The 139,193-nt window shown below is 42.0% G+C and overlaps 1 protein-coding gene across 2 annotated transcripts; it reads left to right on the top strand.

Moving 5' to 3' along the window:
* The first annotated feature begins 20,523 nt into the window (after positions 1-20,523).
* LPAR3 (lysophosphatidic acid receptor 3) lies at positions 20,524-95,402 on the top strand. 2 transcript variants are annotated; one of them, XM_073234214.1, is made up of 4 exons: positions 20,524-20,704; positions 46,086-46,208; positions 47,372-48,128; positions 93,658-95,402. In XM_073234214.1, the coding sequence occupies exons 2-4, from the start codon at positions 46,188-46,190 to the stop codon at positions 93,981-93,983; spliced, it is 1,104 nt and encodes a 367-aa protein (XP_073090315.1). In that variant the 5' UTR covers positions 20,524-20,704; positions 46,086-46,187; the 3' UTR covers positions 93,984-95,402. The 2 variants fall into 2 exon arrangements, with proteins under 2 accessions (XP_073090315.1, XP_036868339.1); XM_037012444.2 differs by lacking the exon at positions 46,086-46,208.
* The last annotated feature ends 43,791 nt before the right edge of the window (positions 95,403-139,193 follow it).

Raw genomic sequence — 139,193 nt, 5'->3', positions numbered from 1 at the left:
CACTTTCAGGAAGAAAAATATTTTTCAAGGTTACCTTGTTTCTGTGGAAGCATTGTTTCCTGTCTTTTTAATAATTTTAAACACTTGTCATTTTACCGACTTTATTATCTGTTTGAGTTTTATTGAACAATGTTGTTCTCATAACTCTGCTAATAGACACACCTGGGACAAACCATTTGTCTCCTATCTGAGGCCTCCACTTGGAGAGTTCCCTGTGAACTGTATCTCCTTAGCTTGCAGTAACACCCTCAAAGCCAGATGCAACGTCCTTAAGCCTGTTGACTTGGGGTGGTAGGAAAGAACATGGGTGCAGGAGTTATCTAGGCAGACTTGAGTTAAAATCCCAGCTTACCCTCCAGCTCTGTGGCCTTGGACAAGTTACTTTCTGCTTCTAAGTGATGGTGATAAACCTCAACAAACTGTAGACTGGAATTTAAGTCAGATAACTCATGAAAAACCTGGCACTGAATTGAATTTGGGATTGAAACCTGACCTGTTCTTTCCTTTTGCTTTTCTGCCATTGTTTGTAAGTAGGTTCTATGGAAACAGGAACAGTGAAAACATTTAAGGTGTTTCCTCTGCATCCTTTCCCTGGGCTCCTGTCCTCCTGTCTGAGTCTCCTTGGACCAGGCTCACAGGACTTCTGTTTCTTCATCTGTAAAATGGGGGTTATAGGATTTAATGAATCAAACATAAGGTGCATAGAACAGGACATGACTTATAAGTGCTTGGTGAATATTAGACCTTCAGAAAGGTTTTTTTCACATAGTTTATAAATGTATAGGAAGCCTATTTACCTGGGCCATCCAGAAAGATCTTGATTCTGTAGTGAGCTCACCACATACTTTGTTTTGGTGGATGTTTTCTGTTAGGACTTTAAATGTGTAAGCATGCCACATCTAGCCCTACCCTGGAGGCAAAGGTCAATTTAGCCACCAGGTACTCACTTGTGGTTACAGCCAAGCAGCTTGGACTAGCAGCCTAAAGGCCCTGCCATTAAGGGCAAAGCCGAAGTCCTGATGGGAGGGTTAAGGTCCCTGAGGTGCACAAGCCGTCACAAATCCCCTGTCCCTCACCCTGGGCGAGGCCTCCATTCTGTACTAGGAGGCCTTGCCTTCACCAAACTTGTCGAGAGTTGTAAACTACAAGCCAGCTTGCTTTGCTGCTGCTGATCTGAGGTGGCAAATGCATGAGGGTAAGAGAGGCTATTTGGGAAAAGCTCTTTAGAGATTCCAGTCTCTACCCCCAACCCTGCTGAGGACCCATTTCATAGCTATGGGGGGGTAGGGGTAGGTGCCTGACCCAAGGGAGGCCTTGGCTCAGCATCTCAGGTTTACTCATGGCACAGAAGCCCAGCCTTTTGAGCTGAGGATAAACAGCCAGTTTCCCTCAAGTGCCTGAAGCCTCTATGTAAAAACAGCCCAGCACTGTACTTGATATTCAGCAGCCTTAGAGTTACTAGAAAAATATGTTCAGTGAACTGCTACTATGGTCTTGACCACAGATTACTGCTGCCAATCTAAAGAGCTGAGATACTTACATGATTCCAGATATCTGAGCAATTCACCCGTGGCCACAAATTATTCCAGAATCATTACAGGACTAGACCCCATTTTATTATTTATCTGTTCCACCATTATTTTCAAGTAACTTCAGCAACGTTTCTTTTGCTACTCCTAAACTGAGCTTCAAACATCTCAACCGCAGTATTGACATGATGCTAAGTCTTTGTCCGTCAAACATCCAAATCTCACACTATTGTTAAAACATGAAGTAGCTCTTGTGTGACAGAATGATTAAGGACCTCACTGAAGAAACCCTAAGCACAGTGTCAGATTTTAGGCACTTAAGGAAGGATAGCAAGCGACATGCACGGGATGGGAAACCAGGGGTTCCATGTGTTGGAGCAAGTCCTGAGCACCTCTGCTTTCCCTTTTCATTTCACGTGAGATGTTCAGAGCACTTGATATTGGTGACATGTGGCTTCGTAGAGGTGACCTGTGCATTCTTGAAGGATCTTGCAGTTGGTTTAATGCTCTGTCTGCACAGTTCTGCAATTCTTAATATATTCTGAGCGGGGAGCCCCAGAAGTTATACAGCAAATTCTGATGATGGACTGTGTAACTCAGTGATTAAACCTGGCCTTTTAGGAAAAGGCTAGGAAGCCAGCATTGTACTTCCTCTTTAAAACAATTTAAATTTTAGAAAAGGAAAGAGGGAACCTGAGTTGGCACCACTTTTTAACAGACAATTGCATGCCATTTTTCTCAGCCTCTGTCCTCACAGATGGGTGGCTGCGGGGCTGCTCGTCTCACAAAGATGACATTAAGCTTCAGAGTTTGGTGACACTGGTCAATGTCATTTCCACTTTGCATCGGCAGGTTGGAAGCTGAGCTGTTCACTGTTTCCCCCATGCCCCACCTCCATCAACAGGCAGGCTCATTTTCCAACTTTTCATTTCATATGTTTCCCTTGACAGAGATTTAGCTTGGGGTGATTCATACTCTAAACTCAAGCATGTTGCCCAGTTGCCATACAACCTCCGACTCTACTCAGCAAAGTCATCTGGGACCTGTTGCACACACTGGATAGTCAAGTACTCTCTCCAAGCTCTTTGCAGTCATTTACTTTTAGAATAAAGGCCTATCTGTGAATGGGAAGCTACGGAATTGTTAAACATGCTGTGTATTGGAGTAAATAATATATTCACCCTGGGAAGACTTCACGATGAACCAAATCTCAAAATAGACACTTAAGTTGTTGGGGAAAACAATACAACTCATGGCTGTTCTACCATGGACTCATTTACAGCAAATATGCTGCAGACCAGTCAGTGAAAATGACAGCAAATGTTTCTCTCACCATCTGTCTCCGCCAGAGAGCCAGGGAGTGAATGAGAAGCTAAATGAGTTACATGCGCACATTTCCACACCTCCTTATACAACCAGGACAGCAAAACTCTGACTTCTTAAAGACCCCTGGGAGCATTTGGCTGTGGCGAATGGGAGAGACAATTTATTAGGGTGATGTATGTTTCTTAGGTTCTAATGATACATAAATTATCCCATGAGCCATGATACATATGGTTTAAAGAGAATTTTAAATGAAAGCAATTTCTTTTTTCTAGCAACACTAATTGCCTAGCAGCAGTAAATTACTCATCCTCTGCTGCCTATGGGCTCTGGTCATTACTCTCCTTGCGGTCGAGCGGATGTCACCCAAGAGGAATGTTTGCTCTCACAAAGGGAATTTACAACCTCACTTGTGAGCCTGCCATGCTGGGTCCACAGAAGGAAAGAATATGAATAATTCCTTCTGGACCTAGCAATGTGTGTTCGTGCCCTCCTGTGTGTGTTATCCATGGAAACAGGACAGTGAGTTCGGTCTTAGCTCTTGGTTGCCTTTGGGGAAAAACCAGGGAGCTGCTATCAATGTTTAATCTTTACCAGCTGGGAGGCTTGAAAGGTAAACTTAGCTAATAAGCATGGATGTTTCCTAGATGACAAGCTAAACAGGCGAAGTGCTAAGCAGCGATAATTTTGGAAAATACTGGATAACGACATGATATGTCGATGGAAGATGGTGATGCTATTAAAGGTCATGAATTCAGTGCATCTTTGTTGATTTCCTAAACTGTGATAGGTTCTAAGGATGCAAGGAATGAATGGCATGATCCCAGCCCTCCAGAAATTTGGAGTCTGGTGCGAGACGACAGTGTGTAAGGCAAGGATAGCACAAGGTCGCCAAGGCACTGAAAAAAGAGCAAAATGGCAGGAATGCCTGCCTGAGTGAAGTATACATTAAGGCTTCTTGAGGAAAACTGAGACTTGAATAATATACTATATTTAACCAGATGTCCATAGTGTAGGGTGGGAGCAGAGCTTTCTGGCAAAAGGAATGGTATGGCAAAGGCTTGGGCATCTGAGAGAGAACTGGACAGTTAGCAAAACTGTCCTGGGCAGGCCAGAATACAGGTTATATGTCAGGAATAACGAAAGAAGGCAAGATTAGAAAAGTGGCAAGGCCAGGCCCCAAAGTCTGTGATGGGAGGGCTTTAGGCCAGAAAAGACCAGGCTGTGAAGGATAGATTGGGATGGAGTGAGGTAAGCAGGAAATTAGTTACAAAGCTGCTGCAATCATTCAGATAAAGAAAAAAAAGGGAGTGATGCTACTACTCTGTGATTAAACACAGTAACAAACGCAGTGTGAAGTTTGTCTGAAAAAAAAAAGTTTGTCTCTAAGGAATATACCAGATCCCCTGTATTTGTTTTCTCCACCTTTTTATGTTTTTCTTTCTCAAAAGACTTCTCTGCTAAATATCCTCATTTTCTTAGAGTTCATACTTTTGGAGGGGAGGGTCTGTTTTCATAACTTCTGTTATTGAGAAATACATTTATTAGGATGATGGGTTAAATTTGTATTTCTATCATGCGAGTATTTCTCCTTCCTGCATATTTAAAAGAAGCTTATCCAAGACTCTGTCTCTGCATCATCCCTCCCCACCTACCCTGCACACACACACACACACACACACACACATACACACACACACACACACTCTGAAGTACCTGACTTTGGCCAGCCACAGTTTTGTCTATAAAGGTGGCAAGACTTGTGAGTGAAACTGCTAACAAGGCCAGCCTAACATTTATAGTCACGGCTACAGATTGTGTAGTCTTTAAGAAGATTCCATCTGCCACCGCCTACCTGTGGTCATCTTGGGTGCGGGATCCCAAAGGCTCAGGCCTGAGGGTGGCCGCCTGGGCGAGAGGAGCCTTAAAAGCAGGTGCTAGAAGGCGCTTTGCCTTCCTGCCTCCCTCAAGCTGGGGCTGAGTGTGGAGGGAGTGCTGTGAGGGGAGGTGGAGAGTCAGGGGACAGGGATACACACAATGGGTAGCTAGCTCAGAGTGTAAGTTATTGAGGCAGAAATGGGCACAAGCTAAATAAGCTACTGTGAGTAACCAGCATCATCAAGAATGTATCATAAAAAGATATTTAGTACCTTACAACCACGTAGCCAGATAAATCCCAGATGAATTAGAGATTTAATTATTTATTTATCTATTATTTTGGATTAAAGATTTAAAGGTAGAAAACTAAGGCTGTAAAGGAACTATAAAAAAAATAGAGATGAATATGGATCTGATCCAAGAAATAGAGAAGGACTTCCTAGGTTTAAAGCTGTGAATAAACCATAACAGAAAAATCAGATAGATTTACTACAATAAAATGAAAAATTTCAGAGAATGAAGAATGGAAACAAAATGTAAAAAGCACACTGAGAAAACAATAATGACAGCGTATATGACTGGCTTAGTGTCCTTACTATGTGAAGAACCATTACAAATTCCTGGAAGGTGAGCCCTGAGTGGCAAGGACTACATTTTCTGTCTCTCTCTTTCCTGTGCAGAGAAAGGTTCCCAGTGAGGAGCAAGCTCTTGAAGAATAGTGTATTTTTAAAAAGCTCTATTTGGTCAGTTGTCTACTATGTATATGTATTATTGCCACTCATCCCGACAAATGTACAGCTTATGTAATGGTATTTCCATGTTAACAAAGAGAAAAGTGAGCACAGAGTAGGTGGCAGAGCCTGACTTCAACTCCAACTGACCCCAAAGCCCTCTCCCGTCTTCCCTTTCAGCTGCCTGCCTTCTACATAATGCTTACTGATTAGACTTGAATGGCAGAAAAAAAAGTTTAACCTACTTAATGAGAAATGTGATCTCTCTTTTTAAATAACACCTTGTCACAAAGCAGCATCCCTTAAACTCACACAATGCTGGTGCTAACAGAAAACAATCTCTATTTCAACTGTGAGGCAGTTGAAAGTTCCATAGAAGGTCACAGCTCTAACACTAAATTGCCAAGTGATTTAGACAAGCTGTTCCAAGGCTCAGAATCCTTATCTAAAATACAGAGATACTATAACTGAGAATACGGAAAGGCTAAGTAACTTCTCCAAGTTCACAACAGCTGGGACTCAGACCCAGGCAGCCCATCTTTCAAGCTGGATAAGTCACAAGGTTGATGCAGTGCCTAGGAAATAGTGGGTGTAAGCAAGCTTTCAGAAGGATAAACTGGACACATTCGGTGAATGCAGATAAAACTTAAAGTTATATGCCTGTTTTTGTGTGCATAAGAATTGTGAGAATCAGAGCTTGATAGAGGCATCCAGATGTCTGAGGGTGTTCTTCTTGACCTAATACATATCTTTAAGTTTCTATAGTTTAAAATGTATGCTGGCAGACTAATGGTCCCTTCCATCCCATCCCTTTACATAAACTGCTATGGTAGTACTGATTAATGGATCAAAATCAACATGCTGACAATTTGAATCTTATCCAATTAAATCCTTTTAAAAAAAAAGAAAGTGAAAATAAAACAGATAATTGCTTCCAGTGGTGTGGACTTTCTGGCATGTACAGTAATGAATCACCAAGTAGTTGTGATTGAAAAAAGACAGCCACCACATAAAACCTCAACTCATCATTCCCCCTTTGATCTCACTGGCCAGAAGCCTGAAGAGCTAGTGTTAATAATAACATTTTATTATCACTTATGTACCTTTCATCCTTCCATGCAGTATCTGATCATTGATGAAGTCAGTTATACATGTATTTCAATTAATGTACTTCTTGGAAAATGCCTTACATAGTCTTGTCTTTCTAATTTATATAATTTATTTTTCTGAACCATTAGAGAAAAGATTGCATATATTATACCCCTTTATGCCTTACCTCTTCAGTGTGTATTTCTTAACATCACGAGCCGTCTCTCATATAATAGTATAGTGATCAAGTTCAGAAAACAGAACACTAATACAATGTTTTTATCATCTATTGTCCACACTCCAATTTCATCAATTGTCCCCATAATGCCCTTTATAGCACTTACTACCCTCCCATACAGACCCGATCACAGGTCACTTCTGCATTTAGTGGTCATACTTCCTTAGTTCCTTTCATCTGAAACATTCCTCAGCCTTTCATTGTCTTTTATGACACTGAGATTTTTGAAGAACACTGGTCATTATTTTCCATATAGCCCCTTCATCTGGATTTGTTAGATTCAGGTCATGAAAGTGGGGCAGAAGCATACCACAGAAGCATTGTGGTGTTCTTTTCAGGATATCATACTCAGAGGCACACCTCATGGGTAATACTTACTTTGATCTTCCAGTCAAGATGTCCGGTTTCCGCATCACTGTAGTGGCCATAACAATACAGTGCTTGGGTCTGCTTCTGTGAGGAGCACAACTGATGGCTGCCCCAGATGCTGCACTCAGAATCCTTCTGTGCAGAGACCACACTTTCCACTCACTACTCTGGCCAGTGAGCAAAGGCAAGAGCCATCCTAAGGCAGGCGCATTCCTGCCAGACGGGACTGCTTTGCTGGACTCTCCATCAGCCTAGCTGATTCCGTCTCAGAACTGGACTTCACCTAAGAGTCTCCTACCCAGTGCGCCATCTTCTCCTCTCTTCTTCATGGGTCGGACCTGCACTGCGGCCTGACAGCCCTCCCTGCTTCCTCTGGCTCACTCCCCTCTTTTTCTCACAGGAGCTCCCCCTCAAATTCTCTTGCATTTCCAATCCTGTCTTGGCATCTGCCTCTTGGAGGGTCTGAACTCAAAGTGGTACTGAAAGAAGTAGTTGAAAATAGGTGGTAAATGGAGATATGGGACTGGTTTACTCATCCCTGGTGGGGAAGCAGATGCCACCTGGAGTGGTAAGTGGGGCACAGAGAGTCCCTGATAGAAGGTGGTGGTTGCTAAAGATTTCACTGGTGGTGACCTGGGAAAGTGTCCCGGGGTTTAGGGAGCTGGGAAATGCCATTGTTGCTGCGATGATTTAGGATGATTCAGACATTTAGAAGATACGGGTAAAGGGATGCTTACAGTAGACCTGGCTCATTCCTTATAAATTGATTGACATTCTGCAAATAGATGAACTTCAGGCTGGAAACAAGTAGGTGAAAGCCCAATGTGAGAGTCAGCGATGTCAGTGGTATTTACAAAGAGGCCCTGATCTCCTGCAGTACAAGGGTGGACGGACTGAGCAGTAGACTGAAGACCCTGTTTAGTAGGCTTTCTTACCCCTATTTTATGTGACAAATGGAGGTTCAGAGAGATGAAGTGACTTGCCTTTATTCACCTGGCTTCTTGACAGGTCTCCCTACCTCCAGAGTCCTTACTCTTTCTGTAGGTACATTTGTGTGGATCTTTGGATTCTACAGACAGCCTTCAAAGGGAACACTGCTATATCATATCCACTGTATATTCAATCTCACCTACTCTCACTACAATTTTGATGGCTTTTTAAAATTTCCAGACTCATGATATCCACCTCAAGAATTCAGTGTTACCCAAATAAGAGTAATGGATCAAACTGTAGCAAGACACAGCAAGACATTTCTAATCATGTTTACGAAAGCTACAAAGCCTTATTAATAAGAAAAGAAGTTTCTTTACACTAAACACTGAAATGAGTTTTTATTCTCTTGGGTATATATGTAGCTCTAGTTGTGTGCATGTCCAGTGAGAGAAAGATGAATTGATGAGCCATAATTTGCTTTTATTTGTGTGCATATGTAAATGGGAGTGGTTTTACTCTTAAAGATTAGACAAAGCACATTAACAGATCATTGAGATTTTTACAGGCATGTTGAAGAAATGGTGGGTAAGGCTGTTAATACTAATAATCCATCATAGGACCATGGGTTCATAATCATATCTTAGATTTACATGGTATTAAAAGGTTTGCACAGGGCTTTCACATCTATTATTTAATTTTATCCTCCCAGTAACCCTGCACAAGGTAGAAAAAGTTTTAACATCCCTATTTTATGTATGGGGAAATTATTTCACAAATAGAAGAACTAATAAAGAAAGCTAAATGAAATGTCCATGCGTTATAAGAAGTATATCTGAAACCTGGCATAAGAGGTACTTGGTTTCTGAAACTACCTACTCTTCTGCCTGGCAACTTTCATTTCTTTTATAATACTTAATATTTAATATAGTTGCTAATAATATACTGGAATCAGTGTCCCCAACCTGCAGAGAATCCTCACTTAAATCTATAACTCCTTTTGCTGCTCTTTGCAATCAAGATTTAATAAAAAATAAAATAAGTGCTCACCATGAATCTTTTTCCTGTGACATTGCTGAAAACTTCAAATGGCCTTAATCCTTTTAGACTGCCACAGGGTTAATTATAAAGGAGAGAATAGAACTAAACTTAGTAATTCTAGATCTGTTTTATTTGGGAGGTGGGATAGGAAGGTGTTATTATTTTTTTCCAATTGAAATACTTTTCTGAATGTTGCAGTGGAAGTTGTGAGAAAACAGTTTTTTAGATGGTATTTTGCTTTTTAGCAAAGTAGCTTCTTGGAGAATTTTTTCTTTTATAGATGTGATTCTCTTTATCCCAAATAATTCTTTTTGCCTTAAGGTCTTTTTGTTTGATATTAATAGAGTTACACAGGCTTTCTTTTGGTTAGTGTTTGTGAAGTCTGTATTTCCTATCATTATGATTTAAATTTGTTGTGTTAATTACATTATCTTTATTTGAACTGAATCATCTGTTGTGCTAACAGATATATTTGGGCTTATTTCTATAATCCTAATTGTGTTTTCCATAAATTCTACTCTTTTTTACTTGCTTCCTTCTCTCCTCCTTTCCTTTTGTTGGATTAGTGTTTTTCTTTATTTGCTTCTATATCTTTTATTTTCATATTTACTCTTAACTTTTTACCTGACTTAGCAGTATCTAAAATCAATAATATCTCTATGTGACTCTTCAATAATATGAGAACCTTTGATCTTTTGCCTTTTTCCTTCCTTTTTGGTGGAATCTTTGCAAGCCTCATAAATATTCCAGTCTTAATTAGATAATTACGCATCTTGCAATTACTTTCAGAGACAAGAACAGTCTTACTTCAGTCAACTGGTATAATAACTAAATTTCTGAACTTTATTCAAAGTTAGAATTCCTCTCCTTTCAAGACTTGAGTTTTTCCACCTGGGAAATCTGAAGTGGGAGAGGGGCATCTGGCTCTTTGGTTTTCTTTTATCTTTTATGCCTCTGTGCTCAGTTGTCTTAGTTTCTAATCCCTCAAGATCTGGCCCGGGAGGATAGGGGAGTGGAAGAAAGGGCACATTCTTATGTGGCTGGTACTATCTTGGTCTGGTTTTGGGACTATGGATAGCAAATACTCAATAGTAGTCTCTTTCTCTCATAGGAAACTTTTCTGTTTCTCAGAGGTGTTGCCCCACCCTCAACACTTTTAGGAAAATAGAGCTATGATTCCATGAGTAGGCAAAGGCTCACTTGTGCCAGCTGCTTACTTCTCCAGTCTTGTCCTCAAGTTGGGAACACACTGTGTGGGTCTTGTTTGGTTCATGGAAACACGAACCATGGATAGAAGTGGAATGTGGCCCACTTTCCTCCTCTGCTCAGCCTACCTGTCCTTGTGTCCATCCGAACTAGGAAAGTGTCTCTCAACTTCAGTGTTCTATGTTTGCTATTACCGGTTTTTTGCCTATATCATTATAGTCTCCTGTATTTTCCATTAGCATCTTTGTAATTTTAGCATTCATACAATTCATTTCAAAATAATTTTGAGTTTGAGGTTGAGGTGCAGGTTCATTTTTTTTTTTCCATATAGATATCTAGTTGTTCTGGTGCCATTTGTTGAAAAGCTATGCTTTCTCCATTGAATTGCCTTGCGTCCTCTGTTGAAAATCAATCAATGTATGTGGAGGCCTATTTCTGGACTCTGTTCTGTCCCATAGATGTACTTATCCAACCCTGCATCAGTATCACACTCTCTTGATTATTACAAGTTTTTAGTCTTAAAATCAAGTAGTATAAGTCCTCCAACTTTGATCTTTTTAAAAATTGTTTTGGCCACTTTTCTCCATTTTGTTTTCCTCACTTAAATTTAGAATCAGTTTTACAGTTTCTAAAAACAAACAAACAAACAAAAAACCCTGTAGGCTTTTGATTAAGATAACATGATTATAGAGATAAAATCAGGGAGAATTAAAATCTTAACATCCATCAATATGGTATTGCTTTCCATTTATTTCCAATCTGGATGGCTTTTTATTTCATTTAATTGCCTTTTTGCATAGCTTAAATTTCCTGTCAAATGTTGAATAGAAGTGGGGAAAATGAATATCCTTGCTCTGCTCCTAATCTTAAGGGTAAAGTGTTTAATATTTTGCCATCAAGTATGATATTAGTGGTAGATTTTTCATGGATACCCTTATCAGGTTGAGAAAATTCCTGTTTATTTCTAGTTTGCTAGAAGTGTACTTTTAAATCATAAGGGGGTGATACCTTTAGTCAAGGGCATTTTCTGCATTAATTGAATAATCATAGATATTTTTCTTCTTATTCTGTTAATAAAGTGAAACACTTCAACTGAGTTTTAAAATATTGAACCAACCTTAGATTCATGAGATAAATCTCACTTGGCCATTGTTATCTATATATGTTGCTAGATTTGATTTGCTAATTTTCTTATATATTTCCTTTGTATGTTTATGAACGATAATTGGTCTATAATTTTCCTTTCTTATAACCTTCTTGTCAGGTATTGCTATTAATGCTATTCTGGCTTCATAGAATAGGTAAGGACATTTTTCTTCACCCACTATTTTCTCAAAAAGTTTCTATAAATATTACTTTCTCCTTAAAATTTGAAAGAATTCACCAGTGAAACCATCTGAATCTGAAGTTTTATTTGTGAAAAGGTTTTTAATTACATATTCAATTTCTTTGATAGGCATAGCACCAGTTAGTTTTCCTATTACTTTTACTGTCCACTTTTGTAAGTCATGTTTTTTAAAGGATTTGACCTTTTTATCTAAGTTTTTAAATTTAATAGAACAAAGTTCTAATATTTTTATTATCTTTTTGAGGTGTGTATGATTGATAGGGATGTCCTTTCCTTCTTGATATTGGCAATATGTGGTTTTCTTCTTCCTTATCTTGACCAGTCTAGTATAGGCTTACCAGTTTTATTAATCTTCAACAGATTAGCTTTTAGCTTCCTTGGTTTTCTGTATTATTTGTTTTCCATGTCATTGCTTCCATTCTTATTTTTATTAAATCTTTCTTCTACTTTTGCTCTTCTGTTTCTACCTTCTTAAAATGGAAGTGTAGCTTATTGATTTTTGAATTTTATTTCCTTGTAATATCAGCATTTAACAGTATAAACATCCCTCTGAGTACTGCTTTGGCTGCAGCGCATATATTTTGATATGTAATGTTGATAATACTTCATTGTCATTCAGTTCAAAATATTTTCTAAATTCTCTTGTGGTTTCTTCTTTGAGCCATATTTATTTTTATGTATATTGCTTAATATCCAGATATTTCAGGATATACACCTTTTTATTACTGGCTTCTAATTTACCATTTTGGCAAGAGAGTAATTCCAGTCCTCTTAGATTTACTGGAACTTCCTTTGTAATTCAGAATATGCTCTGTCTTGTGACTGTTACATATACACTTACAAGCATATGTGTTCTGTATTTGATGAGTATAATATTTCATAAATGCCAATTTAGATCAACATCAAGTTGGTTGATAATGTTGATCAAATCATCTAAAATAAAATTTTACTGAGAAGCAGTATTAAAATCTCCAGCTATGAGGGTGAATTTGTCTATTTCTCCTTTTAGTTCTGTTAATTTTTATTTCATATGCTTATAAGTTCTGTTATTTGATGAGTCAACTCATTATGAAATAGTCCTGTTTTTTTTCTAATAATAAACTCATCTTCAAATTTATTTGATTTTACTATCTCATTTTAACTTTCACTGCATTTGGAGGTAGATACATTTATTCCATTTATAGTTGTAGAGATTGAGTGAAACTGGCCAAGATTGTGTAACTAGTAAATATGTTAAAGCACTTAAAGTTTTTGAACTTGATCGCAAGTCTAGAAGTTATAGGTACCTTAATACAATCTTCTATAATGATGTCCTATACCAGGTTTTATTTTTATCTTTTAGTTGTTACAACTTTTTACTTCATGTTTATTACTACACACATGAATCATTATTCTAATATTCATGTTATTTTATTTGCTCATTGTTATTTCCCCAATACATCTATTCCCATCACAACATAGCATAATCAATGTAAGTTATGTCCCAGTAATCAAAAGTAAACTAAGATTTAAGCCTCCTAGAAAATCTTACTTATTTTTATTATTATATTATGCTAATTATATTAATAGTATATATTATAGCAAAATAACTTATCATGACATTTTCTTGTTTGTTAGTAAAACATTTACCAATGATTGCAAAGCCAAGTATAAAATTATTTGATGGAATTATTACAATGTGCTTTTTTCCATGAAATTACATATTTTATTTTGTAGTATATTTTCTGGTTTCAAACTTTACTACACTATAAAGGAGACAGAAAACTTCTCATCTCTTGATCTCCCATTTTAAATGAATGAATCCCTCTGTTTTAAATAGACTAAAGATTAACATTTAATTGTTAATGGTTTATAGATTGTTTCTGTAGTGCATTAGTCTCAGTCTACTATTATTTTTAAAATTATACAAAAGCATTAAATATTAATCTAGCCAGTATGCATCAAGTCCAGTGGAAAAAAATCAATACTGGAGATAGGAATGTTAGTGTCAGGTTACAACTTTCTTTTCAAAACAAGGAAAAATGTTTAGTGCCTAGAATGCAGAAAATTCTAACAAGATTTACTTACAACTATTTCCTTTTCCTTTATTAGGTTTACTAGAATAAATATTTGCGCAGCTAAAGTGTTGCTAATAGCAAGTTTTTTGTGGCTGCATCAGGCAAGCCAAATATCTAGTCCTAGCGTAAGCATCAGCTTTAGAAGAAGTTAGTATGTTATGTAAGGTGTTAATCATAGTCCACACATGACTTCAGCTTTGCCTGGGCGGACCCCCAGCACCCTGCAGCACTGAATACATGCAACCTCCATGATGCTCTCACAAACTATCTTGGTGTATGTAGTATGTGCACATTTCTCAGGCTGTGAACTTTGTAGGCAGACATATAACTATTTATTCAAAAAATGGATCTAAATTCTATCTTGAACTTTCTATTTCTTTCACTGACAAATAATTTAATCATGTTAGCTTCCAGGTAAACTCAGGCAAAGTCAGCTGTCCTGGTCATTTGAAGTTTGCCCTTAGGTGCCTGCCCTTCCTGTTCTCTCTCTGGTGTGGGATGTAAGTTCTGAATGGATTTTGTAGCGTTCAGGTGTTGTAGTGGAGTGGGTGGGTAATGAACACTTGGTTCACTACATCCTTTTGAGAACTGATTCCCCTCCTGATGGCACTGGTCTCTGTTCCTGCTGCATCTACTGCAGACATTTCCCTTTAGGTACTTTTCTGAAAACAGCTAACTGTAGTGCTATTCAGCATCATGCTGGAGCCCCCAGAAACCTCAGAGTGCAGATTCAGTTCCTCCAATGCTTCCCTATGCCATGTTACCACGTCATTATTGCTGCTCCTGTATCACCATGGCATGAAGCACACAGGCATGCATGTTTCCTACTCAAGTCTCGGATGGACAGTGGGCCCAGTGTGCTCTGTTTATGGGAGTAAGAACAGGCTAGTGTACAGAAGGCTGTAGTGACAAGTGCTCACCACACCTCAGCAGCTCAGAAGGACACATGGTTGATTTATCATTTGCATGCCCTTCCTGGGTCAGCCTTAGTGCTGCTCCATGCCCTCTTCACTCCTGGATCCAGGTGGATAGAGCTGCCTCTATGTGGGACACTGCTGATATCTGGGTAGAGGAAGCGAACACAGTGGACTTTGTCCAGGCTAGGATAGCTCACACTTTATGGGCCAAAGCAAGTCAAATGGGTAAGCAGTAAAGTATAATCTCTCCAAGGGAGGGGCAGTTTATGTTTTTAAATATTATGACCTACCACATTATTCCTGGGTTCCCAGGTGAAGGGAGGATCTGTTTCTCTGACGACTTAGCAGAGAAGTGGTGGGGGGTCAGAAGCTTCATGTCTGTGGCTCTCAGTGCTGCCGCTTCCCCAGCTCAGGTTCTCCTCCAAGTCAGGAGACCTTATCTAGTCTTTAGGGAGGATGGTCTGGTTCTTCATCTGTTTTCTTGTAGTTGATTCCCCCCAGTGTGGGGGAAAATGTTTGTGTTCAGCTTCTTTCAGCATTTAGCCCTTTGGCGCTCAAGAGAACGCATCTATCACAAATCACAAACCTTTGCGTTTAAGGTTCTTTTTTTCTGTTATGAATTTAAAACCTATTTAAGAACCCAAGAACTGACAACTGATTTCTTTTGTTCTCTCAGGGCTTTTCTTTTAAGACACATTGTTTATTTGCTTTGTGCCCTCCCTTATTAAATAGTCCCAGAAACAATGAATGCTGTGAAGTCAGAGGGGCCATAAGGTAGTAAAAGAAAACTTCAATTATCTCCAAATGCAGTTTCATCACAGTTGTAAGGAAAGTGAAGTGGTTGCTAAAATAAAGACTGCTCGGGAGAGAGGTCTGGGGTGTTGTTACCCTGAGTGAATGTCTAAAGCATGCTTTCCCTGGTGGTGGCTGTTCCCCATTTCCCATCCCATAATCCCCAAGGCTTTTTGTAAAGGATTTACAGTGTAAGCATCCGAGCTTTTGCTTTGGGACCTTTCCTTTGAGAAGTACAATGTTTGCAGTGGTGGCCCACAAGCCAAGCTGTTGTGTGTAAGAAATCAATATTTAAGTGAACCCACTCAAAAATGAGTCAAGCAGAAAATGAGTGAAACAGGGAACTAACTCTCTCACTTGGATTCTGGTCTCTTGGCCCATATAAAATTGAATAAACCCTCAAATCTCAATTTGACTGTATACATTTTTCTCTATCTGTAATTATTTGTGCTTGAAAAGGCATGTGATTCACTATTTATTTATAGTTCATCACTTGAAATATTATTTTTAGAAAATGTGGGTTATAAATGTTATACATGTTCATTGTAGAGAACTTTGAAAATATGGAAAAGTACATAAAAAATAAAAATATGCACAATCCCATCTTCCCATATCTACAGTGAGCATATAGGGGTATTTATTTGCAGGTTTTTCTCTTTCATACAAGCAAACACAGTTTAATAAAAAGGAAACAGATTTACATTATTTTATATTTTCCTTTTTATAAAAATTTAATATGAAATGATGAGTATGTTACTATGTCATCATTTATTCTTTGAAAACATAATTGTTGAGGCTGCATAACATTCAACCCTATGGATGTATGATAATTTACTTCATCAATTTCCCATTGGATCTTTAGATTAGACTTTTAGGTTGCTTTAACTTTTCAATTGTATAAATAATACTGAAATGTTTATATCTGTATTAAAATCTTTGTGTGCCTCCAATGGTGGCTTTAGAATAACTTTCTGGATGTGAATTTACTAGGTCAAATAATGGGAACATTTTTAGGGTTCTTGATAGATCATAGTTCATCAGACCCAAGACCTCATAAATTAAAAGGTGCACCATTATTTTATGTAACATTAAGAAAGAAAATGATGTCAATTAAACATAATACTTTCTTACCATATACAGCTTTTGTTTTATAATTATTGAAAGAGTTTTCTGGACTTATCTGAACATACAATTAGCTGACATTTTATTCTTGTGCATCCATAAAGGAGAAGCAAAACTCCTAACTATGGTATTCACTCCCAGACTTCCCCATTCTTTTGAGTCACTTTTTGACTTTGTGGGATCTGTGGCCTGAGCGCCGTCAGAACCATTTGGATGAAGCATTTAAAACATGTGCTCCACTCTTTGCTCCAGGATTTTCTCCCAATAAGTGACATCCAGTCTTCAAACTTTTGCATAGGGGCAACTAAATTGCAAATGCTGTCTGGCTGACAGTGATCATGAAACACATCTTTATTTGGAGATATCAAAATGGGAAAAATGTACTTTTGAGAATGAACGAAATATGCTATATCCAAATTTTCCACCAGAAGGGTTTTCCCAATTTGTATTTCCACCAGTTGCACATGAAGTTACCTATTTCTCTTAAACCTTAATCAATATTGGAAACCTTTAATCGAAACCTTTGCCAATTTGATAGGTAACAGTAAGTACCTCATTTTAATTTTCACTTGTCTTACTATCAGGTGAGTTGAAATTTATTTTCATGTGTTTTGGTCATTTGTATTTCTTCTTTGGCCAAGCGTTCGTATACTTAGCTTATTTTTGTTTTGATATTAATTTTTAATTATTCAGAATTATCTACATGCCTTTCAGTAAGTAATATAGGGAGGGTGTTAATCTTTCATTCGCTATGTGTTGCAAATAGTTTTCCCCCTAGTTTTTAGTTTTATTTTTTAATTTAATTCATAGGATTATTTTTGTTATTTGCAGAGGTATCTCATTTGCATGCAGTCAAGTTAATTAGTATTTTCTTCTGTGATTTCTTCCCTTGTTTTTAGTGTTTTGAAAAGTTCACCACACACTTGAAATCAAGTAAATATTAATCTTTATTTTCTTTTAATTGTTTTATAGTTCTTTTTCCTTAACAAATTAATTCTGGAATGCACATGAAAATTACTTTAGTAAGCACCTAACATTATTCTGCCTAAAATCAATGAATTATACCAGGACCACATACTGAATATGTCTTTCCTACTGATTTCAGATGCCAACTTCTTCAAAAATAAACATTTTTATACTTAATATGATCTGTATATGGTATAGTTATTCTAGTCTAATGTTTTGTCTCTCTAGTTTTGCACCAGTGTCATATTGTTTTGATTGTTAGTTAAATTCACCATGTAACTTATCAACCAACCAGGATGCTTTTGCAAGTGATTATGCCTGGATGACAGGCACAAATCTGAGTATGGAGCACCCTTGTTATTATGATTTTATGATGAGTTTTCATATCTGCTACAGTAAGATTGCATCATGACTTTTATTTTCAAAATTGGTCACTCTTTTCTCAAGCATAAAAACATGCAGAATTATGGTAATGTGATGAATATCTATGTATTTTTGAATGATTCATACATGTCATATGAAATGGTTTGCTCAATTTTAAATGAACTTAAGTTGATTTTGACTTTTGGGTATATGTTGACTATTTCTGTGACTTTCCGTCGTGTTACACTAAATGTTACATGGCAGCTGAGAGCCATTACTTACTTATACCATCTCTCTTTTCCTATAGTTTCTATGGAGTTAATCTTCTGCTCAGTCTTTCTTCAGAACCTTTTGTTTAACTGTTATTTTAGGTACCACTTACATCTTTCACATTATAGCTGCCATTCTACTTTGTCCCACTATTCACCTGCTGTAGGCATTCTCATTGCTAATTTACACAGAGGAACAAAATTAACAGAGATTCAGTTTAGGTAATTCCCAAATTTAAGAACAACAGATCCATGAATTCCTTCCCAGATGATCAGAGGTCCGAGCTGAGTTGGGGGCAGAGGAACATGGACTTCTTAACATAAATCTCAGGAGGGAGAAGTCTCGCCTGAATTCCACATTGCTTCTCACTCTGTCCGGCACTAAGTCTGTTTTCAGTTTGGCTATTTTACAGCATTTATCCCCTGCCAGGTAGATGCTGGGTGACACAAGCTTTCCAAGGCCATAATTGTTCCTTCAACCATCATAATTTCTTTCCATCAATTACTGTGGAATGCCCTATTTCTCGCCTTACAGAAACAATGTTATAAATCTTCATCTCTCAAGAAACACAAAACACATTTTGTAACAGGAAGCTGATCAGCAGATGTTGGTTGAAAAAGTTTTGAATAGCCAGTGATTCCTACAGGAGAAGTATACCCTCAGGCTTGGTGTTTGTTATTTCTGACATTAACTTTAACTTGGTTTTATTAATGAAAACATTTTGGGAGAGAAGTGAGACACCATCATCTTTTTCCTTTTGTAACACAGCTCACCATATTCCCTTCTCCTTCCTCCTTTTATTAGGACTCATATATTAAAGATAAGTCACGTATGGGTTTACAGAATCCATTTTTCATTTTCAGTGTTCAAGTTGAGAAGTTCCCAAGTTACAACATAATGTGTTTCCAAAGTGCCTTTGCTAATAAGTTGTTTGGAACTTGGAACGAATTTTCCAGCAAAAGAAGGCTCTAATTGGTGTTTACAGTTCGCAGTCTAACCTACAACAACTTACTCAACATGCTACAAATCTGTTGAGTCAAGTATTTGCTAAGTGCTGGTGGTTAAGAATTTTTGTATTTACTGGGTTGCCTTTCAGCACTGTGTTGTTTGAGTTGAGCTGTTCGCTAACCTTGCCTTATTTTTATATATCATCTGTAAGGTTGTTACTTGTTCTGGTAAACATGATCTTTCTTTTGCACTAGCTTTGCAAATTGCTGCCCTCTCTTTTACAGGTTATCACAGTAATTTTCTGAACATCCAGGTAAAGCAACAGTAATTTGTACCTGTTGATCAAAACTTAGCCATCTCCCTATAAAGGCTGGAGGCAGCACAGGATGTCATGGCCTATGGGATGAGGTCCACTGCACAAGGAATAAAACATTATTAAAATATTATCTTCAGAGAGGGCAGACTTTCTTTGATGGCAGTGGGCAGGTTATTGTAGAGATTGTTTCCTGGGATATGGTTCTGAGTTGGCATAAAGAAGGGCCCAAAATCAAGGTTTGATGAAGAATGAATAAATGGATGAATGAATGAATGACAAAGGACTACAGGAAGACATCTGGGCACATGCATCAGTGTTTCCAGGTTTTGAAGCATGAGAGAAAGGACTTCACCTTACAGTATATCTCTCCTGTGAGGTCACCGGGAAGGCCAACCTTTAGCATGTCTGTGACTACCTTTTGCTTTTGCTGAGTTCAGAGAGAACAAAGTCTTCATGAGATTGTTTTACTTTGCACCTTTTCTTCATTGCCAAAGGAGAGTCACTGCCGGCTTTACATTTCAGCCTGGAAAACAAAGTATCCAGGACTATTTACCCCAGGAGGCCAAAAAGCCCGTTACAAGAGCTTTAAATATTCTTGTTTCCTGTTGCAATAAAAAGGTGCCTAGGAAAGGCCCCAGGCCAGATGCATGTGAACATCCTTGGCTTCTAAGGGCTGCCAGCAACCTCTGGTAGCTTTGGGCTGAGAGCTTTAGAGCAAGCGCTTGGCCTGGCAGTGAGCCTGCCTCCCACGGGAGGGTGGGCGTGGGCAGTCACTTCAAACAAATCTCTCCCCGCCCAGTAAGGAGTGAGGGACAGAGGGACAGCGCTTTAATACAGGGCTCTGAGGTATGGCTCGGTAAGGCCTGTGGCTGCTCGCGGCCCTTTAGTGGGCGCCATCTCCTCCTCGAGGCCGGCCGCCCTACAGGGGACCCCCATCCAGGCGGGGAGCATCTGCGCAGGGGGCTCTGCGCGCGAAGCCGCGGCGCGGAGGAGGCGCTCTCCGGCGGGCAGGGTGGAAGGCTTGGCTGGGGCGGGGCCGGCGGGGACACCTCCCCTCGCTCCGCCAAACTTTCCTTGGGTACCGGGCGTGTCTCAGCGACCGCTGGGGAGGAGGCGCGCCGCCGCCGCGCGCCGGGACGCGGTGTCTCCCACTATCCTCGCGCCCGGCCAGAGCCCGGCACCCGGTCGCCCCGTCGCACTGGGCCCCGAGGGCATGCGGCAGCCGCAGGGACCCCCGCTCCCGGGCTCGGCGGCGCGGGCGAGCGCGAGCGGTGAGTGGGCGCCGGCCGCGGGGAGGGTTCCCGGAGCCGGGCCACGCGTGGGAGGCGGGGCCCTTCGTCGGGGCCAGCCCGCGGCTTTTCGGGTGCCTGGCATTCAGGCAGGGCTCCAGAACCACCCCAAGCGTCTGGGACGGGTCTCTCCGGGCGGCGTTGGGGGTGCATCCTACCCCTTCCCACCTTTTCCCTGGAGTGGAAAGCAATCGGATGCAAACCCGCGTCGCATCCGCCCTTGTGGCGGGCTGCAGGGCTGGGCGCGAGGCTCACGAGCTCCGCGCTGCTTTCGCACAGGTGCTGCTTTTCCAAACTCGGTATTAACAGCCATCGACGGTGAGCGGAGGTGCTCCGTCCGAGCCTAGGGATATAACGTTTTTCAGCCTCTGTTACGCCCGGTGCGATGATGTGTCAGTTAGGGAACAGTTCGACCCAGCCAAGGCACGTAGAGATTCAGGAAACAGTTAAACTAGTAACACTGTTGGGGGTTGTGCTTTGTGAGTAAGTGATCCTCAGTCCTAGTGATCCCCTCAGCACCCGCAGACAACAGTGCTTTGTTTTGCAGTATTGCTTTCCCTCAGCAAGTTGCAGCTACCCAAAATTGCTTAGAAACTTCCCAAACATGTAATTTGAGTAGTAACTGTGAATATTGGAAACAATTTAGTCTTATTAAGGTAATCATTAAAATGGCCCTCAAAAGCATTCGTAGGACAATTTTTAACTGAGTACTTGCCACGAAATGTTTCCCCCATTATTTGCAATTGTCATTGCAGCACATTTCTCTCTCCTCACTCCTTTGGTCTTGGAACGTTACTTTAAAAGTTGAAGAACCCTTAGCTTCTCACTGTACCTAATTGTTTTCTAGAAGTCGGAGAATAAAGTAAATGTCAGCCACAGACAGATGATCCCTTCTTTACAAGTAGGTTAGTATTCCGTGCACTGCCTGGCACTTCATGGATGCATGAGTTTTTGTACTGCTAAGAGCCTTGTTGGGTTTTCCAGTGAACTGTCTATGGATAGTTGCTAAACCTGCTTCCCAGAGACACTGGGTCCAATTTTGTGTGGTCTGAGTCTAGTGAGTAGAATTTTCCTCTTTTAGGACCAGAAGTGGTACAGTCAGAAGCACACAACCTTGGCTCTGTTAACACTATGCTTGTCTAAACAGACTGGGACATTCTAGAAAGACCAGCAGGCAAACCCTGCCTTCAAGGCTTATGTACTTGAGATAAGCTTCCAGAGTTGTCTCTTGTTCCTTGAGACTGTATGGACCTTGGATGATGTGGGGATCTGGACATCTAACCATTTGGACATAACTTGCATTGACTGTCCCTGCCATATAACTAGGGAAAAAGATCATTTGGGCACATTTTTCTTGTTTTCCTTTTTTGTCCTTGGGATTCAAAACTTTGTTGCTTTGATTAAACTACAAATGACATGCCTTGATGTCTAAATCTTACAAAGGTATATGTCAGCCATCAGCCTCTTACAATTAGGTCACATCTATTTCAGGCATGTGGCTGTTTTATAAGATGTTTGATGGAACAGATCTGCATATGCTTTTTATGAATGGAGACTGAAATGAAAACATTAAAATGTGATTGCTTTTTGTGCATGTTCATCATAACCTATTTGAGCGTCTACATGTTCACTCTCATTTTTCAAAAACACACACACACAGAGGAACAAATGCATGCACAGCCTTATAGCCAGGCAGGGCACACACTCTCAAGTTATGCACACATGCCCAGGCTGGCTTTACCTCTTCCAAGGTTTCCATCTTCTTGCTGAGAGAAGAAATCCACCATAACTTATACCCACCCTCCTATTTCTTTGGGCTGGGGCAAGGGTAAGCATTGTAATTCCAGTGGGAATACTGTAACCCAATTACCCATTAGCTATTCTCTTTGGAATAGACATTAGCTCAAAATGCTTTCTGCTCTGTGATCATACCCAACAGAGTGGTTAAGTCTGATAGCAAGCTTCTAAATGGCAGAGCCCAGGCCCAGGCACTATTAATGTGGTATAAGGAGAAAAGCCGGGCTTTGCAGTCAGACCAGTCTTTGTTCCAGGCCAGGCTTTGTGACCTCAGATACATTGTTTCACTCTCTAGGCCTTAATTTCCTTGTGTGTAAAAATAAAGGTTATATCCACCTCCCGAGATGAAAAGAGAAAGGGTCTAGGCTCTTGAGGAAGTACTGCTTAAATGTTGGTTGCCCTTTTTCCCCCCAAGATAAACACTAAAACATTGGTATTTGTGTAAACATGGGTTCAAATGTACATTGTTCTGCCAGTGTGGGGAGGTAGATTCCCAAGCTGTACGTGACTTAGAGATATTGCACACACTTTCCTTTCTCGCTGTCCAGTTCCTGGCTTTGGCCCTTTTGCTCCTCCTTCCATCATTTCTCCTGCACGTGCTGAGCCTCCTCCTCCCTGGCCTTGCTGACTCCTTGTGCCTTGTCCTGGATTCTGTACGTGTGTGGAAATCCCCTGGAACCCAGTCCTGCCATGGAAGGGAGAGGTGGAGGGGAGGGGTGGGGAGCTGTCTGCAGAAGCCCTGAGAGTTGGTGCCTTTACCATGCTGGGTTAGAGAGGCAGCTGGAGTACAAGGGTCCAGATCCTAATCCCAGCTCCACTTTTGTGAGTTCTTGTGACTGTGACTGCATCATTTGTCATCCATGAATCCATTTTTTCATTTACACAATGGGGATAAAATGCCTTATCTACCTTTCCTATATAATTAATTCATCTATTCTTATCTGCATGGGTTATTGTTGGGTCCCATTAAATCATGCACGTGAAAGGGCTTTGTACCCTGTGATGGCCACATGGGTGTTGGAATTAAAGAGGAGGGGCCTCCAGATGGGGACACCCCAAGCAGGCTGAATGGGGTATAGGGTCTCCATGTTGGGCATGCTAAGTGGACATTGCTGTGGTCCCTTTATACCCATTTCCTACTCTCTGATGTCAAATGACACTTAAAGGAGGAAATCCTTGAAAAGATGGAGAAACTGCTCCATGGGGATATGAGAGGAAGATAAATTCAGGACTGAGATTACCTAATACTGCATGATCAGAGGTACAGGGCAAAGTTCAGAAGGAGGTTTAATTCCTTCTCGGAATCACCTGTACGGTCTGCTCATCTGTTCTTAGGGGACAAAAACGAATAAATAGCTCACCAGCCAGTGAGTAGGAAGAGAGTGGTAGTGGCAGTCACCAGACATTGAATTGGGGTGCCCTGTGCCGTCCTCACTGCCCTGCACCTTCTTGCTAACTTGGGTCTCTACGTTCGTTCTGCAAAGCACTACACCGACTCAAGGCATTCTTTCCCCTCAAACAAGCTAATTCTTCAATTCAGTCTGAAAGACATGTGTTGCTTTCTGCCTGACTTGCCTGGTGAGCCGGGAGAGTAGCACCCTGTGAGAGGAAGGCTCTGACCGCCTGGGCTGTACCCACCCCATCTTCACTCTCCAGGCTGACGGTGCCCTCCTCCTTATTCCTCTTCCCTCTATCTCCTAGCATGGCCTCTGCAGCACCTGAACCCTTGCCTTCCTGTCCCATCTGCCTAGCGCTTTGAACTCCTCCCTTGCCTGTGACCCTGACATCAGCCCGCCCCCATGGACCTTGCCTCCACTCCTCAGATATGAATCATTCATACACCTTAGGCTGGGCCCAACAGGGTGTCACTCTGGAAAGCAACCTGCTCCGCCCCTGGCTAAAGATGTTAGTCAGCCCCTGCTAGTTATGCATCAGCTAGTCCTATGTGTTTATTGTCCCTGGGATGATAGGCAGGAGGTTCTACTAGCCTTGGCCTTGGCTCAGCCTTGTAGAGACTCCCTGGCATCAGAGATGGGGTGTGGTAGGCAGCCAGGCTTGTCTGGAGGGCACTTGAGCCCCCTCATAAGTGCCACCAGTTTGTCCAAAGGCCCTCCAAAACAAGTATGCAATCTAAATAAAAGCTGTGGGCTTGCTCTGTAAATGCAGGTTTCAGGCAAGACCCCTAGCCTTCCTTGTCAGCCAAGCTGTTCCACAGCCCCTTTGGTGCAGAAAGTCTGGTCCTGCCCCCAAACAGACTCAGAGCATGTAAGTCAAAGGTAGACAGTAGACTCAGCCAGATGTATTCACTCCCCAAGGAGAGCCAGAAATCCAAGTTAAGGCTCAGAATCCTTGGGAATGACTAGTTATTTGAAGACGAAAGCAAGGGATCAGGTATGGCACATCACTGAATCATTTGCTTCCTGCCCTGCTTTACTTTTAATAGGTTAGTCCTTTGAATGGGGGCCCTTTTCTTGGACAAAACTGTCACATGAGTCTGGCAAAGAGAAAACAGCATAATCTTTTTCTGTACCCCCATGGCATTTGGATTAGCGTTCTCCAAAAAACAGAACCAGTAAGATAGACAGATATAGATATAGATAGATATATGTAAGAGGAGATTCATTATAGGAGTTGGCTCGTGGGATCATGGGGCTGAGAAGTCCCACAAGACTGCAACCTGGAGAACCAAGGAGCTGTCCTGAGGTCTGAGTCCACAGGCCAGAGAACAGGAGAAGATGGAGGCCTCAGCTCAAACAACAGGACGCATTTGCTCTTCTTCTGCCTTTATGTTCTATTCAAGTCCTCAGTATTTGGATAATGCCCACCTGCATTGGTGAGGGTGATATTTACTCAGTCTACTTATTCAAATGGTGATTTCTTCCAGAAACACCCTCACGGACACAACAAATGTTGTTTTACCAGCTCTCTGGGCATCCCTTACCCCAGTCAAGTTTACTCATAAAATTAATCATTGCACCACCAAATCAGGAATTGGCATTGGTACAACACTACCATCCAGTTCATCGAGCTTATTTGTATTTCATCAGTTGCCCCTCTAGTGACTCTTTTTCCTGTCTGATCTGGGATGCATGTTAAATTTGTTTGTCATCTCTCTTCTGGAATAGTTCCTCAGACTTTCTCTGCTCCTAAAATCCTTGCAGTTGTGCAGGTCTTACGTTCTATAGGTTGTCTCTGCACCTGGGTCTAGCAGTGTTTCTTCAGAACCAGGCTCGGGTCAGGCAGGAATACTCTGCTCTTCTCAGCACATCACATTAGAAGGCATGCTGATGTCAACCTGTCCCACCAGTGGAATATTGGCCTCAATCACCTGGTTATGTTGGTGTCTGCCAGCTCTCTCCACCATTAAATTCACCGTTTTTTCCCTTTGACATTTATTGGCATCTGTGGGGAACTATTCCAGGGTTATGTTGATAGCCTGTTCCTCATTAAACCTCTACCCACAGCCTTATCATTCATTGATGACTTCTGCCTAAATCAGCCTCCTCTATGAAGGTTGCCAAATGATGACATCATTCCTACATTAGTTGGCATTCAACTATAAGGAAGAACTTTATTTCTCCCTCATGTATTTATTCACTTATATTAGGAAGTTCATGGACTCAGTATTGTATTCAGGATAGTGAAATCTGTTACTATCATTATTTATTCTGATGCTCATATTGTTCTGTTTGACCAGCGAAAGTCCCTTTGAGCTGGCTTCTGTGTTCTTTTGACAACCCTATCATTCACTGAGCATCTAAACATTTTCTGGCACCACAAGACATCCCAGGCTCATCTTATACTTTCTCTGACCTATTCAGTCCTCCTTTTTGGTAGAGAATGCAGACTCCCTTTTAGGCTGCATAATTCTTTGTGGGCGTGTCCTGTGCATTGTAGCATATGGGTAGCAGAATCCCTGGCCTCTAGCCACTAGATTCCAGGAGCGCCCCCCTGCCACATCTGTCATGATTATCTCCAGATACTGTGAGATGTCGCTGGGAGGGATGGAGAATTCGTCCTGGCTGAGCACCCACTGTTCCAGGTTATGGTCTTCCTAAGGGCGTTTTACATCTTTACACATGTTTTTGTACATCCCTGTCTTTCTCCCACATGTAGTGAGCAGTGAGATAGGAATGAGAGGAATCACTGGTTGGGTAGAACCTATTAAAACAAGACCAGAGGAACTTGCCCACTATATGTATTCGACTCTCTGCATATGCAAATTCCATGAACAGCTAACAGAAGAGAAGGAAAAAGAATGTCAGCAGGATGAAATTTCCGTGGATTGCAGGTCATTATTAGTCTTTCTCTGCTAATTTTCAGTCTAATTGTCAGATGATTGAAGTCTGTGGCCTAGTTCAGCTAACTAGTAGACTCTATTTTGTTGATGGGGAAAGTAAAAGGCTTTAGGAAAAGGTGTTTCTTAAGTTACATCATTCAATGTGTTAAAAGTAAACCTGTTGCTTGCTCGTCTGAACTTTCTATGAGACAGGTAAACTGATTTAAACATGTGTTTAGAACCTATCACTTTCATTTGATTTTATGGACCTTTTCCATAAACACTTGTTAAAAATTCTAAGTAGAATATACTTACAATTTTTTGATATTTAGCACAATCATATTTCATTTCTTCTAGAATCAGTTAATGTTTACAAAAGGCATTCATGTCATGGAAAGCAAATCTGCATAGTTCATTTCTTATGAAGGCATAGAATTAACTACTTCAAAAAGGCTTCCATGGTCAGTGTGGTAGAAAGAGCGCTGGGCCAGAAGGATGAGAGCTGGTGAAGTGAATCAGGCTCTCCCACTTTTAGTTTTCTTCTCTGTAAAATGGAGAATGCTATCTGCCCATCTCACTGTGGGATCAACATGTGAACTCACTTTGAAAACTACATATCAGTGGTGTGTTAGTGAATATATTTTGAGGGATTACTCTGAGATCCAGGTAGAGTGGTCCAGAGGACACATGATAATACAATGAGAAGGTTAAACATTAGGTTTTCAACCCAGCTGGCTAAACTCTCATACGCCATCATCTGGGACCAGATGTTTTCGTGGTGATGAAAAACACCAGCTAGTGACTCTGGACAGGGCAGTAGAGGAGAGAAGGCTTTGGCTCTGGGGTGTTTGTGCCAGTGACCCATCCAGTTAGAAGGAGGGATTTCCTCCTTTGATCTCTCCTTCACAATAATCTCTGTTGGGTCCACTACTCCCCAAACTTTTGGAAACAGGTTTGGCTTGGAACTTACTGAACTCCTCTGGATCCGGAAGTGAGTTGAGGGCTTTACATTGGTTATTTCATTCACTTTGTCCCAGTTATCTAATAACCCTACAAGGTAGAGCTTTTCTCCCTTTTACAACAGAGGAAATTGAGGCTCAAATAGGTTAAGTAACTTCCCTAAGGTTCCATTAACAATAATAGTAGTGAATTTAACATTGTGTCAGATTTAAGTATGCCCATGCCCTTAGGGAGAAGGTACTGTTAATAACTTCATTTTATAGATGAGGAAATGGAGACACAGATGGTTAACTAACTTGCTGGTAAGCAAGGCTTCAGACCCAGGCCAGCTCCAGAGGCCATGCTCTTTGACATGTGGAAATCCAATTTCCTCAAAAAGATTTATTGAGGATACTATCTTTTTTCCATTCTGTATTCTTGGCACCCTTAAAGGAGATCCATTGACCAAACATGTGGGAGTTTATTTCTGGGCTCTCTGTTCTGTTCCATTAGCTTATATTCTGTCTTTATGCCAGTACCATACTGTTTTAATTCTTGTAGCTTTGCAGTATGTCTGGAATCAGGAAGTAAGTGGCCCCCAAATTTGTCCTTCTTCTCAAGATTATTTTGGTTGTGTGGGATCATTTGTGGTTCTATGTGAATTTTAGGACTTTTTTCTATTTCCCTAAAAAATACCAGTGGGATTTTGATAGGGATAGTTCTGAATCTGTAAATCACTTTGAGTAGTATGAAGATTTTAAGAATGTTAAGTCTTCTAATTAATGAACACAGTATGTCTTTCTGTTTATTTCTGTCTTTAATTTTTTTCATTGATGTTTTGTGGTCTTCAATGTATGTGTTTTACCTTCTTGGTTAAGTTTATTCCTCAGTATTTTATTCCTTTTGATGCTATTGTGAATGGGATTGCTTTCTTTCTTTCCTTTTTGGGTTGTTCATTGTTAATGTATAGTAACAACTGAGTTTTGTATGTTAATTTTGTATTTTGAAAATTTACTGAATTCATTTATTAATTCTATGAGGTTTTAGGGTTTTCTGCATATAAGATCATGTCATCTGTGAAGAGATCTAATTTTTCTCCTTCCAAGTTGGATGTGTTTTTTATCTTTTTCTTGCCTCATTGCTTTGGCTAGGACTTCTAGTACTGTGTTGAAGAGAAGTGGCCAGTGTGGGTATATCCTGGCCTTGTTCCTGATCTTAGAGGAAAAGCTTTCAGTTCTTCACTATTGAGTATGATGTGTGCTGTGGGGGCCATGCTTTTTAACCACTCTGCTCACTTGCTTATCTGCTAGTATTTGAACTGAGCACCTGAAGCCTGTGTTTGTCTACCACACCATGTTGTCTCTCCTCTCCCTTCTCACCCCCTTCTCCATTCCTGCCTCCTTGCTTAGTGACAGTACCTTAAGCTTAGTCGCTGTGGCATTGTCTCCATACCTAAGCAGAGGGAAATTCTTTCCTGGACTATAGTTATTTTCATATAGGTATAGGATGGCTTTATCTCATTTCTTGTCAAATTGAGGTCTTGGAGCATGAACAGTTAAACTTCCAGAATGCCATTTGTATATTCCATAGAATATTTTAGAAGTTTTGAGTTGTCTAATTTTCTTGAGAAGTACTGCCTATCACATGTGGAATACATCCTGTGTGTTAAACATCTTGCTAAGCACTTTATAAACATTGTTTAAAGACTTTCAATAATCCTAAATGGTTGTTGTAGTTACTATGCTATTTTAAAGAGGACGTAAAAGGCTCTAGCTGTAACAGCAATGTGCCAGGTTAGAACCTGAAACTTATGAGCTTACCTCTGATCGAGGTCCAGCTGGCACCAAGGCTTCTGCTCCTGCCTCCTCATTTCCCTGCCCCTCTGAGGTGTCACAGTCTGCCATGCTTTCCTTGAAAGGGTTTAGTTTGCCAGAAGTCCGCAGGTCTGGCCTTCCCTTCTCCAACCTGTTTTAAGTATCTGTGCTGAAATGTTTGTCTCTTTGGTCTGGCTCACAAACACCTACTATACAGTGGAGGAGTAGAAACAAGAAAACCACTAAACAAAACAGACCTCCCATTCAGAAGAATGAGAGACACATAGCAGTGACAGGTGCATAGACATGACAAAGACCCTGCTGGGCAGGAATTAAGAGCCCCCTGTGCTTGTTATGGAGAAATTTCTGTGCTTTGGCATGTTTCTGCTTTCAGGTAGAGGCCTCTCAGGGGTCCTGACTTTGTCTTGGTCTGCTAGGAAGTTCTTCTATGTCCCCCTGTGGCTGTATCTGAAATGGAGTTTGGCAAGTCTGTGCTCCTTGGGGGAGAATGAACATGGTCCCTCCAGGCCAACCTGTGGCTTCCACTGCAGTGTAATTCCTTAAAAAGTTCTTAGGCTTCTGGTCTGTTTGCCTCTATTCATTTCTACTTGCCAGTTGCCACATCCAAATTCTGTTCTGGACCAAGTTCTTAAGCATGCCTTATTTCCCAGCTTCTGTGCCTGGCCCACCTCCAGTTTCTGGATGCTGTCTATTCTTTTCCACCTTTGCTTACAAATTTACCAACAGTTTTTGCTTGAGCTCATCTCTGTCTTGTAATGCACAGCCAGTGAACGTGTACATTCAGCTTCTTTCCAACACCTTCTCCTAGAGCTACAGGCTTCTTAGGCAAAGAGGCCCCCAAATACAATGATATGAAGAAAGCAGAAGCTAATTTTTCTCCCTCGTTAACAGTCCTGAGGTGAGTAGTTGAGGTTCGAAGGGTTCCTTCTCATCCTGTTTCCTGGCGACCCACTAGGGCAGTGCTTCTCAAATTTTCTTTGTTTAACACTAGTTTTTTTTTATTCCCTATATGCCCAAATCAGTACTTTTTGTTTGTACTCCGCTGATCAGACACTTGTACGGCACAGCAATGTCAAATTGATGGAAACATTTCTAGGTGTTTATTTGCAATTTCTGTGCTTATCTCCACATTGATTGAAATCTGTCCATGGACTACATTGAGCCATGTTTCTCTAGGGCTTTGCCCTAGTCTGAATGTTTCACACTGGATCACAGGCCTGTGTTCCAACTTGCAGGAAGGTGTAACAGCAGAGAGGAGCATGCACTCAGTGTTTTAGGGCTAACCCAGAAGGAGCACACTTATATTCCTTTGGCAGGGACTTAGTCATGTGGCCACCCTAGCTGCAAGGAAGATGGAAAATGGAGTTTATTATTCTCTAAGAAAAAAAAGACACAGTTTAGCCATCTGTGCCATAGAACATAAATAAAGCTACACAAGGATACAAAAAGAAAATAATGCAAGAAATGGCAGGGCAATATACAATTATGCACAAATGAGTTAGAAGAATGGTTGTGAGTACACTGTCACATCACCCAGAACAAGATTTCTTAGAAATGGAGTAGGGGTTATACAGCCTGGGGGTCAGAGGCCAGTTGTTGGGTGAGGTTAACAAGGTGAAGGTCATGTGAAAAGAGGATGAGAACCATCCTGAGAGGGAAGCCCAGAAGCCAGATACCCAGGTTGGGAGCTGAGTTAGAATCCACACACCTAGCTGGAGTTCTGGGGTGGCAGCAGATCTGAAAGTTGGGAACATTCCAGTGGTCAGGAACCCAGCCTCAGGAAAGGGTGTTCCAATAGTCTACCCTGAGCTCAAGGGAAGCATTGGGGAGGAGAACAAAAGGTCCTGGCTGGTGTGAGTGGGACGAAACCTCTCCAATTGCAAACCTCTTGGCCAACTTTCAAATACTATCCTATAGACTCGTGAGGCCTGAGGCCACCATCATTTTAACCTGTTACATTAGAAACCTGATGTTTAAACTTGAAACTTTGCTCCTTATTGCGGCCTCATTGTTTCCAACAGCTGACCTGATGGAGGCTGAGAGTCCAACCCGCATAGTCGCTACCTTCCTGAAGACTTTCTTCATGCTTACTTTAAAGCTACCGGGAACTTAAGATGAGAAAGGGTGTGAGAGGTTGCAGGGCTTAAGATAGTTGCTTGGGAGTCATACACACAGGGGACATAATTTAAGCAATAGTAATTGTGGAAGAAGGTTTAAAGGGAAGAGAAAAGCAGGTGGAGAACCAAGTCTAGGAATATTATACTTCAAGGCTGATGGAAGAAGACCAGCTGACAGAAATATTGAGGACAGCAGGAAATGAACCAGGGAAAAGTAGAGTCACACAGGATTGGGAAGGGAGTTTTAAGAAGGGAATAATAATTTGCCAACTTCCATAGTGAAGTGAAACCAAAGAAAAAGAAGACTGGAAACAGAGGGTTTGAGAATGACTCAATAAAATTGAACACATTATTATTTTATGCTGATGACAAGAAAGATTCTGTGTTTGTGCTTCAAAAAGTAGGGAGACAGAAGGACACCAGCTCTGCTCCCAAAAGGGTTGTGAGATTAATTAAGACAAATATTTACTAAATTATGTTGAATGACATAGGAGAGCTAACCAAGTATGTCTCAGCCAAATTTCTTGAAAGAATAGCCTTTACTTTCTTTCTACTTTCATCTCACCTGAGTATTAGCCAGTATAGTGTGGTCAGGTTTCCATCTCTGCTTCCGACCAGGTTACTGAAACTAACCAACACATGAACCAAACATTTGTTGTGAATGTACTACATGCCCTCATAGTGGGCAGGGGTGTGAACATAAGTGAGAAACTCTTCTACCCTTAAGAAGCTCACGATTCAGTGGTAAAGGCTGACAGAGGCAGAGAATGCTTCTACAGTGCAGTATTGGCATTTGCCCCCCCAGTGGCAAAAAGAGAGTCTGAATCTAGTAAATAAATAGGCACTTTAAAAAATCAATGTATGCATGTATGAACATTCCTGTTTTATAGATTTGTATAGGTCCCAGAGTCAAGTATTGCCTCTGATCTCCCCCCAACATGTTTGTGTTCATATTGGAAGGAGCATGTGGAAGGTCAGAGGTGATGCTGGAAGAACATGAGGCTGTTGATGGCCTAGATGAGTTTATTCCCGAGCCCTCTCTCGGTGACTTGAGTCACCAAGCTTCTTTGTCTACTCAGGAACTATATCTGGCTCATGTCCCAGGATCTAAAGATTGTCTGCCATTACAGCCTCTCCACAAAGGTTGCAGGCTGCCTCACTTCTGGGAGAGCAGCCCTTATCTAGCCTGGTGCAGCCACTGCAGGAGGGCTCAGTGGTGCCCCCCAAATGCTGCCCTGCCGCTGGGCCTGCATGGCTTTTGCCTCTCATCAGGCTGCAGTGCCCCTCAGCTCAGGTGGTCATTACCCTGCCCTTTGTACTCCTCAGATACATCATAAGGAAATGCCTACTGCTTCCTTCTCTGCAGTGTCTCATTTCAAAGCTGGTTAATCCTTAGGCCTAAATTAACAATTAAATCCATGTCATTTATGTCCATGGTATACAAGACCAGGAACACAGATAGACTTGGAACTGATCCTAGATTACATTGAAAGACATCTATGAAATAGACTCTATTATGCAGGGAACTGCTGGAATGCAATGTAGTCATCTTTATATAACCCCTATAAGAATGCATAATCACTCATTATTGAATCACCTGTTATATGGAGACAAATTTGCTAGGGTACTGGTGTGTGTACAGGGACATTGAGGGTATTGAGAATTGTGATACTGGTCCATGCCCTTGGGAATATGATTTATTCCTCTGGTCTTCTTTGAGAGTTATTATATTTATAACTGGGAAATGATATTGTTAGGAAGGAAGGAACTCAGCTCAGTGTCACAGGGAAATCAGATATAGTGAGACAAGAAACCAATGTCAGGAAAGCAAAGTAAGTTTTACTGCATTTGCAGAGAGTAACAGAGTGGGCCTGCCTAGGGTGAGATAGGCCCGGATGCTCATTCTGAGGCTTTTATGTGGTTTTGGCGGGGCAGAGAAATCCTTGATTGACAGCTGTTAGCTCTCTAGGCTTGTTCTGTTTGGTGAAATGAGGACAGAGTCTGTGCTGTTCCTGTGCTTCTGATGTTTCTTATCTGTGGAGACTCTGGACATTTCCTGAGTCACTCTTGGAGTCTATGGCTTCATCTGATTAACCCTCTGAGTCATTTCTGGCTCTCTGGCTCTATGTGATCAACTTCCTGAGTCATTTTTAGGGTCCCCTCTCCTTTTCATCCCACTCATTTCTGTCTTTCTGCCTAACATTCTCCCCTCAAGCAGTTGGGACCCAAATCATTGGGATGAGGGGTGATGACTGCTCTATCTGCTTCCTGCTGGTGAGGGGTGGTGTGGTCATTTGGGTCCCTTTGCTTGCTGATTGTCGGGATGGTGGAGATTAGAACAGTAAGGGTACCCAACTAGGGGTCCCAGGAAGACAGCTGATTCATCAGTTGGTAAGGGTTTGAATCCTTGTGACAACAGGACTTTGACCTCAGTGGACTTTAGTCTGGAAGAAACAAATTTAGTTAAGAGATTTAGTAAGCATGGTCCAAACAGTAGGGCTAGGAGAAGTATCAGTAGGGGTCCTGCCAAGGGAAGCAACCAGGATGCCCAGCTCCAAATTTAGGACCAGTTGCCCCAGTATTCTGGTAGTTGTCAGATTCTGGAGGCATGGTCAGAAAGCTTTCAGACAGTGTCTCTAACTAGGCCAGATTGGTTAGCATAAAAACAACATTCTTCATCTAGAAAGAGGTATAGGCCTCCCTTTTCAGCAGTCAAGAGGTCTAATCCTCTTCTGTTTTGAAGAATGACTGCTGCTAAGGAGTCTATCTGATTTTGAACAGTTACAGTACTCTGGGAAATTTCTTCTAGGCTGTCAGAAAAATTTTTGGACAAGGCTTTGATAATAGGACAGTGAGATAGTTAGTCCAGCTATACCAGTGCTTAGTCCTGTGGTGATTCCCAAGCCTATAAAGAGAGGAATGAACTGTATAGCTTGTTTCGCTGTTATGTGAGAAGACAGAGGAATGGTTAGTGACTGGTTATTGGGGACTATATCAATGTCTGGGGCCTGGTGGACTAGGGTGCAGGTCTCAGTCCAATTAGCTGGGAGTGGTCCATTCAAAAGCAAATAGTGACTGTGACTCTTTTTCTAAGGGGATGCAGAAGAAAGCATCTTTGAGATCTAGAATTGTAAGCCATGCATAATGTGTCAGGTGGAATAGCTCCTAACAGAGTATATGGGTTAGGGACTGCTGGGTGGAGAGGCACAACTGCCTCATTGATAATTCTTAGATCCTGGACTAGACAATAAGTCTGGTCTTTCTTTTTGATGGCCAGGATTGGAGTATTGTAAGGTGAATTAGTTGGAACTAGCAGCCCATGTTTAAGGAATTTGGAAATTAGAGGCTGGAGGCCTTTACAAGCCTCAGGCTTAATAGGATATTGTTTTTGGCTGGGAAGCTTAGTTGGGTCTTTGAGCTGGATGACTACTGGGGTGGTATACTTAGCCCTTCCTGGTATTCCCTTATCCCAAACATCAGGATTAATAAATTGTTCCCAGTTCTGGAAACCTGACGAGGGGGTTTTGGGAACAACCAGAAGTTGGAGAGGAGTCTGACTAGCTGGGGAAAAGCTAAAAATCATCCTTGTGTGTAATTTTTCTAGGATGTCTTACCCCATGAGGGAAATAGGGCATTCTGTTACAACTAAAAATGGAAGTGAAAAATAATGGCAATGGAGGAGACATCCTAAGGGTGGAGTGAAGGGCCAAATAGTAGGAGTCCTTGTCACTCCAAGTACTATACAAGTTTGAGAAGATAGGGGTCCAGAATAGGAGGCCCCTGTGTGAACTAAAAAGAAAATTTTCCTGCCTGCCATGCCCATGGTTACCCTTGGCTCTAATCCAGTGATGTCAATGTCATGGATTGGGGCTGACCAGCCAGGACTTCTTCATTCCTGTGAGAGGAGCTCAAGGACCATGGGCAGCTCCGATGGGCCAGAGGCCCGGCAGCCCATGGGGCAAAGGGCAGCCCAGTGACCCTTTTCCTTACATTTATAGCAGGGAGACTGTCGAGGCTTATCTCTGTTAGGACAGCTCTTAACCCAATGCCTAGTCCTCAGACAGATGTTACACTTATTATCTTTCTTAGAATCTTTGTCAGGACCTGGGAGCCTTTGGACATGGGCTGAGCCACAAGGGTGGCTAGTAGCTGAGTGTGTCGGGTCCCCCTCCTCTTTCCCTTTTCCTGAGCCCCAGCCTCTTCTTCCTGATTATGGCCATAAAGCACAGTATTGGCCGTGGTCAGGAGCTCATCTACACTGCTATTAGGGTTTGTCTGGATCTGTTTTTGTAATTTTCTTCTGATGTCAGATGTTGACTGCAAGAGTAATTTATCTCTCAGAATTATTTTTCCCTCATATGTATCTAAATCTAGATTAGTATATTTACTGAGGGTGTCTCTCAGTCTTTCTAAGAAAGTTTTAGAATTTTTCTCTAGCCCCTGACTAATGGCAGCAACTTTTGAATAGTTAATAACTTTTCGCCTGGTGTTCTTTAGCCCTGTCTTTATGCAAAAGAGGAAGCGGTTTCTTCCCCACATATCATCTTTATCATTATAATCCCAATTAGGTTCTGTAGAGGGGACAGCTGTTTCCCCAATGGGAAATTTAGTGTCCAACAAGTGGAGGCTACTGGCAAATATATGGGCTGCTTTAATAACTCTCTCTTGTTTATGGTCCAAGAGTGTCTGTCCCAGGATTATCATGACATCTTTCCAGGTGAGGTCATAAGCTAGGCTGATGTGCTGGAATTGATCAATGTAGTTATCTGGATTGATAGTATATCTGTCAAGATCAGCTCTAAGTTGTTTTAATTCAATTAGTGAAAAAGGTCAGTGGACTATCACTGAGCCAAATTCTCCACCTGCCATTTCTACTAATGGGAGAACTTTAGCAGGTGCCTTTGGGAGAAGACTTGAGTACTCAGGACTCAGTTCTTGATGGTCCTGTGGGGTTAGCTGTGAAACTTTGCCCTTGGGTGGTCCTGGGTACTGGGGTGGAGGTAAAGCAGGAAGTGGAGCAGAGGGAAGGCTGGAGGACTATTTAACTTAAAAGTATGGCAGAGATCCTCTTCACTTTTAAGATAGAAGAAAGTCTGAACATATGGAATCTCTGCCCATTTACCCAGCTTTTTGCAGAAAAGGTCAAGCTGCATGAGGGTGTTAGGGTTAAGACTTCCGTTAAGTGGCCACCGATCCTGGTCCCCTAGTTGATATTGGGATCAGCTGTGTTGCAAAAGAATATTAGTCTTTCTTTTTAAGTGTCTCTGCACCTAGCTGGGACCAATGAGAAAGGATACAGCCTAATGGCATGGTAGCCAGAATGGACTCCAGGTTGCCCATTCAGGATGAAATGAATGGGTAAGAGAGCCTAGCATCCCACAGGTCTCAGTGTCCCAAGACCTGGAAATCTATTCCTGTTTTCAGACATCTCTGATAACAGGATGGAGGACTGAAAGACTACAGTCCTGAGGAATGGCTTACAGAGCCCAGAGTCCCGGGGTCTATCCCAGAGGTCTTGGCACAACTGGCTTCCCAGGACATTAACACATCCCACCTCAGATGTCTCCAGGTGGAATATGGAGGACTAGAGTCTCGTGGCTTCCTTGTGATGGATTAAATGGGGCTTACTGTGATCTGAGGTGATCACAAGAGCCGGGGACAGTGGGAACCAAAGCTGGAAGAAGGTCTTTGTGGGAGCCAGAAGGAGACTCAACCAAATGGAAACTGGAAAGAAGATAATGTCAGGCAGCAAAAAAACCTATTTGGGAGGTGGCCAGGGGTTGGACTTGGGTGTGATTTACTGTGTGCCTAGTTTTGCAGATGTGTGGGTAGCAGAGAACCTAATGCTTCTGTCCCAGATCTGTGACCACCTTATCCTGTCACAGGAGTCTTCTAGCAGTGGCCTGCCCTAGTGGCATTTTAGTGTGGCTGACCTGTGCCTGCTTTTGGCCAGAATGGCTGCCCAACAGAAAATGAAAGTAAGGGTGACTTACTACTGCTTTATCCAAGTCACAGCACCAAAATATGTTAGGAAGGAAGAAACTCAGCTCATGTCCCAGGGAAGTCAGATATAGTGAGACAAGAAACCAATGTCAAGAAAGCAAAGTAAGTTTTACTGCACTCTTCAGAGAGTAACAGAGTGGGCCTAAGGTGAGACAGGCCAGATGCTCATTCTGAGGCTTCTTTTATGTGGTTTTGGAGGGGCAGAGAAATCCTTGATTGACAGCTGTCAGCTCTCTAGGTTTGTTCTGTTTGGTGAAATGAGGACAGGGGCTATGCTGTGCCTGTGCTTCTGTTTCTTATCTGTGGAGACCCTGGACATTTCCTGAGTCACTTTTGGAGTCTATGGCTTCATCTGATCAACTCTCTGAGTCATTTTTGGCAGTCCACCTCTCCTTTTCATCCCACTCATTTCTTTATTTCTTCTTAACATTATGTGAGAGCTTACTAAAAGATTTAATAAAATCTATAACATATTAAAACCTTGCAAATAGCACTTTGTATCATCTGTTTCCTATGGCACTCTAATACAGGTGTCATTTAAATTACATTGTGACACAACAAACTAGTAACTGGGTCAGGGAGGGGGTGGTAACTTTTAAACTGAAGGAGGGCAGAGTTCATGTAAACCAACAAGAGATGGTGCGGTACACAGAACCAGAAATAGCAAGGAACAGGTAAGAGCTTTCAACCTGAAAGCCAAAGGGAGACCGCCTGTACCGAAAGGCTGCCTGACAGACATGAAGCCAGCCAACCCACAGCAGCTTGGCAGGGAGGCAACAGGAGAAATGAACATCTCAGCCTCACCCTCATTGCTCCCCCTAACCTCTTGCTTTATCTCTCACTGGCAGGAGCTGGAGGGCAAGGGAGCCTATTGATGCAGTCATGAAGGGTAAAGAGCCCTTAGAGAAGGTGGGAGAGGGAAGCTGGCGGGGCCAGGTGATGAGAGCAGGCACAGCATTCAAAAGCCATCTAGATGCCTTTCTATGACACTTGGCTACCTTTATACAGACTTGCCCTTTTGCTACCAGACAGGCGTGGGTGGGCAAGGGAGGCAGAATGGGGAGGGCTATGAACCTTCCACTTTAGTGATGAACTCTGCTTCTTGATCAAAGAGTAGAATGCCTGCAGGAGACGCTGTGACCTGCTTGTTTAGCGACAGCAGTGCTCTTCTTTAGAATCTCTGAAGCCTCAGTTAAAACTACTGTCTCCTACTGCAACTGCATGCTCTGACAGTATGAATTTCCTTCCTACATAGTTTCAGGATTTAGTCAGGCACTAACCTGGGCTGATGTGGTCTCCAGAAGCATGGAGGGATCACTTCAGATCACTATTGACCTGTCACGGGTAATAGTGGGGGATTATTTGGAATAACATAGAGCAAGAGACTCTTGAATATCTGTCTCAGGCCTGTGGGCAGGAGATGAGGTCAAGAAATGAGGCAGGCAAAGGAATGCAGTACCATGTACAGTTTGCACCAAAATTCCGACTGTTGCAAAGTTTACAATATAAGGAAATCTAATTTTCTTCTCATGAGAAATCATTTGCTCTAAGGAGCAATTTTGAAATTTCTCAAAATATATTTTCCCAGAGTGACAAAGTTCTTTGTACAAGAAGAATATCTCTTTCAGCTCTGAATGGCCACACTTTAAATATTGGCATTCTGTCCTCCTTCAAACAGTGAAGTGACTGACATGTGATTACACAATTGTCTAAGGATTACTTGCTATATCATAGAACATATGGAGTTATGTATAACTACTACTAATCTTGGGCATTTTGATTAGCATCTTTACTTTAAAGAGGGTCAAAGAACAAAACATATCTGTCATCTTTCTAGCCTAATGAATTAGATGAGATTAAAAATGAATAATAAATAAAGCAAACACAATTAAAGGTTTATATTATATTTGGATAAGCTAAGTCAGGGAATTTGCTGATCGTATAAAATCTGTCTCCTTATTTGGTTTAGTTCTATATGTTTTCAGATTTGCTTTCCTGTTTAATCAAGAGGTTCATGGCAGTCTTCAGTCATCAGTGACATCTGGGGAATAATATATTTGATTATACTTGTTTCTTAAACAAGTCCTAGGGTGGAAGCTGTATGTATATACCAAGGCCTCCACCCACTGGATGGAGAGAGAGAAAGCAGGAGTTGAACCAGCTGATACACCACAGGTGGTCCTCCCTATTTAAGGGCTCATAAAGGTGTACCAGTGCAATAACCTGCTCTACTCAGCTCAGGTTGTACCTTTCCCCCCGCATGTCACCACCTCTGAGCGAAAGATGAGTTGAGGCCTGGAAGTCACAAATTTTCCAAGCACACCGGTATTACCTGCCCCCTGCCCCCCTCCTCCCATGTGGCTCCTATCTTGGGAATTCTAATACCAGTAGAGGCACTCAGTGTAATATGGAGACCTTGCTGGTATATGGAGAACAAAGGATCTAGATCAGAATAATTTTATGTGCCTGAATTTACCATTTGTTTTTAAAAAACACAGCAATGAAACTTTAGCAAAGCTGAATTATGATTGAACTAGTCATTTCTTTTCTTAAGAGAAATGATTTAGTATATTATGATTGGGTAGCAAATTGGTAACAGCCCTACACTTAACAGGCACTCCTAAAGTAAACATACTGCCTCTACCCAAGAACACTGGAGACTTCCAGTACTCTATTACAGACAATTTCCATTTATATTGAACCTCAAACAAATTGCTACTCCTCTATGTATTTTACCATAGTTAAGAGTAAAGTAACTGCTTAGGAAATATGTGGGCTTTATTTATTTTGAAATTATTGTAGTGCAGTAAAGTTTATAACATCCTTTCCTCTTTGTTATTTAAATCTATTTCTAATATTTATTTACCTATAGAAGAGTTCTATATTTGCAGAAAAATGGAGCAGATGGTGTGGAGAGTTCCCATGTTATATGCCGATTTCTGTGCAGTTTCCTCTATTATCAACATCTTAATTGGTCATAATTAATGAACCAAGATGGATTCATTATTAACTAAAGTCTATACTTTACTCAGATTTCCTTACTTTTTACCTAATGTTCCTTCTCTTAGTTCCAGGATCCAGGATAACATGTTATATTTAGATGTTACAGCTCCTTAGGTTCCTCTTAGCTGTGACAGTTTCTCAGATTTTCCTTGTTTTTGATGACCTTGGTGGTTTTTGAGAAGTCCTGCTCAGGAATAGACTGACCCTCAACTGGGATTTGTTTTAGGGTTTTCTCATGATTAGACTGGGATTATGGGCTTTGGGGAGGATGATCACAAATTAAAGTGCCAGCCTTTAACCAACAAGACTTACCCTGTTGGTGTTCACCTTGACCACCTGGCTAAAGTCAGGTATGTTCCCCTTTTGCAGGATGGATTATCTATATGATTTATTTGGTATTCTTCTGTATGAGAGATTTGTGTCTTTTTTTCTCATTATTTTACTCAGTCATTTACTTACATCTATATGGACTAATGGATGTTTATTTTATACATTAGGTTACAGTCCAATATGTCTTTATTTATTTTGTTACTCAAATTGTTATAGCTTTGGGTCCCCCTTTCTTTTGAAGTTACATTCAAATAGGAATCATAGTTTCCAGTGTCCATACAGACAGGCAGAGCTCTCTGCCCTGGGACTGCCCTTCAGGCCCCCTGCCTTGTCTGTGCTGATGAAGCCGCTGTTCAAGGGTGGCGACCCTGCTCCTCTCACCTCTCAGCCAGCAGGGCTCGAAGCCGAGTCCATAGAGGGAAATGAAAGAGTTGTGAGGCCCAAATTAGAGAGTATACAGAAAAAGAAAGTAATAATACTCAGTTTGGGTAAACGGTTAGGGTGCATGCAGGCATGTGTGCACAAGAATACTTCATTTAATACTACATTTATCAATGAGTGCCTACTATGTGTTGGGGATGCACTGTAACAACACAAAGTCCCTGACATCCTAAGCACATGGGCAGGCAGACCCTACACCCCAATGCTGGTGTCAGGTAGTGAGAAATGCTATAAAGAAATGCAAGCTGGCTAAGAGGTGACAGCCTGGCAGAGTGGAGTGAGGTGCTCTTGCAGAGAGGGGCAGAAAAGGGGTCTCCAGTGGAGGGACATCTGAGCAGGATGAGCAGGCCTCTGGGCAGGGGGAACAGCAAGTTGAAAGGCCTTGAACCAATGGCTAAAATGAACCTCAGGGATCAAATGTGGGTTTAATCTCCTGCACTATCTCAATTTTACCAATACCTTGAATTATTAAGAATAATTCAGGGAGCAAACGTGAGGGCTCCTGCAGGAGGGGGTCCTTCTCTTTTCTGGCCATTAGCACACCAACTAACCTAACTTCCATCTCCCTCTGCCCCGGGGTTTCAGAGAGGAGAGGTCCTACATTTGTGGACCACCAGAGAAGAAAGCTTGCAGAGCACCCATTACCCTTTGGGCTGCCCCCTGTCTCATCCTGGGAAGAGAAGGAGAGTGTTACCAAGAGCCAGCAGCAACTTGTCTTTTAAGATGTAGCTAGAAATAACAGCTGCTGGAGTGGTTTTCAGATGTCTTAATCCTCATAATTGTTTCCACATTATGGGCCAGCTGAACATTTTTTCAGAGAATCAAGTTTGGGAGAGCCTAAATGAAAGCTTTGCTCATGAAGTTTTCATTTGGATTCCACATATAGACCTTCTAAGCCATCATTTTATGAAGTCTTAAATTACTGAAGTTTGAAATTGTGGTAATAGCTCCAAAGTTTAACATCTTTTGTTTCTCGGTCAGAACTATTCAAACCCTTTACATTTTCAGTTAAAAAAAAAAAAAAGCAGCAGGAAAGAAAAGGAAAGGAAAAAAAATAAGTTATTCTTTTTTGGCAGAATTAAAGTTTAGAAACATTGAAATTGACTTTTTTGTATGGCCTACATACCATAAAATTTGAAAGCATATTTTCAGAAAAGTGCCTTTTCTACACTTTTCAGGGCCATAAAACAAAACAAAACCCCCCAAAGGCTATTTAGAATGCCCAAATTATTTTATAGTGAAGACAGTCTTTGAATGTGATTTGGCCAGATCCCTCGCTTTCGGTAATTCTATAATTATTCCCAGAATGACTGTAGTTCTTGGTCTGTCTGCTGTTGCGGCTGTCTGAGGAGAGAAGGTGCAGTACTGTAGATAAGTATGTGGGTCTTGGAGCACAGCTGCTTGGGTAGAATCCAGGTTTTTCCACCTACTAGTGGTATGACTTTAGGGAAGGGTGGCTTAGCTTCCTCATCTGCAAAATGGTATGATCATACTATCTTGTCATTGTTGGAAGGATTAAATGAGATGACCCATGTAAACTGCTTAGTCTAGCACCAGACACAAAGTAGTCACTCAAATATTATCAATTACAAGTAGCAATAATGAAGTAGAGATATTAAGTAATTAGCCCCAAAACACATAGTCAGTGAAGGAGTTCTCTAATTGGCACTAGTAGGTGATGTGTAAGTCAGCAGGTCTATAACTGAACCTTTTCATTGTAGTCAGGGAAGAGGTGTAAGACAGAGATTCATTCATTCATTCACAGATGCTGGTGCTACAGATGTGAGCACAAAAGGTAAGGTATCTGCTCTGTTGGAGCAGACTGTCTCACCATAGGGGATAGATCGTAAATGTATAAACACGAGAGAAAGTACGTAACAAATGATAGGCACTCTGGTGAAGATAAAACAGGGCTCTCTGGTGTTGAGAGCGGTAGGGTTAGTTTGGATGGGTCAGAGATGTCTCTGTGGAGGAAATGAGTTAGGCTAGGATCACAGAATCATATTTTAAGGTCAAGAGATGGTAAATTGATTATTTGTTATAATCTCACTAACGTTTTTGCTAATTTCCAACTAAGAACATACAGTGATCTGTAGTTAGCATGTAACCGTGTACTGTTGACAAGCTTGACAGCATATGGCAGAGGAGGAAAAATATGAAAAGTTCCAGTTCACAAAACTTTCTGTTATTCATCTTTGGAGATCTGGGGTGATTGTGTTAGGAATTGTTTTGTAGGAGAATTGGGGAAAGTCCTGATTTTCTTAGTTGTCAGCATATACAGTTTTTATGATTACATGAAGTTTTAAGTAGAAAACCATTTTATTTTCATTACCACTGAGAAACTGTAAACTGTGCTGTGCTCATATGAGTAGTAGTAATGAACATAAGTGCATCCTTAAGGCTTTTCTTTAACACAGATTTTGATTTTACAGAGCTTCAGTTATCAAAGGAAGGTAGCGTATGTTAAACAGAATGTGTGTTCCTATGTCAGAAGTGGTAACTAGCATTTAAAAGTCTATTTACTTATGTATTACAAAAACGTGAAACATAGAAAACACTGGAAAGAATTTCTTTTAAATGACCTACAGTTCCACAATTCTTAATTAACTATTTACACTTTGAGATTTTTTCCTTCTCTCCCTATATATCTTTTAAAAATAGTCAAGAAACACAATTTGTGCCTCAATATATGTGTATATATATATATGTATACATACTATATAATTATTTGTAATTAAGGTAATGGCATATGCTTTTTCTCATATTATTACATATATAACTTCATGATAAACATGATTTTTCAATGGCTGCATAATATTCCATATTATGGAATCTTTTCCACCAATTCCCTATATGAACTTATTTTTTTGGTTCTCATTGTGTTTCTCCCAAAAGTAGAATTTGAGAATGAGAGGTAGGGAACTGCTTGGTGGGAGTTTTGGTTAATCATGGTTTTTCTGTGTCTTCTCAACTTTGTAAGGCTAAACTATTTCTTAGTCTCTGGGCAGTTTTTGTATGTCTCAGAATATGTCAAAGATTTTTTAAGTAAAAATCATGAAGTTTTAGGTTATCATGTATGTGGATAAAATGAGAGTTCCAGGATTCTCACTTGGCCCTGGTTGACTGGCTCACTGCACACCTGTAGGCAATACATGGCTGTTGATTCTATATAAAGAGCTCCACCCACTGCTCTGCATGACTTGGTGGCAGGGCTGCAAGGCTGCAGGAGAGCAGAGCAGAGGCTGGAGTGGTGGTAGCGCCGAGGACAGAGGCCCAAAGGATGGCTGTGCGAACAGAGGGGCTCAGAGGCAAGGGGAGAGACCAGCTTGCTGCATGCAGACTTGCTCTGAGTGAACAGGATTCTAGTGACTGACCTTCCACCTGGAAATAAAGTTGGGTATATCACTTTCACCCCAAGAACATTTTGCTGTCAATTTCTTTGGACACATTGAATCCATAGCGATCTTGCCCGGGGCTGAAACCCATTGGCAAGACAATGTAATTACAAATTCAACCAAATTTATAAACCAAAACTAAAATGCTTATACCCCTTCGAAAGGAAATTAGGAAAATTTTTTTTTTAATTTTTTGGTTGTAGTCCAACATCTTTCTGACATATTAATCTTGGCATTCTTTGCTGATGAGTTCATCAGGGATAATATAATTTTTACAAAATGTGTTTCTCTTAGCTTCCTAGAGCATATAGCAAAATAAAGAACATAAATTATTTTTCATTAGTGAAAGGATGCATAATAATTGCACCATTAAAATTTCTCCAGTGGTTCTTAGATTGCTTGACTTGAATTTCTGTATACTTTAAAAAAAAAGCTGAATTTTCTCCTTGGATATTTATATTGAATTTCACTAGATTAGTGTCTTCCATTCAAGTCTCATATGCTGCTGGTAGGATTAGAAATATGATCTGTTTCAAGGACAGTTTAACAATATCAAGAACCTTCAAATAAATTTATATATTTTAGTTCCTCAGTTTGAAATCTGTGGATTAATCCTAAGGAAATAATTTGGCCAAGTATCTACAAGTTAATGCACAAGAATGTAGCATTGTTTATAAAAGCAAAATATTGGCAACAACCTAAATGTCCAACATTTAGGGATTAGTTAAATAAAGTGTGGTATATTCATATACTGGAATATTATAAGGCTATAAAAATTTTCATATATATCTATTTTTAATTTGGGAAAATTATCATGGTACAGTATAGATATATTGGCTTATTGTATAGAGTTATCTGATATTGGCAGTTAAATGTTGGTTCCTGTCTGCCCAGAGTTTGACATTATTAAAATTGTGTCTCCCTTCTTTGTAATTGAAAGGCATTAGAACCATTTCTCTTGACACTACTCCCAGTTAAAGCATATAAAATGATATTTTACTTTCCATTTCCTATGATTAGAAAGCATGTATCTAATTCACTTAAAGTATCATTATGCCATGAAAACATAAATTAAAAAGAAGACCATCTCAGATAGATTTCTATTTTGTACTACTTCAAATTGGTATCTATTCTGCTTATCCTGATTCCAGATGTGGTATTGGATTGCAGAATTTATAAAAACCTTAAAAGCTGCGGATTTCAATTAAGCTTTTGTTGTTACAGCCACTGCATTCTCGCCAGTGAACTACTGTTCAGCACCTAGATCTACTGGATCTCCTGTTCTCCACTGAATAAATTGCAGTCTCATTCCTTGTGGAGGACTCCATGGTTATTCCCCTCCACAAGGTAGATTTCCTGGCCTTCAGCGCTAGTCTTCTTTGGTTAGACCCTTCATGGCTGTGTCCAGACCACGTGTCTTCCCACCAAGCAGGGATGGATGGACATCCTTAGACTCTCTTGCCAGTCTCTCCTTGGCCAGAATCCCCATTTTGGAGGTCCAGGAGATCTCATGCTGAGATTAGTGTCTTCCTGTCTGCCTGGTACCCCAGTTTGCAGTCTCTTTTAAGACAAGTGTCCCAAGGACTTGCCCCCACTTAGCAGGTATATTTGCATGTTCTTGGCTGTCTGACCGAATTCCAGCTCCTAGTCTTGTCCGTGGAAGCCTGCTCTTCCACCTCTGCTGTGCTGAGGTGAGTCTAGGGAAGAAGACTGACTTGAAGTGATTGAGTTGGGAAATCCAGTAACCAAATTCACATTGGTACAGTTTTAGACCAGGAGAAAAAGGAAGAATGAGCAATAAGTTAAGGAAGGAGTATTGAGCCCAGAGGCCCCAGCTCGGCACCACATGCTTAACAAGCACATGTGGTCGTTGTAGCTTAAAACCAAAAGGTGGCTGGAAAAGGATCAGCGGCGGAATCAGCAGTGGTGAAAAACTGATCTCTTAGGGAAGCCATATGGTCTTGTGAAGAGTAACTCAACACCCATTATCCTGACAAGAATGTGCCTGGCATTACCTAGCTGGCCTGGCTTAATGAAAAGAGGCCATAAATAAGAAATGAGCTGGAACCCACAGGCGAAAGTGTGAGTATGCTGTGCTGTAAATGCAGTGCAAAATGGGTGTTGCAGGACTCAGAATATTTGACCTTTTGCTGCTTCCATGATTATTCGTTCATTCACTCATTCATTCATTCATTCAGCCAGCCAGCCAGCCATTGAGCAAATACCTGTCCTGAAACAGCCAGGACATATGGGTCCTTTGACTATAATGATGATGAACAAATAGACATAGGCCCTGCCTCACCGAGTGAACACTTAGACTGGGAAACAGTTACTGTGAGATAGATGCTGTGATAGGAGGTCACATTTATGTGGAGGAAGGGACATTTATGCTGAGATCTGAAGAATTAACAGATGTTGGCCAGAACGAGGGACTTAGCAGTGGCAATTAGTGGCTTAGTGATTGATTTTGCAAAGAATGATATATATTTCTTCTTTAAATTTCTTTCTAGGATGTTCAGTTCTTCTCCACAATGAATGAGTGTCACTATGATAAGCGGATGGACTTTTTTTATAATAGGAGCAACACTGACACTGCCGATGAGTGGACAGGAACGAAGCTTGTAATTGTTTTCTGTGTTGGAACGTTTTTCTGCCTGTTTATTTTCTTTTCCAATTCTCTGGTCATTGCAGCAGTGATCAAAAACAGAAAGTTTCATTTCCCCTTCTACTACCTGTTGGCTAACCTAGCTGCTGCAGATTTCTTTGCTGGAATTGCCTACGTGTACCTGATGTTTAACACTGGCCCAGTTTCAAAAACTTTGACTGTCAATCGCTGGTTTCTCCGCCAGGGGCTTCTGGACACCAGCTTGACTGCCTCCCTGACCAATCTGCTGGTTATTGCTGTGGAGAGGCACATATCAATCATGAAGATGCGGGTCCACAGCAACCTGACCATAAAGAGGGTGACGCTGCTCATTTTATTTGTCTGGGCCATTGCCATCTTTATGGGGGCGGTCCCCACCCTGGGCTGGAACTGCCTCTGTGACATCTCTGCCTGCTCGTCCCTGGCCCCCATTTACAGCAGGAGTTACCTCGTTTTCTGGACTGTGTCCAACCTCGTGGCCTTCCTCATCATGGTTGTGGTGTACCTGCGGATCTACATGTACGTCAAGAGGAAAACCAACATCTTGTCTCCACATACAAGTGGGTCCATCAGCCGCCGGAAGACACCCATGAAGCTCATGAAGACAGTGATGACTGTCTTAGGTAAGCAGAGCCCACTGAGCCATTATTTCTGTTCAGCGAATATTTACTGAACACCTACTATATACAAGGCACTTATCAGGTAGTATGAATGCAGCAGTGAACAAGAACAGATGTAATTTCCCACCTTCTTGGAGCTTATACGCCTATGGGAGAAAACAAAGTAAGTATTCCAGGAGTAAAAAAAATAATTTTATAAGTTTTACTATAATATTTATAAAATAAAATGTTGATGAGTCTTTCTGGGAAAATGGATAAGAGAGATAAGGAGTGGTGATATGATAAGCAGGTATCGTTTGCAGTTTTAAAAAATGTGCGGGACAGCTTCACCTATAGGGTAACTTTTGAGCAGAGGTGAAGGTGGTGAGGGAGCAAATCATGTGGGTGTCTGGGAAAGGTCATTCCAGGCAAAGATGCAGTAAACACAGGAGCCCCGAAGAGCAATGAGGCCAGTGTGGCTAGAGTGAGGTGAGCAAGGGGAGAGTTAGAGGTGATGAGGTCAGAGCACTGATGGGGTGGCCTAACCCAGGTTCTGGAGGGTGGCATAGTTACCATGAGGACTTCGGCTTCTCTGAGTGACATGAGAGGTCATGGAAAGATTTTGAACAGGGGAGCTACATGACCTGGCTTACATTTTAATGGCATGTCTCTGGCTGCTGTTTTGAGAAAATGTTATGGTGGGGAAAGGGCTAGAGCAAGGAAATTGCTTGAGAGGATATTTCAGTCCTCAGAGAGAGGGCTGAGGAGGCGAGGGCCCTCTTGGAGGTCATAAGGTGCAGTCGGATTTTTTAAAGATAGCAGTGATAGGGTTTGCTGACTGGTAAGGGGTGAGGGAAGGTGAGAGGAGCAGGGAGGGCGGGGTGTGTCATTCACAAAGGGGGAAAGATTGAAGAGGAGGGGTTTCGTGGAAAGGTTGGGAGTTGGTTTTTGACAAACTAAGTTTAGGATACTATTAGACATCCGAGTGAGCTGTTGAATCATGGGTTCAAGATTTAGATCTGGGCTAGAGATCTGTATTTGAGAGTCAGTGGGGAAGAAAAGGTATTTTATGCTACAAGACTGGATGGAGTCCCCGTGGAGGTAAACGTGGGGGGGGGGGGTGTGTGGAGAGCATCATTCCCGAGGAATGTGCCTGAGAAACATCAGTGTGAGGAGGGTGGGGAGGCAAGGAGCCACCAGTCAAAGCCCTGGGAGGAATAACCTGAAAGCGCAGGGGAATATGGTGCCTAGAAGCCATGAGAAGGAAGCCAGCAAGGAAAGGGACCATCAGCAGTGGTACTGCCCCTGAGAGGTGCGGTGAGATGAGGTCTTACTGGGTTTAGCAAAGTGGTAGTGTTTTGGTGACCTTTAGAAGATGAAATTTTGTGTAGCCAGGAATCTGATCAAAGTCAAAAGAAAGGGAAGAGAGACTTTAGGACAGTGAGCTTGAACAGCCTGAGGAGTTTTGCTTTGTACCATGAGCCCTGGATCAAGAAGACACATTTCGTGTGAACAATTTTCCTTTTGTTTTATCTTCTCAATGGCAGGTGGCCTGTTGTCCCCTGATTCCAGCCCTGAGTTACAGGTAGAATTTGTAGCGTGTGGGTTAACAAGAATGTTCGTGGTTTTGCAGACCTTGTGTTCTACATCAGAAGGGCCATCTCTTACCATGCATGTAGCTCCAGCAGTGGGGACCATTACTGAAAGTTGTCCAGGAGTATTCGTGTCAAGTCCCACTGTAAAAGGTTATAAAATGAGCTCTTGGGAAACAATTCATATCAGAGGATGCAGGGTGTATGTGGTGTGGCCTGGGAACTATTAAGTGTCTCTAAGTCCTGAAACTGCTTGTAAAATTTGGAGGTGAGCAGACACATACCATGATAAAATATTTTCAAACTGAGGATTATCTTAATTAAATATTTATTTAGTATTTAATAGGCATCAAGCATTGTCCTCAGTGTTTTACAGATATTAACATTTAATTTTATTTAGTCCTCAGGGCAACCTTGTGAAATAGGTGCTCCTGTTATCCCCAGGTCCCAGATGAAGACACTGAGCAGAGAGCATAGGCACTAGGCCCAAGTCCACGCAGCTGGTAACGGCGTAAGGCAGTTGGCCTGGGAGGCCTCATGGTTGACACCACATGGTGCAGCTAGTTTTGGTCTGTTTGTACTTTTTACTGGCCTCCTCTTTTTTCTATCTTCTGCTTTGACCATCTCATTCTTCTTTTGGTACCTTGACAAGAACATAGACAAGAATAAGAAAAGGAGGGGCCAGATTAATCAGTTTTTCTGCTCTTGGGATAGAGAGGATATTAATGTTTGAGGGAAGGAGTAGAGTTTGGTATTTATTGATAGTGTCAATGAACTCTGCTCCTTTCCCTGTATAACTTGCAAGCATAATCATTTGCTTGGTTATGTGTCTTAAGAAATTACCTGCTTGATTAAAAAGAAAACTTTCTTTTTTCAGCATTTGGTCTATCATATGCAGAAGAGATAGAAGAGGCATCTGTGATTTTAGGCAGGGAGAACAGGACTCTGTGAGAGAGCCATGGTTACTAGCTTTGGTTTTAGCAGGTGTGGTATTGAATAAGGGAAAAAAACTAGAATAAACAGCACAATTGTCAAGCAAGATGAGAGAAGCTGTGGCATTGAGATGGAGCGACATGAGGGATTTGATTAATGGCAGGGAGACAGTTTGGTGTTAGGGACCTGGGGAAGTTCTTCAGTGGCGAGCCAGAGCAATCTGGGGGAAGACGAAAAGTTGCAGACAAGGGAAATGAAACTGAAGAGCTAAATGGTATGAGGGATTTTAGACTTCTAACTTCAGATTTCTTTGGATAACAGAAGATTTGTGTTTTAGTCCAACAATGTTATTTCCTACAAGGCTGAAGCACATCAGATCACCTTTTCTTGGTTAAATGTCCTTATCTGAAGTAGAATAGATAATCTTCAAGTTCTTTCCAACTTATAAAATTCAGTGACCTTATTATAACAAGTAACCAAAGCCACCCAGAGGTCCATGAATTGGCTGTATTCCAAAGCTCCATGAGAGCATTTACCATAGTGTCTCCTTAGGGTGGAAGCCCCTCAGTTGCCCTGATACATGTAAGAAGTCAGTTGCCTAAGACAAGTGTCTCCCAGTACATGGTATCTTAGAAAGATCAACAGCGCTGGCACCTACCATTATTGTTTTCACTGGTTCTGAGTATGTGAAGTTAATAGCTTAATACTTATTTCTATAATGATAATATGATTTAAATATCTTCATGATAAAATGCTAACCTTTGAATTTACTCCTTGATATATATGTTGTAGAAAAGGTCAATTTAAGATTAAGCTTTCTTATAAACATACCTTTTAATATTAGAAAATCAATAAATATATATTAACTGTTAAAAAGCATCAAAGAGTTAATGAGTTGCATGAATTCAGTGAGCTTAATCTCATTTCAGAGAAAGCAGAAGGGATAGACAGGAACAGTGGCATTTCAGAAAGGCTCTTTGGAGTGCTTAGAATGTGATCTGGAACAATGGGTGGGATTTGTATGGGAAGGAGGGAAAGATATTTTAAGTAGAAGAAACAGCTTAATCGAAGCGTGATGGTAGAAACACCTAAAGCGTTGTAGTACCACAAGGAAGGCCCTGTGGAGCACAGATACATGTTATGGCTCAGCTGTGAGCCAGGACAGTTTAGTTGGATGTCCTCTTTGGAAGGGAAGAGGTAGACCAGTTAACCTTTGTTTCTTTCCAGCTTTGGAATTTGGGTTGAACACAAGAATAAACAGAGCTGGATGGGGAACAGATTCTTTTCTTGTTGAGGGAGGTGGTGGTAGTGATGATGGTGGTGTGAATTTTAAGTCTATGACTGGAAAGGCATCTAGGCATTGTGTTCCCAATTCAGTAGCCCTGAGGCAGAATGCTTACTTCTGGGCTATGATGTGTGATAGGGCCCTGTACGTGAAAGAAGTTGCCTATTGAATGTTCATGGGTACATATGATCCTGCATTCCACTGGGCATCAAAACCCTGCCTAACAGAGAGTCTGTATTTTGAAATTCTACTTGTCAACAAGCCTAATCAGCTACAGCAACCAAACAAACATAAGAATTCCCACATAGAAAACCTTTCACTTACTGTCAAACTGAACATACCATATGAACTGTGCACACAGAGATGTTTTGTTTCCCAAGACATGGGCTGGATTTTCTCCTACTTTGCAATGTCTTGAAAGGCAAAAGAAAAGAAAGGTTGAAGGGATATATGAACCCTACTTTTGAATTCTTCCATGAACCTCCTTGTCTCTTAGTGTGGAGTTTTTCAAACTGCAGATTGTGACCTACTAGCAAGGAGTGAAATCAGTGAAGAGTTTGTAATCGAAACCTTATTTTAATGACATACAATAGATAAGAAGAGAAAATGTCAGAGTGTTTGCATGGAATAAGTGTAAGTATTTAATAACCTGCATGTGTGTGTACTGGATTGTAATATGAACTACATATCTTAACATGGGTTATAAGAACTACATATCTTGAGCATGGGTCATGCTCAAGAATGTGTGAAAAGCTGTGGTCTTAGGGTCACAGTTTCTTTTCTGGCCGAAAAAGACTGAAATCTTTTAAAACATGAGAAACATAATGAAGGGACTTTGAAACGGTTTGAGGTCACTGAAATAGAGTTGAATGTTTTTTTATTTCTCCCTCCCGCCTCTCCATTGATATCAAGCTAAATCCTCCCTGCTTTCTCTCAGGGGAGAGAGAAAGGAGGCAAAGCGGTGGTAAGGGAAGAAACAATGCCAGGAGTTCTCCTGCCAGGAGGAAACGGGTGAAAATTAAGTACCACAGTGAGCTTTGCTGGAGTGCTAATAATAATCATAATGATGTTTCTGTGCACTATGTCTTTTTCATTGTTTTAATAAATTGTTCTCATTTCATCTCATGGAACTCCTGCAAGCTAAGTGAGGAAGATATTATCCTATTTTCCTACCACTCCCCTAGATGTACTCTCTCCTCAGCTATAATTAATTATTAGTGGTTCTTAGTTTTGCCTCTCTCAGCCTTTGCACATGGTGGAATCCCTACCCCCTTGTTCTGTCTGGGAAACCCCCACTCATCTTTTAAGACTCAACTCAAGGGTCTGTTTTCTTTTTTTATTAAGGTATCATTGATATACAATGAAATGAAGGTTTTGTATGAGCAACATTGTGGTTACTACATTCACCCACATTATCAAGCCCCCCACACACCCCATTGCAGTCACTGTCCATCAGCATTGAAAGATGTTGTAGAGTCACTACTTGTCTTCTCTGTGCAATGGTGCCTTCCCCATTATCTGTGGTAATCATAATACTCCTTAATCCCCTTCTCCCTCCCTTTCTGCCCACCCTCTCAAGGGTCTATTTTCTTTGAATGTTTTCTTGCCCTACATAAATCTGATTTTTGCCTCCTTAGGGCCACCTCTCTTTATTGCCATACCTCAATCAATGTACTTAATTGTTTTCATGCCTTTATTTTGAACTATGATTAACTCTAATCAACATAGGGGTTGGGGCACCAACTCCTGCACTTTTGAAAATCCATGTATAACCTTTGACTCCCCAAAACTTAACTACTAATACCTAAGGTTGGCTGGAAACCCTACTGATAACATAAATAGTTGATTAATGTGTATTTTGTGTTATAGCTGCATTCTTACAAGAAAGTATGCTAGAGGAAAGAAAATGTTTTTTTAATTGTAAATCTCCAACAAATTTTCCAATATATTTATTGAAAAAAAATTGTATATAAGTGGGCCTGTGCCATTCAAACCCGTGTTGCTCAAGAGTCAACTGTGGAGTATGCACTCTTCGATGCTGAGGATTGTACTTTTTTTTACCTGTCTTTTAATATCTAATGTGTAGCATGCTGTCTGGAACACATTTGTGGAGATTATAATAAATGAAAAAATGAGGAAATTGATATTTAAGGTAGTTAGTGGCTTTTCAAAAGCTGAAAGTGAAAGTAGAACCAGGTTTCCTCACATTCAGCCTGGCCTTCGGCAGCCTTTGGCTGTGACATGCCCCTCAGGGACACTGGCAGGAGAATGGATGGGTATCCCATTATCTGGGAAACCAAGGTCTCAGAAAGGTAAGTAATGGTGCTAATTTGGGAAGAGGAAAACGAATTAACATTTTGAGTGCCTACTGTGAGGGAGCCTGCATGTTATGTGCTTTTAAGATTTCATTTCATTTGATGCCTGTAACAACTCTATGCAGATTTGTTTCATAATCGAGGAAATAGATGGGCTTACACATCATGCCCATAGACCTATAGTGGTAAAAATAATAATAGTTAATACCCACTGTGTGCTATATGTGGTTCTGAGCACTTTACATGTTTTATTTCATGTAATCTTCATGACAGCCCTTTGGGGTAGGTCTGTTATTATTTCCAGATGAGGAAACTAAAACCCAGAAAGTTCAATGTCTTGCCCAAGATCAGTAGCAGATTTGAGATTTGAATCGAAGCAAATTGGCTCCAAGCCCCGACTTCTCGGCTTCTCGGCGTCGGTTAGGAGCCTCTTGTAAGTGACAGGGCTAGAACAACATGGACCCAAGCAATGTGGTTTATAACTTGTATCTCTCCTGATTTCTAGTTCAGTTTATTTCTGTTAAAGTCACCTGAACTCTCAACATTTAACTCATTCTTGATTTTTTTCTGAAGAATTTTATAGCATGACAACATCTCCTGGGGAATGACAGATGCACATTCTTCAAAGTTATGCTCATTAAAGTAGATTGCAAGGCTTTGGAATAGAGAGGGAGCCGGAGTCAAATCCTGACTTAGTTGCTTCCACATTATACGATGCTGAGCAACTGACCTAGCCTCTCTGTTGACTTACTTTCCCTATTTGTAAGATGGAGATAATACCAGCACCTACTGTGTGACAAGATTTTGAGGATAAAATGAAATATGCACATAAAAGCCCCAGAGCAGTGCTTGACCCATAGTGAATAGTACCATGAGCTACGCTTCTTAGGCCTTAATTTGATTCAGAAGAGCCTTGCATTCTATTTAAGTAGAGTGCCCTTTTATTCCTGTGATGTCACTGGTACTAAGGAGATGGACACAAGAGGCCTACCGTTGGCACCTTCTTGATGGCAGGTTCTGTAACCCACATGAACAAGTGGTCAGGAGGAAGCTATCTGGGCGTGCTTTGCAGCGGCTGCCCAACAGCTGGCACATGGCATTGCTCAGATCCTACAGACCCATGCCAGTTGGAACACGGGGTCGCCATGGAACTGGAAAGCTCTGCCGTTGCATTGCTTATCCTGTAAACACCCACTGCTCCGCACCATGAAATTCTGTTAATGATTCCTGCCTCTGACAGATGATATTTACATTAATAATTCATTTCACTTTTGCAACATTTATGAATAAAACATAATAAGCGAGACCCTAACCATTAGATGTTAGCTTAATAAGAGTCCTGTAATACAGCACCAACATCTTGTGAGTAGATCTGTAAGACAGTCCTCGTAAGAAACTGCCCTGTCTTGCTAATAAATCCTACCAGGATGCCTCACTAGTGAAGTACTGGAGTAGTCTTTAAAGGATTGCAAAATTTGCCCTGTGTCTGAAAAGAACTGAGACCAGAACCCAGGCCTTTGATATTTATTTGATATTATTTATAAATGAAATGCCCTTACTTAATTAAAAAAAAAAAGCACACACACATGTACACACACAGAAACCAGGGCTCAAAAGAAGCTAGTCAGAGTGCCTGGAAATTCTGAAATATTTGTTTTCAGCTTTTGTGGCCCTGTAGTAGCTTCTGCACCACAGAAGCCTGCTTACAACGTTTGCTGCCTTGCATGACTTAGTAATCAAATATCTGTTAAAAAAAAAAAAGAAGTTAAAAGTTTGCCTTAAGAAATGCTGCAATGATCAGATTGTTGGCACACAGGAACTCTCTTGTTGCTGTGCAGTCATATCAGACAGAGAATGACTAATTCTTTTCAGGTCAAGCCATGCAGGCACCAAACCTTAGTACACTGAGTCCAGGGATATTCATACTTTTGTCTTAAAACTCTTCATCAAAACACCTTTGTTGTGGACACTTTTCCTGTAAGCCTTATGACATTGCAACAGGCACCTTTGGGAAGAGAGGCAAACGGTAAATGCTAGTGTGCAAAAATGTTGTCCCCTCTCAGTTGCTGTCTCCAGCGATACTGTTTGACACCCGCCTCCACTGTGGGGTGACATGTGGTCGAGGAGACCTGAGAGTCTGGTGTTAGAAGCAAGGTGGCTGCAAACTCCATCCCACCTTTTCAAAATGCCTGTACTTCTTAAGGTCTCTTCTGCCATGACGTTTTTCAGAGACGTTGTCCCTCCTCCTGTGTCTCTGTCTGTGTAGCTGTTTGTTATCTCAAGTCTGGCTCTAGGTTCTTTCTTTTTGTTTCTGCTCCACTGTTTCAGATGCCTCCCTTTCCATCAGTTCAAAAGTCATTTTTGCACATCGTTGTCCTTGTGTCCAGTATAATCTCTGCTCTGCCTTCCTTCTTCCATCTCCTCCACATACCCCTGTCCTGTTACAGTGAATCTGCTCAGCGTCTTTTGTTCCCCCTCCCACACTTCCTCCTGCAGAACTTCCCTTCTGGCTTTTCTTTTTGTTAGAAACCTGAAACCTTCCTGTTCAGCTGGAACGAACAGTTACCAAAACACTTCTCAAGTTCTACCTCTTTGTTTTTTTCCCCCAACTTTCTTGATGATTGACAAATGTAACTGTATGTATTTAAAGTGTAAAATGTGATGAGTTGGTGTACATACACATTGTAGGGTAATTACCAAGATCAAGGTTATTAACACACCCAATCACCTCACAGTTACCTCTTTTTAAGTTTTTTTGTGGTGAGACTGCTAAAGATCCACTCTCAGCAACTTTCAAGTGTATAATACCATATTATCTACCATCACCACTCTGTACATTAAATCCTCAGAATTTTATGCTTCTTATAACTGAAAATGTGTGTACCCTTTGACTTATATCACTCCATTCCTTTCCTCCAGCCCCTGGCAGCCACCATTCCTTTCTGTTTCTATGAAATTGGCTCCCCACCCCCCACATTTTTTTAGATTCTGCATACAAGTGATATCATATAGCATGTGTCTTTTCTCTTTCTGGCTTATTTCACTTTGCAGAGATGTTCCATTACCCAGCTGCATCCAGTCTTCCAACACCAGCCTCCTGGAAGGTTAGAGTTTCAGAGCTCAGCATTGCCCTCTCTTTAAGGACCTTGGTTTCTGCCAAAGGAAAATGTGGATATTACCTGTTACCCAGGTGTCACGAAACCAGGCTGATATGGCACCAGGATATCGTGGTGTGTGCTGACCCATGGTAGAATTTTATCAAATCTGTGTTAACATTGTTTGTATTTTTAGAATTCCACCTGGGGACTGTGGCACTCACTGTGAGCTAAAGCAAACAGGCTGGGTGGGAACTGGGAGGAAAGGGTGTTTGCTGAAATCACAGCCTGTTACAGACCTCGGGGTCAACAGAGAAGCTGGCCTGGAGGGCAGGTGAGCAGGGGACGGCACCAGCGGGCAGCCCTTCCCTGCCTGGCCAGCTGTCCCTCCACTCTGGCCAGCACTTCCCTCACCACCAGCCTGTCATACAGCTCTACAGAGCGGGAGGAGGACAGCTCCTATTGTCTTGAAGACTCGGGATCTGCTGAGTGATCTGTTCACGTTCACCTTGTAAACCATTGCCAGTGTGTGGCCAGAGCCCAGTTCTCGCTTCAGTGTGCCTCGCTTCTTGCCTCAGTGAAGTGCACCTGTCCTTGGGTGCCTGAGTGACAGTGACACACAATGAGGGTTCTTAGTTTCCATCAGTCAGGGAGTTCACTGGCCAACAGTGGGCCTGCTTTATCCTTTCTGGTTTTTGAACAAGAAGAGATTTCTGCTTTTTATATTTTCTAATAAGTGACATGTACTTAGGACCTTCTAGGTTTTAGGCAGCATATTACTCTGCAACATGACCTCTGCCCTGAAGACACTAGGAATTTGTGCTTGCTGTTATGATTTAGGGTTGTCAGGAGATAACCAAGATTTATGAGCCAACAGTTGGGTCTTGTGTGAGATAGATTACACAGAGGCAGATCCGCTCTGTGTGGCTTTTCATACACATGACTTAGAGGGAACCCTATTTATAGGCTTATCTGAGGAAGTAGGAAACTTACCCAAAAAGGTAAGTAAAGAAACAGAGAAATATCTGCAAGGGCCAAGTGAGGGGTCCAGGCAACAAATGCTGTGTGTTTGGATGGTCTGTGGAGGCTTCCTTGAAAGGATAGGATATGAGCCAGATCTCAGCAGGACCCGTGGAGAGCAGAGGGTAAGGCACTGCAGATAGGAGGAATCGCAGAGTGGGAGATGGGCAGACACATATCTAGGGAGACCAGGCCAGGGTCAGGAGTGGGAAGGGCGATAGGGGAAATAGGTTCTTGGTTTGCACAGTGGGGGCCATCTGGTTTGAGGGCATACTGAGGCCAGAGAAGCGAAGGCCTTGAATCCTAAGGTCATGTAAACTTTACTGTAAAATAAAGTCAAATATTATCTCTGTAGACACCAGGCAGATAATACTGGTGTGTGGGTTGGGCCTGGGGTGGATAGAAGGCAATAGGGAGTGGTGGCACCTGTGGCTCACTGGACAGACTCAATTTTTGTTAAAAGACTATGCAGGCTGAATGAAATAGGTCTGTGACCAGTTGTCAGCCTACAGCCAAACTGCCTCATCTTCCAGCAGAGAGGCCCCATAGGATTTTGAGGGCACTGATGGGTTAGGAGGAAGGGGGGAGTTGCTAAATGCAAAGCAGAGTTTTAGAAAGATGGGAGGTGGGTGGAAAAGGGAGTGATCACTGAGGAGATTGCTGGAATTAGCCCAAGGCTCTGTGGGTGGTAGGTAGCTCAGACGCCACGGAAAGCAGAACTGCCGTGTCAGAGGAGACACTGCAGGAAGGTACATCTGTCAGCTGTAGGCTGAGTCTGCCTGGCAGGGAGAATCAGCCAAGGGAGTCCAACAGGGCTTCAGGGCAGCAGGCCAGTGGAGCGTGAGCTTGCGGAAATCTGGCAAGGGGTGAAGATTGAGTAAGCAGATGACCAAGGTTGGAGAAACCTGGAAGCAGGAAGCAGGGACCCATCCTGGAAACTTAAGATTTAGAGGCAGGGATTCATCCTGGAAACTAAGGTTACTTAAAGCTTTGCCCTTTCTCTACTCCCCGCAGACCTCACCTCCCTTGCTACCTTCCAGCCGAGAAGATAGACATCATCTGTCATAAATGCTCCTAATGCCCCTCCCTCAATCATCTTAGCCAGCCTGCCAAGGCCCCATCCGCACCCCATCTGTCTACTAGAGCCCATAAGTTCCAGCATCCCCAGAAGCCTCTTCTCATCCTGATTCTTCCTTTCCTGTATATTTGACTATTAAAAAATAACAGCCTGGACATTACCTACCTTCCTTCCTAAGTACGGCTCTGTCCCTCTTCTTCCATTTATTATCTTAACTTTCTGAATACCTCGGACCATGGTAAGCTAGCTCTGTGCCGACTGGGACGGGCTGAGGCACCATTGCCCTCCTTGTCATCAGGTGTGGTGACCTGACTTAACATCGCTGTTGCACGGCCGCCCGCCTCATGTTGCCCTTTGATGGTTTCTTCCCACTGCTGTTCCTCTCTGTCTCTTGTCCAGTCTCTCCCATCTCTGGTCATTCCTGAAATGCCCGGTCCTGTCCTGTTTGGCTCTCCAGGTTCCCGTAAGGGGGTCTCACTCACTCCTGTGGCAAAGCCGTCCGTGAGCGCCTCCTGAAGCGTTGTCTCCACCTCTCCCTCTCTCACCAGATCCAAATCTCCCTTTCCAGCTGCCTCTTGCACAAACACCTGGATGACTCGCAGGCACTACAAGCTTCCCCTTACCTTATAAACCTTCCACGCGTGTAGCACTGAATGTCTGAGATGGAGGCCCCTCTGCCTCGCCTTCCAAGCTAGAAAGCTCAAGGTTGCCATCTCTCTCACCACCTACGCCCACTTAGTCACCAGACCTGCTTGAGCGGTGCCTCAGGCCCCACCATAGCCCCTCAGACTAAAGCTTGCCTTCCTGTGGCCTAACATCACCTCTGACTGGCTTCCTTTCCCCTGGCTTTTCTTGCCCCCGGCCTTCCTCCGTACCACCAGCTGCAACACATCTTCCTAAAGAGCACAATTAACTCTGTCTAATCTTTCCTTGGCCCCTTGCTGACTAGATAAACCCCAGATTCCTTAGCTGAAATTGCAGGGACCCTTTCATAATTCTGTCCCCAGCCTTCTTCCACAACCCTCCTGCTCCCACATGGCCCTCATTCCTGCTGCGCCCAGCTTCTCCCCATCCTGCAGGGGTGCAGGGACTGCCTGGTGCTCCTCCCAGCTCTTCGTAGCATGGTGAACCCCTATCCATCCTTCGGGATCCTTCTCTTGGATATTTTCTGACTCAGGCAGAGTTAAGCATACAATACTTCTAGAGCACACTGTTTATATGCCTACAAGTGTTTAGCCATTTTATCATAATTTATTTGCTAAATGCCTGTATCTCTCACTAGACTGTGAGCTTGTCAAGGACAGAACTGTGTCTCTCTTCACATCTGCAGTGCTGGGCACACAGCAGGTACTACTTCACAAATATCTCTATAATGAACTAGAAACATATTCACTGGGTGAGTGCTGACACAGAAACCAAGCAGCTGCCCGAGCCTCCATCCTTGTTCTGATGATAATAACCACAGGATGACCCACTGTCACTTGAGATCATTCTTACTAACATGATTATTGGAACATGATTTGCTTGCTGGAGGGTGTTCCCTATGTCCTATGTCCTTGTTCTCACCAATCGTCTGTTTCTTTTTTTTTTTTTTCTGAGCTGGGAAGAGTTTGAAGAGGGTACCAAGTAAGTCTGGGGTGGGATTTGACTATGTGAGTAACCCTATGGCATTAGAGGAGATTTCTTTGGTAGACATGAGACTAGAAGTTGAGGGATCCCCAGAGAATACCTGGTAATTATTATGTCTTTAAATCCCTCCTTTGAGGGGTATCTTGTTACTTGGGAGGCACTTATATCAGGGCTGCTGACAGGACCAGCTGTGTGATTTGTGGAAACTGTAAAACAGCCAGGAAAAATAAAGTGCTGCTAAAGGTACTAAGATAAAAAGCTCTTTCCTTTCTTCTGTACATTGTCCCTGCTCACACTCATGCTCCATTGTGCCATCACACTTCGCTTGCCCAAATAAGTTCAAAGGTAAATTTAGTGAGGTTTTCAAGACAGCAACATCAGAGCTTTAAAACGAGCCTTGGGCCCTTGGAAGCCAAGGCCCCACGTGACTGCATGGACCACACACTCCCAGGCCTGGCCCTGGCTGCTGAGTTTAACCCATGTCTTCAACTAGCTCAGGACCAACCTGCTGTGATCCAGGGCATTTGGGGGAACTTAGGCCTTGGTGAATTTGCATCCCAGGATTATGAGGGCCAGCCATGTGTGTTGTCTCATGATCCATCTCTTCATTTGTGAGAGGGATTTTCTTAGAGGCTTCCTTGTCTTCTCCAGAGCAGGTCCCTGTATTTGCACAAAAACAGCAGAGCTTTTTGTGCAACTTAAACAATTCTACCCTTGCAACGTCAGTGTTTTCCTCCCTAGAATATGTTCCAAGCTCCCGAGGCTCCTCGTAGTTAGGCCTGATGTTCTGTCCAAGGTTCCAGGCTCCAAAGGGTTACACTGAGTTTACTTCTTAAGGCTTGGCTGCTAGAAGACATGTAGCGAAGTTCCTAGGAACTGCACGGCTGCTTGGCTGTCTGGCTGTCATTCCACGGCCACACAGCAAACTTGTGGAAGCTGACTCGGAGTGGAGCTCGGTACTCTCCCCTGGAGCCGGGGAGCTGGGATGCTGATGTGGCCTGCCAGACCAGAGCGGTTCTGCCACTTGAATTAAATCTCTGTGCAGCTTAGAAGCTAAAACTGTCTCTTCAGAAGCATGGAAGTGTCTCTCAGAAGAACACGGAGGTGGCCCTACAAGAAATTAATGCTGATTTATGGGATAATAATTGAACTCTCCCCCCTTTAGTCTAACTTGGAGGGGAAATATTATTCCTCTGCTGAAAGGCAACTTGCAGTTCAGGGAGGGTAGCATGGTACAAGCCTGGGGAACCTTCAGGCTTCCTGAGTTTTCTTGGCTGGCCCCTGTATAATAAGGGATCATGCAGACCCTCCTGACTCAGGAAGTCTCTCTGAATATGGTCCCCTGGAACAATGGAAAGAACCAGCCACCCAGTTGTGGACTTCTGTCATTTCAGAGGGAGGGTGGCCAGCCTGAAAGTTCTTGAGTTGAGGGCTTTCTAGGATTCCTTTAAGTTTAAGAATCAGGTAAAGGAGAGTTGACTGCTGGTGACACTCAGGCCTAGGCCTGTCCCCAGTAGAAAAGTAATGGTTAGGCTCAGACTGAGGGGTCTCAGTAAGTACAGACTGGAGGGGCTCTGGCCTTTATGATCTGGCAAAGAAAGGTGGGCATCTCCGCACTGAGGAGGGTGCTGAGACCTGGCTCTGCAGCCCCTCCAAAGGGGATACCTCAGGGGATCTGGGGACTTAAGGTCAGCTTCAAGAGGCTTCAGGGCCTCTGGAGAGAGGAGCCTTCTTGGATCCTTTAGAGACTGGCTTATATAGGCACTGGACGCTCAGAGAACACAGCTGAGCCAGGATGCATGGGGCCCACCAGCCAAAGGCAGCCTTGGACAACAGAAAAGAGAGGACTTGGGTGTGAGGGTTCTGTGAGAGAGGCCTCACTCTCTTAAGGCCCCTTAAAGATGTGTTGGAGCACACTGTGCTCCCAAAGTTAGAAGTCAGGGGGTGGTAGGCTGGGACCCCCCATATGGAGAGTGTGAAAGGCTGGACACAGGCCCAGCACTCATGTCTCCATGGCAGAGAAAGCTCCTGAGCACCACTAGGCTCCTCTTGAGTTTCCTAGATAGCTCTCTGGGCATCCTGTTGGCATGGCAAGTGGAAGCCTGGAGAGGTGAGCAGACAAGTGGCGCCCTGGGGCCTCAGTAGAGCTAGGTAGAGCTGCTCCAACACCTCCAGACCGGGAGAGGTCACCAGGGGGTGACAGGACCTGAGTGTAGGGTTAAGGAACCGCTTCCTGCTGGGGCGGGGGCTGCCAGAGAGCACAGGGGAGAGAAGGAGCTGCCTGGGTGTGGGCAGGCTCACAGAGCACTCTGCCTGCATCTAGGGCGGTGCTGAGGGAGCGCCACAAACAGCAGTGTAAGGTGGCAGGTCCTAGACGACAGCGCAGCAGCATAGGCCCTAGACTAGCCCCCAGGGGCCACCAAGGAAGGGATGGGATCCAGGCAGGAGAGCTGGGACAGCTGGTGCCACTTCCCCCAAAGACAAGGTGTGGGAGGCCACCTCAGGATCAGTGGCTGGAACTTTGGGTCAGGGAAGCCTGACTGCAGGAAATGGGAACCAGGTCATTCACATGGGCCTGGATGGGGATCAGGATGGTGGAGGCTTCCTCTGGAGGGCTGGCAGGTTCCTGAGAGACTGACAGGAGTTGAAGAGAGGCCCAGCCTCAGCAGACCTGAAGTACCGGTCAGGTTATCATGGAGACCTTATTAGAGGGTCTGGGATGGATATAAAGCAGATACCAGAGTTAAGGGAGAACTGAGGCTGGGAGCAACTCAGATTCCTCCTGATCAAAGGAATCTGACCCGATCAGACGCTTTAACAGGCTCCAGGTGCGTGGTCTGGAGGGCTGCAGAAGGAGGGCCCAGACAATTCAGTATAGAAATGTGCTTTCAGAAATGGTGTGGTGCATTGTACCAAGATCACCCAGGCAAAATTTTCAGTAATGCACGAGCTCTCCCTCCCTGGTACAGACACACTTTGAAGAAACTACCAAGGTATTCTGAATGCCCTCTTGCCATGCAGAAACACCTCAGAGGAAAGTCACTGTGATGGCAGTGAAAGAGAGAAGGAAAAAAATGGATGAAAAGACATTGAAACGATAGACACCTCAGGAGGGGGAGACACGACGGGCACAGAGAGAGCAGCAAAAGGAGGAACCAGCTTCAGTTTTACACTTGGATGACTGGAGAAGGAAAAGGGCCATTTAGAAGTGGAAGAAGGGCCATGAAACAGAGCCCCAAAGTGGAATGTCAATATTCCTGGGGAACAGAACATCTAAAACCCTTGGTAAATACCCCCAACTCCAGTCTCTAGGAAGGTAGACTACAGTACGGTCCCCCAAAACTTCAAGAGAGCACATCAGGGACACATGAATTGCTTTGATAGAACTCATTTAATACACTTCTCTTTTGCCTATGTATCATAAAGAGACAACACATTTTTGTCTTTCTCTTCCTCTTTTAGTTATTAGGGATATACTATTTTGTTAGGTTGCAATTAACCAGTTTGAATTTGTATCAGATCTCATTTGCTCTGACACAAATAAACCCTTTGTGGGTAATGAAAACAATTTAATGGTGTGGTCTGAAGGAGAAAACAATACTGCTCAAGCTATTAACACCAGGGGACTTCGTGCTGACCTCTCACAATAACCTGCAAACCATGCTTCCAGTATTATTGTGCTCTTGAGGAAGCATGGAATGAAATCTTGCCCAAAAATATTTTACAGAATGCTTCATGTGGGCAAGTCATAAAAAGAACAAGGGGCAGAGAAATAAAAGTAGCTGTAAATGAGAGGGGTGAAGGGACTTCTAAAATTAACCTGATGACAAGGTTTACTAGTTTCGGGCACCATGTCTTCAACACCAATACATCTGAATTGGGCACAGGAGCCTGTTGCTATGATATCTTGAAAATAAAAAATACATGGGGTTCTGCAATATGGGGTTTTGAGATTTTCTAATAGGACTGGAACTTTCAAAGAGGTACAAATTAGGCATAGCATTTCTAAGCTTTATGCTCTGTGTTAGGTGAACCTCTAAGGCAGGACTGATGCATCTCATCTCATTCATCTTTATATTGCACAATACACTGCCTGTGGTAGGGCTCAAGGAATGGTTGTTGAATTCTCTAAGCCAGGAAGTCTTTACTAAGACAGTGAACTATTTCTGGATGACACCCCCAAGGAGGAGAGAAGATTAGTATTAAAAAATAATGTATGGTGGGGGGGTAATGTAATTGATAATTTATTTCAGTTCTATAACTGGAACATCTTTTAAATGCCTTTTTTAAGTCTTAGGAAAAATACTTAAAACTTTTTAAGTATCAGGGAAGTCTTTTTGACAATCTTTTATGATGAATAAACTTATTATTTTGAATTTGTTATCCTATGAGATACATGCTGGTGCTAGGAAATTGATAGAACCTTGTAGTACTGAACCAAAATTTGCTTGCTTGAAGCTTAGAGAATTGGAACCCACCCACCCTATTTGGAAATGAGCCCTCTTTTTTGAAGCCTTGGCAAGAGTAGTAAGTTTTGTGGGTTACGGTGCCATGGAATTCATAGAACATGTTGTCCTACCCTCTTGTTTGTACACCTTGTTTGTCTATAATAGTAGCATTGCCATAACAAGCAAACCTTTAGAAACTTCCCAGTGGATAAAGTATCCCTTCCCGCAGTTGAATCACTGCCTCTGCTTTTTTCTAAGAGGCTCATTTTTCCTCCAAGTAAAGGCATGTTTGTTTTATCAAAGCCAACATTTCTCTTCTCCTTTTTTTACATATTGAATATTCTGAAGCAGTTTTCCTACACAAGTCTGGTTTTGGGTGTGTAAGAACATGTATTTGAACATAATTCAAGAGGATTAATTGGCTGTGGTGGTGATGGACCAACACACTTTGCAGGATAAGAAGCATACAGGTTTTCTCACTGCAGTTTTATTTTATAGTTCCAAGGGTGCTTATTACTGCTCCTGACTATACTCAGTTCCTTTCATCTCAGAGGGATCATAATTTTACAGAGCCTTGGCCCCTACCTTCTCTCTGTGTAATGGAATAGAACTAGGGTTTAAAATCAGTGCATTTGATTCTTGTTCTGCTGTCCAAGGGAGAAATTTAATTTCCCTCCACCCAAATTCCTCACCTGTAAAAGTCGTAACACAAATCCCTCCCAGCATGTATTCTTAGGAGTCAATGAAATGTAATGCTAATAAGAAGCTTAAACAATAGACATAATGGCTTCTTAGAATTTACTTAGTGATTTTAAAATGTTTTCAAAACTTCTCTCATGAATTCAATTTAGCCACCTAATAACACCAAGAAGTAGACAGCACAAAGATTCTTAGGCTCATTTTATGAATCAGGAATAAATAAAGCCTAGAGAAGTGACAGAATTTGTTAATCTGAATGTTGAGACCAGAGCTCAGAATGTAAATAATTTTATAAATATTAAAGTGCTTTGGTTCCAGAATTTCAATGATGTTTAAAACCTTTATTGTTTTTGTTATTATGAATGTAATACTTGCTTGTTGCTAAAGCTTACACATGGTAGAGATTTATGATTTAGAAAGCAGAAGCCCCCCTTGGATTTTTTATCTTTCATGTCAGTATCAACACTATACTCTTCAGTGACTGTATAAGAATACATTATGTTCCACACTGAATTGTAGATACATTGTTGTCTACTTCTAATTTCACCCTTACAAATAATGCTGCAATAAGCATCCTTCTGTATACATCCCTGAGCATTCGTGGGACTATTTTTGTATATTATATTATTCAGGAATTTATAGGTCAAGAAAATGCCCATTTTAAATTTTGTTAGCTATTTCTACATTGTCTTCCAGCAGATGGTGTCAACCCACAATCCCACAAACAGCCCAGTACTCTTCCTCCTAATGCTTTGCACCAATACCAATTTTTTATAATTCACATACCTTTAAATGAGGCATTCTGCTTTAACACAAGACATTTGAAAGGGTGAGAGCTATGCATCTATCAACCTCTGTCAGCAAACCAAGGGCGGAAAGCAAAGAGAAGTAAATTAAAGCAGACAGGGAGGTGAGTGTATGTTAAGCTAGAAATTGAGATAACTGGCTTCCATTCCTATTCCTTCATTCAAATAGCATTCACAGAGGGCCACTAAGGGCCAGGCCCTATGTAGGCCCTGGGAGTAAAGTAACCAAAAAGATGAAGTTCCTGTCTTTATGGGCTTAGATTCTAAGGTGGATGAACCATAAACAAATACATTAGAATATAATGTCAGGTTGTATTAAGGTTTCTGATGAAAAGTAAATCAGGGGAAGAAGAAAGAGAGTCAGGGCAGAGAGGTGGGAGAACGGTAGGCTACTTTAGACTGTGTGGTCCTAGAAGTATCTCTGCTGACATGACACCTGACACCCAAAGGCCGGGAGGGCTGAGCCCAGTGACAATGGGCCAGTTCCATCCAGGCAGAGCTGGCAACAGCAAGGGCAAAATGTCCTGAGAAAGAAGCAGTTTGGCGGATTCCCAAAACAGCCCCAAAGCTTCACTGACTTGATCTGCCAGAAGAAGGTAATTGGGCTACTCACTTCCTATCTAGAAGGCCACATTTAAGTGAATGAATTTGGGAAATGCTTTTGTCCCTTGAGAAGAGGGATGCTGTGAGTGTGGGCCAGGACTTCAGCCACTACATCTGTCAGCTAGTCTCTGCCAGCGCCTGGCAGGTGTGGCGTCCCACACAGCCTCTCCCCCCAGTAGTAAGACTCCTGCACCGAGACTTCCGCATAGAGAACAGCCTCACTGCACCTCCAGCTTGCAGAGGGTTGGGCCAGTCCATCCTTCTGACCACCTGGTCCTCTTTCTTGCTGCTTTTCTTCATCAGAACCTGGTTCAGTACTAAAAGGGGTTTTAACACAACTGGGGAGAAGCAATCACAATTTAAAATGAAGTTTGTTGGAAGGTGGTTACAGAGAGATGCTTCCCCTCACCAGGCCTGGGAAATTCCTACCGAATCTAAGGATGGATCACCACCCACCTTCCCCTCAACTCAGGGACTCCAGCACAGGCGGCAAGCAAGCAGCAGCCAGGAGACTGCCAGGCAGCTGTGAGGAGAGGAAAAAGGTCATGGTGGGAGCAAAAGGCAGCTTTCAATGTGGGGTGAAGAGAGGAGCCAGAACTTTCTGCAGGCCAGAGCCTTCATAGGTCCTAGACTTCTGGCTCAGCCCTGTCACCCACCCAGGCTTGACTTATTTTTCGCAATGGGAAGACCAAGATGGGAGTTTACTTTCTCTTCAGCTCTTGGTCCCTCATCTTTTAAGAAAAGGTTGAAATTGCCTTTCATCAAATACAAAGCCTGCAGAGGCTGAAGCCCTGCTTATTGGAAGGTTTATGTTTCCTGCATGCTAATACTGCTCCATGTCTCAACATGTCGTGAACCTCTTTTTTTTCCTTTGCTGCCTTCCAAGAGTCTTATGCAAGAGGACTCAGACAAGAAAAACCTCCTTGTGAACAAAAGAGGACCCCTGGAAGACTTTGGAATCCATGCCAAATGTGACATTGAACTTGAAATTCAAACATAGAACTGTTGTTATTATCTTCTGCTGCTAAAAGGGATTCCTAAGCCTACCCTCATTTACCTACAGAAAGAAAAAATGTGTTTACTCAGTACTTTAACAATTTTTTGAAATGACAATTTTTAATAGTGCTATGAATAAATAGACTGATAAGGTTTATAATCTACATGAATACTTTTCATTTTTCAATATGAAAATTAATCTACTTAAGTGCATTTCTTTAATGTATCTGTTCAAAGCTCTAATTTAGGAAACTTAGGAAAATGTAAGGAAACTGATTTCTACTAATTTATTTACCTCACTAAAATTATTGTGTAGCCATAAATTATAGTTCATTTGTTTGTTTTCAAATTCTCTGAGAACTTTTTGGCTTTTGACTAGTGACTGAACTTCTGTTGTCAGAGACTCTAAAATTATAGCAAGTGATTGATCTGTTAGTGGTGGTTTTGAAGTATCTGGAAGAAACTATATATTTTAATGTTTGGCCTTATCCTTAAATTTATAGTTCCTTTCATGTATTAACTATCCTTTTGATTGCAAAAACAGGAACCAATTTACATCAGTTAAGTGAGAGAGGAGAGAAATACGAGTGTCTCCAGGCCTGAGGATTAGCCTGGAACCCGGGGTTGGAAAACCCTGTGACATCTAGGAAATTCTATTCACTTTTCACCTGAGTTTCTCCTACGTGCTTACTTTATTCTTATCTCCCTCTGCAACTGCTTTTCTTTTTCCCTTGCTACTTCTGTTTATATTGTACAGAACATGACAGCCTGTGGTTCCTAAGTTTATACATCCATATTTTTCTCTTTCTACCATTTATAAATTCTGTCTCTGGGAAGGGACTCAACTGGCCCAGCCTGGGATCAGATACCAACCCTCAAATCACTTGTGTCTGGCCAGAAACTGGAGTCTAGGGATGGGATTTTAATTGGTCTATTCTGGGTCAGGTGCTTTGGAAGAACTAATTTTGGTCAGGAGTGGAATCAGGTGTATAACTGTTGCGGGTGTGTGTGTGTGTGTGTGTGTCAGAGAGAAAGAGACAGAGACAAGGGATGTGATATTTAATTACTCCAAATCTGAGAGACAGAGAGACTGATTGAAAGAACTGTACAGGGTGAAGCATTTACCAGAGAAGGGGGAATCTTTGACTTGTCCATTTTAACCTCAAAACATGAAGCCATACACATTGAATGATCTGAAAGTACAGAGGTGGAAGCTTGGAGAATGATAGAGCCATTAAGAATTTCCTAGAATCGAATGGGGGTTTCATCTATCTTTCTTTTCCACTAAAGGAAAAGTTCTACTTCAGTGAAATCCAAGGCCTCTCCAGATTTTTAACTGTAATGAGGTTTTGTTGCTTCAGAAATTTTTAAATTAAATTAATGGGTAAAATCTGTCATAAGGTGCCAATGGTTGTCCTTGCAAACCTCTAAGGCAAATAAATATTTCAATGGTTATGCCATCATTTAAATAGGATTTAATCTCTATCACAAAAATGGGAAATGGGGTTTCAGGAATTCGTTTTTGACCCATGATCTAGAAAGAAAAAACAGGAACCTCAGTGAATACTTTATTTTCATTGCCAAGTATTACTAGAGGAAGGATTGCTGTGAGAACTGATGGATAACATTAAAGTTCTGGTGGCTGCTTCTTCCCAGGAGTTGTCCTGTAAGCATTTAAACTGGTCACAGACATGAGGACCAAGGTTTTGGATTGCTCAGCAAAGGGTCAACTCTAAATAAAACTTTTTTATATTTCTGTGTCACCTTTTGTGAAAACCTGCTACTATTTTCAACAAGTGGGGTCTCCATTCCAATAATCTCTAAGCAAAGACTGTGTTCCTAGCAAGGGATGTAATACTTAATCATTCCACAAAACTCTGGCACACTGTTTAGTCCTTTGGTTATATCTTTTTTTAAACACAATTGTTGTTTTTAAAAAGACATCTGCTTTGCTTTTAAGAGCACACAGCTAAATCCCCCATCAAGGTCTGAGAAGGCAAGTTCTTTTTACTGTCAGTGAGTAAATTGTTCAGGACATTTCCCCATAAAATGGAACTTCTTTGCTATTAAACGTTTTCACAAATCTGAGATTGCCCTGTTAGTCTTAGGAAATATTTCCTTGCTACTTGTGTGTAGGAATTTATCCTTTATATAATTAAGTGGTATGCTATGAGACTTCTTCAAGAGTTGGTTAGGAGCCTACTCATTCATCTGCTGTTTTTCTTGTTGTTGTTTTTTTAGAAGTCTAATAACAGGATATTTTGTAAGGAATCCTCACGCTATTTCAATGATGCTTTGTGACAACTCTTTTGGTGATGATAATTAATTTTAAAACCAGCATATATTTGAGGATTGTCACTTTATCTTAGTTCCTTTTACTGTAAAATTGAGCTAATAATACTCTCCCATTTTCCAAGTGTTTCTAGTTCCTTCATTAACACTAATTCTAATAATGGTAAACACTTATATAGTCATTATATGTGCCAGGAACTCATTGAAGCACACTCTACAGACCCTTATGAACTCTTATGTGAAGTATGTGTTATTATTATCCCCATTCTAGGCAGAAAAGTAAATAACTTGCTCAAGGTCAGACAGTAATTGGAAGAGCTGAGATTTGGATGCAGATTGGTTCTAGAATGTGCTTCCAATCTTTATACCATATGCTGGGCATTGTCATCATTTATTAATTCATCAAACATTTATTGAGCTTCATCTAGGAGACCACCAAAAACCTGGACCTTCAGGGCCTACAAGCTATGGCACAGAAAACTGGGAAAATAGAGAATAGTTTTATGATAATTATATGGGGCTCTGGGCGCTTAAAAGAGGCATATAATCCAGCTTGGAGGGGTCACACAAGCTCATCTATAGAAGAGCAACATTGTAACATCTACCTCAAGGGGTTGATGCAAGGATTAAATGACTAAAAGCATAGTAATACTTTGATAGAACCCCTCATGTTAAGTGTCAGCTGTTATTTAAATTAAACCAAGCAGTAGAAGCTGTGTTGTGTGAGGAACTGGGTTGTGGGTCTGTAGAGCATGTTGAAGGCAGAGAGAGATGCAGCTACCAAGACCCAGAAATGAAAGCCAGCAGGGCCAGTGCAGGGCACTATGAACACCACGGAAGAGAGGAGCAAGAGGTCAGAGGCGCAAGAAGGCTGGCAGGTCAGTCAGGGTGAAGTCACGAAAGCCCTGCCTCTCAAGTCGTGGACTTCGTGCTTGTCCAGAGGGTTTTTCAGAGGGCGGTAGCTCCATCAGACTTACCTCACATAGAGATTGCAGACCACACTTTGGAGAATGAATTAAAGGGGGTAAGACTGGAGGTAGGAAGGCCGTTAGGAAAGCTATTAAATTAATCTAAGCTGGAGATGATGATGATCTGATCTAAGGGAGGGATAGGATGGTTCAAAAGCAATGAATGGATTAGAGAAATACTAAGGAGGTAGAATACGTAGTACTTGGTGATTGCTCCAGGTGAGGGTGGGAGAGGGGAAAGTCAAGGAGAACACCCAAATTTCTGTCCTGGACAATTGAGCAGACAGCAATCTGTTATTCTCTGTGACTCAGAGCTTGTATCCTGTATATGAGTGCAGGTTCTGCAATTACTGAGTTTGGATCAGGAGAGATGACGATAGAGGGATCCATGACAGAATCCACCATGGGCCCACCATCAATACTGGTGGCAAAGATTTCATAGCATTCGTGCAGAGAGGCTAAGAACCAAACTGTTGGCACAGGTGTGCTGGCACAGGTGGTCCTCATCCTCAGATACCCTTTGCTCCGAGTATCCCCCACTTGTCCCTGAGACTACAAGGCCTGCCTGGTGGGAGGTGAGTAAAACTTGTTTCTCTAGGAGCTGGCCTGATGCTTTCTATGCCCCAGTATGTGCTAGACCTATGTTTTACAGAGCACTGGTGTTCTAGGGAGATTTTTAAAAATCACGTCATATTGCACTGGTAGGGACCTTAGAGGCCATCTACTTCAGCTATTCCAGGAGGACATTGCACAAGTAGACATGACCATACTGAGTTATGTACATATAAGGATACTATTCATTCATAAAAGTGAATAGCATCGTTTTTCTTCCAGCTCCAAAAGATATTCCTTTCACTCTAGTTTTCTGCAAATAAGAATATAAGTTTTACCCTTGGATTGTACTATTTCTACCCAGAAAAGCAGTGGTATATAGAGGGAAGGGAAGTTTGATTACAATCTGCACAGACTCTCCCCAGGCTCACTGTCCTCCTCATCCTGTTTCTGTGTTTCAGTGCTGCTGTTCCAGCCATCCTTTTCAGGGGCCACAGACTGATATGAATTATGTGTGTATCATGTATATGTAAGAAAGGCTTTGCTAATGACCTTATTTTCATGTTTTATGATGAGAAACTCCTGTGTAAGTTCCGCATTTCATACACCCTCTGTTGACTCCATCAGAGTTGATGTCACCTTTTTTTTCTGGAGTGGGAAAGGACCTCACGTCTCTGTACTGGCTCCACATGGCTCAGCACCTGCAGGGAAGCACATAAGCTGACTGTGGAGTCAGCCTAGGGAATTTTCTGTCTTTCTTTAAGTAATTAAGAGCTCTGTTCATATGAAGTGAGATTTTTTTTTTAATTAATAAGTGATAAAGTAAGTGTTTCTCTTTCAAGGATTGAATTATTATTTTTTTCTTCAGGATATAGGGCTTTTACTTTGCAGAATAGATCAACCTGAATTGTATTATTTTTTACTAAGATTTATTTAACTGCTCTGTGCCTCAGTTTCCTCATGTGTAAAATGAGGCAATTAGAAAGCACAAATGGCTACTAATTTTGAGACTTATGGTTTTAAGATTTTGTTCTAATTTTCTAAATTAAGTCCCAAATGAATTATTATAATTGATTGAAAATGAAGTGTTACTGTTCTTTCTTAAGTCATAAATGTATGTTTAAAAAAGAAAAAAGAAAAGAAAGAAGAAAAAAGAGCATAATAGTTTTGAACTTTAGAACTTTGCATTTCATTTTCTGACCTCAGTGAGAAGAATTTTGAATATTTCATAAATACAAACAGTTTTATAGGAAGTCAGAAAGTAAGTCTGACTTCTATTTATATTGCTTAGCTATTTTAATGTTGATGGAGAATCTTGTATGCTCAGCAAATTGTAGAATGGATTTTTAAGTTAAAAAAAAACAAGAAGTGGGTCTTCATAAGACACCACATAAACTAAATAAATTAAACCAATTGACATCCTGTGATAAGGTTGCCAGGCAAGTAGATAAAAAGAATGCTGTGGATGGCATCTATGTGGATGTCAAGAAAGCCTTACTAATTGATGTGATATTCTGGTGATCAAGAATAACTGTGAGCAAGGTGCTAGAATGGAGGTGAATTGCTCATAACTGAGCAGTTACATCTCAAGGCTGGTGATTACGGACAGGGTTGATATCAACCTAGCAAGAATCTCAAGGACTGCCAGAGAACTCTGCCCTTGGTCTGTATTTCCCCATGAAAACAGCAGGGACGTAGAGAAGATATAAAAACATTGCTCGTTGGTGGCAAAAAGAGGGAAGATACTTTATATGTGAGGTAGGAGATTCTGGATTCAAACAGCTGTCAACACAGTAGAATAGTATGCCCACACAAGTAAGAGCAGCATTCTATAAGAACAGATACGGTCATTAGGTTTAGATAAAATGCACACACACATGTGGCAACTATACCTGCTCAAGAAATAGTGCGTGTTTGTGGGGGAAAAAAGACCTAAGAGTTTTTACTGACCAGAAGTGCTGTTGTGCAGAGGACATCATGCTGTGTGGTGTCCCAAAGCAGAGTGTGATCCTAGATATATTAATTGACCATGAAAAATCTAGAGCTAGAGAAGAAATTCTCTGGATGCAAGTCTGTGGTAGCATGAAAAATCTAGAGCTAGAGAAGAAATTCTCCCTCTTCCTCTGGATGCAAGTCTGTGGTGGCACCATAAGGCCAGTTCTGGACATCACATTTTGAGAGGCCTGTTGTCAGTGTAGTCTGGGTGATGGAAGTTTTGAAGGATCCAGAACAGATGAAGGAATTGGAGAAGTGTCACCAAAGAAGAAAAGAAATGGAGACCAACAATTATCTTAAGATATTTTAAGAATTTCAGAGGTTTGGAAGTTACAACTAGAATGAAGGGATAAAAATTGCAAAAAGGATATTATAACTCATTATCAGAAGAATTTTCTAAAAAAAGCTATTTTCCAGTTGAGCTGGCTGCCTGCTGCCATGGGGTGGGCTCCCATTTGTGAGGTGTTAGGTAGATGTTAGGTGACTCTCATTACAGTGCTGCATTCTTCCACAGCCTGGAAGGATACTTAGACAGTCTGTAAGAATTCTTGCAAGTCTCAGAGTCTGACTTCACCAAGATTTCTAAATTAGATTTATTGATAAGGTTTTTCTTATAATATGGGATGATGACTTGATCTATTTAACTGAACACAAGCATTAAATAGTTGAATTGCATGGATGTGTATCATCTGCGAAAAGTAAAACAATCTCACCAAAAGCCCTGTGCAATACATTAGCACAGGCTGGGCTATTTAGAATTGCCAAGCAAATGGGATGATTCATAATAAAACCTCTGTAGAGTGAAAACTAGGAACTGTGAAATCGAGGTTCTGGTTCATCTATCTTCTCAGTTGCTATTGGCTGCTACCTACTGACCCAAGAGTCAAATTTTGCTCTGTTAGCATTAAAAGGTTTTCTTGCACTTAGACAAGTATCTACATGTATCTTTAGACCAATCTTTTATTCACTTATTTGGTCATTTACTCATTAATCAATATTGACTAAGTGCCTGCTTAATGTCAGGCACTATGTTAAAAATGGGGGATACAAAAGTACATTGGCTTTGTATAGTCCTAGTCCCTGAGGTGCATATATGGTCTAGAAGAGACAATGGGCATGAAAATAAGAAAGCATTCACAGCATTGCTGATGCTGTCACAGGGATATGCTGCATGGACAGGGCTCAGCGTGCTGCTTCTGCCACTCAGGACTTCGTCACTTAGTTCCTTCCACTCAGCCATATTCTAAAAGACTAGACTTATTTTTTAAAAAATCACTGTCCCTCTGGGATTACTTAGAAAACAGCAACTAGTTCCTGCATCTCATGTAACCCTGGTTTCTTAGAATTCCCCCCACCCCTACCCTGCCGCCCTTCCTAGACTCTTGAGTTTGATTCTGACCATCTTTAAACCTGGAGAGCAGGATCAACAGCAAGAATGGCCAACACATGGAATCCTACTCTGTGCTGAGCCCTGATCTGGCTGCTTTGTGTATGATCTGTCATTTAGCCCTACAGCACACCAGGCAGCGGCCACTCTTATTATCTCCAAGTTACGGCTGTGACTGAGGTACAGGTGGGTTAAATAGGAAGTGTCCACGGGTAGGTCTGGGATTTGAACCCAGCAGTTGGGACTCCAGCAGCCAAGCAGTGAAAACACTATGCCACAGTACCCTGCTGACCAGGGCTGCTGTAGGTTTTCCAAATTACCAGATCACAAAGACCTTTCCTGGAGTACCAATAAGAGGTCTTGATCTTGGTGATGACCTTGTGCTGAACGCTGCTCTGAAGGGCCTTTATCCATTGTCTCACAGAAGCTTCACCACCCCACCCAGGGGATTTTGTCTGTTTTACAGACAAGGAAGTAAGGCTTCGGGAGTGTAAGTAAATCACCCAAGTTTCCCAAACTAGTAAATCTTTCACTATATGTATATCATTAGATAAAATCTAGGTTAGTCATTGTACACTATAATAAACATATTTGCTTCAGGAAAATGCAAAGTTATGTTTAAAGAAGTGTTTATTAATGTTGTTCTGGGGGGAGAGGGTGCCAAGGGATAAGCAGATGAACTTTTTGTTATTTGAATGATGTCTTTAGTTCTACAGTGGGACTGAGACAGTACCCTAGACTCTTTTTTATTTGACGTTTATTGAATTTAGGATGTTTGATTTGTCCCATGTCCTGGTCTGTAAACTGATGGTCTCTAATTCAAAGACTCTTTCAAAAAACTTTGAGTGATCTTTCTCAGCATCTATATTTATGTGATTTAGGTGTTTCTTCTTCACTGATTAACAATTTACAAATTACTTACTGTTTATACATTTTGACTTACTAATCTCATTTGATTACAAGGATAGTAAAAGTAACTGTTAAACAGAGGATTCTTTCAAACTGTGATGTAATGCAGCTTAAATAAGTTTGAGTATCTAGAATGTGGAAACATGGACTGTAAGATGAGCCATAGACTCTGTGGTTCTCAATTATAATACACCACCCCAAATCAGAAGAGGAGTCCTTGGCCTCTTAGGTACCTGTGAGAACATGGTTTACATTCTTGTGGGTGAGTGTGCACAGTGAGTTGTCTCAGTTTGTTATGATAGCACCAAGGAACAGTGCCTAATCACAGAGACTTTGGTATATGTTTATGTTACCTGTTAGGCCAGTGAATTGGGGAACAACCTAGCATTCCTCCTCCCCCAAAATTCAATTCCTGCATATCCTTCATGACCCCCCCGCCTTCTGTCACCCCAAGAAGTCTGTGGAGATTTCTTCTCTGAGTCCCTGAATCACTCAACCCTTCCACCCATTTGATTGTGTCATTTATCACCTTACTATAGTTATTTTCATGTGTGTCCCCTTTTTGCCCTACTAGAGGACAAACACTTTGAGGGCAGGAATTACCTATTAATCTTATTTTCCCAACACCTATTACTGAGACTAATAAATGTGTTAATGATTACAGGGAGAAGCAAGAAAAAAAAGAAGAACTTTAGCATTTTGTACTGGTGTTCTTGGATGGGAGGAGGCATATATGATCGTTGACACAGATTGGAACCACAGCCATCCATGCCCATAGCACGTAATGTGTAGGCAGTACAGCACTATTAGCACAGACAGTCCTCATATTTAAATTTGCTGCTTGCTTTCCAGGATAAAATAATGGAAACTTAAGTTCAATCTAATCTTCAGTGGAAACAATGTCTAAAAGGGAACTGTGTTCCCATCCAAAGGCCTGGAGTGCTCAGTCTTCCTCTAATGGAAATTTTTACCAAAACTCTGTTTTCGTCAACTCTAAATTAAATACAGGTAGGTATATATCATAAGGCAGGCCTAGGCATTTAAAGTGTGCCTATACAGAGGGGGAGGGGGGCTGTTTATATTATACAGGGTAAATAGAGTAAGCAGCTGTATATTTTAAGATTTAATTCAGTCTATTTTCAAATACAGAGGTATAAATGGTATGTGGAGTTCTGGGAAAGGACTGAGAGATCTTGAAGAAATAACCAGATAAAAGATACATCACTAAGGCCCTTCGCAGGAGCTGGTGGGGCTGTAGGCAAGGTGAGGCTCAGTTTAGGAAGAAATCTTTGAAAGTTACTATAAATATTAGCAAGGGTAAAAAGGTCTGACTAGCCAAGAATAAATCAATAAAAATTCACTGCAAATCAAAATGCTTTTGTCAGTCCAGAATTCCCTGTAAAGTAATCAACTATATATGGGTCAAATAGTCTTTTATGAGTGGCTTAGAGCCACATACATTATTTGTGCTCATGACAAAATATATTTTGAATACTAACCAACTTGCAGAACTGGGGAACAGGCCACTGAGCGATCCCTGAGGTGAGGCTCCACCGGGGCTCTGGCCTGGCACTTACCTTGATGGCACAGAAAAGTGATCAGAGCCGATGGCTTGAGAAACCAGCACATGGGAATGAGTCATTTAAAGTGAAAACCCAGGAGGGAGCACATTTGATTTTCTGTATGTTACCTGTTTCCTGTCTGTGACAATTCAACTTTCCTGCTTCCTTGAAAACTGGGCACCTATGAAGCACACAGCCTTGATCAGGCATCAGGAATCCAAGGCAAATACAGCAGCATTTCTGCCTTTCAGGTACTCTCAGTCCAGCTGGCCACATAGAGGGATGATCCATAATGGTGTCTGATTTGCCAATAGGTATGTGGTTAGTACCATGGAAACATGGAATGGGGAGCATTTGATTCAGCCTTGCAGGGAGCATCTGGGGAAAGCTGTGCAGGGTGATAAATGAGGTGGTCTTCAAAGAACGAAGAGATCATCGGGCACCAAAGGTGACAGAGGAACAGTGAGCAGAGAGCATGGGCATCAGAACTAATTGACCTCCTTGACCTGCCCTCTCTATGACAATTTGGGTGTGGGTGTGGGTGTAATTAACTAGAATGCCAGCACATTTTATTTAGACTGAGGAAATACAATTACCAAGGGGTTCCAGTACTGTGCCTGTTGCACAAAATCAGAGTAATTGAGACATTCCAGCCACAAGAACAGACTGACCTTGACCAAGAGTTGTTCTCCCTGGGAATTGCTTTCCAGACATCCCTGGCTCCAATGACATCCTTTCTTGGAGACGTTATTGCCTTCAGTCAGATTTCAGTAAAGGTGTTGTGAGTCTGGGGACTATATCTCTTTAAGATGATACAGGCCTAACTCAAAGAGCAACCTTTTTACTCTCATTTTCAGGTCTTACAGGATACCTTCATGGCATCTTGCACTGCTTAACCATGTCCATCTTTCCTTTCAATGTTGTATTTCACACATATTCTCTTTATGTCCTCTAACCTTACTTTGCATTCTTCTGCTTTCATCCTGTATATTTATATTTAGGCCACGCATTCCCTCATATTCTTTCTCCCAAACTTTGAAATTTTGCTTAATGCAAAGTAAAAACATGGTGACAGATAATGTTTCCCCCCTTTTCTGATTACATAGTTTGTTCATTATAGTAAGTTATTAACCAGGTTGTGCCTTACCAGTAATTTTCTTTTGCTTAAATATAAGCCTGAGTGATAATGTTTTTTTTCTAAGTCCCTGTGCCATTCATTATTACCAAATGAATAGGCCTGTGCCATTCATTATTACCAAATTACATCTCACATCAGTCTACAGAGTGGATCAGAGTTGAAGAGTCTTCCTTTCCAGAGATCTCTGGAAAACCATTCTCTCAGTGGGATAGAAGCAGACATAGCCATCAAACTTTTGGATCAGCAGATGAGAGTTAAGACCTGAATTTGTATAAAATCCAGCACCTCACGCATTCACCCTGGGCATGAGACTCCATTAGGACATTTGTTAAACATTCAGATTCTTAGGCCCCGCTCCAGACTCCTAGAGTCAGAACCCCCAGAAGGGAAATAGAAAGCACCGTATACATGGAAGGTGTCTGTAGTGAATTAAATGGGAAAAGTGCCCATTTTCGTGTTTACTTTCCAGTTGAGGTGATGGGCAGTTAGTAAATCAGTCCATCAGCCAGTCAACCAATAAACACAATAAACACAGAGAGTGATACGAGGAAATCGAGCAGAATAATATCTGAGGGAATGGCTGGGCTATAGCACAAAGGAAGTCTCAAACGGCACACTTTGAGCTGCCCAGACTGTGAGAAGATGCTGGTGAAGTCAGGAGCTGGAAGATCACTCAGGTCTTCATGTTTACCTCAGTGTTCCAGGTGATGAGCTCTATCTTTGGCTTCTCTTGGGGCTCAGTAAATTTTTGTTTGATGATGCATGAAGTCCTGGGATAGCAATGTTTATACCTCAAATCTGAACAATGGAATCAAATGAGTGCTGTTTAAATTTGTAGGTATTGCTGAGTTAGGTGGAGTTATTATCACAAATAGGATACAAGCAGAACTCCTGAAGAAAAAGAGAGGATGAAGAAAAATGGATGGTGGAGAACACCTGAGATGAATAGAACATCGATAGCGGGTGTCAGCAGGGCAGCTAAGGAGCTGAAGAATAGAATGAGAAAACAAGTCCATGTTTGCACCTATAGCATTACTGTACGGCTAGTTAATCAGTAATTATTTCTCTATTCTTGGGATTTGAACCATGTGTTCTTAGCAACATTGCTTTGTATATTACAAAGTAAAGAAAAACAAAGTTTTTAGGAAACAAAAATGGTGTTACATTGTGTTCCTGTAAAGCAAACTATGGTAAATACTGATTGCACGTAGCTCAGAGAAAAGTTAGGTATGATCAGAAGTAACAAGTGGAAGATATTTCAGCAGAATTTGAATGGCACTCTGATTCATATTCCTGTCAAGTTAAAACTATAGATGTTCATCACTTGCATTCTTTGTTTTGCCCTCTCGGTAGCGGAAAGCATTAAAAAATGCAAAACGAGTAATTCGGGGAGCTAGCTATCTGAGAACTAGCAGGGAGTACTCAGAACACAGGTTCCACATGTGCATGGATGTGTCCAAAGCTTGTTTAGGCTGCTTTCACTGTGAGGGCTTGAAACAGGGACAAAAAAGAGTTGAATCTGTTTTCCTGTGTCTTAGTACCAATTTCCAGATCTACGATGAAACTTTAGAAATGAGCTATAAACTACTTGGTTAATAACCATTTTTGATTGTTTACTCTTTTTTAATATGGTCCATTTCCATATTCATGGGAGAAAGTGAATTCTTAGAATTAACCCATGTAGATATGAGTTGTGTTTTCTTGGTGTCCCCTCAGTTTATTTAATCCATAAAACAATCTTCAGGTGCCCACAGTGGAAATGTCATGAGCACCAATTGTTGTCTTGGAGCCATTTCATGCACTTTCTCCTGATGTCATTCTTCAGCGCTCTGGTGACATTATTCAGCTGCAGTTTTTCCAAGCATGGTTATTTGCTTCCTAAGTCCACAGCACATTAGAAGCAGTGAACTGAAGGGCAGAAGGCTTGTTGGAGGTACAGGGACCCTGGGGTGATGAGAGCCTCCATCATGAGGGAACAAGTAAGGGCAGCCGCCAGGTGATATCACTCATTCTGGTGGGGACACGGTTATCAGGAAAAAGCACAGGTGTGATTGGGGGACTCCAGTTCACTAGGAAGGGAGGAAAGGCTTCTGTTTTAAAGGATTTTGAGCTTCTGGTACCTAGAAGGTGGACTTTTGTGGCCCCTCTTTCTCTGATTGCAGGTAACTGAGGGAATCTAGCAAGCCCCACTCCCATAATTTATAACCTGTGGCGGTTCCGACTCCCCAGCCCTGATTTCAAATGGTGGTCCCCATTCAAATGGTGGAAGGAGGAGCATGTTATCATTTGGGACCTTTAGCTCAGCATACAATACAGTATGTCTCCCTGTCTTTACCTTTGTGCTTTTTTGTGACCGATGTACAACTAATGAAATGTTTTTAATTAATTGGCAACAACAGAGCTCCCATTTTACACAATTGATTTTTATTGGTTCCACTTCCAGGCTTATGGTATGGTTTTACCATTGAATGACTTTCTCATATTCTCACTGTACACTTTCCTATTTAGTAAACTACCAAAGGGTAAAATGGAGTGAAAATGCCATCAATTGATCCATTGAGAGAGGCAGGCTTGATCTGTTTGTTTCTGAGATACATAGGATCGCTCTTACCGCATTTTTTTTTTTTTGCAGTAGAAATCTAGTGTGTGCGAATATGTTTGTTCCCAAAATGGAGACAGAAATAGCTTTAGTAAGAGCTTATTATTTTAAAAAAAGACAAAGATGCACACAGCAAAATATTAAGACAACAATGAAAGATGTACATAAGGAGGTAAAAATCACTCAGATCATGCTGCGTAAAGATAGTATCTGCTAGATACATATTTTGTGATCTTTTCTAAATACATATGCAAATGCATGCTTAATTTACTCCTTTTAATCAGAATGGAATAATACTACTCAGTGTTTTGTAATCTGTGGTTTTTTAATAAATTCAGCAATCTGTTGTGAACAACTTACATTATTTTCAATAATCAATGTTACTATTCTTTTTGATACTATTATTTTATATCAATAGTATTGTTTCAATTATTTCAATATTGTTTAAGCAATATTACTGTTTCTGGTATCTCAAAAATATTTATATTGAAAACAATGTAATAATAGCTACACTGCCATAGGTATTCTTAACATTTCCTTATTTTAAAAACTCAGTCTGGGGTGACCCTGTACAGGACAGTACTTCTAATCTGACAGAGACCACGAGGTAGTATGTCCTTACAGTATCCTGCGTACCCTGAGTGGTCATCATTTACTCCTCTGTCTCCTTTGTCTTGCTCTTCCCAGGGATTAGCACAGTGCCTGACCCTTTAGGAATGCTCACTGTATATTAACTGAATAAGTATTGAATATCTAGGGCATTCTGGGCACCCCATCCAGACACCAGTTTTTGCTGAACCCATCTGACGTCGATCTTACATTTACCACAGAATTCTCTCTTCTGACTTGGCACCATGCAGAGCATCCATTTTTGCCTTCCTCCTCAGTCACTGGGACTACACATTGGCCTTCACTGAAGGAAGCCATGAGTGAAACCCAGAATTATCCAATGTGAGAGCCAAAAGGAACCTTGCAGGCCATTCTAATCCTGCCCCATTTATACCGAGAGGAAAAACTGGGAGCAGAGAAATAGAATGAACTTTCAAAAAGCATACTCTAGTCCAGGATCTGGATTAGAAACAGACTCCTTTACTCCTTCACTTATCAAGCTTTCATTAAGCACCTACTATGTGTCTGGTACCTGTCTAAGCGCTGGATATCCCAAGTTGAATAAGATACCAAAGGGATCTCCCGAGGCCGAGTGGGGCAACCAAATGCGCACAGACCTAGGACAGGGTGTAGCTGTGCGACAGCAGCTCAAAAGCTCTGCCAGATGTGTTCAGAAATTGTCTAAGGAGGCACAGCAGGGGAAGCATCCACACCATCTGGGTGGTTAGGACGGACATTGTCGGAGTGTTTTCTGGGTTAGGCACACTCCACACATTCTCTCATCAAATTCTCACAAACATCCTGTCAGATCAGTATCACTATGGTTTTTCCATAGCTAAGGAAATAGCAGGAGGCCCAGGAAGGTGAACTGCCCAGGGTCATAAACAAGGATTTCAACTCAGTCTGCTTGATCTCAAGCCTATGTTCTTTTTACTGTAACAGGGATGGTAAGTGGGTTTCATCTCAAGGACAAATTCCACCTGCTTGCTAGAAGCTGCTTGGAGCACTGTGTTCTGAAGGATTCTAGAACATATCTGGGTTCAGAAGCAAGTAGTGTGGTGAATTAATGATGGTGGCCAAGGGCATGGGATGGAAAGGGATAGCCCAATGTTTACATCAGGACTTTGTTGTTCTTGAGCTATAACTTGTTGGCCTAGCAGGGTCTGACTGCCCAATTCTCTCTAACTCAAGTCTTCCAGTTCCTCCTACTTCCTGTTCCCATCCTCTGAAATCGGACTGGTATTTTGTACAACCTGGGTGAACAGAATCTTGCATTCTATTCAAGTCAACTTCCCTGTGCAGTGTCCCATGGTATAGCCCTTTTCAAAATTCTCAACCCTATCAAAGACATTCGTTCTCCATTCCCATAAGCCCCTACTCTTTGCTAATGGCAGTTGATGTGATAAAATAAATTCATGCCTACAGCTTCTTATATTAACTTTTCTAAGCAGGGTGCAGTGGAAGCCTTCCTAGTCCAAAGGAGGACTCCCATGGGAAGAATTTCAGATCCTTGGGCAGGCTAGTTGGCATCTTCTGCTTTTAATATTATACTAAGAAAATAACTGCTACAATGCTAATACACAAAGCTGACCTCACAACTTTTCTTAGATGCTAAAGAGCCCTTGCTATAATAGTGAGGTACTGAGGTATCATTGGTTCATACATAGAATGCTTAAAGAAGAATCAGGAAATGGAGATGGTTTTTTCTTACATATGAAGTTTATGATTTCCAGCTGTTGCCCAGAGTGAAACACTAGAATTAGGTCTAGGCTCTGGTTCTACTCGGTATGCCTCTGCTTTAAATTTTATCGCACAATCCCTTGGCACTAAGACTTTCAGTTTTCCAAAGCTGGTCACAAATTTAAAACAAGTGTCTTAAAGCCAGCTGTTAGAGTCAAAAGATCCAACGGTGGTAACAATAGTGTTAAATGACTCTTTTGTGGAATGCTTAACTACCTACCTTCTATTTGAACTGTCTTGGTGTTTTTTCTGCAGTAAAAATAAATCAGGTTTACTAAAGGTGTATGTTTTCATTCCTTTCACATAATATCTGAATTACTGGATTTCTAAAATACTGTGGGTAAACAAGTATAAACTTGAATGCAAATCACATCTGAAAGTGGTACTTTGAAAATATTGAACACATTCTTTAATATTGTAAAGACCATTTTCACTTGAATATTCTGTTAATGTGTGACTTGCGCATTATAATGCTTTTGACCAAGAATAACTGTTTATTTTGCATTTTAACTTTTAAAATTTATTTTCAAATAAGAAGAGAGCTTCCCTGGGATGAGGTTCATAACCTGATTTTTATGCAGAGTTGTAATTTTCTATTTTAGTAAATCGGACAGCCCTGTGGCTTACTAGGTTAGCATTATTGCTTGTGCCCTGCCACTTTCTCCTGGACTAAAAACAAAGAATAACAGAGCGAGCATATTTGAAATATATCCTCCCGTTTGATGAAATGAGTAGTCTGTGTGCCAAAGCGAGACTGTTCAGTGTGAATGATTGCTTTGATTGTGATGGATGTTTATTTATGTGCCACTCACATGCTGAGGTCTTTTTTTAATTGCATATGTGAATTTTTAAACAGATGAAAATGTGGCTACAAATCTAACTAGATGGAATACAAAAGAATATGAGTCCTGAAGAACAGGTTTTATGAAACTTAAAGTCTCAGCCTTCTACGCATCCTGTCACCAAAACACCAAAAATGTTGAACTATCTTAAATACATTCTAGTGAGGGGCCCTTCTCCCAACTGGGCTGTTGTTCTTCTTTCTTACTTCCTTTATAATGTGGAGATAAGGTATTAACCAGAGTATTGTCTTAAGATATTTTGAAAATTTCTAAATAAGGAAGGAAGGCCATTATAGACTTTCTAAATACAATATTGAAATAGGGACTTACAAAGATCTTGTATTTCACTTGTCACCAATATTTTAATATGTAATTCTTTCTTCCAAAGTGTTAGGCATTCCTTAATTTCATGTTTCTGATTACCTTAAATTGCAGTCATTAAATATCATTCCAGTACTATAATCGAATATTATCATATATGATTGACTATACTTTAAAAATTAACACTAACCTCATGATATTGATTTTTGAATATAGCACCAAAATTAGTTTATTTAATTGCTAAAGGAAAGCTCATTTATAGTCTAATTGAACAATTAGTAAGTTTCTTAAACAGGTACCAAAAGAACATAGAACATGATTAAAATAAGAACTAATTGCTTCTTATCAATACAACTGAGCTGTTACTTGGCAATAGGAAGAAGTTAGATTTTTTGACCAAATGTAATGATCATGAAAACATTCACTCTCAGTAGCTGGCACATGGTAGGTGATTGCTCACTAAATATTTACTGACAGGAGGACATATGGCTCCAGTTCCCACTTACTGCTGATGACTCCCAAGTCAGCATTTCTGTTTGGAGCACTCAGAGGTCTGCCTCACATGTCTGGCTGCCTTCTGCTGTCTCTGCCTGGAGGAGCCACAGAGAGTCTAAGTGAAACTGAACCACTGTCTAAACCTGTCCCTCTTCAGTCTCCCGCACTTGGTTATCAGAACCACATATGACCCAATAACCTAGGATTCTTTCCTCTCCCTCTCTTCCTACATCCACTTCACTAAGTCTTACAGTTTCTTTCTCCTTACTACCTCTCTAACCCATCTGCTTCTCTCCATCTCGACCACCACTGCTTTTTCAAACCCTTATAATTTCCGCCTGAATTTCAGCCCGTAAGATGTGACTGCCTGCATAGGCCAATGGTTCTCACACTTTACTGCACTAAAGCATATTCCCCGGGGAGCTGGTTAAAATGGAACATGCCCATTTTACCTTCATCATTTTTTCATTTCATAGGTCTGCAGGGGGTGGGGGTGGGGGGCAGAAAACTGAATTTAAGTAGGTACCCCAGGTGATTCTGATACAGGTGGGAGCAGACTTCAAGCTTCCCTTATCTCCAGTTTATTCTGGGCACTTAGACAAAGCTTCACTCTAAAATGTAAGGCTTCGCCATGACCCTGATTGTAGGGGCATAAAATAGAATATAGAAATGAAGAATCTTCAAAGAACTACCATTCTATAGCAGTAGTTTTCAAACTGTGCTTAGCAGCGTTCCTAAGGGTTCCTCAGAGGTGGTTCGGCTTGCGCATGCGTGGAGGTGGGGGCTTGTAGTGTGATGAGCAAAATTCTGCTACAAAGGGCTTTAGTCCATCCCTCCCACAGCCATTTTCTTTCTTTAGTCAGAGCAGCTCTGAATTTGAAGTTTAACAGATTTCACTTGGGATGTGTTCTACTTAAAAAAAGAAAGATTTGAAAAACCACTAATCTATAGAAGTGGTTTTCAAATTTTTATTTTTTTTAATTGGGACCCACAGTAAGAAACAGTATACATTCTATATTATGGTCCAGTACACACACATATTTTTGTGTGTAACTAAAACAAGTTTCATGAAACATATCTTTACTATGCTTGATGTTCTCCGTACTATCTCATTTTTTTAAATTGCTGGTTGCAACCTATTGAATTGATTTCACAGCTCACTAACAAGTTACAACCAAGTCTGAAAAATGTCTGATCTAGCCTTTCTCAGTGGGATTCCTTTATAAACAATGGAACATGGAGATAGTTGCTTAATCCTCCCAAGGATGTATATGATTCTCATCATTCAATATGCTTGAGAGACAAGTTAATTCATTATGTACAATGGATACCTGAGGGCATTCAGACTTAATTCTCTCATAAACTCCTGGCTGAAAAAGCTTTATGGAGTCTGACCTTTACAATAAACTCAGATTCCTGAGTATTGCCCAACAGGCCCTTCCTCATGCCTTGGTGTGTGTGTGCATGTGCATGTGGGAGTCGTTTTACTATGAAGATGAGGGTGAATAGGGAACATGGCTCTGGCCCATGTTTATCTCTCAGACTTCATCTTACTTTCTCAAACACCTACCTGAGTTAAACCATCCTGAACTACTTGGAATTCCCCAAATGCATCAAGCTTTTTCTCACCTCTGCACAGTCATTCTGGACCTTCAACACCCAGCTCAACTGATTGTCATTTCACCTTCGCAGACAATAGTCAGAATCATCACATCCAAGGTCCATGACTGTTGGTGCATGAGGGGCAGGACCAGGCACTGTGTGTATCACTGAATGCTGCTGCTCCTTCAGCCCCTGCCCAGAGAGGGCTCCTAATAGACTTGTTCCTTTCACCTGACGCATCTCCTCTGCTACTGAGAAAGCATCTCCATACTTCGTTCTAAGGATAGAGACAGGCTGGAGGCACAGCCTTCAGGCCTAGGAAGCCTATACTACAGCCCTGAAGATGGGTCATATGTATTAAACACTACCTCCAGGATAGCATAGTGTTCAAGAATTTGCATGGGGAAACCAGGCCTGTGTTCAAATTATGACTCTCCTATTGGCTTCTGGACTTAAGACAAACTCTTGAGACACTGTAAGATTGCAGCAATAGAGTAGCAACCTCAGGGGGCTGTGAGTTTTAAATGATGGGTGCCTGTTAAACCCTGAGCACACTGCCTGGCCCAGAGCTCCCGGGAAATGTCAGAGTGGAATTAGCAGGGAATGTGCCCAGTACCACGTGGATATTGCAGATGGAAAGTGCTACAGGAGTTGAGTGGAGGGAATGGTCACTGTGAGTTGGACAGATGGGAGAGGTCCAGCGGAGGAGGTGAGACATGAGCTAAGCTTAGGTAGACCTTAGATTAGGAGGTGAGCAGGCATTGCTGGCAGAGTGAATCAGAGAGCCAACAAAGGCCAGAGGACTGTCCACGCCTCAAGTGTAGACTCATTGCACTGCTAGTGTCTGTACATTTATTCATGCATATGATGTGTTCAAACTTTTTTCCAAATGGAAGTCACAGCTATGGATCTCTGGAGATGCTTATTTTCTTATTTCAAAGGATTCTTGCCCTCTTGCTTTTCCACAACTTTTTCTCTAAGTCTATATGGAGTCTACAAGTTTGCTGACAGCGTCAGCTTGATAAAACCATTTTGGGTCAGCATCAAGGAAGGGTTTACAAAACTGCTGGGCATCATAGTCACCTTCAGAATTTTTTAGTCCTACAGATTTCCATGTCCCATCCCAGAGATTCTGGCTATTGGTGTGATGTGGGACCAGGGAATCTGCCCTATTAAAAAACTCCCCTGGTACTTTGGATGAGCAGTTTGGGAACTGCTAGCTCATCTTAATCAGTTTTTAGTCATACTGTCTTATAATGGTGTTTGGGAAACAAAAAAATCAAACTCGTTAGAATTTTGTGGGGAGTTCAAACTCATAGTTTGTAGAATTTAGCTGTTTTCTACTTGGAAAAAAGTTCAGAAGTCACTTAACCCTATCTCTCATTTAGGAACAATCTCCTGCCTTTGTACATCTCAGGATGATCCAGGCAAAGGAAGTGCCTTGCTCAAGGGAGGCACTCTGTCCCCTGAACAACCAATTCCTCTCTTAAACAGCTTCACTTACTTAAAAAGATCTCCTAGATCCAAATCCTTCCTCTTTGTAGTTTCCGTTTGTTTCAGGGTGATCTTCTTGAGTGGCCTAGGATAAGTCTGTGCTTCCTCTTTGTGATGGCCCTTCAGGTTTTTAGAGATAGTCATCAACACACGCTGTCTTTCCTTAGCCTTTTCTTCTACAAGAGGAACATACCTGATTTTTCCACTGGTTCTGAGACATCTTAGACCACTCCTATTTGTTAATGCCTGATTTAAAATATGTATATATATATATATTGGACTCGGCATGACCTCTCTGAGAACTCTACTTGTTACTGCTGTCATGGTCTGAGCACTGAGTCTGAGTGCTCAGAAACATTCGTATTATTGGCAAATTTTGTTGGAAATTGACAGGGGACCGACTGATGCCTATTTTCCAGGATCCATTATCTGCCCCTCCCTTAAGAAATAGGCCAGTTGCCCATTTGTATGTTTCTGACATCTCCCACATTCTCTTAGGAATTACCTAAGATTACAGATGCCCAAGGCCAAAAGCATTCTGGACATGCTTTTTCTTTAAATTTTTAGGGGGGCTCCTATCTAGCTGCTGACATACAGCAAAACCCCAAAAGAATGAGCTGTTAGATCAATGGCGCATTTCCTCTGAGATGTGTCTGGCGGGGGAGCATGGCTGCTCGGTAGAGGGGTCGCGGAGGGCTGGGTTTCTCAGGGACCCTGGCAGAGTATAAGCCTCACCTCAGACAGCACCCCTGAAGTGCCCACTCTGGTTTAGCAGTGTAGTGCATTGGGGCTGTTCTGTCAAAGAGGACTTGCCTTTTGTTGTTCTTGGAAACAGTATAAAGAAAAGTCAGTAGATTTTTGTTTCTCTTCTTACTCCCATGGCCAGCCTATATTTTTGTTGGAATTCTTTCTTCTCTTCCCTTTTCTTCCTTTTTCCTCCTTTCTTTCTCCCTCCCCACTTCCCTCCCTTGTTTCTCCCTTTTCTCCTCTCCCATTCCTCCTCCTTCCTGTCTTCATTGGCCAAAACATCTTTCTTTTAGCAAACCAAAGAATGACTTAGCAGTGATATATACAGCTTTGCAGTCAGATAATGACATACAGGGCTTCATGTGAAGGCCAGCAATGCCCTCTTTTCACCCCCTTCACTCACTTTAGTAATAAGATCCTTCATGGCTCAGTGGTGAACAGCCTGGCATGTGGACAGGAGCACAAGCTCTGGTGCTGAGCTACCTGGGTTCAAATCCTGGCTCTGCCACTTGTCAGCTGTGTGGCTTTGAGCATAACACCTAACTTTTCCCTGCTTTCTGTCCTCAGGTTTAAAATGAGGGTAGTATTAGTACCTATTCCCAAGGATTACTATGAAGATTAAATGGTTAATTCATATAAAATGCTTAGAACAGTGCTTGGCAGATAATTGTTGCTCAGTGAAAATTTGTGAACTGTTGATTGAATGAATTGCTTTATAAAATTCAGTGCAAAGGTAAAATATATATGAATAACCACATTATGACAAATAAGGCATCAATTTGGAGATTTATTTAGAATGGTTAGTCCCCTGACTAATCCAAATCAGAGTTTCATGCTGAGTAAAAAAGGCTTTTATGATTTAAAGAAAATCCTATTTTAAAAGCAGTTTTTAGGAACACATGCTAGTAATTTACTTTTATCCTTTTTGACATATGTATGTGTATGTGTGAAATACATCAGCCAAATCAAATTATATATGTACAGTTTAAATAATAGCACTTAAAGGAATAAAAAATTAAAACTAATACCTGTGTACCTGTCACCCAGTTTCCTAGAACATCACAGGTATCCTTAGAGCCTTCTCTGTGTACAGCCCCAGGGCCCTGTCTCTCCTGTACAAGTATCATAAATTTTGTGTTAATCATCTTGCTCTTCCTCAGGGTTTTACCACATATAAAATGTGATGTTAGACATCAAACTGTTCAGATCTGTTCAGCAAAATCTAAACAATTGTTTAGTTCAACAAAAATATCACACTTTTTTTTTTAACTATACCACAGTTAACATTGAGTTTGATTATTGGTCTGTTTAGATTCATTTTCGGTGTCTTGTTATTCTTTATCTGTCCCACTTTTCTGTTTCACTCCCACCTTTTTCTTTTGTACTGAGGTCTTTTTCTTTCTTTCTTTCCTTTGGTTCCCTTCTGCCCCTTCCATTAGTTTGGAAGTTACATACTCTATTAAATTCTGACACACACATTTAACAAAGCACAAAATTAATCAACATTTTTTTCCCTCCTCCCCATTAATGCAAGAATCTTGGAACACTCCTTTCTTTGGAATTATGCAATTTCACACAGAAAAGACTCTTCACATCAAAGTTGGGAGCTACAGTCTTTGATATCTGGTTTGTTTGGTTCAACCCTCTTGACAACATTGTAACCCTCTCTTGGGAATAGGAGAGAAGAAAAGTGTCACTGTTACGAGAAATACAAACCATTGGAGCTGACTGGGGCCTTCAAAATGATCTAGACTAGTGTTTTTCAAACTTTTTGACAAGCCCAATAGTAAGAAATAATATTTTACTTCATAACAAATACACACATAGGTATAGTATGTAAAACTGAAAAGTTTCATGAAATACTTCCCTTCATCTGTGTAGCACACTCTGAGCTATTCCATTCTATCCTTTCATTAAAAAAATCAACAAACTTGTCCAAACCCATTAGATTAATTGCATACTCATGAAGGGGTCCTGGCCTACAGTTTGAAAAACTCAGAACCTGCCGAAAGACTTCAGTTTGTAGCTTAGGAAGCCAATCCCCAGATGGAGGACACAGGTCTCCCAGTGTTGTACCGTAAGTGAGGCATTGGGACCCAAATCTCTAATCTCTTACCTCCAAGTCCAGTTCTTCATTCACGTGTCAACCAGACCAAAAATAATACAGGATGGAGTAAAAAGGGAACCATTGGTGAGCTGTAACCATGAAATGAGGAATTACACCCTCCTGATAGCTCCTGGACATCTAATTTTGGCAGGTATCTTTGACAAAGCATCTCATAAATGCTGCTTGGTGAACCTACCTCAGTGCTTGGTACCACTTTTCCTCTCTGACACTCCTAACCAGCCCGTACAGTTGGGATTATTATCCTGATTTTATAAACGAAGGAATGGAGACCCAGAGAAGCCCCCCATTTATGTTGCTCATGAGGTGAGGAGCTGGGCCTCCCTGTCTGACCCCAAAGCTCACAGTTTTCCAAAGCCTCTCACTGCATCTTTATAGTTCTTGACTTGCTTGCTCTTAGCTCTCTCGGAGGGAAGATAAAGCAACAAGAGAAATACTCTCCAAGACTAGTTCTAACCAGTCAGAGTACCGAGCTGGTGATACAGTGTACCGAATAGCTTGTTTCTCCTGTCTCCCGCATGAGCACATCAGCTCCTGGAGGGTGTGGTCTTCACGCTGGCCACTAGCTACTACAGTCTTGGCACACTGTTTAAGATGAAGGTGAATATTTCTTGAGTGGGTAAGCCAGGACATGTAGAAATGATAAAGGTTTGGAAGAACCTACATGGCAGTATGGAGGCAGTGTCTAAGAACACAAGCTTTGTGACTGTGAGCCAGTGACTTGGCTTCTCTTGTGCCTCGTTTTCCTGAGGATCATGATGAGGCCTACGTCATGGTGTGGTTCTGTGAGTTAACAGAGGACAGCGTTTATACAAGGGCCTGGCTCATTGTAAGCCCTGGATAAAGGTTAGCCACCACTGCTATCTAAGGTTATGATGATTAAGAAGGGGATCACTAACACTAGGTCTCATATTTTAGGAAAATCTATGGAAAGTTTAGAGGTATGATTGGATGGCTGGAGACTCGGAAGAGAATACCCTTCTTGTGCAACTGGTGCTAAAATTGTGCTAAATAATTATGGTAAAACACATCTCTGTCTCATCATAAAAGGAAGGTTTATTTATGACCCAAAAAAGTCTCAATATAGAGCAGATTATGAAGCAGATGGTTTATAAATAGATCATAAACAATATAGTGTTTACTAAGCATCAACATGGATTTATAAACAATAAAATTCTTGAGCAGGTGACTTGGTTAGAAGTCCTGGAGAATGCTGCAGATACAGTGTGCCTTGCTCTAAGGAAGGTATTTGGCAAATCTAATTTAGAGAACAGCAGAGCACAGGGTTTCAGTGTGAGCCTCACCACATATCCCCCTGGAACCAAGCGTCAGTTTTCTCATCTGCAAAATGTGGATAATGACTGCAGCAGCCTCCTTGTGTGGTTGAGACCTAACAGAAAAGGAATGCAGAGTGCTTCGTAGCAGAAGGTAAATAAATGTATGTCCCTAATTAGGACACTTGGATAAGCCCTTAGGAAGGTGAAATAGAATGTGGTTATATTAACAGTCAAGGAAGTTTTCAGCTGCTAGCCTCTAACAAGCCCAGGTCCTAAGTGCTCAGAGGAAGGGTGGAAACTTGCTTTGCACTTATCAGAACAAATCCTGATGCCCCTGACGGAAGGCTGGTGAGAACGAACCTGAATAAGCAGCCTATTGCTTCCTCACCTCTCCCTGCAGGGGCCTTTGTGGTGTGCTGGACCCCCGGCCTGTTGGTGCTGCTCCTGGACGGCCTGAACTGCACGCAGTGTGGGGTGCAGCACGTGAAACGGTGGTTCCTCCTGCTCGCGCTGCTCAACTCGGTCATGAACCCCATCATCTACTCCTACAAGGACGAGGACATGTACAGCACCATGAGGAAGATGATCTGCTGCCTGTCCCCGGAGAAGAACCCAGAGCGCCCCTCCCGCATCCCCTCCACCATCCTCAGCCGGAGCGACACCGGCAGCCAGGACGCGGGAGACGGCGTGAGCCACAGCGCGGTGCGCAGCGACGGCCACCCCTGAGCTGCGCCCGCCGCGGGCCCCTCTGGGGAAAGAGCCGTTCAGATCGGGCACTGGTCTCCAACGACGCCCACGCTCAGTGTTATTTGAGGTCTGAATTGATCGCTGGTAGACTGAAAAAATTATTTGACATAGTTTAAAGGCATGGGCAGTGGGGAGAGGACACAGTGCCTTTAGAGAAAATGCACAGGCGGGAAGACAGTGCCATGGGTTCCTGTTTAGGGTTCTGTGATCCCCGAGAGCCGCCAGCGGGGCCGTGCCTCCTAGGCGCTGCCGCCGTCCTGTAGCCGTTCTCTTTGTGTTTTAAAAGGATGTTGTTAAAGGGCTTAGGCCAAAATAATAATATTACTTGAGCCACCTGATATAGCTGCTTGGGAAGCCGATGTAGTTCTTTCTGCATGCATTTACAATTTAAAAAATGCTTCAGCAATATTTTTTTCCTCCCAAGAAACCATGGCCAGTAGCTAGGTGTTCAGTGCGAATCTCAGAATAATAAATAGTAAAGGCTCCAGATTAAACTTGATTTTAACTGAAAGAACATTCTGAGGAAAAAGATTTACTTTAATAACAAAAAAGGTGAACGTTAGAAATGTCTCTTGGAGCAAAAACAAAGAAAAAGAGGTCTTGATGTGGCCCTCTAAACATGCACATGTGTATATACCACTGCATATTTATACATTTCAAATTTATATTTAAACACATCAAGGACAGTGATTGTGAAATTCATTCATTCACTACCTAGACTTTCCAGTCTAGGACTATAGCTATAAAAACAACTAATGTGCTCTAAAAGAAAAGAGAAAGAGGTGATTCATTTGAAAACAGACATATAGCATGTAAAAGGTATATTGATAAGTGGACCAAGTTCCTTTCTTAGAGAATTAAATGTGATCTTGACTCAAGTCCTTGTTTTCAGTTACCTCTATTACCCCTGGTAGCTTATCAGATTTAGTATGTGGAATAATTTTCACATCTTATATTTTGGCAACAGTTATCAGCATGCTTCTAATGCTTGTCTTACCTGTGAACTGAATTTTGATCTGAGATCTATTTAAAATTTGTCTCTTCAAAGAACTAAGTAGGCAATATGAGAGGTAAGTTAGTAAGAAAAAGGAATTCTGTCATACACAAAGGCTACTGACCACAGTTTTCTATGTAAAGCATTAAGAATAAATTCTGACTAACTTCAAGGCAGGTCTTTTAGTATTTATGTAGTTTGCAAAAGAAGTTTACATTTTCTTTGCTATTGTGATGTAACATGTGCAAGAACTACTTGTAATAAAAGGATTTGAGAAGTCATGCTTTTAGATACAGTGGCCTAAAATAGTGATTTGAAGGTGTAGATTTCACAAACTGTGTAGTAAGTGGGTCTATCCAAAGTTTATATAAAAGCTATCTATAAAATAAAATTAAAAATCTGTTCTTTCTTGTTGAAGTGCATTATTGCTTTGTGTATTTTCCAAGTAAAAATATAGTTGTGGTAACCACTACATGCATTTCTATTGCAGAAGAAAAATCAGATTTGCCATAAAGTACATACTCTCAGTGTTTTATGTAAGCATTTTGAATCTACAGCTGACCAAAGGGTGGAGAACTGAAATTGAATTCCAGTCCCCAAATAGCTACTAAGGGATCTTTAGAGGTTTTATTTTGAGGAAAGTACTGTTTTTAGTACCCTGCAGCAGAATGTCACATTCAGAATGGTGTCTGGAGGGGGTCCAGGTGTGGAAATCATGGTGGAAAATATATGACTTTTGTTTTAATGCACACACATATCTCAGCAATGGTGCAAGAGTAGAGAAGTCATGTATATTTGGAAATGACAAGTGGCAGTGCTCACAGGGCTTACCACAAACATAGCAAACCCATCTCTTTGTTGGGAAATAAAAAATGAAAACTCTTTCTTGTCAAATCCCAGGACCCCCAAGCTTATCTGCAAGTGATTGAGATAATAGTTCTAAAAATTTAAATTAGACCTTTTCAAATCAGCCCTTGACACCAAGCTTGCCCAATCCCCTAGACAAAAATGATTTAATTTTCTTAGATTTGTAGCACTGTCCAAGGTGTTCTGATACATCTGAATCGATGGGAATTTTTAGTCCATCATGAAGACTGCCTGCTTGGAAAGAAAGAATTTTGGGGGAATGTTGATATTTCTTGGTGAAAGTTTTTTAAAGTGAGTGGGAGACTTGAGGCCATAATGTGACCCTTAGAAGTCCTAAGCACTTAAATGATTATGCCACCATTTGTGTAATTCCAAATACAAACAGTACTGAACCATGGGATAAACAAAGCTCTAACTTCCCTCACATTCTGGACTTTTCTGCTTTCTACAAATATTAACAACCAAAATTTAGAAATTTCGATGCCCCCACTTTACTAGCACCAAGGGCATGTGTGCAGCCCACGGTTGGATGGCCTACGACTGAGAGGACTGGATGACGTCTGCAGAAGCAGCATGAGGTGGTGGGAATGGAGGAGGTATGGGGGATGCAGCTCTGTTCATGTCCTGATGCCACCCCAGGTAGACTACATGGCATGCCATGTCCCATGTTGGTAGACTAATTTCAAAAAGTCAAAAGTGTTTTGTACTTATTAGCTCATTAATCCTCTACTCATTGGGTGGGGGGATGGGTAAGAATGCTGGGACCTCTCATAATTGATTGAACAGGCCTAATGAAAGGAAGCCCCCTGAAGACTCCCATGAAGGTGATTAGTGACAAACTCAAGCCCTGTTAGGACCTGGAACAAAAGTAACAAAGCATTCTTCTACAGGATGATGCATCTCACTGTGTACTAAAAAGAATTTAAAATGCACAAAAACGGATCTGACTTCTGGGATGCATACCAGAGAATTATATCCCCTCAGTAGCCCACTAAATGTGCTATTAAATTGGAAACCTTTAGGGCTCCTTTCAATTTTACACATTGTCTCTCGGGTGCCAGAGTTGGGGTTAGAATCACTTAAAGACATGAAGAATTTTTAAAGTAATGGAAGCTGCATTTTGTGTGAGAGATGCTCTCTGGAACCCATCACATAATTTAAAATACCCATAATTTAAGGATAGTTTTCACAGAGATATAAGGTTAGGATAGGAGATGCTCTTGCTAGGGTTTTTTGCTTTTTGGGTTTTTGGCTCTAGTGCTGTATTTTATTTTTACAGCTTTCTCTCCAGTGCTTTTCCAAGTGTGCTCTCCCAGATTAACAGATGGTGAACTATTAAAAGCAGTGGTTTAGGGTTCAGAGTGTTTTATCATACATAACTTCTGAGCTAAAGGTTTATACACACACAATAGAATCACATGTGGAGGTTCTGGGACATGTCAATCAGAGTGTGTGCCACGTCCTACTACATATAAAATATAGCCCCTCTGCATGCCAATCCATAAACACAGTTTACAACTCACTGGGACAGCCAGTTTAGGAATTTGCAGTTCTTGCCAGCTCTTTAGAGAGTTGCAATTTTACATGGCAAAATTTCATAACATTTTTTTATATCAGCAACTAAAAGTTTACATAATTTAAATTTCCATAAACTGCATATGTATTGTATTTGTTTACTGAGATTAGAGCCTGCATATTCTATATGAGTCATAAGGTTATATTGAAGAAAAAGTGGGGGACTGACTGTCCCCAGCCTGTGTTACACCTCTGAGCATATTAGAAAATGGTATCCTCTCCACACGACTCTTTACTTGCATCTATTGGAAAGTCATCCAACACACCGATTTTGTTAGAACTTGACCAACACCTGTCAGAAAACTGTGCTAATACATATGCACCTCCACTGTGTAACCAGCATATGTGGAGTGTTCAGTTCATCACTCATGCAAATGTACATGACAACCATTAGAGAAAACACTAGATTGAAATTCAGAATACCTGGTTCCGATTTCTGTTCAGCCTAAACTGTCTATGGAACTCTAGATATGATTGCTGATCTCCTAAATGAGGGTCTTACGTGATCTGTATGAACCTTTCTAGCTCCAAAATTCTGTGATTTTATACCTTACCTCCCAAATGTGAATTGTTGAAGGAACATTAAATCTTTGCATTCTTTGGATCTCACTCCTTGTGTAGGGATTTCAAAGAAAAGGAGCTCAGCTTTCATGTTTTGCAATGGTTCTCAAGCTTTTATCTGCATACAAATTACCTAGGGAGACCATCGAAAATCTATGAGATTAAGGCAGGTGTGAAATGTGTCATCATAAATCCATCAATATGTGGGGAAAGGATTTCTGGAATAAAATGGAACTTGCTAATGGAGTTAATAAAATGGAGAACCTAGAAGACTTGGTGATCTGCTTAATGTGTGCTTTATAAAATGAACTCTGATTCAAAACGTGTGAGCTGCTGTCTACTCCATCAAGGTAAATAGAAACCACATATTTATTTCTACATTTAATTTAACCAACATCTTTGAACATGAACATTTCCTAGGTGCCAGGGAACAAGCAAACAAAAAGTCCCCACCCTTAAAAAAATTAACAAAATCATAAATCAAACATATAATCAAGTAATAAACAAGGAAATAAAGAGAAAAGGAGCTGAAAATACTAAGGATTGACAAGAATGATGTCCTTAAGGTATCACTTTGGGACAGCGGCGATATTGGTGGTGTACTTTTTTAGATCTGGCCTCTGTGATGTGATTCTTGATACAGAATTCTCCAAGACCCTTGGGAAGAAAAAAAGGCAGTCACATAAAGGAGCTACTTTGGGAGTTAAAATCAGTCTACCATTTACGGGATGGGAATCTAGTACTGATAGCCTAACTTAGATTTGTGTTTTTCATTGGTAGGTGAATGTCTGACCACAGGTTTATATAAATTGGGAGATGGGACATATCAGCAAGTCTTCAGTTAGAAAAGAGAAACTATTCTGTCATTAGACAATTAGGTGCTTATCAAACAACTGGAAAGCCTAGAGGAGCAAAGGGAAGGGAAGCCCATAGTTAGTTCTCAGATTTGCAGATAACTTTCTGGGAAGTATCGCCACCCTAGTCAGAGACTTCAGTAAACAACCTCCTGAGGCAGGTGATTTGCAGAGGGACACCCAGAGACCACTACAAAACCCCACTTCTGCTACTACAGGAAGAATATGACTTCCACTTCCCTTCTGACTTCCTCTACTCATAATTGGCACTGGCAGAATATAAACTGGGGTATCTGTTGGCTTTGTATTCTAGGAAATACAGTTCCCAGGCTTCCAACCTTTCAGATTCAGGAGAAAGCATAGAAAGGATCAGAAACGCAGCTGACTGCCAACAGAAAATCCAGCACATGGAGAAAGAAAAAGGAAAGGGGAAGGGCCTTCTTGGCTTCTGACAATATCTCCTGAGATCTGGGGCCTTTTGTTTTTCTTGACAGAAGGTAGAAGATAATAAAACTAATTCTAGAATAAGGGGTGAAAATTCCCTAATGAATAAGTGTTGGTACATATAATTCCCAGGTTCTATAGAATAGTACACAAATCTTCTGAAGGCTGAATGGGAATAAACAGAAAAGAAGAGTGCAGTTCAGTTATTATTGGCTATTCATTACTGAAATGTGTGATATCAAAGTTATGATTAAAGCATGAAAAGTAAAGTATTTGTGTCATAGCTGATACACAACCATGGCAAATGAAGCTCCACTTAATCTTTCCTTCAAATTCAGATGAGGATCTTGGAACAATCACGAGTGAGCCAAAGTAGGTGCAAAATTCAGATGTGCAAAGTCATTTAAAAGTCAGAATTCAGTGTTTCATGGTCTTGAGATTCAGTGGTTCAAACCCTGCCTGGAGTGGAGCAGCAACAGCTCTAAGTTTCAGAGTTTATGCTTTGTTTGGGGGAAAGTTACACCAAAGTTTCTACTTTTGATAGAAATGAGGGCCTCTCTTATGCATCCTGTGCAGAGGTTGTAATGTAGGAACTATCCTGATTTTGTAACTAAGGAAACTGAAGACTGCAAGATTGAATGAGTATTTAAAGATACATGGTGGCTAACTCAAACAGCATTCTAAGTTCTTCTTCAGAGCTTCTTCTCTATTCAGAAGTTTCATAGTAATTGTTTGTGACTTCAGATTTCAAAGAGCCAGTGTTTATGAATAAAAAGTAGCCATTTTAGGGATTAGCAATGTCTGTGCTCTTTGAGCAGTTGAGTTTCTGAGAATGTATGCTGAAGAAATGAATCTAGGAAATAGCTTTGTATGCAAAGGTGGTCTAAATAACATCAACATTGGAAACTTCTAAACAATGTAAATATTAAAACACTGTGATAAATAGAAAGCATTGTAGTCAAGCACATGGACTTTGGGACCAAGTTGCCTAGGTTTGTATCTCAGCTCTCTCACTTACTAGCTGTGTGACTTTGGGCAAGTTCCTCTGTGCCTTAGTTTTTTCCTTATAAAATGGGGGTTGCAACTCTAACCGTCTCAGGCCTGCTGTGGACATTATATAAGTTACATGTGGAGCATTTAAAACAATGCTGGGCACTGTGTATGCGAAATTTATTGTTACTGTTGCAATGTCAGAAATTTTAAATGATGGTATGAATACTTTAATAATATTGAAAAACATGTATGATATAGAATTTGCTGATGGATTGGATGTAGTAGCAAGAGATGCATCTTAAAGCTACTTCTAGGGTTTTGGTCCCAGCTTGTACTGAGATAGAGAAGATGGTAGGAGCAGCAGGTTTAGGGGTGGGTAGGAATCAGGAATTCAGTTTTAGAGTGACATTTGACAGTACAGAGACACAGCCAGGTGGAGGCATCAAGAAGACAGCTGAATAGACAAATCTGTGGCTCAGGGTAGAGGTCTGGACTGGAGATATTTATCTTGCAGTCACCAGTATATGGATGGTATTAAAGCCACAAGGCTATACACAGACAGTGAGAGTAGATAGAGATAATGACTGGTCTGAGAACTGACCGCTAGGGATTTGCAATGTTTGAGGTTGGAGAAATGAGGGCTCTGCTAAGGAGACTGAGAAGGAGCAGCAGTGGTGCAGGAAGGCAACCAAGAGTCAGTGGGGACCCAGCGTGGTCAGCTGTGTCAAAAGCAGCAACCAGAATTTGAGGACTGACTAGTGACGTGGCCTTGGAGGTTCCATGGCGGCCACAACAAAGTGGTTTCAGTGCCTTGGTAGGGGTGGGAACCTGACTGATGGGGGTTCAAGGAGGATTGGGAGGAAAGGACAAGTTGGGACTAGCTTTTTTAAAACTGTTTTTCTTTTCCTAAAAAGGAATCAGAGAAATGGAACAGTAGCTGGAGGAGCATCTGAGGTCAAGGGGGAACATTAATTTTAAGATAGGAACTATTGCAGCATATTAGCTGCTGGTGGGAATGACCCAGGACAGAGGGAATAAGGGATGATTCAGGAGAGTCATGGTGATAATGGCTGGAGGGAAAGGGCTGTGGGGTCTTAGTGGAAGATCTGGTATTTGGCCTTAGGGAGGACATCCATCCACATTAAGAGGGGGGAAGGCAGGGTGTGCATGCAGGGACCTGGAAGAGATGCTCGTGAGGTTGTGCTCACTTTCTCCCTGCTACTTTATCAGGGGGTGCCCTACAGCCTTAGCAGAGAGTAAGGGAGGGCAGGAGGTGCTGGAGGTTTGGGAGGAGAGGAGCAGTTGAGAAGGCACTGTCCAGGAGAATGGGGCAGTGAGTGGACCAGCGGACTTAGTAGGACTGCCAGACCCAGGGAGGCTGGGGGCACAGATTTAAGAGCATTCAGAAAGCTCATGTTTCCCTTCAGCCTGTCCAGCTGCAGTCATGGTGTGAACAGAGTTAAACTGTCCATCAAGCAATGTCTGGGCTCCATCCCAACCAATTAAATCAGAATCTGTGGAGCTTGGGCCCAGCTGTGAGTATTTCTGAAGGGACTGCCTTGTGTAGCTACTGTTCAGAACTATGGACTAAATCAAGGAGGTGAGGGGAAGGTTCACAGAAGAGCCTGAGGTCCAGGACATCCTGCTGTGAGAAACTCAGTGTCTGGTTAATTACCTAAGTGTGGGCTGGAAATGTAACTGAGAGGAGGAGCCAAACAGGAGAAACTAACATTGATTGAGTGCCAACTATGGGTTAGGAATATGGGTTAGAAGAGGAGACAAAGAGGAGAAACTAACATTGATTGAGTGCTGGCTATGCGCTTTACATGCTTAGTCCTGAATAAGGTAAGAGTTAAGAATATTGGAGTTAAGAATTTTAGACTCTAACTTTACAGTAAATAAGCTGAAGTGCAGACAGATAATGGGAGTTGCTCTCAGCTACACCATTAATAAGTAGTAAAGCCAGGATTTGGATCCAGACCAATTTACTCTAAGCTTTAAACTTTTGAAAAATATGAGACTTGAGCTGTATTTTTAAAGGAGGAGGAGGAGGGTTTTGATTATGGAAATAAGAGGGCTTCCAAGATAGAGAGATACTCTGAGATAAAAAGATATGGAGGCAAGAAAACATGATGAATACAAGGAATATTCAGGGAGAAGGATGCACCCGTGGCCAGGTGGGTTAAGGTAAATGAAGGAACAAATGATTCAATCAACCAACCAATAAATAAATGAATTGGGGGAGTGTCTGTCCCTGGTGGCCAGATTGCTGGGCAGCCTGCCAATGTACTCGGGGCCCAATGAACTGCTAAGCAAATGTTCCCTGTATTATTTGTACAATTCATTATTTTTAAAAAATGATAGCTGTTGGGCTCCATTGAGATAAAAGATGGGCTCTGAGCATAATCTCATTATCATCTGTCACCATGGCTAGGGAGCTTTATGTGTCCACAGAATCTCAGAATCTATATTTCTCCAGCTTTAATCTCAGGGTCAATATCCCAACACAACACTGCTCATAATAAATAGCTAGTAGTAAATGATAGAGTAGGCTACTGTGTTTTATTTTACTTGGCTTTTGAGCTCATCCATTTCATAGCTGTCTGAGTGCGGAAAAAAAAGATGCCAGAGACAGCAAAGAATCATATGAAAAGCTAGAACACGCTGACAAAATGAATTGATCTCCCCCTTCCCCCACAGAAAGAGGACCCTTGGTAGATGTTGATTATGCATGCAATAAGGCGACTGCTCATGGAAATGATCCTTTGGCTTGCTGAGTAACTCTATTTTATGCCCTTTTGGCCAGTGATACAGCATCTCATATGCATCTGTGTGGTGTACTCAGTGATGATATGATATTGGTGTGTTTGCCTTCTCAGTTTTTTTTTTGCCTTGGTAATATGAAAAATTGTAATTCCTGAAAGGATAACCAAAAATAAAAAAGGGATACAGGATAAATGAAATAGCATCTCTCCTCAACCAGTACTGCTGATTAGAAAGCCGAATCTCCCCTCTGTCTACCTAGTTATTCCTTTTGGAAATAACTAGAAAGATGTGTGGTTCAAATAAGGTGGAGAGTGTCTGGCCTGTCCTAGGGTGGAAAACACACTCTTTAGTTTTTGTTATAGAAAAAAAGAAGTATAAATGGTCCAATCAAAAAAGCAGGCAATAAATTCAACTTAAAATGTAGTTACTATGTTTTGTTTGTCTGAGTTTCAGTTTCTACCCAGGAAAGTCTTTTTTGTTCAAGTCATTCATTAATGCCGCATGTGCTATTTCATTTATTCATTGAGCAAATTTTTATAGAGTACCTACCATGAGCCACACATGTGCTGAGGACTGAGAAAGATGCTGATGGATATAAGTTGGATCCTGACTTCAAAAAGAGCTTGCACTAGTGACTGAGGCTCTTCCAGTAGATATTCATGGGCCGGGAATGGGGCTAATATTCAGTGGTTGCCCCCACTGTACACAATGCATGACCAGAGTTATGACTATCCAAAATTACCATTTGAATTGCCTTTGTGCAACTTGCAGGGTGTAGTGTAAAATTTGCTATTGCTTTGGGACCAATTGGAATTTTCCTAAGAAAATTACTGTAAGAGCATTTCATGTGATGTGTATATTTTATATAGATTGTGTGTATGAATTATAGGCATATTTTTAAGGAATGAATTATAGGCATACTTATAAGAAATTATCGTTGTTACCCTGAGGTGTATTTCTTGATGTTTATTTCCTTTATTATCTTTTTCATTATTAAAACCCATTTGATTCCCCTTTGCAGAAAGGCAAAAGAGCCTAGATAGAGAAGCATTCAGGGAAATTAAGAGGGCTAGGTTAGGTGTAACCTGGACAGCTAAGGGACTCCCTGTCATCACATGGAGGACATTCCCAGAGTTAAATACAGACTCTAGCACCATAGAAAACACAGCTCCTTGGCTCCCTAGACACCACAGTCTCTTGGTGGGGCATCTCAATGTCTTTTGCTGGTTTCGCTCTCCTCTCTGGCTCCGGGATGTGGAGCTCCCTCCACTGGTCCGGTTCTCTTTTCCAGCTCCCTGTACACTCGGTCAACCTATCAGGTAATGGCTCTAAATAACATCTACATGCTGACAAATCCCAAATTTATATCTGTGGCCAAAACTTCTTTCTTTTTTAAAGGCTACATTTGTATTGAAAATTCCCTCAAATATCTAGTATTCATTCCCTCCCACCCCAAACCTGGTCTACTCACAGGATCCCCATCTCAGTTGAGGGTAACACGACCCTTCAGGTTCCTCAAGTCAAAAGTCTTAGTGTCTTTCCTTACTTCCCTTTTCCCTACACCCCGTATCCAATATGTCAACACATTGCCTTAGCTCTTTCCAACATAAAAGCAGCTTCTGACCACTTCTAACCACCTTCAGAGCTGCTTCCTAGTCTGAGCTACCTTCATCTCTTGTCTGGATTCCTACAGACCCTGTAATGGGTCTTCCTGCTTCTCTCCTCCTCCTACAGTCTATTCTTCACAGTGTAGCCAGAGTGATCCTTTTAAAATTCAAGTCAGACCATGTCCTCTCACTACTCTTAGCCTTGCAATGCTCCCCCTCTTATTAAAGTGGTGCTAGTGACCTTCGTGATCTAGCCCTGTCACCTTTCTATCTCTTTCCCTTGCGTTCTTCCCCTCACTCGCACGGCTCCAGTTACATCACCCTTTTGCTTGTCCTTGAACATGTCAAGGATGTTCCACCTCGGGGCCTTTCCACTATTGGTTCCTCTGCCTAAAATGCTGTTTCCTCATATATCTGTATATGCTTATTCCCTCACCTCCTTCACGTCTTTACTCCAATCTCTCCTTCTACAAGAGATCTTCCCTGCCCGTTTGATGTAAATTGCAAGTGACCTACTGCTGGCACTGCCCTGCTCCCCTCTCCTACTCTCTTTTTTTTTTTGGAGTACTTACCACCTTCTATAAGGCTCCCCTCACTAGAGCTTAAGCTCCATGAGGCAGAATTGTTGCCTATTTTGTTCAGTGATCCATCTCAAGCACTTAGAACAATGCCTGGAAGATAGTAGGTGTTCAACAAATATCTGAATATAAAGAAAAATGAGTGAATATATAATATGCAGGAAGGAACCTCTTTTTAAGGAATAGTCCTATCTGCCAAATCTGTGTACAGATAGTCCCTAAGGGAACATGGGATCACCCTCCTGAACAGCTACTAGACACACAGATGCTAGCATTCTAATTACGACACTTCTTGTGGGTTTGTTATCAACTGTGCACTGGGAGAAATACTGTACATGCACCATCTCTTTTAATCTTCACCCCAGTGAGGTAAGTTGGAATGATGTTACCTCCATCTTACCTACAGGGTTACACCAACTCAAAAAGATTAAGTCATTTTCCCAAGCCACAGAGCTTACACATAGAGAATAGCTCCCTAACCTCTCTATAATTCTACTTCTTTTAAAACAAGACGTACTGTCAGAATTGGTCTTTGAGATTCACTTTTCAATAGTTTGCCCAAAGTTCTGAGAGAATTCCTACTCAACTGTTTGAATTTGGCGGTGGAAAGACCTCAGAAGTCTGGCGAACAACTAATTAGGCAAAACCATGAAAGAGATGCCAGAATTCAATTGGATACCTCTTTAATAACCCTAAAAATTGATGATCCTAACAGATTGGAAGGGTATGAAAAGAATCCAGGAATATGTTGTGTTCTTTAGAGATGGCCAGAAAATATATTTATATATGTTAAGAGTCAGTAAGTGCAAACCTAATCAAGTGAAGTGTGTAGCTCAGGTGGGGGAAGGAGGGGTGGAACAAAATTCTGAGAGGGGATAAAGAAATTCAATAAAGAAGAAAGTGAGCTCCAGGCTGTGAACTATGGGACAGCCTCATCTGCAGGGCACTGATAGCAGGGTGACAGGTAAGACTAATAGGTCCCGGCAGGGTTGCTGCCAGGAGGGCACCCGGCTGCCCCTCTGGGCGCCAGTGTGACTCACTGGAATGACAATTAGCTCCCTGGTTGACACAGTGGGTAGAAGAGTGGCCCCCAAAAAGCTATGTCCATGTCCCAGTCCCTAGAACCTGTGCATGTTACCTTATTTGGAAAAAGGGTCTTTACAGATGTAATAAAACTGGGGCTCTTGAAATATGATCATCTTGGTTGGATTATCCAAGAGGACCCTAAATCTAATGGCATGTGTCCTTATAAGAGACAGAAGAGGAGACACACAGAGAAGGTGACGTGAAGATGGAGGCAGAGAGTGGAGGAATGTGGTCACAAACCAAGGAAGCCCAGGAATGCCGACAGCCACAAAGCTGAAAGGGACAAGGAAGGATCCCCCTCTCTGGCCTCTAGTGGGAGCAGGGCACTGCTGACAATTTGACTCCATTCATCCAGCTTCCAGGGCTGTGAGAGAATGAATTCCTGTTATTTTAGCCACCCAGTTCGTGGTTATGTTATGGCAGCCCTAGGAAACCAGTATGGCACTTCAGAGTCACCAGACCCAGGCTGGTTTAGATTGAAGCGTGAGTGTATTTAAGGAGATCAACCTGTTGTACGTTAATATTTTATGTGATGGAGAAGCATATATTTGCTATTTCATGTGCCTGTAACATTTAAGACAATTTGACATAATATTAAAATGAACAGTTTTTAAATTGCTTTAAATTCTTAAGTTATAATTTTACTAAGATTATATGCAGTATTGGAATTTTTAAAAGAAGTTAAGGTTAACCCTATTGAAAAGTTTGATTTATTAGTATTCTGTGTTGAGTGTTCAGGAAACTTTTATTAGTTCATTCAAAACATTGAAGTCATAAAAAATTAATATATCAATTTATAAATCCAATTCAAAATGCTTGAAAGTGTTAATTTAGCTAAACTTAGAAATAGGATTACATATTATTGCAAGGCTTTTCACAGAGTTTTAAAGAATATGACAGATTATATATAACATGTATGTGTGTATATATATATAAATATATATATACATAAAGATATATATAATATACAGAGAACAATAAGATGTAATGAAGAACTTAAATGCTTCAGGAAAAAATCATTTTTTTTACTTTAATCTGTAACTTTAATAAATTGAATATTAATTTTTAAAAGCAACGTTAACCTTTGAACCACTTTTACTGCCTCAGAGCCACTCAGGGGCACCAAAAAGCTCACATTTAGTAGAAGCAACATAAAAGAAACTTTCTAACTATGCCATCCTTCAGGAGCAGGGCCGGGGAGGACGTCAGCAGAAGCAAATCAGTGTGTGGACAGTATGAAGGTGACCTGTGCTGCAGTAGGAACAGCAGAAGGCCATGCCCTTCACTGGTGGGTGCCTTTGTTCTGAGTCAGAGCATTCCTTGGCACGCAGAGGAACATCAGGTCCAAAGGCCTCTAGTGACTGAACAGATAAGGTGAGTTCCATCAAAGCTTGGCTCCACTCATCCCTGCCTCTCCTCCCCAGGACAGTGCAGCAAGCATGGTGTTCAAGCAAGCATTGGATTTTCTGTTTCTTAATTAGCCTAATTTGAAGAAGCAACTCTGTCCCCACAGAGAAAACCACAGAATGGGCATTTGAAGTGGGAGCCCTCCATGACTTTAGTACTTTAATCCTCATGCATTGCTACCTGTCTCATTGGTTTCCTTATGTGTGGCTGCTGGTCCTAAAATTTCCATTTGCTTCCACATTGGCCGTTGGTCAGGTGAGTGAGAGATCCCTGGACGGGAGCTGTCATGACCTGGGATATATCATGTTCATTTTAACTTTACCATTATCAGTCCTCAGGAGACTCACACTTAAGTCCTGTACTAAGGAAACACTAAAGAAACAGAAATGATTTTGTATGAAGAAAACCCTGAAAGGAGACTTAATATTGACCTTAATGTATAACCAGTTATAAGACTTCCTTAGTTCTGTCCACCTCTATCTTATATTCACTTCAGAGCTCTCAGGGCACTTCAGGGGCCTATAAAAACAGGGCAGTGGTTTTTAACTGGGTTGAATCAACAGGGTGTTTTTGTTTATGTCTCCATGAAGAATATTCAGTAGGAAACCAAAGCACAATAAGCTAAGATTTTTATTACAAGTCATTGGAACTTGCTCCTGAAGTCTCTTTAAGGAAGTACAGTGTCTAGCTATGGCTGAGTGACAAGGAAGAGCAAACATGTACCTTTTCTGTGAAGCCTTCCCCATGCCTCCTTCTGGGTACCCCAAGTAAGCTAGTTGTGTTATCATCTTTCTTACATTTATTTGACAAACATTTGTTTGGCACTTGCAATACTGGGGATATAAAAATAAACGTTTCAGTCTCTAACTTCAGGGATCTTTCAGAATAGTGAAGAGAGAGGAAAGTAAACAAATAATTACAATGCAGTGTTATAAACATTATGATGGAAGTGGCAGGGCAGCTGTATATGGTTGTGTAAGTTGTGCACTATACAACTCTAGGTGGGGGCAGGGGCCTTTCATGTTGCAATCAGGTGAAAGCACAGCCACATGTGGCAGCCTTGGTAGCTCTGCAGGCAGGTAGGAGGGGCAGCTAATCTGGGCATGTAAAGAAGAGCAAAGATCAGACACACTCTAAAGCAGTTCCTGTACTTCCCATCTCCCATATTTACATAACTAATATGATACAGGAAAGTTGACAAGATGCTCCTTCTAGATTATGTTATGTAAGACGGCAATGGCCCTCTTGCTAGGAGATTCCTTTGCTGGCTTGGAGGGAGCAAGCTAGCATGGAGAGGGCAACATGGCAAGGAATTAGGGCAGCCAACAGCTGAGAGCCAGCCAGGAACTGAGGTCATGAGTCTGACAGCCCACAAGGAACTGAATGTTGTAAACAGCTGTAGTTGCTTGGAAGTATATCCTTCCCCAGTCGAGCCTTCAGATGAGAACCTGGCCCTGACCAATATCTTGACTGGAACCTTGTGAGAGTCCTTGGAGCAGTGAGTCCAGCCAAACTATGCCAGACTCCATAACTATGGTGAGAAAATAAATGTGTGTGGTTGTTTTAGTCTGCTAATTGGGTGATAATATTATTCTGCAGCAATAGATAACTAATGCAGGTGATTAGCGATAACATCTCAAGTCACGTGTATGTTCCCATGGCATACTGGAAAATCCTCAGAAGAGTGTATTACAAATGTCTGTCTCCCTTCTTAAAGACATTGACCATGTCTTATTAACCTCTGAGTTTCTTCATCTGTAAAATAGGGCAATAATAGGACCTACTGCTTAGATTTCAAATTAGATCATTTAAGCATACGTTCAACACTGTGCCTGACTTAGTAAATGCTCAGTAAATATTACTTTTAAATCTTCAGGGCTTTGTAACTGTTGTGTGCTTTATAAATGTTTATTGAATGAATGATTAAAGACAAGAATTGATGGAGAAGGCCAATGTATCAGTACCTCATAGCAAAAGGAAACAGGTCAGAAGTTTGGCCATCAATTCCAAAGCCTGCCAGAAGGAACCAAAGATAAAAACCACTAGTGCCCAGGTGATTATACAGACCCAGACAGAAGCAGGCCTAGTGAAGATGGCATCTGTTAGGAGCTGCTTTTTGGGTTCTGCCAACTCTGGCTACCAGGTTCTTGACTGGAATTGATATGTGGGTTTCACCCCAGGGTTATTTTAATTCAAAAAGAATTATAAACAACTATCAAAAGACAGTTTACATACCTAGATACAATGAAATGTAAGAGAATTAGGAGAATCTGATGTGACTTTTTAATTCCTCTTTTCTACAGGTCTTACAATAACCTTTCATTCTCCTTTTGTGACTTCTTTCATTCATTCCATCCATGCAGTCCACCCACAAACCTTTATTGAGGACAGCTCTGTGCTTGTCACTGGGTTAATCCCTGGGAATACAACAGTGAGCAAAGCAGAGCTTCTCATGGGCCTGAGGCTCATTAATGGCACATCTGGTCAGAATCTCCTCCATATGTCCTCAGCAACCCTTCGCACTACCCTCTTGCTGTTCGTGCTATGCTGGAATGCCCTGCTCTCATTTTGGGGTCTTTAGCATTCTTGGCAGTCTTTACCCTTTGCTTATGAACTCATTTCAAAACAAGGCTTTAGATATTGAGTCTTCATCAATTAAAATTTATGGCAGGCTTTTCTCCCTCTGGTAAGCTCCTTCTCATGGGACAAGACAAGTGATTTTACTACTAACAGCCTCTTTAATCTGGATGCTCTTTGTGATCTCTTTTCTGATGTTTTCTCTGAGGAGTTGGGGGGATAAGAGGGCCCTTTGTTGGTTAAGAAATTTTTCATGTCTTGAAACATGTGCTTAAAGTGGATCCTACATTGCATAACACCCCACACTTCCAGACACTATGAAAGGAAGATGGTTGGGTTCCCTGCTTAACTGATTCAAACAGCTGCTATTTAGTTGTGGGGTGGTGCAAATAGATCACCAACAGAAACAGAGGAAGTTCAACCACAAGCAATTTGACATATCTCTAGGTGGCCAGGGAGGACCAGCACTGGACTCCTCAGCCCAGCCTACATCTACGGCTGCTATTTTGGCAAAAGCTTTGGATCTGCCAAGTGGAATTATAAACAATGACAGACTTGCTTTAAAGTTTTTTGGTTTTTTGTTTTTGAATAACAAAATGAGCAGCACAAACCTACCATCCAACTTAAAAAATAGAATGTTATAAATATCACTGAAGTTCCTTGAGAGTAGTGTTGCCATATTTAACCAAAACTAAACATTATCAATTTAAAAGGACACCCCATTAGCTTTAAATTTCAGATGAACAATAAATAATTTTAATATAAGTATATCCCAGGCAATATCTGAGGTATAGTTATACCAATATTATTCATTGTTAAAATTCAAGATTATCTGGGCCCCCTATGTTTTATGAGGCAACACTACTTATGAGACTCTTGCCAATCACAGCCCTATGGCCCCTCCCTGACATAACTATTGCCTTGAAATTTGGCCTTATCATCCCTTTACTGCAGTGTATAGTTTACCACATCTATATGTATTGCTGAACAAAATATTGCTTTCTTTGTTTTCCAAGTTTATTAAAATATATTCCATGTATTCTTTCCCTGTTAACATTCTGTTTCTAAGATTTGGTTATGTCATTGATTCCTTTTCACTGTTACAATCACTTTATGAATGTATCACAATTGATTGTCCATTCTCCTGTTGCTGAACATTCAAGCTGTATTCAGTTTTTTGTTAATATAAACAGTGCTGCCTCAAGCATCTCACCTGGTGCTCATATGCCAGAGTTTTCCTGAGGCATATTCCTAAGAGTCATAGAAGTGCAGTCTTAGCTATACTAGATCATATCAAATTGTTTTCCAAAATGATTATAGTGTTTAGGAAACACCATGTACCACAGCCTTGTCAACACTTAAAATGGTCAGACTTTAAATATGTACTACAGTGGTAGGTATAAAAATATCTTTCATTGTGATTTCATTTTGCTTTTCCTTGATTACCAATGAAATTAAACTTCATTTTGTATACTGATTGGCCATTCATGTTTATTCTTCTGGAAAGCCTTCTCATTTCTGTTGCTCATTTTCTTTTCTTTTTGTGTGTGTGTGTGTGTGTGTGTGTGTGTGTTTCTTACTGATTTTTGATTCCTCATGGATTCTGTATACTAATCTTTTGTTTATTATACACATGGCAAATATGCCTTCTCAGTTTTTGGCTTGCCTTTTTACTCTTTTTATGGTGTCTTTTAGCAAAAAGAAATTCATAATTTGAATTTCTCTAATTTGTCAATCTTTTCTTCTCTTTTATGGTTTGTATTTTCTTTGTATGTGTAGAAAATACTTCCTTACTCAAAGTCAAAAATATTTTTCTATTTTGACATAAAATTTTTTAAGATTTTTCCTTTCACATGTAAGTCTTTATTTCACCTAGACTTTTATTTTTTATATAATACAAGGGAGGGATCCAATATTTTTTTTTCCATATGGATAAACTTATTTCCACACTATTTATTGAAAAGTTCATTCCCTGACATTCTTCCTACCCCCATCAACTGAATCAGTCTCCATGTATTTATGGATCCATTTCTGGGCTCACTATTCTTTCCTTTGGTGTATTTGTCAATCCCTGTTCCAATGACACATTGTCTCATTTATGCAGATTTAGCAGTCTTGCTATTTAGCAGGGCAACCCCTCCACCCTTACCCCATCACACACATATACACACACACAACACACACACACCTTGTTCTTATTCCTCAAGAGTATCTTGATCATTTGTGGGCCCTTACTCTTCCATTTAAATTTTGGAAGCAGATTAATAAGATCTATGATAAACTATGGAAATATTGGTTGAAATTGCATTAAATTTGGGGAGACTTGAGTATTCATGATACTGAGTCTCTCTGTGTATGACTATGGCACATCTCTCCATTAGTTCAGATCTTCTGTAGTGCTTTTCACTAAAGTTTTTCTCTATAAAGGTCTTGCCTTTATTTTGTTATAGTTTTGTTTTGATTTTAATGGTAACTTAAAAATTACATTACTATAATCTTTATGGTTGTTGTACAGAAATGCAATTGGTTTTTGTATACATAGCCACTTGGCTATGTTTTCTTCTTAATTCTAATAATATGACTATAGATTCTTTGGGGATAGTCTCTACAGACAATCATATCATCTGCTAATAATGATAATTGTATTCCTTCCTTTCCAATTTGTATACCTTTTATTTATTTTCCTTTTAAAATTTTACTAGAATAAAGTTGAATGGAATGATATTGGGCATTCTCAACTCATTCCTGCTTTTAAAGGGAATACTTGTAAGTTTTACCATTGAGAATGATATCTACCATGATTGTTTGTTCTGGTTTTTATCCTGTTAAAGAAGTTACCTTCTTATTTATAATTTTCAGAGTTTCTACCACAATTTAGTTTGCTTTTCTCAAATGCTTTTTCTGCATCTATTGAGATGATCTCTCATCTTCATGTGATGAATCACATTAATTATTTCTATAATGTTAACCCAACTTTGTTGTTTTATTGTTGTTAAAGAATAATTGACATACAATTATGTATTAGTTTCAGGTGTATAGTAATTCAATATTTGCATACATTACAAAATGATAATGTTAAGAAACAGCTTTCCTGGGATAAACCCAATTTAGTATAATAGATTATCTTTTTCATACTCTGCTGGATTTGGTTGATAATTGCTTATAATAATTTGTTTTTGCAACTTATGAATAAGAATACCTATAATTTTCCTTTCTGGTCCTATTTTATTTGATTTTATAGAGTCAATGTTATACTAACCTCACAGAATGAATTGGAAATGTTAAGACTGGTAAAGAGGATGTACAGTTAAGTTTCATTTGAAGTACCAGGATTTAAAATATATAAACTTCGAAAGTCAAATGCTAGACCAAAATAGATTTTTCAAAGGAAATGCCCAGGGATTAGTTTTGACATCCACCTCATCTTCTCAAGCATGTAAATGGCTTCAGAGAGCGGACTTTGATGAAAATTTTTCCTTTGGCAAACATTACTGGTATGATTTGAGCCAACTGAGAAGGGATTCAGTAGATCTCCAAGGGGAGACCTCCATATATGTCCTCTGCAGCTGTGCAGGTCCAGTGGACTTGTGCCCAGCTCCCATCTAGAACCCAGAAGGCAGGAAGGAGGCTGGCTAGCTGCTCTGGTGGTGGAGGGAAAGAAAAGAGCTGCTGGACTTGAATCAACTTGCATTCCCCAAACTTGCCTGGGCAAAGAATGCACGAGTGTTTCCTTGGCTCGTACATAGCCAGATATGTGCACAGGAGCTGGCATGGGGGCATCTTAAATTGTCTCAAATGTGGGGGGTGATCAATCAGAAAGGTGAATAGGTTTCATTACAGGGGAAGCTAGAGGGTGGATGCTGCTTTCTTTGGCAGTGAGTGGGGATTAATAAACAACTTTCAGAATGCAGCGTATTCATTCAGATCAAAAGAAATTGGTAGTAATGGGGTAAGAAAATTGGTTCTCCAAAGTACACATGAAAGCACTCCATAAGAAAAAGAATCAGCTTCAAATACCCAGCAGGTACAGAGAGAGCAAAGCATTCTAATAACAGTACCAGTCAAGTAAGAACTTTCTGCTCCCCTCCTTCCTCACCCCCAGACATGGAAAGGACTAGAAACAGCAGTGAGTGAAAAGGGGTGTGTCAGTTTTTACTTTACTATCTTTCAGCTCCAAGCCCACCTTTGCATCCTCTGCTCTGCTCCGTGATGGCAGAGCCGCAGCACCTCGAACTGTAGTTCTGCTTTGTCGGCTGTTCCTGTAGGGCGGCTCTGATGATTGAGGTGATAGAGGGAGACTGGAAGGCTGGAGGAGCAGAAAGTGTGTGGTCCTCCCTGCATCCCCCCGGGACTTCCTGTCTGCTCCTGGTCCCTGTGAGTGTCACTCCAGCACCAGTTTTTCCCTCCATCAGTGGAAATTTCTTCTGTAGCAGCAGTTGATCCAATTTATAGTTTCAACAAAACTTGAGGGCCACCAGACTCATCGCACCCATCCCTTCATCCTGAGACACAACTACATGCCGGCCCGCACCTCCTCTTCAGAGTCCTCCAGCTAGAGACTCCTTCCTCTGAGCTCAGAGACACCAGCACCAGCCAAGCCTCACTTCCTACCCAGGCGCCAGAGTTTCAGCTCTGCAGGATCCCTTATCCAGTCTTTGAAGTTTTAAGAATGTCAACCTCTTCCTTTCATTCATTCAGTTCTGGGAAGGTAGATGCTTCTTGAAATTTCTCATTTATAACTTGGAATTCTCTTCTTGTCTCTTCAGTTGCCTGGTTAGTAACTTTACATTTAATTATACTTCTTTATTTAAATTCTTTCTCAAATAACTGGTTTATTTTCTGTCCTGACTGGACCCTGATTGATAGAGGGGAAGGGTGAATGAGAAGGTGGGAGAGAAAAAGAGAAGACGCTGACTCCATTTCCTTCCTCCAAAACAGGTGGTCAGCCTGCCAGACCGGAGTTCGGGGAAGAGAAGGTAAGTGGAGAGAAATCTTCCACTTTTAAATTGAAAGCCTAGCTTATTATATTATACTGGACATTTTAAATTGCTAATTTGAGTCTGAGTTTATGTCTATAAGTAAATATGGGCAGTTCTGTTACTCAGTAATAACCCTAAAAGTCAAGGGGCTTGCCTGAGTTTTCATCCAATGGCAGGGGAAGGATTTCCTTCACTGAGCAGATCAAAGGGGACAGGAGGAGACAAAAACAGAGTAACTTTTGAGTAGATCCCATGAATCCTGCTTATTTAATAAACTGGATATGACTGGAGGCTGTAATTGAAATGTCTCATAGAACTCACAAATAAAGCTCTCAATGCCTAGGGTTTCTTTTGCGGGAAGATTTTTACTGCTTACCATGCAGGCATTCTGTTTCTTTTTCAGTAAACTTTGGTAAGCTAATGTTTCTAGGAACTTTTCCACTTAAAATGCACATTTTCAAACTTACTGAGATAAGGTTTTCTATCTTATATTCTGTTATCTCTTCTGATCTTTGTGTATTTTCCTTTTTCATTCTTAATATTATTTATGCCTTCTCTCCACATTCGTATATATTTTATTCAATGTACATGTCTATATTCCTAATATAATACCTTGTTTGTAAAACATATATTTTATTTTATTTGAATAAAATAAAAGTATTTTATTCAAACTTCCCATAGTGTTATCTCTTCCAAGAGCTAATCTTTGTCTTTGTTGATTGTCTTTATTGTATCTATTATCTTTTTTCTTAAAAGGCTATTTCCTTCTTTTTACTTTCTTTGAGAATATTCTATTGTTTTGTTTCTCCCTTCTTAATGTTTGATCCTTAACTGATTAATTTAAAGCATTGCTTCTTTTTTCCAAATAAGCATTTAAAGCCATACATTTTCTTTTGTGTGTACTTTGGAGAACTCGCTGTCATCCTCTATCACAGCCAATTTCCCTTTTTGACCCATGAGTTATTAAGTATTATTTTCCTCAATGTTTAAACTATTGAAGCATAATTTAAAAAATGTAGACATAGATACATGTAACACAGAAACGTTCACGTCACCAGTGAATAGCTTGAAGAAGTTTCACACATTAAACACACCCATGAATCAACAGATTAGGATTTAATAGAGAGATATGAGTACTTTCTTATTGAGGTGAGATTTCCTATAACATGAATTTAACCATAATGAAGTGTACAATTTAGTGTACGGAGAGTGTGATCACCACTCTCTGTAGTTCTAACACATTTTCATTACCCCAAGAGAAAACCTCATACTCAAGTCACTCCACATTCCTCTCTCTTCTCAACCCCTGGCAGCCAAAATCTGCTTTCTGGCTGGACTTCTAAGTAATATGCCTTGAAATGTCTAAATGTATGTAGGTTTCACGTTGTAATTTTTACTGATTCCTAACCTCTTTGTGATGCAGTCTGTAATACAGCTTCTTTGAAATGTGTTGAGATTTGATATTTGCTTTATGCCTCAATTCAGTATCAGTTTTAATGTGACAGATCAATGTGATGCGTGATTTCAGAAACAAAGCATGTTCTCCAAGGTTGGGTGCAGTGCTCGGTGTAAGTCCTTTTCATCAAACTTGTTAATCATGTTATTCAAAATCTTTGTGACTCCACTGAATATTTTCGGCTGTTTTATCTATCATCACTAAGAAAAATGTGTTACATCTCCCACTTTAATCACGGATTTGTCAATTGTGGCTTGAAGGACTGTCAGTGTTTGCTTTAGTGACAGCCTCTTCAGGTAACACAGAGAGGCACTAATCAAAGCAGAAACTTCAAATGTGCTACATCGGCAAACCCAGTTTGGTCAAAGTCTTCCTCCAAGAAGATGGCCATTGCTTTCCCTTTCTCCTGCCCGCCTCTCTCAGCTTCCCTCCCATTCCAGGAACACATGTATTTAAAATCAAAAGAATAGTCTAAAAAATGTTGAATAAAAATACTCTGTGTCTTTGGGGTTTCCTTATTTCATTTCAGCAACAGAGCTCGCTGAAGATATCTTTAAATTATTGTTTCACTAACTCCCATACAACCTCATAGTTTCCCATTTTCTACAAGGGTCCCTGTGCACCAAGGGCACTACTGGACCCGGGTGTGGGGTGGCGGGAGCATGCCTTATCTGCATCTTGTGTGGGTGTAGTCTCCAGGGTCGTGCCGCCTCTTCATCAGGCAGCAAATCATGAACTGTGATTCAGTCCACACTGGGGAGATCCTTTATCATCCCACAGATGAATTTACTCCGTTTATTTGCTACCTTAACTGCAACAGGCAAGAGAAGCCTATGCAGTGAATTGGTGGGCTGGGTCCAGCATCTTTATTCCTCATTACCATCTATATCGAATACAATTGCTAATTGAAATAATTACTGTCTTCACCTGGTAGCCACACTCAGTTTTTGCTCATAAGACAGGCTGACTGATGTGCTTTGAAAAAGCTGCAAAACATCTTTCACGGAGCTCAGATTCATTTCCCTTAGCAGATGACTTCAGTAACTTCACATCAGTTTTCATTTGGCAAGTCAAGGGAAGCCAAGTTCTGAGAGAAATAAGGCTTGTTTCTTGGAGTGCAACAATGCCACGGAAGGTGAAACAACTTCATTCTCCATGCACACCTGTGTGTCCTTCCAGTGTTCATGGGGAGGGGTGCCTGGATTTGCTCAAGCCAACAGTGGGACTCACACTAATTGGTTGTTTGAAATGGGCTGTCCAGCTGGCAGCCACCTGGGCTAGGGGGAGTGATTCATTTCTCTCTCTCAGGCTGGATGGGCTATTATTTGAAGGGAGGATGGAGCCAGTGCAGTTTGCCTCTACTTGCTGCAGACGACTTAGCAAGGGAACCTGTTCTCCAGCACTGCTCCCGAACTTTGAAGAAGTCATTTGCACTGTAGCACAGTAAACAGCCCAAGAAACTGGCACTACATGTGGTTCCCTTGAGCCCAGAAGTCAGAGAAGGTCACGAGTCCTGCTGGGCCAGTAGTGTATAGCGTGAGGAAGGGAGATGATGACAAACCACGCAGCCTGCACAGTGCACAGCATTTTGGGTTCCTTTCCCCACCCCAGGACCCATGTTCTGCTCATTTTCCCAAGGCAAGAAGTAATGGCAAAGAAAAGGACTGTGGAGCAGACATTTGCTTGCCAAGTATTGTGGAGACTAACATTTTAATATTAACTTACACAGCCCTGTGTGCATCTAGTCAATCTAGATATATTAATTGAGCATCTTTACATTCAAGGAATGGTACAAAGTGCTATGAGGGATATAAAAATAGACATCTAACAATTTGCCCTCAAATTCCTTATGGTCTAATTAGGGGGCCAAGACATAAACACAAAATATTAAAGAACAACACAAGAGTTAAATGAGATCAAGAAAATCAACATTAAGAAAATGCCACACTCATTCCCCACAGTAAGTTTTTCTCTCTCCCCAGAGGTATAAATAACTTGAATCTTCAGAACTATTCCTGTTAATAATAGTGAACATAGGCAAGATTATTTCAGACTTACTCTAGGTAGAGCATTTGTGAGTTTACTAAATACCCATTATTTTATTTAATCTTTAGAAAAATCATTTAAATGTTGCAAAAATCTTAAAAAGTGGAACATGATTCAGGTTTGAAACTGGACATTACAGTAAACACCATTCCTTTGAATTCCAGCCATGGCCCAATTTATGCCAAAACCTGGAACTAAGATTCTTTTTTGTACCATAACATGTTGCATAATGTATCTGAGAAGCTGATCCAGGTCCAGGCAGGGATAGTGTGATACAGACCCAGAAGTGTACAAATAGCACTGGGTACTCTGAAATGCCAGATGTGTTCCCAGCTGTGACACTGCATCATAGTGAGTTAAGGGCAGGGGGCAGGAACAACCCCTTATTAATAGGAAAGCTTCATGGAGAAGAAAGCATTTCAATAGGAGTCAAAAGCTTTGTTTACAGATTAGGAACTAAGGTAGAGACTGAAAATTTTGCTCCATAAACTTTGGCCTGAATATCTCAAGATTAGATATCCAGTTAGCAAATATGTTTAACAAAAGAGCACCTTGGTTCTAATGTAGCCCGGGAAACTTTACTTGGCCTACAAGTGTAAAACAGTGTTCATCGTAGATCAACTCCTCAGCATCTCATCAGGCTTCCTGTGGGGTAGAAAAATAATGAGCAAATAGATGTAAAACTGACCACATCAGCCCTTTGCTTCAGACACTTACAGAATAAGGTCTTACAGGATAAGTGCCTGGCACTCAAGGCCTACCCCCGGGTTCGGGGTTCCAGCCCCTCTTTGGCGTCTCCCAGCATGGTCCAGAGTCCACCCTCCAGTAGTACTGACTGCATGCTATGCTTGCCATCAGCCAGCTCAGGGGACACACTGAGCATCTAGCATGTGTCACGCACTATGCTCACAGATGTTGGCATGCCCATGTCCGGGGCATTCTTAGGGCCTGGGGACCTGCCATGTGTCCGTGAAGACCAAGCTCAGGCCACATTCCCCTCAGGAAGCCTAGCCTGGGTTACATGCCCTCCTCTGTGCTATAGTTCATTGAAATTGTGTTTCTGGGTGTGACCGAATAACTAGACAATCTGTTCCCTAAGGGTAGAGACATGTCCTACTCTGTTTGCATCCCTAACACTTGGCATAGAGCTTGGCACATAGTAGGTACTCATTAGATATTTGCTGAACTGAACTTAAGAGGAAAGGCTGCTCACATGTGAGGCTCTATATTCAAGGGTCCCGGGGAGGTGGAGGTCGGGCACGATGGGGCAGTACATGTGGTAAGTGGCTGAATGCTTGTTTGCTGGGGGGAGTGCAGTATGTCACAGGTCACCTAGCATTCCTTCTCTGTCTGAAGGAACCTGCTTTCCTTGGGCTAACCTCTATCCCAACCAGACTCATGTCTTAGGACTAGACAGGGGTGTGGACAGAGTCCATCCCCCAACACTGAGGGAGGGGAATGAGAGTGGGTGTCACTGCCCTAAGCAGGTCAAAGATGAGGATGGGAAATGGGAAGGATGGAAGTTGGAGTCACAATCCAAGAGGCATTGGCTGATTGTGTGATGACAGTTATGGCAATTATTGTCAGGAAGCCCAGAGTAGAAAACTGGAGGGACAGAACCCCCTAGATCCCATGGCCCAGAGGCTACCAGGACTTAGCAATGACAGTCACAAGGAGAATAAGAAACACAGAAGGCTTACTGTAAGCGAGTCATTGTTCTGAGCAGTTTATGTATTCATTTCATAGGAAAAGCCAGGGAACACGGGGTCCATAGGGAAGCCTGTGAAAGGGGTCCTCTGCAACATGCTGACTTCACAGCGAAGAGGGGATTGGTGTGGTTTCAATCACCCCCTCGGGGAAGGTCAAGTCAGAGTGAAGGAGAGTGTATGTAACCTCGAGGCCTGCCTTGAAGAGCTAGAGACCCCCTGGCTGTGCCCCCAGCCACCCAGCTGGCCCAGCAGCCCAGCTGGCCCAGCAGCCCAGCTGGCCCAGCAGCCACACCTCTGGTGGTGGAGCCTCTGCAGACCCCGCTTCTCTGCAGCCTTTTCTGCCATGTGTCCTTACAAGTGCAGGGCTCTGCCCTGGGGGTAGCCCTCCCAAGTCCTGGCCCCAGAATCTGCCCATCAGGTGAGATCCCTGCCAGGTGGAGGATAAATATGGGCGGGGTATGGCATCTTTAAACATTGTACAAGAGCAGAGGGACAACAGGGTCCAAATGATAACATTTTGAAAAGCCACAGGGAGCCTTTGCTGCTGGTGAGTTGGAATTGCTCCTCTTTCATGTGACTGAAGAAGCCTTTGTGGAGCCTTGTGTGGGTTTTTTCTTTTCCTTGGAGTCATACCAGGGTTTCTCCCCTCCTACTCCAGTACGGAATGATTTTTAAGGTTTGTAAGTGCACTGCATTTACATTTACTACTTATTCTTTAAATGAAAGGCAGGCTGAAACACATTAATTAGCTTCCTGATAGCTGCGGCCCTTGAGAAATTATCGAAGGCAATGCGGCATACGCCTAACATCCCTTCTGCTCTCCCAGAGGGGAGATGGCCAAGCGGCGCTTTAACCCGCGCCCGGCCCAGGGCCGCCCGTGTGTCACCAGCCAAGGAGCTGCTCTTCCTGGGCACGTTGGGACTGCTTTTCCTAGAGAATGTCGTTCTGGACAATTAAGTGATAGTGCCTTTTTCCCCCGAAGCTAGGTAGTTTTAGCAGGAAGATCCTTGCGTTTGTCTTTTTTTCCCTTTTACTTTTCTGTTTTTTGTTTGTTTTTTGTTCTGTTTTTGTTTTTAGAAACCAGTCTGCAGCACTACACTTACTTTGTCCTTTCCTTACAATAATAGCCGACACTGAAATGCTGCTTAATTTGTGTGTCTGTGTGTATACATGTACTTATTAAATCTCACAAAACCCCTAGGGTAGGTGCTATTATTATCTATTTTAGAAATGGTAAAATAAGAAACAGAGGTGTTGATTAAGTCACTGAAGATCACACACGGAAGAAGTGGCAGAGCCAGGATCTGAACTCAAAAGGACTAACTCAGAATCCATACTTTAAGCACTAATCACCCATAGTCACAGGTTTGCATTTTGGGTCATTTGGGGTTTTTTACATCCAAAATGTATTCACTGAGGTGGTTTCCCACTCATGTTGATCCAAGGTACTTCCTGGGCTGCTTCTGCCTGAAGGGTCATCCCGGAGTGACCTTGCTTTGCCTCCCAAAGACAGCCGAAGAGCCGACACACAAAACCACTGTCTGAGCGTGGATAAGCACCAGGTGGTTTTATAGCAGCCGGGCAGGAGATGGGAGCTTCACCGTGCTGCCTCCTCTGGGCGGGTGAAGAGCTGCAGCACAGGGAGCATGTTCTCCTGGGAGGGCCATAGAGGTTGGCACGATGATCCCTATTTCTGAGATGAGAACTCTGAGACTCAGAAAGGGTTACTGATTTATCCGCTCTGGATCCGGCGGGCTGTTTCTGTTACACAGCATTGGGTTGGGTGGTTCTGAGGGATGAAGCCCCCTCCAGGATAGCTAGCCTTTGATAAGCATTTCTGACTTCAGGGCTCATAAAAGGAAGAAACAACCTCACAAATGGAAGTGCCAAATGTTAGGTTCCTGAAAGTGCTGTGCAACTTTTCGGACCCTCCAGAAAGCCCTGAGATAAAGCTGAGGACCAGAGTGGCGTTCGTGGGCATCCTGATAACTACCACATTTGCCTCACAAGACAGAGAAGCAGGAAGACTCAGGAAGTTACGGGAGAAATGGCTTTGGTTGGACAATGCTCCACATAAGAGAAAAAAAACCACACAAGAAAGCAGTTTGTGTGATGAGCAAAGCGTCTTCCAGGCAACACGCAGGCTCAGAAGTGTTCTTTCCTCCACACAAGTCCTGTGGGCCTGGGAGTGCTCCCCGACATGGCAGCACAGAGCACCCGATCTTAGAGTTTAGGAACGTGGGGGTTTGGACTCAGACTGGAGGCAGGCTCAAGCCACGGCTCTGCCATGTCCAACCTACATGATCTGAGACAAACTAGGTCCTCCTTCAGCCACTGTCTCATTGTCTGTAAATGGGAGAATAATTGTACCTCTGTGATAGGCCTGTTCTAACAATTAAAGGAGATGTATGTGGGGCCAGGTATGCAAAGTTCTTGATACATACAAAGTAAGCACTTAACAGTGGCTGGTTTTTAGACTCCATAATGCTCTTTGCCAGATTCTTCCTTCTACTACTAAGCACCTGCTTCTCCCTCCACAATGCCCTCCATTCAACTCTGCTCAAAGGGCAGCTCAGTAGGCCTTCCCTGACCACCCCTCCCAGAGCAGCTTACATCCCCCCACCTTGTTTTGTGCTTTTCACAGTGGAGAGCCCTACCAGATGCTATAGTATATATTCATGTGTTTATTGACTGAACATCTGTCTCCTTCCACAAAAACATTAGCCCCAGGCTGGGTTTCCTCTTGGATGTTTAGTGGCTGCAGAAGTGTCTGCTATTCGGGGCGTGTCAAGTGAACACTTATTGAAGGTGTAGGACTACAAGGAATCCCTTGAAGAAGAGGTTATAACTCCATACAATGACTTGGCCTAAAACTGACATCGGGCACAGGAACTATTGTGTGTCTGGCACCAGCTTTGGGTTTCAGAGTTGCTGGCCAAGTGCCCCAAAACAGCTGGACCCCGTGAGCCACAGAGCTGTGACCGGTGAACCCAAAGCCCTGAAGCACAAAGCGATCACTGTGCTGGACTGGAGGGGATCGGCTATGGCTGGGCCATTTCCTTTGCTTGGAAAGTGACAGCCTGAAGTGACCATGGGGGAGCTCCCCTCCTTGGTATGCTTGGAGCCTTCTCCCCCACACTCTCATCCAGGACTCATTAATGGGTAGTGCAAATCCCTCAAGGACAAAAGCATGTCTTAAAAGTAACCTGTGGCAATGGACAGTTTACTGCTTTTAAACTCAGGAATTACTGTTTAATGGCAGCAGATAGCTTGATTCATGACTTTCAGGAAGTAAAAACAAAACTGAGTCTTGCTCCTGGCTCTATATGGCTGCCACTGAGGTTGCTCACGCCATGGCCCCATGGGTGGCACCTGATGAGCAGAGGCAGGGGACTTTGTGCACAAAGCTGCTTCTCAATTGCTGCTGCCTAGAGAAGGCTGGTGTAACAAGTGCTGTGAACATTAAGTATTCTGGCACCACCTCCCTCAGGCTCCTCGGTTCCCACAATCATTAAGATCCAGATAGAGGGTGGATTGGACAGAATAATGCACCTGAGAGCCACCAGTGCAGATTGATTTAGAGGCACCTCCAAAGGGCAAAGAGATTCTCCAAAGAGCAAGGTTTGTAATTCTAAGCACTTCCAGAGGTTGCCATAAGCCTCCTAAAGCCTGCATAGAGCACAGAAATCAAGCAAGAGGAGAAAACAAATTAAATAAAGTAACAAGTAGTAAAAAAGAGAGCATGATCCATGAACTCTAGCATGACATAAGAATTCCAATAATTCATGTTACAATTGAGTTTCTCTGTACTCACACTGAGCAGTGAGACTAGAAAGCAAAGAAGCAGCTTTGGTTCTTGGCTGTGAATTACTGCCTATCCTGTAGACAGTTTCCCCATGTTACTGTATATGCTATACAATGTAATTGTGCCAGTCCTGGGTAGGATGCATGAGTGGATGCAGTCATTAAGAGCTAAAACACCCCAAATCATAGATTTGGGGTATAACTTGGGGGGAAATAAGTTCCCAGCCTGGGGCAAATTACCTTTGAAGCCAAAATCAGTCAAAGGGAGAAATTAAATGGGAGAAATCTGTTTATTGCTTACAAGCAGTCATCCACTTCTGCTCACCTGTGTCTCTCATGAGCTGGCTGCAAAAAGGGACCCCAGCCAACCTTTCAGGTCCAGATATGCCCTCACTCCCACACGTAATCACTTACTGATATGGAGATGAACTTCTTCTCTCCACCCCTTAGAAACACCTATTGATATGAATATACACCAAGGCCAGGTGAGAGATTCTAGAAATGCTGCAATTTTAACCATAGCCCACCCCTCCAGAAATTTCACCTTACAATTTACTCACTCCCCATCTTCTGTGATGGCCCCTATGTGAGAAAACTGGAGCACTATAACCAGACTAATAATGTACAGTAAGAACATCAATAAAATCATGATAATCCTCAAGCTGGAGGATTCAGCTAAATTCAAAGTCCTGTGCAGATCTTGCCCATTCCACAGGCAGTCAGTAGCTGAACAGGAAGGGAGTTCAGAGCAATCACCATGCAGCAGCTGCAGCCATGGGGCAGGGCCAGGCCACAGGGACTGTAGAAGAAAATAACCTTAAGGGTGTTAAGATACATTTTTTAATGACAGGAACACAGGTAAATCTTGTCCATCAGGCAGGATGCATACAAGAGTGTGGTCTTGTGATAGAACAGTGGCAGGAATGAGATCTCATCCTGGTTGAGTATACCAGGCTTTCAACCCCTTCCCTGTGGGAGTTACAGATGGGTCAACATACAGGACTATGGGAGGTACATGCACTGGCCATAAAGATAAAACAAAACTTCCCCCCCATAACATGCTCTTACCTCCTGGATGTTTTGGGTACACTACCATGATCTTTGGGGGACCATTCTGCTGTTACTCCAGGAATACACAGGAGGCCACCTTCCAGGCCTTGTCCCCAAGGTGCCAGAAGGGCCAGGCATTGCTGGTCCATATGTCAAAATGTCCAGTGCCATGTCCACTCAACAGAGTCTCCCAGGTTTAGCTCAGCTGGGACTGGCAGCAGGATGTTGCTCTGCTGGCCATATCCTGGCTTCAATAACTCCTCTTTGGTTTGCATATATAGTTGTATAGGAGAGACAGCAATGTGTGTTAGCATGTCCACAGGGCTCCAGGCTCCTTTTCAGGGCTTTTCATTCAAACGCTGTAGCACTGTCCATTAGCTAACTGACCAGCCCCATAGACTATTACTGTCCTACCTCAGGCGAGATTTCAACAAACCATTGTACCTCTCTATCATGCCTGCCCCTGGTAGGGTTGTATGGTACATTAATCTTTCATTTTATTCCTAATTGCTGCACCTATTCTATAATGCATGTATAGTAAAGTGGGTGCCTCGATCACTCTCAATCACCTGCAGCTGGCCATAGGCTGCAAAGAGATGCTCTAGGCCCCTCTTGGTGTTTACTGATCTGCACAACGTGCAGGAAAAGCAACCAACAGTCCACACAAGTCAGGCCCAATATCATATATCTGCCACCTGACAAGAGGTATCAGCCCCTTTACTAGTGTTCCATGTTGCTGTAGGACTCAGTGTAAGTCCCTCTTAGAGCACACAGGCACTCCTTCTTGGCTCTGCTGACTTCTTCAAAGGTCAACAGCAAGCCCCACCTATAGCCCATATTGTCTTTTGCCCTGCATGAAGCAAATGCTGATGTAACTGTTGGGCTGCATCAGAGGCAGGCTCTCCTTTTAGCCAGTGCACCTGGGCCAATGTCTCTGCTTCATCATTCTCTGGGGATGCCAAAGGCAAATGGCCAATCACATGATGCACAATAATTGTCTTACTCTGACCAGAGGTCCATAGGTCTTGCCACAGCTCTTACCTCCAAAGGGACTGGTGACCAACCATCCAGTTAGCATGGTACCATTTCAGTAGCCACAGGGTCAATCCCTGATAGACGGCCCAGCTGTCAGTGCAGACAACTGTAGGGGAGAGCTCCTGGGTGATCACGAGCCACACTGCTCACAACTCATTCCATTGGCTGCCCTTCCCCTCTCCATCCTCCATCCATATTGTCTCAGTCTTAGGATGAAAAGCCATAGCCCTCCACTTCAGGGGCTACCCATGACTGGAGCTGTCTATATACCAAGCATCTTCAGGTATAGGGGCTTTTCCTTCCTGATGACTCTCAGCTACCAATGGTTCAAAAGCAAGTTCTTCCTGCTTTCCACTGGTATATGTCACTGCCCCAATAAGCATTGGAGTTCTACACTTAAGGGGCTATTGAAGAGGGTGCTATATAGCTGTAAATATGCACCCTATTTGGCCAGTGTAGGTGTCTGCGCCATACCACTCTGTGGCCTTTGGGTCCAGTCTCGCACCCACCCTCTGATGGGATAGGTTTCTATTAACTTGGTCGGAGCTGTTCCAGTGATGGGCTCTGTAGTCATCAAGGCACGATACACAGCAGCCAGTTGCTTTTCTATCAGGGTGTACCAGACCTCTGCTCCTTTCCATAGTCATGAGCAGAATCCAATAGGTTGACACATCCATCAAGCCACAGCCAAAGGCCCCCTCCGTAACTGTCTTCAGTTACATGAACCTCTAGCTCACAGGGCCTTGATGAGTCCATTACACAAGGCCTGTACGGCCTTGACTGCTCGCTTAGCAGCAGTAAAAGCAGCTGCTCATGTCTCATCCCAGTCCCACCTGATGCCCTTTTGTACCAACCATTATAAGGGCTTCAGAATTTGTGCCAAGTGTGGGATAAACACTCTCCAGTAGCCCAAAATATCCAAAAACCTTGTAGTACTGCCACAGTGGTATGGGTAGGGAAAGACTGGACCTTGTCTATTACTGCTTCTGGGATAACTTCAGTTTTACCTCACCAGACAAGCCCCAAGAATTTCACTGACAAACCAGGTCCCTGAACCTTGGTGCTGTTCACAGCCCATCCTTTCTCCTGTAGATGTTGCAGCAGTATAGGAACTGCCCCTTCTAAATCTTTAAGAGAATCATACATGAGCATCATATCATCAATGTCATGATACAGCCGCACCTTTTGTGGTTTCTTGCAAGTGGCCAAGTCCTGGGCTACAAGTCCATGATAAATGGTGGACTGTGGAGGTATCCTTGTGGAAAGACAGTGAATGTCCACTGCCAGCCTTCCCACATAAAGGCAAACTTTTCCTGACTTTCCTGTGCTATGTCAATAGAGAAGAAAGCATTAGCAAGGTCCCCAACATAATGATATGTCCCTAGTTCATGACTGAGGATGTCCAAAAGGCTGCTATAAAGGTGACAGCAGTATGCAAAGGGGGTGTGACTTTATTCAATTCCCTGTAATCCACAGTCATACACCAAGAACCATCCAGCTTTTTCGCTGGACACACCAAGGAATTAAAAGGACTATGAGTGGCAGTCTGAAGTGTAAGAGATGCAAAGAGGAAGCTTCTTAGCCTCCACAAGGTGCTCCTGTTCAGTATCTTGGGTAGTTTGTTGACTAGGAGATCTGGATTTATAAAGCTTATGTGGAAAAACAAGTAGCCCAGCAGTGTGATGAAAAATAGGGTGATGAAAAAGAGAAATTGAAAAATCCTGAAAAGAGAAAGCCAAGAAACTGTTATCCAGATGTTAGAAAACCAGGAACAAAATAGTAAGTCATACCTAAATGCACACCTGGTTCCATCTTGATATTCAAATGTCTCCCACTAAATCTTGTCTCTGTTCCCAGCAACCCCTTGTAAATGTGGTCCTTCCCTTGTGCTGGCTTGCTAGTTACTGTCTTCCATTACTGTGTTTTATTTTCTTTTAGTATTTATCATTATCTGAAATTATCTTGTGAAGTAGTCACACCAATTTATACCCCACTAGCAGAGTATAAATTTCCATGGATCTACACCCTCTCCAACACTTACCATCAGATTTTTAAAGTTTCACTAATCAAATGGGTGTAAAGCAATATCTCATTATGGTCTTGATTTGTATTTCCCTGATGAACAGTGATGCTGAATATCTGTGCATAGGTTTATTGGTCTTATGTGTTCCTTTTACCCATTTATCTTCTAGGTTGTTTAAGCTTTTCTTACTAAATGGTCAAAGTTCTTTATATGTTCTTGATATGGATCCTTTTCCATGTGTACTTTGAATAACTTCCCTGTACTTTCTAACTTTCACTTGCTCTAAGTGTTGAAGAGCAAAAGTTAATAATTTTTAATAAAGTCTAGTTTATAAACCTTTCTTTTTTAAAAAAAGGACTATGAGTGGGCTTTATGATGCCCACCTTCTCCAATTCCTGTTCAGTTTCTCTTATTTCCTTGTTTCCCCAGGCAATTTATACTGCTTAGTATTTGTCACCAACTGAGGTACAGGTAGAGTTACGGGTGGGTGCTTAGTATGCCCCCTCAGAACCGCCTTTACCACATGTACCCTCAGTTTGAACTCACCTGCAGTGGTCTGCAACCACAGGCCCTGCAGGATATCAACCCCTAAAATATATCAAGGATGGGAGAAATGTACACAGTATACTTCTTTGGGGGTAAACACCCTATCCCTAGTGGGATTTGGGCTTTCTTCACTCTAATCACCTTACCCCCATAGCCATCTGTCATGGCAGGGGTCTCAGAAAAGTGCTCAGGGTTGCCATAAATCAGAGGATATTCAGCTCCTGTGTCCACCAGTGCCAGGACATATTGTACATTCACGTGGGTCCAATGAATTGCTAATTCTGCATGTGGCCTCTGGTCCCCACCACATCCCCCTAGGTGAGAACCTTCACTCCCCACTTTGTCAAACTGCAATACCCAATCGTTGTCCTGTGGGGGTGAGGGCCCAGGCAGAGCTGAATACCATCCCCCAAGAAGTCTTTCAGTGACACAGGGCCAGACATTTGCCTCTGGCTTCTGCATCCTGGACCCCAGCCCCTGGAACTGCTGCTCCGGCTTTAATTGGTGCCACAGTTCTAAGATCCTATTGGGCTTCCCATCAAGTTTTTCTTTCACAACCCCTGCCTTTATCAAATCAACCCACATCTGGGTCCTCAAGACCTTCACAGGGCCCTTTGCACCTTCCCTGTCAGTTGTAGCCCATACTTCCTTCCATGCTCTTATTGTTTCAACCTCCCCCAGATCTGCTAAAGTACGAGTAGCCTCACTTATGGGTTCCCCTATGTGGGAGGCAAGAATAGACACTAGAGACCCAAAGAGAGATGGGGGGTGCTGAATGGAGCACCAGATTTCCCATTCCTATGGTGAACAACTCCTCATTGGGGCCCTGGGGTCCATATTATAGATATTTTTCATGTCCAGCTCCTGTAACACCTACTAGAGTTCTGTGACCATTTTCCAACTAGTGGGTAAGTATGGTAAATCACCCTGATTAGGCCAAACTGCCCAGATGGCTGCTGTCAGCCAATCCAGAAGTGCCTCATTCCATGAGGTGTGACAGGCACTTTGCAACCACTGCTGGAGGGAAGGGTGAGTCATCAGGGAAGCCAGTCTACCCATTTCAGAACCCAACATAACAATGTTTTCCACCCCCATATCCCAGAGATGCAAAAGCCATGTAGGCAGAGGTTCTGATGGCTTCTGCTGAAAACTTACACTCATGTCCACCAGCTCATCCTGGGTATAGGGGTGGAGCATGGAGTGCTCCACAACCTGGGCAGGGGGTGGCTCCTCCCCCTGAGGAACCCAAGGTTGTTGTGTTTTTTATTTCCTTAATTACAACCAGGCGGGCCTTTAATAGGGGAGAGGCAGGTGCCTTGGGCAGTGGCCTCTGCAGCAATTCAGCCCTCAGCCCCACCCCCTCACCCTCCCCTGACATCTCCTCTGCCATGTCCGGATCTGAAGACACTGCTCTTTCCTGCCCCACTCCCATGGCCTCCCGCAGTACGAATTCTCCTCATGTCTCCTCCCTCACTGCCGCTAAGGAATCTTCCAGGAGCATGACCCGTCTTCTCAATAACTCTCTCTCTTCCTTAAGAGCTTCCCGTAAGTAGTCACCCAGCTCCTCCAAGCAATGCTGAAGTGTTTATTTCTCCTTGATAACACTTTCTACCTTCTCAAGAAACAAACGTCCCACAATGCTAGCTGCTACATGGCCACTCAGGGCCTCTAAGCAGTCTTCTATCTCACAGAGTGCTAATTTCTGCAATTCTGGGGAAGGCCCCATCCCTCTAGGAAGAGCTTTAACCTAGACCAATTCTCCACTAGGGGGTCCCCAGTTGGAAGCACCACAGATAGGGGGTTCCTGGGTGAAGCTGTACCCTCTACCACTGCAGCCAGTGGGGCCTCCCCACTATCTACGTGGGGGTATCCAGGTATGTTCCCACCATCTCTAGGGGCAGCCCGTCCAAGGTTTGCACGCGTGAAGACAGATTTTGGGTTCAGATGTCCTACCAACTACTACCAGTTATAACTTGGGGTGGGGGGAATATTTTCCCAGCCCAAGGCAAATTGCCTTTGAAACTAAAATCAGTCAAAGGGAGAAATAAAGTGGAAGAAACCCGTTTATTGCTTAAAAGCAGTCATCCACTTATACTACTCTGTGTCCTTCATTACTTGGCTGCACAAGGGGGCCCCACCCAACATCTCAAGTACAGATGTGCTCTTGCTCCCCCATGTAATCACCTGTTGATATGGAGATGAACTACTTCTCTCCACCCCTTGGAAACACCTGTTTATAAGGAAATGCACTAAGGCCAGGAGAGAGTTTCTGGAAATATTGCAATTTTGCCCACATCATGGTATAAAAATAACCCTCCCCATGTGTTACAGACTTCTGGCCTCTTGCAGTTTCTTTGATTGAAGAATGTGTGCTGATGGCGGCAAAGAAAGGAAGAACCTGGCACAAGAAAGCCAAGCCACCTTGGAGTGCGAGCAGCAACTGAATGCCTTTTATTACTGGACTTCCTGGCAGGTCAACCTCAGAGCTGGAAAGGCTGTGGCTTTGTTAGATCAGAGTCCTGTGCCAGCTGGGTGGGTCCTGCAGGTGAAGTGTTTTCGGGACTGGGAGGAGGGGGCTATGGAAAGGATGGAAAGGCCTTGCCATGAGGCACTGACCAGAGGATACTGCTTCAGAAAAGACCGGGCTTTTCTGCCAAAACTGGAACCCACAGCCTCAGAACCTCGGAGCTTCTCTGGCAGCCCCGAGACTTGGGTCAGGCTTATCCTCACTCTGGAATTACTGTCCTGTGAAGAGACAGGCATGTGTTGGGGGAATCCCATGTACACTAAGAGCCAGGCCCAGGCCTTCCCTGGAGAGGGTTCATGGCCCACAGAGCTTGAGGAATTTCTCCCCAGCAGCATGTCAGCTGCTCTGCTTTTACCTGGGACTTTGGCAGCAAGCATGCTGTTCTAAAGGATTGATTATGTCATTGCAAACAAAAGGGCATTCAGGCTCCAGGGCCCTGGATGGGATCTGGAGGCTCCTGGGCCCAGGACCCAGACTACCTTCTTCCCCCTGGCAGCATGCTACCTCCCAGGCCCAGCGAGACACTTCCTGCATATGCTCAGGGCAGCCACTGCCTCCCAGGTGAAAAATGGACGGACCGCTGCAGGCAAGCCTGCTCTGTGGGAACAGAAAGCCCAGGCAGCTGCTTGGTGCAGAAGCTCTGGAGTGCCTCATAAGAAGGCTCTCAGGGCCCATGGTGTGCAGTCAGGGAAAGCTGATGGGCTGGCTGCTTGCTGCCAGATAGGGAACAGAATGTTCCTTCCCACTGGGTGGGGAGCCCCTCCTCAGCTGGCCTCTCTGGGACAGGGGCTTTGCCATTTGGAAGGATGCAAGCCATCGTTGTTCATTCAGATGACCCTCTGTGAGGCTGAGGAGGCCAGCCCCAACCTCTCCCTGCCCCTCTCCCCACACTGTCCTGCAGCCTAGAACACTCCCCTGCTGCCACCTGTCAGTTGTACAAGGCATATCATTTAGGAGTCTGTTGGGACCAGCCAGGAGGAGAATGGCATGTTTTAATGGGGATGTGAACCTTTGGAGCATTTATTAACCACCTCGTCAATCTCCTGTCATGTGTTAAGACTTCTGTCCTGCAGAAAGGAAGAAGCAGCTGTGGAGCACACGCAGTTGCTCAGAGTAGGCATCAATTTCATCAGCATCATCATTAAAAGCATCTTCCAAGCACTTGGTTGTCATGACAACCAGTAAAGAGGGGGAATTGGATGGAAGACAGCTGAACTTGAAGGGAGGAGGCCCGGATTCCCATCCTTCCTCTGCTTCTAAGTGGCGCTGTGCCTCTGAACATGGCACAGTTTCCCTTGCCCTTCTCCAGCTCTCTACTGCTATTGAAGGTACAGCCCCTGCCCTCCAAATTCCCCCAGCCCATGCACACAGCAGACATGGCTAATTGATTACTCTCCCATGCAGCCTGAGAACATGGACTCGGAAACCTTAACACAGAGCTCCCATCAGCCAATGTTCACTAATTTGAGAGGTACTCAACATGAAACCTATTGGCCATCACCGCCTTCGAAGAACTTATAACCTGGGAATGGAATTCTAAACCTAGAACAGGCCAGGTCATTTAGGGAGGAAAAAAAAGGAAAGAAAGAAAAAGCTTAAAAATCAATAAAGCAATAAACCCATGTGGACAATCTAGACTGGCCAGGTGAATTCTTAGTCACTAGGTAAAGAAAGCCCCAGTGACCCATTTCATTTGGATAGGTCCACTGTTGGAGGTCTCGGAACACACCCCCATCAGGAATGCACTTTCCTTATACATATGGGTTTCTGAAAGAGAAGGAACCCTTAGTTTAGCCTCTTCATTTCACAAATAAGGAAATGAAAGCCTCAGTGGTTGTGATTTTTGAGGGCCCCGAGCTACAGGTCCTTCTGATTCCCAGGCCTGCCCAGTGCTCTCTCTACCCACTGACAACATTGTTTTTCTTGGCAAGAAAACAAACCAAAACAAAAAGCTCTTTAAGGCCCAGGCAATTAATGATTTTCAATAACGTTTGTGTTGAAAAGTAATGAACCAATGGTTCTTCATTGAGACAATAAAAAACAAATTTCCAAACATTGCATAATTAAATGGAGTCAGAATTCCTTTGTTCTATTGTAACTCAACCACTCCCTACTTGGATGTCTAGGGGAGAGTCACCTTAACCCTTCGCCACCTTGGTTTTCTTGCCTGTGCAACAGGCGTCAAGAATGCTGTGTCTGTACTCACCTCACCAGGACACAGAACCAAAAGCAGAAGACGTGGAACTTTGGGCTGCAGGTAATCAGCAGCCAAAGTGAGAAGGGTGAGGAGCAGTCAGGTAGGCGGCTACCATTCAAGGATGAATGGCAACATTTGGCAAATACCAGGATGTGTGGGATAAATGCATTGCAGCTCAAGGATGACTCAGGTGATCCAAACGGAGCATTAGGCTTTAGGAGTGATCATTGCCAGAAAAAGGAAAACCTAGAAGGACCTTCTGAATGATGAAGGATTGCTCCACATCAGTAGGAGACCCTGTCTTGCCGATGGGTTTCAGCTCTGGGCAAATTCACTGTGGATTCAATGTGACCAGAGAAATGACAGTAGAATGTTCTTGGGGTGAAAGAGTTATACCCAACTTTATTTCCATGGTGGCAGGTCAATCACTAGAATCCCATCCACTCAGAGCAAGTCTGCATGCAGCAAGCCAGTCTCTGCCTCTGGGCCTCTCTGCCTGCACACCCATCCTCTGGGACTCTGTCCTCGGCGCTGCCACCACTCTAGCTTCTGCTCTGCTCTCCTGCAGCTCTGCAGCTGTGCCACCGTGTCGCCCAGAGCACTGGGCAAGGCTCTTTATATAGAGTCAATAACAACACATTGCCCACACGTGTGTAGTGAGCTAGCCAACCAGGGCCAGGTGAGAATCCTGGCCACAGGAACCTTCACTTTATCCAGAGACCCATAGGGTCCTTCCTTCCTCTGTTCAAATGTCTGGAGGAGGGTGCTGACAGCAGAGCTGAGGCCCAGGATGGAAGCATTGCATGTATGCTTAATGAGGGTTAACTAAGGGGCAGCTGAAAGCAAAAGGACCAGCATGTAACAAATTAGCACGCAAGGAGTATCCCAAACATATCTCCTCCTGATTGCATTGATCAGGGCACCTTGCTGGGTGTTCCTGACATCAGGGTCCTGGCTCTGTAAGCACACGCCCACCACACCAAGGTCTTTGCTGTAGGAAATAGGAGTGTGTTCACACAAAACATCTTTCTAAGACACGGATTAAGCATGTGTTTCTCCCAGTCTGGCGGCTTGCCGCACTCCTGCAAAGGAACAGCTGAACTTGCTTGGCTTAGCTTCCGTTGAGGCGAGACCTCAGAGTAGGCATTTTAGAGACGGAGGCCTCCGAGTTGGCCACTAGGTGGCACAAGAGTTCTTCCAACGAGGCTGTGGCTGGCCCAAGATCCTTTCGGGAAAATTTTTGGAAAGAAATTTGAAGCTTCCAAGAATTTCAAAGCAGGATAGGGCCTACGGAGTCATCTAGTCCAACCCTGCCAGTTTAGAGCCAAATAAGCGGGGCTCAGAGAGATTAAAGATCTCACCTGGTGTAAATAAAAGGTTAGAGCAAAACTGGGATTAGAACTCAGATGTTCCTACCTCTGATCAGTCTCATTCAGTCAAGCTACCACATTTTCCTTTCCTTATACTTATCTGTGTATTGGAATCTTATCCACTACTGAAGCAGGAAGCATGTTTGCTGTTAAACACAGAACGGGAAGGGAGTGGAGTTGTTAGGTCTCTTCCCCAGCAGTATGGACGGGGTCCCAAGGTACAGAGAATACTCCTGTGGTCTTGCCCATCCAGTCTCAGTCATTGTCATTCTGCCCCTGGCTGTAATTGGTCAGATCATGGGGGTCCAAGGCAGATGTAACCCAGCCTGGAGACCTCAGTTCTGCCTCCACTCTGCTTGCCACGCAGGTCATTGTCCCTAAGCCTTGGTGTCCTGGCTCACTAAAGCAACATGCCAAAGGGAGGGCAGCCTCTGCCATCAGATTTCTATTCAAGACCACGGCTAACCCAGAAAGTGAATCTGCCATTGTTTTATTTGTCCATATTCTTTATTGTTTTACCTATACCCTACTATGTTACAGAAAGAATTAAAGTACAATTGAACAGTAGGGGGGTATTTCACAAAGACCAAGAAATATTTGATGATAATTCATATTCAACAAAATTGATCCAACAGTATTGGATGCTAAATTTGTTTTTATATCTGAGTCTATCTGACATCCATCAACCAGGAATCACATTTTTCTGGCACATCTGTACTTTTTTTTACTTATAATAAAGAAGGCATTTACACTAATGGAAAGGTTCACAGTGCAAGATCTGCCCCAGTTTGAGCTTTTCTGCCACTTCTGCCCTTTGGAACGTTGCACAATCATATAACCTTGCTAATCCCTTTAGTTCTCACCTCTAAAGTGGAATCATATTTTGGTTCTCAGTTATCTTGTAATGATAGAGAATGCCACCTAGCATCCAGATCTTCTTTTCTAAATACCATTCTCCAACCATAGGAGCCCTTTTAGAAAAGGGGTTCATTCTAGAACCGAGGTGGAGAAAATCCAGGATGAACTTGGAGCATTTTGGTGGTACCAGAAGATAAGGAAGTGCCCCCAAAAGAACAACTGCAAGTCAAAAGGACATAGGCACTAACCTGAACAAGCTCCCAATGGCTAGAGTGGAAACAATTTGAGCAGCAAAATAAACAATGATAGTATCAGATTACAATTCATAGAATGAAATAAATATCTGTGAGTCAACACTGACATAAATAAAGAGTTGAATAAACAAATGGGGAATGGACAAATCTTTACAAAAGAATTATAATTAATCAGTGAGGGAGCGAGAGACATACAAAAGCACCTTTAGAATACCACAGGCAAGAGCCACAGAGGTATGCTAAAATTAGTGGGCTGAAAGTCAGAAGGGAAGTGAGACTCAAAGTATCACCCCCAAGACACCTCTTACTTACAAAGGGGAAAATACTAACTTTATAGTTGAAAACCCCAGCAGACAACACCTTAACCAAATGATCGTGGTCAGCATCACCAGTAATAAGACATACCAGTGTCAGGTGCCCTTAATACGACAGACTGAGAAGGGCCTATCACTTCTCCGGCATTCTTGATAGAAATGCACGACTTCAAACTTATCATAAGAAAACAGCAAACAAACCCAACTTTAGAGACATTCTACAAAAATAACTGATTAGTCCTCTCCAAAAGTATCACAGCTACAGAAGACTGGAAAAGGCTGAGGAGCTGCCACGGATACAGGAGGCTAATGAGACAGCAGTGCTAAGTGCAGTCTGAGGTCTTGGATTGCAGCCAGAATAGAAAAAGGACATTGGTGTTCCTGGCATAGAAGACAGCATAAGAGAAGGCCATGGAGCCAGCCAACACGTAGACCCCTAACCCCCTGGGAAAAGAAAGCTTGGATCAGCCTCTGTTACCTCCAGGCTGTACAAATATTACCATTTTTCACATGTACCATGATGGGAAAGAGGTCTGGCAGCCCTGAGATTGAATACCAGGCCAATGGAGAACCTTTCCACTACTGTTCCTGCTCCCATCATGAGACTGGCAAGGAGCCAAGGGCAGCCTCTGAATCAGTGACCCCAACTAGACCAGGGCTAGCATGTTCCGGGCAAACCCCCACACCTGTGGGTCAAGTTTGGGCCTAGTTTCATTTTCAGGAGACAGCCCAAAACTTACTAAACATACAGTATAGTAGGGAAAACTATGGGATAAAACACACCTGGGTTTAAATCCCACTCACAGCTATGTGATCTTGGTTAATTTACTTAACCTCTCTGATCCTAGGCTTGCTCATCTATAAAATGAGGTCTAATAATGGTGTTTACCTCTTAGGGCTGTTGGTTGGAAGGATGAAGTGAGACGTGATAATGAAAAAGGTTGCTGGACTCCTTCTATACCTGTGACTTTGGTGGTGTTGTCAAATGAGTGGCAGGTCACCCTGGAGGTATTTAGGCTTTTGTTTAAGGAGAGAGTGCAGCCTAGCTGGGGGGAGTTGTTGAGTCTGTTCTGAATTGAAATGCATCACTAACAATGCCACAAATGGCCACTCCACACAGACAATAGGCAATAAACAGTAGGAGTTAAATGCTGATATAAGAACCAAAATCCCAACATATCTGAGGTCAGAACTTAGATGGATCATGGAAATGAAAAAAGGCAGAATAAAAATGGGCAAGGCATGTGCTGACTGTTTCTGTTCAAAATCCAGCCTTCCCTACTTCCTTAATAATGAGCTTGGGTTGTATGCATGGGGGCAACACACCCAGCCAAGAACTACATTGCCCAGTTTCCCTTGCAGACAGTGTAGGTTGCAGGACTAACTTCTGGCCAATGAAACATAAATGGATACTGTAGAGTGGAACTCCCAGGAAGGCTCTTTAAAGAGGAAAAAAGTGGAGGTGGGCTCTTTTTTCTTCCTCTCTTTCTTCTGCTTCCTATCTGGAAGGTAGGCTTAATGGCTGGAGTTACAGTGACCTTATTTGAAATGTGAGGAAGCCTTGAGATGGAAACCACATGCTAAAACAGAGACAGAAGAAACTGAGTTCCTGAACCAGACCTAGACTATTGATCTCCAAACGACACATTTATCACATATTATTTCCAGTCTGTTATTAGCAGTCAATAGAAATGCCTAACTGATGCAGGAGTATGGACAAACACGACCTAGAGTTAAATTTGATGCTGCTGCTGATCATTACAGTGTAATGGTAAGAAAAAGAAATCCTATTGGTGGTCTTGACCTGTAAAATGTCAATGCACAAGGAGGAAACCTTGGAGATAAGAATGGACTGAAAACACACACCTACACACACCCTCATTCATTTGGGTGAATGAGGTTTAGCAGGCTGTACAGGAAAACAAGTGATCTTGCCTGGGCTTATTGAGAAGCATGGTGTGAGTATCCTACATTGTTCCTCAACCCTTGATTCAACATTTGTTCCCAAATTTAGCAAGTAAGAAAATAACTATACCCACTCTGACATCAGATTATCTTAGCTAGTAGAAGCCTCTAAAAAGTTTTTTTGGGAACAATTTTTCTTTTGTCCTGATGGTATATAACAAGATCACAGTATTTTCTTTGCAGTAAGCAATTTTATTAAAACTCCTCTGTGCAAGTCATCTCTTTCCTCTTGGGAAAAGAAAAGTCATATTATAGAAAGGCCTTACAACATAGTTAGATGTTTTATAAAAACATTAGAAAGGTTGGCTCATGCTGGGCTAGAAGAACACTCAATTGTATTCTTAGCCCCAGTAAAAACCTCCCTCAGTAGACTGTAAAACATAATTGGTTAGGATTTTAAGATCAAAGTGCCAGATTCCCTTAAGAGTCTCATTTTGATTTTCATTTATTGTGTGTTATACAGTACAAGAAGCTACCAGGCCTGATACTGAGTAAGAAGGTATCTGCACAGGCCCTGGAGTTAGTTCACTTGTCCGTCCATCCATCCACCATGCATCCATTTCTACACTCTCCACCCAAGAACCTCTACTCAGGGCACTCTGTGTGCCAGGCATAGGGCTTAATGATAAACAGGACACAGCCCCTGGCCTTGAAAGCTCCCGTTCCAGCAGCCCAAATAAGGATAAACTGCTCAACAAATATAGAAGAGCCTATGGGACTTTATTTTATTTCCTACAAACATAAATT

This window comes from Manis javanica, chromosome 4, assembly GCF_040802235.1.
Source record: "Manis javanica isolate MJ-LG chromosome 4, MJ_LKY, whole genome shotgun sequence".
NCBI classification, from domain to species: domain Eukaryota; kingdom Metazoa; phylum Chordata; class Mammalia; order Pholidota; family Manidae; genus Manis; species Manis javanica.
The sequence above is the reverse complement of the archived record's forward strand: the minus strand, read 5'-3'. Positions and strand labels throughout refer to the sequence as shown.

What these genes read in the sequence shown, in the direction of transcription:
- LPAR3 (XM_073234214.1), top strand. Translation starts at nt 46,188, where the DNA reads ATGGTTATTCCCCTCCACAAG. An exon ending in TGGTTATTCCCCTCCACAAG is followed by an intron (nt 46,209 to 47,371) that starts GTAGATTTCCTG and finishes ATTTCTTTCTAG; the next exon opens with GATGTTCAGTTCTTCTCCAC. An exon ending in GACAGTGATGACTGTCTTAG is followed by an intron (nt 48,129 to 93,657) that starts GTAAGCAGAGCC and finishes CTCTCCCTGCAG; the next exon opens with GGGCCTTTGTGGTGTGCTGG.